At 52.6% G+C, this 141,884-nt stretch overlaps 2 protein-coding genes across 3 annotated transcripts in view; both read right to left on the bottom strand.

Annotated features, from left to right (window-relative positions):
• EDN2 (endothelin 2) overlaps positions 1–2,416 on the bottom strand; it is a 6,020-nt gene extending 3,604 nt beyond the window's left edge. Inside the window, exons 1-3 of the mRNA XM_027108914.1 lie at positions 2,275–2,416; positions 1,770–1,932; positions 62–184 (exon numbers count right to left, since the gene is read on the bottom strand). Coding sequence (XP_026964715.1) covers positions 62–184; positions 1,770–1,932; positions 2,275–2,338 — 350 coding nt within the window. The 5' untranslated portion in view covers positions 2,339–2,416. The remainder of the gene's footprint in view (positions 1–61; positions 185–1,769; positions 1,933–2,274) is intronic.
• Positions 2,417–24,275: 21,859 nt separating this feature from the next.
• HIVEP3 (HIVEP zinc finger 3) lies at positions 24,276–125,598 on the bottom strand. Of its 2 annotated transcripts, none has more exons than XM_027108912.1 (7): positions 125,370–125,598; positions 79,531–85,132; positions 75,568–75,713; positions 42,229–42,404; positions 35,780–35,866; positions 30,646–31,544; positions 24,276–29,528 (listed from the first exon to the last, which is right to left on the bottom strand). In XM_027108912.1, the coding sequence occupies exons 2-7, from the start codon at positions 84,598–84,600 to the stop codon at positions 28,716–28,718; spliced, it is 7,191 nt and encodes a 2,396-aa protein (XP_026964713.1). In that variant the 5' UTR covers positions 84,601–85,132; positions 125,370–125,598; the 3' UTR covers positions 24,276–28,715. The 2 variants fall into 2 exon arrangements, with proteins under 2 accessions (XP_026964713.1, XP_026964714.1); XM_027108913.1 differs by having other exon boundaries at positions 28,483–29,525.
• Between the last annotated feature and the right edge of the window lie 16,286 nt (positions 125,599–141,884).

Here is a 141,884-nt window from a genome sequence, read left to right as displayed (position 1 = left end):
CTCCAGGGCAGATCCAGGCCAGCAGCCACCCCTGGACCCTGCAGGCTGGGTGCCCACTTACCAGGGCCTTCGATGGCAGAAGGTGGCACAGGCGGGGTCGCTGGCGCTGTAGCATTCACAGCGCCCTGGCAGAGAGCGGCGCTGGCGTCTTGGCGGGTTTCCCAGGCCGTAAGGAGCTGTCTGTCTGTGGGCGCGCAGCCAGCAAGGTAGTGGTGTAGGGTGGAGAGAGAGAGAGAGAGAAATCGAGAGAGAGGATTAGATAAACCAGGACCGCTGGCAAGCTGAGACTGTCCACACTGCACTCTGGGACGGACACCCATGCCACCAGGGTAGCAGCAAAAGTAACCAGCTCCTCACCTCAAGAAGCCCCACCACAGGCTCCTCCTTAGGTGCCAGGTAGCCCAGGGCAAGACCCTTCCCCTCTCTGGGCCTTTGCTCCCCCTCAACTCCCACGGGTCCTGCTCAGTAGGACTCTCAACATGGGGAGGAGGGGGTGGAAGCTGTCCTTCCCGCCCCTCCCTGCCCGCCCGGACAGGAACGTGAGCTGATGCAACCAGGCTGGTCCCCCTGTCCTCAAAGAAGACCCTCAGCTTGTCCTGGAGGAGAGGAGGAAATGCCATCTCACAGAAGTAAACATGCAGGCTCAGAGCTAAGCTGCCCCCACCTGGTCACCACTTGTCTGGAAGGGTGATAAATGTTTCTTAGAGTCTGTTTTTCTGTTGTTGTTTTTTTAAAAGTTTTATTGGAGTATAGTTGCTTCACAATGTTGTGTTAGTTTCTACTATACAGCAAAGTTGTTTCTTAGAATTTTGACTTAAAAATGGTGTGTGTGTGTGTGTGTGTGTGTGTGTGTGTGTGTGTGTGTGTGTGTGATCAGCTGAGATTGAGCTCAGATTCAGTCTGGCCAAGGCGGGCCAGGGGAGGGCAGGGACCCTGTGGCCGGTTGGACCAGCAACTTAGGTGCCAATGCTAATTTTAGACGATGTGGTTGGAGCTGTAAAGACTCCAGGTAGACCCAGCACACAGGGACGGGCAGGGTTAGCTCCACACACGGATTAGCTCCACACACGCTTACGTGCCGGGCTTCTCTTGTCTTCTGTAATTTGGGGAAGGGAAAAAAAACACAAACACAGAGAAACTTCAACTTGAAGTATGCAGTGGCCCGGAGGCAGTGCGGGTGCAGACAGAACAGACAGCCCTGGGCCCGCACCCTGGCTCTGCCAGGTGACACAGAGCAGGTTTCTCATCTGTCATCTGGCGACAACAGCAGTACCTGCCTCATGGGGAGGATGGGGGTGGAGGGCGGCTCAGGAGATGGTAATGCACAAGCAGTGCTTGGCGTAGGGACTGGTGCCGTCAAGACGTGGGTGCTGTCATTGATCGTATTATTCTTGGAACGTTATGCAGAGGCAGCACGGTACAGCCGCTGTGAGCTCTGGCATCCGCAGACCTAGGATGGAGTCTCCGCCTACCACTTACTCCTTCCTGTGTGATCTTGGGAGAGGCATTAACCTCTCTGAGCCTCAGTACCCTGATCTGGAAAATGGAGCCAATACTTTCTTACCAGGCTACTGTGAGGATTCTCATGAGACAGCCCTCTATACTGTTCAGGCAGCCCCCACGTAGGAGTTGAAGCAAAAGCTGATTGATACTGATATTAGCGCAATACCCCCAGGGAGAGCTCTGTAGTGTGCCAGAGGTTCCCCGGCATGCCAGCACCCCCTACCCTTGCCCCCTGCAGCCCCACTTGGATCCCCACGGAAGCTCACCCGGGAGTGTTCACCCAGATGATGTCCAGGTGGCAAAAGTAGACGCACTCCTTGTCGAGCCAGGAGCTGCAGGAGCAACGGCGAAGCCGCAGGTGGGAGCCTCGGGCATGGGGCAAGGGCGTTGGCTGCTCTGGGGTGTGGGTGGCAGCAGCCTGGCTCTTGCCTGCATACACAGGAGGGAGAGAGAGGTGGAGAGGTGGGTCAGGGCGCCTGGCACAGCTGGGATGGGGGACCCGCCGGGCTCCTCCTCTTGCATAATTGAGGAAGTTGGCGTTCTCACTGCTCAGGAGCTCTGGGCCAACCCCGGGGAAGCCCCAGCGGCTCTGGGCGGGGGAAGTCTAATGGCTGCCCTGGGACTGCATCACCTCTAATTGCACAGCCCCATGCAGCCACAGTGCCTGCCCCTGTGTGCCCTCAGCTGGCTTTGAGGGCACAGCAGCCCCAGGGGGAGACACAGACAAACAAACCCAGAGGCTGTTGCAGCAGCCGAGGCCAGGGGGCTCACCTTCGTGCAGGGCCACGAGCAGGGCTAGAGCGATGGAGCACCAGGCGGTGGGCATGGCGACCATGGTGGTGGCAGAGTGAGCAGGCTGGACCGGAGCAGGCAGCGCGCCTGTTGCCAGCGACTTGCTGCCAAGCTGAGCCGATAGCTCATTGCCTCGGTGCCCTGGCTGCCACTTATAACACCAGGCACAGCCCCGCCCCTGCCCGTCCGCCCTGCCCCGCTGCACCGGTGGGCCGGGAGCCAGGGACAACGCCTCCTCCCAGGGCGCCTGGCCCGCCCCAGCCCCCGCGGTGTGGGGAACGGGAGGGGGAAGGAAAGAGGGGGGAGGGAAGGCCCCTGCTCCTCCCTCTGAGCCTGGAGCACCTCCCAGCGTCCTGAGGCTCCCCTGCTGCCCCCAGGGACCCCTCCCAGTCCCACTGGGCCTCCTCAGATAATCCCCCAAGTGTCCTGAGCCCCCTCCCTCACTCTCCGAGGCTGCTCCACAGGTCTTGCCCAGAGCTCAGAGTTTGGAGTGAAAGGTTCCATAAGCAGAAACCTCCCTTTCCTGCCTGCCTACTGCCAACCAGGTGGTGGGTGTCCCTTCGGTGGTGTGAGATCTGCTCAAGGCTGTGTGGCCTTGGGCGAGTCAGAGCCCTCTCTGGGCCTGCTTTCCCCAGTGAAGGACACAGCTCACCCCTGGCCTCCGACCAGCCTGGAGTTGCTTCCTCCCCCCTCCCCCCAGGAAGCACCCTTCTTCCCTTGTTCCCCAGCCCCCACCCCCACCCCCGGGGGCCTGGGAACAGGAATTCTGGTCCCCTCCAGAACCTATTCAGTTGCGCAGCCACCGCCTAGGACATCGCTCCTGGGCCTCAGTGACCTTGTTTGCGAAACAAAGCCAAAATGCTGGGTGCTTAACCTGTTCGGCTCATAGACTCCCTTGATACCAAGAAGGGGCCTTCCGATGGCTTGTGGGCACACACATCCAGTGCCCCTTAGAAGGCCTCCCATCTCGGACATGACAGGAAGCCTTGGCTCACCTCTGTGACTTTCTGCAAAAAAGGCAAAGTGGTGGAGGGGCTCGCTGGGGGCCAGTGTTCTGCTCCCGCCCCTATGGTGGCTCAGAACCCACCCTTCTCAGGGACCCTGTCTTCAGGCACAAGAGGAAAGGCCCTTTCATTTCTCGGAACTCCCAGAACCCGTGCTCTTACGCCTGACTCATGACATTGGGCTTATCTTCTCATGATCTCGAGGTCCAGAGCTCCAGAGACGGCTGGGCCTGGAGCCTGCCTGCCACACAGTAGGAGCCTCTGAGCGGGTGCTCTCCGACGGAGGAGGAGGGAATGAATGAATAAAGGCCTGGATTTGAACTGTGGAAATTCAGGAACCCAGGCTGCCCAAGTTTTAGTTCCTGTGTTCAGCTGTTCTTTTACCATTAGACATTTAAGAAGGGAGAGATAGATGACCATGAGAAAACAGGCAGTTCTGTTTCTTCCCAGGGTCTGTGCATGTGTGTACACAGGTACGTATGCGATCCTGGTAGAGCAGGGCAGAACGGAACAAAGACGGGAGATACCTCCTTCCCCTAGGCTGGCTCAGGCTGCAGTGGAAGCAGAAACAAACATTTCTGAGCACCTACTGTGTGCTCAGGGCACTACAGACCCCTCTCCTTCACAGCCCCGGACACAGCTGTTCTCATCTGGGTACCAGCTCCACTGCTGCCCGGGAGAAAATGGAGACTCTGACAAGAGCCCAGTCCGGCCAAGGTCACACGGCTGGTGGACGCAGAGCCCGGATGGGAACTTGGGTCTTGGTCTCTCCAGTAAAGCACAGTGACTCCCCACCCAGCGCTCACGCCCTACCCCGCCTGGTGCCTCTCTAAGAATTTAGAAGAGTATTTCTGGAATGAGGTGAGCAATGCTCTCAGTCATTTCTATGAGTCTCCAAGGGAATATAAATACGGAATTAAGCTAGGTTAGGCTTGGGGTCGGGGGTGGTGGGGGGAAGAGGATTCGAAGTACTGAACCGTGAAGAGAAGACAGAGGAAAAGCAGGTCAGCGGGGAGAAGGAGGGGGTCAGGGAGGGGAAGAAAATAAACAGGGAGGCTGATAAAGACAGGTAGGGAGAGAGGGAGGACAAGGAAGCAGAGTGTAGCGAGAAAGAAAGATCTCGGATTTGAGAAAGTAAAAGAGAAAAGACCATCGGAGTGAGAGCGAAGGTTCTAACGTGTCTAATCTTTGCACAGATGCAAAGTGCCTGCTCAGGACAATAGGCAACCAGAGGCTCCTAGTCTGGGAAACATAACAGAAGAATTAAATGGACCAGGAGACAGGATCCTTCTCCGGTGTGAAAGGAGGATGACGACAGGGCAGGGGTCAACATCCGGCAACCAGGGTCAGCTCAGGAAGCTGTGCCCGACTCCAGTTTCCCTCTTTCCCTGCCCTCAGCTCGAGCCGGGAAAGCAGGGCTCCTGTGAAATGGAGAGGCCGGACCTGGGAACCTGAGTGAGTCCAGGTCTTATGGGGTGAAAGAATTCCGGGAACAACGTTACCCCACTGGCAAGAGTTGGTTTCCAGGTAGAGAAAATTCAGCTGAGTTAAAAACAGCCAGACCCGGGCTTCCCTGGTGGCGCAGTGGTTGAGAGTCCGCCTGCTGATGCAGGGGACACGGGTTCGTGCCCCGGTCCAGGAAGATCCCACATGCCGCGGAGCGGCTGGGCCCGTGAGCCATGGCCACTGAGCCTGCGCGTCCGTAGACTGTGCGCCGCAACGGGAGAGGCCACAACAGTGAGAGGCCCGTGTACCGCAAAAAAAAAAAAAAAAAAAGCCAGACCCATCCCCCTATGTCTCTTGGCCTGGGCCCTGACAGTCACCTCTATGCCTCCTGGCTGGTGTGGCTGCACGGAACCTCCAATCCCATTGCCCTGGCTCCTTCCACCTGCCCCGGCCAGCTGCTCTGCAGCACTGCCTCAACTCTCACCTGGCCCCGCTACCTGACTGGGCTGGTAAAGTCTACGGAAGGTCACCCTGTCAGAAGTTGGAGGGAATTGTTTTGCACACAAAATAATTTGCTCCACGTATGCTTGGCACCAGCCTAATCCAAGAAGGAGAGGGCAGGCTGGCAGAAGAGGTGTATTTCTGGGTGAGACACCGTGCTAGGAACTGCCCTCTAGAAATCGTCTCTGCGCTTCACTCCCATTTGGCAGATGAGATAACTGAGGTCCAAGAGGAGGAGCAACTTGCTCAAGACAGTGATGGGCTGGACATGTTCTCTCGGCTGCTAATCCAGCCCCACCCTTTCCTGCACAGCAGTGAAGCTCCCAGGGGTCCAAGCCGAGCCCCAGACCCTGGGTCCCTTTGAGAAGGACTGTCAAGAAGGATCCCACTGGGATCTCGGGAAGACTGGGGCACTGGGACGGGTCTAGGCTACCTTCCCGTGGATCCCAAAGTTCCCTCGATCACCCCTGAGCTAGTAGTAAATTTGGTCCCATCGAACAGCTGTCCAGCTGAGTGGGATGGAGGATGCACAGGAGTGAGGATTAAACGTCCTTGTGGTGACGTCCAACAGGGCAGGAAAGGGCTGCAGCAGGTGCCTGGTGTTGCAGGAGTGGCCCCAGCTTTGCTCTTCATGCTGTGTGGGCAAGTCCTGTCCCTTCCCTGGCTTCCCTGGACAGCTTTCCTCCCTTCCCAGTGAGCGCGGGGTGCGTTCTCAGCTCTGACAGCCTACAACAGGCAGAATCAACCTGCCCTGAGTTTCCAGCTCCCCAAATGCAAGCCCTGCAGAGGCTGTAACTGCATCACTATCGCTCTCGCTCCCAGCTTGGAACCCTTCGCTCTCTCACCTTCTAGAAAACCGGTCACTCTCCTGTTGCCACCTGGTCCCACCAGGTTTCAGGAAGTTCTGTTTGCAGCCCCAGCAGAAGGGACACAGTGTCTCAGCTGCAGGCACATACCGTGCAGGCAGCTTAGCAGAGCAAGCAGCGGGGCAGAGGGGCTGGCCAGGGGGAGATGTCTGGAGCCTACAGGGAATGGGGGGCTGGGGAGGGTTTGGCTCTGGAGCCAACCTGAGTTGGGGATTTAGGGACTGAGGGAAGTAAGACATTCCCATCATGACCTGCCCCCAAGCTGTGTTCCCTTGGCTGTGGGTCAGGACCGCCCCCACTTAAGCCTGGGGCCACTCAGCCTCAGGGCGTCTTTCCGGTGGGTGGTCTGGGCCTCCTGCCATCGACCAGAGCTCACCCTGAGCCAGCAGGGCCTGCCACCACCCACAGCATCGTCCCCATGCTCAGTCCCTGCAAGCGCGGCCTCGGCCCTGTGGGGCCAGCTCCCCTGGTCTCTGCCTCTTCCCTCAGAGGACACCCCCTTCCTAATTCTCCTCCTCCCTCCAGCTCAGCCCATTGGAAAGATTTATAGGTCCCACATAAACTACTTTTAAAGGAATAATTCATGTGCCCTGTCTGTTATTAATCTGAGGGTAATCAGAACAGGGTCAGCGAGGCCCATGGAACTGCTGGAATTTCAGCTAAAAACAGACACTGTTCAGTAAAGGCTCCCTTGTCAAGAGGCATGTGAGTCCCGCTGGACTTTCTGAAATAAGAAAACCAACCCAGGGACTCAGCATCCAGGATGGAAATCTTTGCACTTGAAGTTTTGGAGTTACCTCCAAAATGCCAAGGGCCCAATTCCCCACTGGGGTAGGTGTGCATTTCGTGAGCTTTTAATGTATTCCAGGCTCTGCACATAGCACAGGGAGATCAGCTCGGTGCTTTGTGACCTCCTAGAGGGGTGGGATAAGGAGGGTGGGAGGGAGACGCAAGAGGGAGGAGATATGGGGATATATGTATACGGATAGTTGATTCACTTTATTGTACAGCAGAAACTAACACAACAATGTAAAGCAATTGTACTCCAATAAAGATGTAAAAAATATATATATGTTCCAGGCTCTGTGTTAGGGGATTTACATACCTTTATCTCCATTAATTGTCATAACATACCTGAGGGGTGGGTACTATAATTCGTTCCTATTTTATAACTGAGGAAACTGAGGCTCATGCCTCGCCCAACGTCACACAGCTGGGAAGTGGCAGAGCCAACACTGTGGAACTCCAAAGCCCTAACCCTCAGCCTGTGTGCTCCCCTCGCGGACCCTGTTCTGTTTACACTTAGATTAATAACAAACAGGACACATCAGTTATTCCTTTAAAAATACAGCCCACGCGGAGCCCTCTGGCAGCAACTCTTCTCCGGAGGTCACCTCTTTTCTCCTAACCCGGCAGAGCGCCCTGGGCAGCCTGGGGAAGTGGGAAACCCAGGAATAGGCCTGCATCCATGGGGGGTGAGGGGTGCATCACTCCCACAGCTAAAACACAGCACGTTGCCTATGCCTGCGAGGCCAGTGGCCGAGGCCTGGTCACAGCCGCCAGGTAGGCGTGGGCGGTCCACACCTATTTCACTGGATACCCAAAACAGAACCGGGAGGCAGACTGGGCTCATGACTCTTCACTTGACAGATGAGGTCTTTCCAGGTAAGATTCTCACTTTACAGATAAAGAAGTGACTTAGGGTCACACAGTGAACAAGAGGCAGGGCTGGACCTTTTTCCCTTATACCCGTCTGCTATGGGACCAACAGCCTATATCACACATATGCAATGATCCTCCCATCTATTCACCTACCCACCCATCCATCCATCCATCCATCCATCCACCCACCCATCCTTCCACCCATCCTTCCTTGTATTGATCCATCCGTTTATCCGTTATCTAACCTTTTAGCCATTCTTCCATCTATACATCTACACAACCAATCTCCCACGCACCCGTCTTCCTTCATGACAGATGTGGTTAGAGAAATTAGAAAGGTCAAAGAGCTTTGAATGGTGTGTTAAACTTGTCCTGGAAACGTCTGGTTATTTCCTGGGGAGAGATGTCACCCCGCTGAGCCGATGAGCTCACCGAGACATAGTCTGCTCTGGAATCCCCACCCCAGGGCCTAGCACACCGGCTTGGGCACATGGTCTGTGCCCAACGCTGGAGTGAATGTACAGGATGACTTGATCTCACCAGACAAACCCTGCTCTTGCAGAGACACCCCTTCTGATGAAGAAGATTTAGGTCTCTTTTTCTGCCTGATACCATCTTCAAAATGCTCTGTGGATGAACACTTGACATCATCTTTAAGAGAAAAAGACAGGCAGCCAGAGAGGGAACGGTCCTTGGTCTATACCTAGGCGAGGAAACTGAGGTCCAGGGCGGAGGAAGAGCCTGCCAGAGGTCACCCTACCAGACCTGGATCCTGGGAACTCAGAATGCCTGCACTCTTCTCTCTGAGGCCTAGGCCCTGCACTTGGAGGGACTGGAACCCCAGTCTTCTCCTCCATCCACCACCACCAGCCAAGACATGCAGCTAATAGTTTTTCAGAGTCACACCCACCCCGTTGCCTGGAACCCATATTTTCCAGGGCACACCCAGTGCCCGACCAGGAGGCTGTCTTCCCTCTGGGAAGGGGTGAGCCACCAGGAGGCTGGTCCACGCAGAAATACAGTATTTTGTTCTTCGTTTAAATGTTAGCTAAATATAAGTGCCTAGTGCCTCTACCATCGGGCTGGCAAGGCCCGGGGTTCCCGCTGTGATTCGAGGCCGATATTCCCGAGCAGAGATGGACCTGGGATACTTCCTCGCCTAAAGGCCTCCGCCTGCCCGCCCAGCTCTTGGGAATCCTGAGACATGAACGACCCAGTAGGGGCACAGCTGGGCTCCGGCAGGCAGGAGGGCGGCCAGGAGCTGAAGCCGCTGCCTGGGGCCGGCTCAGGGTATGGGGGTGAGTCAGGGGCCAGCCCACCCTGGAATCTCTGAGATTCTGGCTGCCAGCTTCAAAGCCCTGTGACTCAGGCTCCCATCTCCCCCCTTCCCCCCGTGGACAAGTGCCCAGCACTGTGTCAGGCCAGAAGTAGTGCAGGGCAGGGGCGGCCAGGCTGGGCTCTGGTTTTGTTACTCACTGACCCTGTGACCGAGGGCGCACCACTGCTTAATCTTCCTGAGTGTCAGAGGCCACATCCATCAGAGGCGTCTAAGAAGAAAAATCCTATCTTCCAGCTGCTGGGAGGCTTTGTGGCAGAGCCCGTGGAAGGTTGGGCCCGTCGCCTGGCGCGGGGGGTTCTCTTGGCCAGCATCTGCCCTCCCTTCCTCACCCCGGGCTGCAGGGCGTGTGAGGCCCTCTTGGTGCGGACACACTCCTGGAAAGGAGTGGTGTGTGCGTGACTGTGTCGGCGGGATGTTAGTAGAAATTGTGCCGTCTTCACGCCACGGGCCAGATGCAGCATGAGTGGCCCTGACTCTGCCGCGGGTCACACGGTGCCTCCAAGCACCTGGGCCAGCCTGGCTCGCTCCACTCACCCGTGTTTGCTTTGGACACCACGTGGTGCCACACCTGACATGAGGTGTGTTGAGATTTGGATCAACGCTGCCTTCCTATGAAAGCCAGGCTTCTGCAGCCAGGACCTGGCCTGGCATCAGGGTGAAGCATCTTGTGAAGCCCAAACGCCCACCCTGGCATCAGGCCCGCTTGGGATCTGACTTGGAGGCGTCTTGCCTTCCTTCTCCCACCAGTGCTGACCTGGGTATCCGCGGCTTTGGCCTACCAGCCCACTGGGCTTGTCACTCCCTGGATACGCTGCACACTTTCTTGCCTCCCTGCCTCTGTGCAAGGTGGGGCCTCCTCTCCTCCGTCCAGTCTTACTTGATTTATTCTGCCCATCCTCAAGACCCATCACAAATGTTGCCTCCTCCAGGAAGCCTTCCCAAATCCATCCAAGACATGAGCCCTAACCCACCTTTGAACACCCACATTATTCTCAACTATAGCCACCTCTGGCTAGGCCTTATCTTGTGTCTCCGAGGTCAGGCTAACGGCTAAGGGCTCTGATTCTGGTGTCAGGCCTGCCTCTCATCGCATGTGCCTTTCCTCCTTCTTTGAACCCCAGTTTCCTCATCTGTAAAATGGGTATAATCACGGTACCATGGCTATGTAAGGATTAAATGAGGAAGGGCTCCATCAGTGGTCATCATAATTATTACTGACCACAGCTTTTTACAGAACCTGGTCAGGCTCTTGCTCGCACTTCATCCTTACACTATAACCTTTCCAGGTGTGTCAGTGTGTCCATTTTCAGACACAACTTCAGACTCTGAGAAGTTGGAGAGCTTGACCTGTAATGGTCAGGGTTCAAATCCAGGTCTGTCTGACCGCAGGGTCAGTGCTATTTCTACTCCCCCTGCCCTTCACTTACGTGACCTCCCTAGCCTCTGTCCCCTCCTTCAGATCACATGCTCAATAGATACCCATTGAATTGGAAATGGGGAGGTTAGAGAAGTTTCTCCTGGGTCCACTCTTCTTCCACTGTCCGCAGCCCCGGCCTGCTGGCTCCCCGTGGCTCAGGCAGCTGCCTCCCAAGCATAATGGGAGAAGATAAAGACAAAGGCTTCCTGGGCTGATGGCTGCAGAACCCAGTTTCCTGCCCTGCGTTCCAAGGAAAACACTGGTAGCAGGTTGGACTCTATTACCAAATGAGTTTGGGAAACTGGGTTTCCAGCAGGGCCACTAAGAGCCTCCAGTGCGCAGATGAGCTCTGTGAATCTCCCAGAGTGCTCTCTGAGACTGGGCGGTGAGGGTGTCCCTGGTCCAGGAGGCGACTCCTGGACTGGGGAGAGGGGGACATGGAGATGCAGGCTGGGGCTCAGCTTCCAGCTGGGCGGCTGCAGATAAGCCCCTTCTCTCATCTGAGCATCGACTTCGCCCTCCATGAAATGAGGTGCTTCTTGGGTGCCCTGGACACTGTAAAGTGTGAGGCCAGCCACAGTCCAGAAAGACCTCTTCGGAGAGCCTCTGGACCCACTGAGGGCAGCTGGGTGCTCAGCCTGCAGAAGGGACTCTGGAGCTTTCCAATCCAGGAAGCCCTTCCCTGATGCTACTCCATCATCAAAGGAGGAGCCAGACCTTCTTTCCCCATCTCCCCGTCATTCATTGGACCCATCCTGGGATCACTAGTGCCCGGCACTTTAAGAATTAATGACAGCTACTGTTTATGTAGATCTGCCTGCACATTTAAACACTACCCTGGCATCGGGGTACCATATGGAATCTTCATGGGATGCAGCTGATTACCTTTGCCCTCCTTCTTCAGATGGGTAAACTGAGGTGTCTTGTTGGAGGTCACCCATCTAGCAAGGAAGGAGCTGGGATTTGAACTCAGGTCAGTCTGAGCCCTTGGCCTGAGGCCTCAATCTCAATTCTAGATTTTCCTGTCAAGGCCAGAGAGTCCCCAGAAGCAGGTCCTGGGGTTGACCTCAGGGCCTGAGTCTGAGGGCAGCAGGAAAATGCCCCCATGCCTCAGCCTAGCTCCTGGGCTGCAGGCAGCGGAACCCTGGGAGCTTGGGGGAGGAGAGTAGTCTGGTTACGCAGTGAGCATTGTGCTGGGTGGTGAGGTGAGCGGTGGCTCATGGTGGGGGCCCTGAGCGGGTGGGCAGGCAGGCAGTGGGAGCAGCCCAGGCCAGGCCAGACCATTGCTGGAGTTCCCTGGAGGAGGAGGTTTGGGGAAGGCAGGGCCGAGTCACAGCAGCGAGATCTGACAGGGAGCTGAGGTGGCCCCATGACCTCATGCTTTCATCTGAGCTGGCAAGGAGCCTCAGGCCCAGATGGGCCTGGTGGGCCCACGCTGGCAGGACAGGCACACCTCCTCTCCGTAGCCAGGGGTGTCTGGAGACCAGAGGGCTTCCCTGCAGGCTCGCTGAGGTCTGGCGTTGCTGGAACCCTGAACCCCTTCCAGACTGGGAAAGCAGCTGGTATAGGCCACAGAGCAGAGATATGGGAAACTGAGTGTCACTCCCCCGCTGTGCGGTGTGACCTGGGCCAAGCAATTGCAGTTCTCTGAGGTTTTACCTCCTCCTTCATTTTATATTCATGTGAGGATCTCATAAACTGGTGATTGTTGTCCAAACCCTGGCACAGAGCTGTTGTCCTAGGGTGTTGGGGGGCAGGGCGGGGGGAGGGGGGAGGGAGGCAGCCCTCACCAGCCAGGAGCCCACAAGAGGATGGAGGATTGCAGTAGATGGTCCCTGAAGACTCTGGCTGCAGAGCCACACACCAGTGTCCTGACTATTGGCTGTGCAGCCTTGGGTGAGGGCCTTCCCCTCTCTGGGACTCAGTTTCCTCATGTGTCAAATAAAAATAATCACCCCAGACTCTCGGGAGGATGCTGGGAGCTCCCATCACCATCTTGGGGCAGGTATCAGGGAGGGAAAGAGCAGGAGCCGTTTCTCTGGGGCCCAGAAGCAGTGGGGGCGTCCCCCCACCCCCATGCCTGCCTAGAAGACATGCCTGAGAGCCTTGGGAGGCCGCTGCCTGCCCCTGGCCCTGAACTCCCCAAGGCTGGTCCAGAGAGGGTGAGGGTTGCCAGGGTCACACAGAAGCCAGCTGAATGGATCCACCATCCAAGGGGAGGGGGCCTTTATCTCCCCAGATAAGAGGCCCTGAATGGGCCTGGGAGGCCTTGCGGCCTCAGATTTGGGTGACGCCTGGGGAGGGCCAGAGCTGGGCTGGCTCAGGCTGACCATAAAGCAACCACATCTCCCAGGGCCTCCCCAGCCTGAGTCAGCCCGGGGCTGCTGCTGCTTCTGAGTTCATTGCCTGCCTGCCCGTCTGCCACCCAGCCTTGGAACCCAGGCCCCAGGCACAAGGCAGGTCTGTAATAGTGACAGCTGTGTGGGAAGCTGTGCCCACATGCCAAGCATTCTCTCTGCCTTCATTCATCTGATCTTCCAAACAGGCCTGGGAAGCAGGCAGGGCAGGGCCAGGGAGTGAGGTTCAGAGAAGCTGCACGAGCTGCCCAAGGTCACACAGGCAGGAGCAGAAGAGAAGGGTCTTCAGGTCCCAAGGCCGTGCCCTCTGCCGTCATGCAGTAGACAGGCTGAGCCTGCTCTGTCAGACCTGGGCTGGTTCTGTGGCTTTCTGGCCCAGCTGGGATTTGGGGAAAGGAGACCTGAAGGCATTTCCCTGGAATAGGGACCTGGGAGCGTCTGTGATGATGGCCCTGGCCCTAAGCGCCAGTGTGTGCTCTGTGTCTGGCTTTGTGTTGGCCAAAAGGAAAGGACAGACAAGAAGCTACCAGACCCCAGAGGAGTGAGTGCCTGCCTCTGCCGGGAGGGTCAGGACGGCTTTCCAGCAGAAGAGACATCCGAGTGAGGCTTTGAAGGCAGAGAAGCATTCCAGGCAAGGGGAACGGCATGGGGAAAGGCTGGGAGGTCTGAAAGAGCATGACATGTCCTAGGAGCTGCTGCAAACACTGTAAGGGACCCAGGGAGGAGAGGAGCTTGGAGGCCTGCCTATAGGCTTTGCACATCCCACTGGAGCTGACCTCTTTCTGAGTTCAAAGTGGAGTCAGCTCACATCTGCGCCGTGGTGGCCCAGGCCCACTGGGACTCAAACCTGTCCTGGCTTGGGGGGGGGACTTCCTTCTAGGGCCTTACCTGGACTATCAGACAAGCCCCAGGTGGGGCATCACAGCCGGGGGAAGAGCTGCCCAGTCTATTTCTGCACCTGAGAACAAAGCCACCTGGTGGCCACCTCATTCCTGCAAAATCTGGGCAGGCCTCTGACCCCGACATCCCACAGGTCCAAAGAGCTCCACTTTCTCTGAAACCAGGTTGCAATGAGGAAAGAGGCCAGGATGGCAGAGGGATCATGGCAGGGATCCTCCCACTGCCTCATTTTCCCAAGGGGTACAGGCAACTCCGTGCTCCCCAGCCTCCTGGGCACCCTAAGGAGGCCCAGCCCAGTACAGCCTGGCCTGGCTGGTGACCCCAGGCATAGCTCGGCTCCTCTCTGTACTTTCGTGTTGGCTCAGATGACCACAGGAACCGGTGGTTGGAAGTCTTTTTTTTTTTTTAACATCTTTATTGGAGTATAATTGCTTTACAATGGTGTGTTAGTTTCTGCTTTACAACAAAATGAATCAGTTATAAATATACATATATTCCCATATCTCTTCCCTCTTGCGTCTCCCTCCCTCCCACCCTCCCTATCCCACCCCTCCAGGAGGTCACAAAGCACCGAGCTGATCTCCCTGTGCTATGCGGCTGCTTCCCACTAGCTATCTACCTTACATTTGGTAGGTTGGAAGTCTTGTGGAGCCAAATCTGTCTTTTCTTTTGCAGAACACACTTGGATCTTCACTTGTAATTTCCCTGGCAACCCCTTGAGGGCGCCCTTCCGCAGGCACCCACTTTACAGGTGAGGGAATGGAGGTTTAGTGAGGTGGAGTGAGGGACCTAGTCTCAACCACCAAGGGACAGGGGGCGGGGAGGACACCCGCTGCGCGCCAGACACTGTGATCTGCACTTTAGCGTAAAGAGGATACGTGCAGATTCCGAAACCTTACAATCCGGGTTCAAATCCTAGCTTTGCAGCTCACTGGCACCTGACCTCGTGTAAATCAGTGTCCATGCCTCAGGTTCCCTACCTGTAAAACGGTGATAATAATAGAACCTCCGCATTGGGTTGATGTAAGAATTCCGGAAGATAATTCATACCAAGTGCTTGCAACCATGCCTGGCACATCCCCATTTGGCAGATGGGGAAATTGAGGCTCAAAGATAAGCAGTGCCCTCGGGCCGGAATTCATCCCCAGCCCGCCACCTGCGCCCTATCACCCTCCTCACTCCCACGAGGTGGTCCCACTGCCTGACCCTGCCCGGCCATCGCGGGGACCAGCGGGGGCCCAGGTATCTCTCCCTCTCCTGCCTGTTTCAGGAAATCCTAGGACTGGGGGCCCCCGCAGCCAGCGCGGAGCAGGCAAGCGAGCGGAGGACCTGCAGCGGCTGTGCTCGGCCCGCCCTCGCCTCGCGACCAATTTTGGGCAAAGCAGCGGCGGCAGCGGGCGCTACGTGCAGGCGATGAGTCAGCGCTCAGGAATGCGCAGGACGCTTTGTTCCCGGCTCTGCCAACAAACGTGCCGGGCCTGGGGCGCGGCGGGGCTTGACTTCACTGCGCGGGCAGCGCTGCCACGTGCCGCCCCGGGACCCGGTCTCAGCTCCCCCGCTGGGGACCCCAGGAGACCTCGGGGAGGCCGGTCCCCTCCCCAAATCTCAGCGGCTCTGCCTCTAAAAGGTCCTGGCAGCCCAAGCGCCCTGTGTGGGTCACAGGGCAGCAGCCGCGGGGTGGGGGGTGGGGGAGGAAGCGCCAGTGGGTGGAACAGAGAGGTCGAGAGGTCGCTTAGCCACAGCAAGACCCTCAGGGTGCCCTGGAGACACTATTTGGGGTCCGGGCCCTTTCTCTACATCAAGCTGGTGTGGGAGAAGGAAGCAGGGCAGGAGGCCTCCAAGCCCTGACACCTTGCTGTGTGTCTCCCCCAAGTCACTCCCCTTCTCTGGGCCTGGGTCTGTCCAGCTGACAAGTGGGATGACACTGTCTGTCTTGCTTTTCCCCAAAGTCCTGTGCTGGGTAATGAGGTCTCTAGATGTGCTTTGGAAAGGAGTGCAGGGGCCTTGAGAAATCTTTGGAAACTACAGGGGGCTACAGTGAGGCCTTTTGTGTGCCATGCCGGGCCATGCTTTGACCGTTCTAAGTGCGATGTCATCTAATGATCAGAGCAAACTTGAGTGGTAGGCATTGCTGTTTATAAGAACTGGAGGCTCAGAGAAGCGAAGTCATCTGCCCCAGGCCACACTCTGGTACTGCAGAGCGGGTGAGAACCCGAGGCAGCACGACTCGGCCACCCTTATTCCTGAGAGTGTGGACCCTCTCCCTGGGCTGGAGGGCCAGGCGGGGCTCCCCAGGCTTCCAGGAGCTGCTGTTGTGGCCAGCCCTGGTGGGTGCAGCAGGAAGCCTTGAGGCTGTCCGTCTGGTTGTCCCCAGAAGGAGCAGTCGTGACTGGAGTCAGAATCCTTCTGCCCTGTGTGGCCTTGGGCATGTCACTTGCCTTCTGGTCCTCCCATGACTGCACTGTCATTTCCCCGTTTTAGCTCCCCTAGGAAGTAAATGGCCAAGTCTGTGAATAGAACCTGCAGGGGGCAAGCAGAGTGGCTGCTGGGGTGTAGGGAAGGTCCCCAGATGGAGTTTTTTCATGCACTGACTCCTTTCTTCCTTTCCTTATCCTGAGGTCCTGGAGATCAGGGCATAGCCCGCCCTTCCCCCATAGTCCCACCCAGCAAATAGACAGATCTGGAGTGTGGGGTTCCTAGTTGGCCTGGGGGCCTTTCGCAGGAGGCCACCAGCGTCAGCCCTGACCTCAGAGACTCAGCAGTTGGGCAGGTCCCCCGCTCAGTCTCTTCGGGAACTCTTTGGCTTCTGGTTCCTCTTAGGCCATGTTTTCTATACAAAGAAGATGGAGGATGACCTCTCTCCACCCCAGGGTTGAACTTGCAGAGGCCATGTCCCCACCTTAGTGCCTGTCCTCTCTTGGAACACTGACAAGGCCCCCACCCAGCCTCAGCTGGTCCCCAGGGACGGATGCTGGCAGAAGAGGCCAAAACCCCCAGATGGCTCTCAGCCTGCCCCCCTCCCCTGCCTGCAGCTGCGACCTGGAGAAGGCTGATGCTGCAGGGGCCTGAGAAGGCCTCGCTGCCACCTGGGCCAGAGATCCCTACATTTGGGACAGTGACTTTCATGCTGCCTGCAGTGTTTAGGCCTCACTTGCAAACCTCTCCACCAGGGTGTGAGATGTGCCCTGCAGCAGAGGTCACACAGCACAGTGATTAGAGACTGGTATCTGGAATCAGCCACTTCTGGGACCTGAGGAGGTTATGCCACGTCTGCTCCTCAGATTCCCCATCTGTAAATGGGAGCAGGGTCCCCTTGTAAGCATTCAGGGAGTTGATAGATGCAAGTGCCTTACATAACACACAGTGGCTGTTGAGTCAGCCTGAATCCTACCTGAAGCGTTCTAGTGACTTCCACATTGTCTCTGTCATCTCTGACTTGAGTCAATGACAACACTCCTCCTCTTGTCGATCTCTGTGGTCATAGATTCTTCTGAGTCCCCAGTGAGTAAGACTCCCCAGTGTGGCCCCTCACAGCCTAGACCAGGCCACTGAAGCCCAGAGACACAGTGCCCTGACATGCAGCAAGGCTGTGCAGGTAGAACCTGCTCGCTGCCTGCCTTGTGTAGAGGATGGTGGTCTGTGAGACCCTTTGGCCTCCAAGTCTCAGAGGCTGAGGACAGGGAGTGATGAGAGAGGAGACTAGAGTGAGCCAGTGTCTGCACATGCCCCGCCCCCCGACACACTTCCTGGCACCCTAAGGCCCTGCCTCGGCTTGGCACACCTGCCCGGATTCCTGACGGTGTGGTTTCCCCTGGGCCCCTCCCTCACGTCCGCTGGCAGAGCGTCCCCAGCTGTCTGCATTTCTCTGTTTTGAAGACAGCCACTTCAGGGCCGGGCCTGGCTGGGATACCCCTGACTGTGGGAGCGTGCGTGCTGGTGAGGTACGCAGGGACACACCTGTGCACACCTGCTTCTCTGAGCTCGTGCAGAGCTGTGCCCTGTGTGCCCACATATGCATGCATGTGTGTGTGTGCAGGTATGTGGGGAAGGGGTACAGACACCTGTGTGGACGTGCATAAGTGCATGAGGGGTGCAGGGGGAACTTACGGATCCCCGGAGGTCCCAGGACCCATGGGGAGGGACCTGCACTCCTGCATGATGTGGGGAGTGGCGCATGTTCCCCATACCCGAGGGCCTTGCGTGTGTGAGGGTCATGCACCTAGAGGTGGCCTCTCCCGGGCCGAGCTCATAGCCACTGAAAGAAGCCGGAGGAAACAAGAGAACGGGCTCAGGGTGAGCTCAAGTGTGGAGAGTCCATCTGCCTGGCTCAGCTGCGTGTTTCCCACAGGTTCCCCTATTTAACCCTCACACCACTCCCAGGAGGGATAAAAGTGGGATTTGAGGCTTGGAGAGGGCCAGTCACTTGCCCAAGGTCACACAGCCTGTAAGTGGTGGAGCCAGTGTTCAAATCCACGTCTGCCTGACTCTTGAAGCTTTCAGGCCAGGCACAGAGGGCAGGGAGCTGCTGCAGGGCCCACAGCACAGAAGAGACAGTGCACCGTTCAGCTCAGGGCTGGGCTGTTCCCTTGCAGGGTGGGAGACTTCGAGCTACCCACCCAGGCCTCTTGTACCTGGCCCCCAACCTACTCTGGCTGGATATAGCATAATAAACATGCATGGAGTAGTTGCTCTGTGCCAGGTCCTGGGTAAGTGCTTTGCACTAATCTCATCTCATTTAATCCTCAACAGCACTCTGGAGACCAGTGCTATTGTTAGGCTATTATTATTATACTATATGTAAATAATACTATATATAATATTTGTATCATAGTATAGAATAATAATTCTTATTATTCTCAAATTAGAGATGAGGAAACTTCAGCACCAATGTGTTAAGTAACTTCCCCAAAATCTCATAGCTGAAAATGGCAGAGCGGGGATTTGAGCCCATGCTGTCTGGCTCCAGAGTCCCAGTGCCCAAGTCCTACACGTGCCGCTCGGGCCAGTATCTCCTAGTGCTTGAGACCCCAGTCTCATCCCCTTTCTGCTGGGCGGTCTCCAACTTGATCCTCCATGCAGGCTCAAGGAAGTTGAGGGCTGGGTGTACCAGGCCCCCATCTCACAGATGGGGAAACTGAGTCTGGGCTGCTGTACTGCCTGGGCCTGAAAAGTTGACTCCTGATGGCAGGTGCAGATCTAGCTTCACCCACTCCCAACTTACTGTGGGATTTGAGGCCAAGGTCCTACTCTCTCTGGGTTTCAGTTTCTGCCCTGCCCCCAGAGAGCAGGTAGGAAGGACTGTCCCCAAGTTTGCAGACAGGGAGTCCTGGGAGCAGGCAGGGCAGGCCTGGCAGCGGGCACCAGATGGGCAGGCAGGTGAAGGTGAGACTGGGCCAGGGCTGAAGTAGAGGCTCAGAGCCGGTTTTCCCTGGCTGTGTCTGAGTAATCCTGTGTCTATATTTATCTCCTCCTTTCTTGGGTGAGCAAACGGAGCCCGATGCCAGCCTGGCCTGCCACCCCCTAGTGCTGGCACGTTTCCCTCACCTGCTGGGTGGCCCTGGGGAGTACCGCAGTCGTGGCCCTGAGCTCAGCTTGGCCCACATAGGACACACAAGGATGCTTGAACCCAGTGGCTTCCATGACAAACCTAACTGTCAGTGATGGCCTGGGAAGCTCCACAGGGGCTGCTGCACACGTGCACAGCCGTGACCATGGCCTGGGCAATGGCGGTGCACTGCGGGCCTGGGAAAAGCCCTACCCCGCTCAGGAACAAAGGACCCTCTTATCTCGGACAATGATTTTCGCTCCTCCATTCACACTTTGGTCTAAATGGCAGTCCCCTGTCCCTCCAGGATCTGAAATTCCTAGAGGAGGAAGTCTGCAAGCTACAGAGGTCTAGAGTCAGACCACTCTGGGATTGAATCCTGGCACCCTGACCTTGGGCAAATAACCTCTCTATGACTTGGTTTCCTTGCTTGTCAAATGGGGCCAATAGTTCCCACTCCCCAGGTATCTTTTTTTGTTTTTTAATTTTTAAATTTTTTTTTTGCGGTACGCGGGCCTCTCACTGTTGTGGCCTCTCCCGTTGCGGAGCACAGGCTCCGGACGCGCAGGCTCAGCGACCATGGCTCACGGGCCTAGCCACTCCACGGCACGTGGGATCTTCCCGGACCAGGGCACGAACCCGTGTCCCCTGCATCGGCAGGTGGACTCTCAACCACTGCGCCACCAGGGAAGCCCCTCCCCAGGTATCTTGTGAGCATTAAGTCAGAGGTGTTATGAGTTGACAGATGGGATGGGCTTTGGTGGGCAGGGGCTGCCTGTCTCCACCTGCTTCCACCATCCCAGGCCCAGACCCATGGCAGGGACAGTGGACCCACAATAGGCCCACAAGGGGACCTATGCATACCTGACTCTCACAATGTGCACTCAGTAATGGACACCCCAATTCCAAGAGGTGCATGCAGCCTTAGACCCAGGATGGATAAGATGAGTTGAAGCTTGGACCCTGAGAAGACCCCAGAAGGAACCAGATGCTCACTTTGCTGAGACCCTTCCCAGAGGTGAATGGGGAAGGACAAGTGGCCATTCAGGCCAAGGGGTGATGGGAACAGAAGGTCGTCTTATTGAGAGATGGCTCAGCCTGGACCGGACCTGGGCTCCACCGCCCCTGAACCCAGCTGGGATCACCATGGCTGGCTGAGTCTTTGCCTTGACTCTGGCCTCTGCCCTGGCAGTGCTACCTTCCTGACCTTGGGGAAACCCTGGGCGTGGTGCACGTGCGCCGCAGCCCTGCCTGCTCCCAGGTTGGATTAGGCAGAGTCCGAGGACGTGCCGGCTTGGCAGGCTCACGGGCGGGGCGGGTGCCAGCGCTGGGGCTGCCCTGTGCCGGCTCGGGACTGGGCTACAGCAAAGCCTTGTACGGCTCTGGCAGAGAGAGCAGGTGGCCGTGACGAGCCCCATGCGGTGTAGCCCCCTTCTGCTCCCTCCTCAGTTGTCCCCTGTCCTCGCCTGACTCTTGCTGCTTCCTGTTTCTCTCTGTTCACGCCCATCTCAGACTGGCCTGCCCTCTGAGCCCACCCTGCCGGCAACGGTCTGTCCCTGGGAGTCTCTAGCACTGAGTGTGACCTCCGGGTCCTGAGCCCAGAGAGCGTCCAGGCCTAGGGTGAGGGCCCAAGGGGGAGCAGCAAGGCCTGGCTGAGGCCTCGGCGGCAACAGGCAGCAGCCCAAGCCTTCCTGAGGCTCTGGGTCAGGTGTAACCCGGGTTGGTGCCCCTGCCACTTGTCAGGGTATGATCTTGGGCTCTCTTCTTCTGTGAAGTGGGGACATGTGGCCCAACCTGCCTCGCTGCGAAAGGGAAACTGCTTCGTGAACTCCAGAGCGGCCGTGGGAGGCCTGGTGTGAGCGACTGGTGGGCCTTGGGCCCCGCAGCTTGCTGGGGAGTCTGGTTCTTCAGAGAATTCACATCCACTTTCCACGCTCTCAAGCCCCGGATCCCCAGCCCCGGGGTCTGCCAGCGCATCCCTGTGCCTGCAGCCTCAGACCCGGGGATCCACGTGGCTACCAGATGGCACTGCTGAGCAGTCAGGCAGCTGCCGGGAAGGAGCTCTGGCCAGGGCTCGCCTGGTCCCACTGGTGCCTGGGCAGAAGGAGGTGAAGACCCAGGGCTCCCCTTGGGGCCAGAGCTCAGGCTGGAGAGCAGAGGGAGGAACTTGGGGTCCTCGGAGGCGCTGCGTTGGAGCCGGCCTAGAGGCAGTCCTCACGCTGCCTCTGGCTAGCCCTGCGCCTTTGGCTGGTGGGGGCCTTTTGGAACTTCTGTAGAAATGGGGACAGTAACTCTCGCCTCCCTGAGCTGTGGTGAGGACTGGAAATAGGGCTTGTGAATGCTGAAGGCAGGGCCTGGCGGACACTGTGCCCTTCTTCTTCTGGGCCTGCTTGGGATTCCACTTTCCCACTGGTCTCGACTGAGACCTGGGCTCTCCCCAAGGACTTGCTCCCAGGCAGCTGCTCCTTGCCTTCCACATCCCATGATGGCAGCGCCAGGTACCATCTTCGCTTCCAGGCCTCCTTCCACGCCATTAGTTTTTTCACTCCCTGTAAAAACGTAGCACCTTTGAGGCCAATGCCATCAGGCCCTGCCCCTCCCCTGTCCCATTGCTGACATCTGCTCAGCTCTTAGGCACTTCTGACACTATGTCCTAGCCTCGTGTGATTGTCATTAGTGCTGTATCCACATATCCCTCGTCTCTTCCGCTAGGCACAGCCGTGTGACTTGCTTTGGCTGATGAAATGTGAAAGGAGGAATGTTTGTTCCCAGGTAGAGCATTTAGTTGTCAATGCAATGTTTCACAGCTGTCTCCTTTTTTCTGCCTCTGAGGTCATGGGAGCACGGGATAAAGCCTCCGTCAGCCTATAGGTCTCTGAGTGATGAGGAAGAGTACAGTTCTGCAGCCGACCCACCTCAGACACATAGCAGAAGGGAAAACCTCAGCTTTCATTGTTTTCAGCTCCTGAGCTTCTGGGTTGCTTGTTTCTGCAGCGTGACAGCCCCCATGCTGATTGATGTAGCCTGGCTCACAGCTCAGGTCTCCAGCCCAGCGCTGCAATCACCAGAGAGGACTGCACAGGCCACTTGCACGACCCACTTGGCATCCTGGACACTCGCTTCCCAGCTTCTTCATCTCCAGTCGTGTCCTCTTTCCTTCCAGCTCAGCACCCACACCTGTGGTCCACACCACCTTCATCCACAATTGTCCTGCCTCTGGAAAAATGAGCTAAGACAATTCCCAGCCTTTTCTTCTCTGTTCTCATCCAAATCCCCAGTCACTTGACCACTGGACTTGCTCTGTGGAAGCCACCCCTGTTTGCTTCCTTCTGAGCCCGTGACTTCAGGGGTCCATAACGTTACCTCTTCACTGGCCAATTCTCTTACCTCCTGTACCCCACCCCTTCTGTCCCGTGGCCGGGCAACCCCCCACCCCCCGGAATGAATCTACCCGGCCACCTTCTCCACGCTCACAGCGTGGCCTCTGAACACCGCTGGACAAACCACACGTTGAGCAGGAGTGGTACCACACCGGCTTTCTCCCACTCCCCTCAAAGGCCATTCACACCTTCTCAAGTCTCCAATCTTCCCCCACCTGCAGCTGCCTCCTCCCCTCTCAGCAGGTGACCTTACTCCATTGCACAGAGAAAATGTCCTCAACTTCTGTCACGGACGTCACTTGCGCCTCTTCCCTTGGGTCAGACTGGGAGAGGTGTCTGCATCTCCTCCTAATCAAGCAGGCTGGGGTCTCACCATCTCCTTCCCACACTCAACGTCTTTCTTTCCTGGACTCCGTACACCCCTCCAGCTGCTGCCCCAGCTGTCCCCTGCCCTCCACCGCAGGCTCCTGGGAGGGTGTCTGGATCTGCTGCCCCCACTGCCCCCTTCTCCTCACTCCCCAGCCACCACCCCGGGCCTCCACCATTCATTCAACACTCGGCAGTGTCTACCAAGGGCCTCCCGTGGGCTAGGCGCTGGGCTAGGCCAACTTTTCCCTAAGTCAGCAATGATCTCCCTGCTGCTGAAACAAGCAGGCCCTCTTAGGTTCTTAGTGCTGAACTTGTGGGCGGCATTTTACCCTGAGAACCTCTCTTGATTGTGCATCTACCTCTTCCTCTGCTCCTTCTCCTGGACTCCCCCCCCCCCCCCCCCCCCCCCCCCCCCCACCATCTCCCCCCCCCCCCAACCCCCGGACCCTCAAGAGTTTTCCAGGAAAGGTCTCCAGATGTCTGACTCACTCTGGACTAGAGCTTTGCTCTCTCCCACAACAGCAATTATGGCCACTGCCATTGAGTAATTCATGATGTCATTATTTGCTTAAGGATGGCCTCTCCTGTTAGAATGTAAGCTCTTTGAGGGCAGGACTGTCTGTTTTGCTCACTGTTCTATCCGATGATTAGTCCTGCACTGGCGCTCAGCAAGTCATCGTTGAATACAAAAGGTGGGGACCTATACCTGTCTTTTTCATCTCTGTGACCCCCGCACCCTATGCAAGGTCCGCTCAGAGGATATTTGTCGAAGGCTTACTATGTTCAAGGTTCTGTTAGCCATGCTGTATACACTGTCTCAGTTAATGCTCACAACAACCCTCCACTTTACAGATTAGGAAACAGAAGCCCAGAGAGGTTGTGTAACTCGCCCAATATCACACAGGCAGTAAATAGCTGTGTCATGATCAGTTTCCAGGTCTTACCTTGTAGTGAGCTGAACGGTGACCCCTCAAAATTAGTGTGACTGATACAGCCTGGCTCACAGCTATATCTTAACCCCTGGAACCTGTGAGTGTGAACTTATTTAGATCAAGATGCGATCATACTGAATTAGGGTGGGCCCCAAATCCAATGACGAGTATCCTTAGAAGAGACACACAGAGAAGGCAGCAATACGAAGGCAGAGGCAGAGATGAGAGTGATGTGGCTACGAACCAAAGGCCAAAGATCGCCTGCTGCCACCGGAAGCGAGGAGGGAGGCATAAAACGGATTCTCCTCCAGAGCCTCCAGAAGGAACCACCACCTTGACTTCAGACTTCTGGCCTCCGGAAATGCGAGAGAATAACTTTCTCCTGTTTTAAGCCACTTAGTTTGTTAATTTGTTACGGCAGCCCTAGGAAACGAATATAGACCCCAAACCACATGGCAATGGACCTGTGCCTCCTGCCAAGCCGGGAAGGGAGGGGCCCCTTGAATCCCAGGCTGTGTGACCGTGGCCTGCTCACTTGCCTTCTCTGGGCCTGATTCTCTGTAGCAAAAGAAGCACCTGGGACTCCAGGTGTCCCTCCATTCTACAACCCTAAGAAAAACCATGAGCCGGGCAAGCAGGCCTCTGTTGGGATTTTCAAATTTATTCCAACGTGCTGTTTTTTTTAAAAAATACCCTCAGGCTGAACACTCAGCCGGAGCTGTAATAAAGGCAATTATTATACTTGTAAAAACTTCTCATTCACAGTACAGATGTAATTTACAACAAAGGTCACACACATCAATACTGAGCAGTTTTTTCCTTTTGTACATCAGACTCTGTGCTTTAGACCTGCAGGATTTTTTGTTGAGATTTTTTTTTTTTTCTTTTGCACTGATATATACCATACCAACATTGCAAGATGCAAGTGGAGAAACTGGAGTTTAAATAAAATTACAGGCAAAACTACCCTATCCCAGTGTGGTTGCTGTACATATCTACAGTACGATTTTTGGAATGTATTGCCATTTAAGAACATAGAAACTCTCTACAGACAATTTCACATACAGAATACGTACACCTTTTAGAAAAAAAAAGGCAAATTTTTATCTTACAGAGAGCGTGTATCTTACATTTGCCTATACGTTTCTTTTTTCGGTTTCTTTTTTCTTCCTTTTTCAACACTAGGTTTAGTAAAGTGATCATAAGTGCCGAAGCGGTTTTCCAATGGCAAGCGGACGGGATTCTCAATGCAGAAGCAGACTTGGTGGGACAGGTCTTTAGGAACCTTCTCCCCTTGGTCACTGCTGTGGATCTGTCTCCATGGATGGCTGCCCAGGGAGGACTTTTGCTTTAAAGATTTGCCTGGAGGAAGGACTAGAGAGCAATTCAGCTCTGTTATCTTGCTTGTTCCTGTTCAAAAGGGCCGGGTGAGGATGGAGCATGAGTTAGAGGGGTCCAGAAACTAATTCTTTCAGACTTTTTCGAGGAGGGACTGCTGGGTCTGGAAGTTGGAGTTGATGGAGGTGGGAGAGTGGGAAGTTCACTGCTGTCAGCCTCCTGGAGGGTCGTAGTGGTCAGGGCTTTGGCGGGGGGAGGGAGATTAGGCTCGTAAAAAGGTGCCTTGGAGAGGAGCAAGGTTAGTACCCAAAATGGCCCTGAGCTTGCTGAGGGTGAAGGGCATCCTGGAGGGTAGCCCTGGGGGGCAGGTGGCTTGGAATCCCCAAGACAAGGCTGGCTCTGAAACCTCGGCAAGTTGGCCCACACCCCCCAACCCTGCCGACACCCGAGGACCACAGCAGGCCTGTATCAAGGAATGGCCATCCGGCACATTTCAGCAGAGCACATGACGGGTGTCCGTGCCAACAGATCAGCACTGCTTTCTCTACCGTGTCCCTTAACAGGGACAACAGGGTCACAGGCAAGCTGTAACTGTGCAAGTGGTTGGGAGCAGGGCAGTGGGTCCCGGGGTAGGGGGTGGGGGAGAGCGTGGAGTGAGAGTCTCTCCTACATTATGAGGGTGGGCGTGTGGGCTGGGAGCTCTGTGCTTGGGGGAGCCGGAAGAGAGGCTGGCAGAGGGGCTTAGAGCCATGCTCAGTGACACACGGCCAGGGCTGGTGGCATCAATTCCATTTCTCTGGGCACCTGTGTAGGGCAGTAGCCCTTTGGCCAGATTGCTTGCACAGTGTGTCTCTGTCATTGAGAAATGGCTCTCCAGTGACTCCCGGCCCCCATCTCCTCTGCCTGTGCCTGTGAGCCCCAGTGGCGGTGAGGACTCTCCCCTGCTGGCCACACAGGCCTCCAGAAAGGAAACCTTGGCAGCTGGGCTGTCTGAATACAGGGGGGAGTGATGCCCAGGAGAGCTGGGGCGCAGGGCTTGGGGGAGGGGCCCAGCCACCCCCAAGGTCACGGGCTAGTCTAGCAGAGCCCAGTCTGCTGCTCTGTAGGTCTGGGGCTGGAAGATCTGGCCCAGGAATATTTCAAGCCTGGGCTGAAGCAATGCCCTTTATCCAGCTCCCAGGCCTCAGTGCTTGAAGTCTCCAGTCCTTGGGCAGCCCCCTGGGGTGGGGCCGGAAGGTAATGATGAGGAAAGCCCTGGCCTCTGGCCTAGGCTGTGACTGGGGCTCAGGCTCCTTCCCACCTGCTGCCAGACCTGACCAGTGCCAGTACAGCAAAGGCTGGGCTCGTTGGCCTTCTTCCAGGGGGGCCGGGAGCCCCAGACTCTGGGTCAGACAGCCAGGAAGTGCTGGCTAACCCCACCCCCTGTACCCTGGAGCCCAGCAGACCCCCAGGTAGGCCCTTCCCTATTGTCCCCTTTTTGTCTTAGCCAAAGGGAAATGAACTAGGTGGTCTGGCTGGAGGCTGACCTGTGGCTGGTTTGTCCTGGCAGCAGAGGCCAAGCAGGGAAAGGTCCTGAATGGGCAGAGGAGGGAATTATGCCGGAGGGCGGGGAGCTCACAGAAGTGCCCCAGCCCTATGCACCTATGGTGTCCCGTCTAAACAACAGCTCAGGAGCCCCTTATGGCCACACGATTCATGCAGCCTGCCTGAGGAATGGGGACTGGCCAAGGAGGTCTCTGCTCTGCAGCGTTAGCACCTAGCCTGGCTGGGCCATGACCGTGGTCCCCATGCTTTCTCCCCCTGGTAGAAACTAAAGAAAATGATTTCAGAATGTTGTGGAAAACCCCACCCATCCCAGGGCTGGGTAGACATGCTAGAGTTCAAGTTCCATATTTCAACTCGGGATTTTAATTTCTAGTCTTTTTTTTTTTTTTTTTTTTTTTAAACAAAGCAGGCTTTTGCACCAGGAAACACAGGGCAGCTTCGTAAAGGAGGAGATGGGGATGAGGAAAGAGGCACTAGCTCTTACTGATTGCTTTGGAGAAGAATTCAAATGACCTTGGACAATAGGAGGCTAGGGGAAATATCAAACACCAGGTTTATATATATATATATATTTAATTTTATTTTTTAAAAGAGATTTAAACCAACCAATAGGAGGCCTGGGCAGTTCCCACCAGTCACGGTTTTGGGTACTTCCTGGGGGCAGTGGAGACCTGACGGTGTGTGGGACGGGGACAGGAGGACCAGTCGTGCTGCAAAGTGGTCCAGAAATGAGTCCTTGCAAACTTCCAGTGCTGAGCCCAGGAAAAGCCCAGCCATGGAGGAAATAGGGCCCTTTGTACCCCAGGGACCAAATGTAAAATGAAGCCCAAGCCTGGCCTCAGGAATGGCGAGGCAACGCACCTTGGATCTTGACCCCCAGGGGTTGGGCCCTGTCACTTCAGCCTTGTGGGTAGTTTCTAGAACAAGGATGGCAGCCAGTGGCTGGGACCCTGAGAGCAAGGCCGAGGTCAGGTGCTCAGGAACCAGTGGAGATGGTCAGGAACTCCTTTCCCAGCCCAGACAGAGGGGGAGGGTGCAGTGAGGGGCAGAGGTGCTGGGCCAGGGGGCATGCGGATTTGTCTACAGGTCCAGTGCCAGGACGGGATCATGACGCAGGCCACCTGGACGTCTGGGAGTCCTGGGGAAGCAACCAGCTCCTACCTTCTACCCGTTCCAAATATTTTGTGTCGAAGTCCTAGGAAAAAGAAAGTCGGAGTTTTCTGGGCCTGCCCGTGGAGTCTCCCTGCCCGTCCCTCTGCCTCGGGCTGCTGGCCCTTCTGCTGGGAGCCAGGGGAGGCCACTAGCTGGGGTGGGATAAAGCAGCAATAAATAGGAACCATAAACAACTGTACATAGGAGAGCTTGCTTTTACATTTAATTATATATATCTTTAAAGTTTCTTTTTCTCTCTCTCTCTGCTTCAGTGCATTCCCCTTTCTCTTAGCAACTGACCGCCTCTTGCCAGCCTTGGGGGTAGCTGCTGACCACGGTGGCCCAAGGTGAAGCCCCACCTAAATGTTCACAGCCTCAAATACCTCGTGGGGTTTTCATGTTTGTGTGTGTGTGTGTGTGTGTGTGTGTGTGTGTGTGTGTGTGTGTGTTGTTTGTATCTTTTCAAGCAACAAAAGGTCACAGAAAAAGGCACAGGTAACTGCATACATGGTGGGAAGATAAGACAGACGGGGGCTGAGCAGAAGCTTCTTGGACAGAACAACAGATGGGACAGGGAGCCCGTGACAGCAAGATGATTCGAGGAAGTCGGCTGGAAACGTCTGTGGCCAAACACCGGAAGCCAGTTGCTGAAGCGGTCGGGGAGAGGCTAAGTGCTCTGGGGCCCCCGGTCCTCGGGCTGCTGTGGGGGTGCCCCGGGCCCCCCACTTCCCAAGGGCTCGGGGGAGCCCTGACTGGTCCTGGGTTCCCCGGAGAGGTTCCTCCTCCGGGCTGGGAAGCGAGCGGAGGCCTCGGCCAGGCAGCCCACGGAACTGCTGCGGTCCAGCGGCGGGGTGGCGGAGGCCGAGGGGTTGGCCGGCGCACGCGGTGACTCCAGGCGGGGGCTCCGGGACCCTGCCCGGAGGCCCTGGGGTGGCCGGGGCGAGGCCTCGGGTGGGGTGCGGGGACTGTGCGTGGGCACGGGCTCTGCGGGCACCTCGGCTGCGCGGGGCTCCCAGTCGGGAGGTCTGCCCAGGCCCCTGCTCGTCCTGCCCCTCTCCTTGGGGTAGTCCCTGGCCTCCAGCTCCGAGGAGAGTGTGAATTTGGAGACCTTAGCCACGGGGGACACGGAGGCCGATGAGCTCTCGGTGGGACTCCGGCGGGCTCTCTCCTGGGCCTCCCGGGCCCCCGTCAGGTCGCTGCCACCCCCTGAGAAGCCGCTGACCCAGGCCGTGCTGGGCCCGGGGAGCAGGGTGGGGTGGGCCCCCGGCCGGGCCTGTACCATCTGGATCCCGCCGATGGGAATCAGGGGGCACGGGGCGCGGGTCAAGTGCTGCGAGTGCAGAGGCAGGTGGCTGAAGACGTTCTCCTCTGTCCGGGCCGGGGTGTGGCCGTGGAAGTCATGGGGGGCAGAGAAGGGTCGGGAGAAGAGAGGATGAGCAGGGCCAGGTGAACAGGAGGGACTTGGCGACTCGGCCTTCTGCTGGGGTCAGAAAATAAGACAGAGTAAGGCGAGGATTATGTGCTGGGCACACGGAGACCCCAAGGCCTAGAGTCAGGGGGGGACTCGCTGAGATCACAGAGCAAGTCCTGGCTGAGCTGGCCCAGAACCGAGTCCCGACCCTGCCTACGGTGTTGCCCTGTGTGGGCGCCCTCTCTGGAACGGTGACCATGGGTACACTCAGGACATGGTCCCCCGCCTCCAACCAGCTTGTCTGTCTTCCGAGGACGGGGCTGCCTGGTTGGCCCCTATGCACCTGGCCCTCTGTCTCGGTTCTGTGGCTTCTCTTGTTCCTCAAATGATACTGACCCAACTTAACCCTAGAACATGAGTTCCCACTCCAGTCTCTTGGCCTTCTCCCACCTCCAGGAGTTTGCACACGACCGCAAAATTAAAAACCAAGTTAAGATTCCTAGCTCGTGTTCCCCCTGGAGCTTGAATCTCTGCTGGTGGTGAGCAGCGGTGTTGGGCTTATGACAATCTGGTGACAGAAAAGGTGTTGGGAGGGGAAAGGTGAGTTGACGATGATAATGATATCAGTGCTGGTGATCATGACAGCGGTGGGGATGGTGATACTGTGACAGCCGTGATCAAGCTGATGGGGTGGCTGGAGTGTAATGATGGCAGATGGCAGTGGTGATGTGACAGTGACAGTGCTGATGGTATGACAGGGAGGGTGTTGGCTGCAGTGACTCTGAGGGTGCTGGTGGCAGTCATGCTGGAGATGTGATGATTTTGGTTGAGCTCTGCCATCTGCTCAAAGAATACGTGGGGATGGCGATGGGGGTGCGGGGGGAGGAAATGGCACAAGTATTTACACTCACATCCAAGGCCACACAGCTATGAGTGGCAGAACCTGGCTTTAATCCTGGGTAGTCCAGCTCCAGAGTCCGTGCTCTGCTGCTTCGGACACTAAACTAACTGGTTTCAGGCACCCTGCACAGTGCCTGGCACAGGAGGTGCCCAGTACCCGTCTTCTTGGTAACCGCTGAGCTGGCAGGGGTGTACCTCCAGGTCTGAGGCCTCAGGGAGGTGTGAGCTTACAGCCCCCCACCTGCCGGCGAGAAGCGGCCCAGCCACCCCGGGGACGGGAACTCACCCACGTGGAGGTGCAGGTCTCCGCTGGGCTTCTGGCGAGCAGCTTGTGAGGTAGAGGCGCGGGTGGGTAGAGAGCCCTTGGGGCCAGCCCTGAGCCTGGGCCGCGCTCGCCCGCTGAGGGGCTGCCCGGCCCCGCCAAGGCCCACTTCCCTGGCAGCGCTGACCGTGGCGGTGACTCGGCCTGGCCTGGAGACCATCTCCTCGTGGGCGAGTGTCTGTGCGGGCCTGGGTCTGTGGCGCCCTCGCATTCAGGGGGCAGTTCCCTACCCAGGGGGTGGGGGGTGAGAGGAGACAGCTCGAGTCTCGGAGACCCACGGGGGAGAGGGCCCGTCTGGGGGCCAGGTGGGCTCGGGGCCGAGGCCCGTGGCTCTCGGGCAGGTGAATGTCGCCGGGGAGACGAGTCGCTTTTGGTTAGTGAGTGTTTGGGGGCGAGTGGTGGGCGGCTGCCTGCTTCTTTGCTCGGGGACCATGGCCTCCTTGGGGACACGGCCTTGGAGCTCAGGGCCGAGCCTGTGTCCTTCTCCATGGGGCCCGGTGGGGCCGGTCCCAGCCGGGGGAGGCACAGGATGCTTTGGCTGGACATGAAGCAGCTGCCGGCTGCCAAGCGCTCGGCTTCTGAGACTGAGCTGCTCCTGGTGGCCTGGCTGCCAGAGGTGGCATCTGGGGGCTGGGGGCCCTGAACAGGTGAGGAGTCTGCCGGCAGCGTGGCGGGCGGGCCGGGCGGGGGTGCCTCCGAGGACGGTCCTGATGGCTCGTCCTGGCTCTCCTCCTCGTCTTCATCCTCATCTTCGTCCAGGTCCGAGTCTGAGTCCGAGTCGTCCAGGTCTGAAAACTGGTGCTCCGCCACGGCCTCTGTGCCCTCTCGCCCTTCCGAGTCCTGGAACGGGTCATCGCTTGTTCCTGAGGGGCAGACACAGGAAACCCGAGGTCAGAGCCAGCCCCAGGCTGCTCTGCTCTAAGCCCCAGAGTCCCAGTCTGCAAACTGGGCCTGACAGCCATGGCAGTGGCACAAGATCACTGAGAGGACGGGAACGCTTTGTAAATAACCACAGCAAAAATTACCTTGTATCTACCATGTGCCAGGTTCAGTTCTAGGGCCTGCATGTGTTAATTCACTTAGTCCTCAAATAATCCCGCTGGGTCGGCACTATTCTTATCTTCGCGTTATAGACAGGGAACCAAGGTGAGAGAGTTGAAGTCACTTGTCCAGGTAAGGTAAGTAGTAGGGCTGGGATTGAACCATAGCAAACAAGATAGGTCTTTTCTTTGTTTTTTGTTTCATTAGTATTTCAGTGCTGGCTCCCCCATGAGCAAGTTAAGTGACCCTGTTGTGCCTCAGTGTGTCCCCCTCTGTCAAATGAACTTGACAGTCTCACCTCACAGGGTTTGCTAGGCGGAGGAAACACACTCCTGACACACAGCAAGGACTCAAATAATTATAGTCACTCTTAATACATCCATGAAGAAATCTATTACTCTGGGACACAGCAGCCTTGCTGGCCAGTCCAGCAGCGCTGGGCATGGTCAGTTTACATACACGTCTGCCACTGCGGCTAGGCTGCTGCTGGCTGATACAATGGTATCTGGCAGGTGGCAGGCCCTGGCCTCTCCGGGGGTTTGGCTAAGCTGGCCTCAGGCTGGCTGCAGAGCAGGGCCTCATCCCAGCCACTCATGTCCAGAGAAGGTACTGTCTGCAGAACCCCTGGTGCTCCCAGCTGGGGGGTAATGGAGCTCTGAAATACCAGCCTCCTGGTCTGGCTTTTGGTGGGGCAGCCCAACCAGCTGGGTCACCACTAACAGGACACAGGCCTAGTTTGGGGATCTATGAAATCGGCAGCAATCAGGACTCCATGGGGAGCTCCGCTAACATCTAGCCCACCTGGCAGGCTCCTGAGGGTTTGGGTCCTGCTGGCCCAACACTCAGCTCATGTCAGTACCCACTCAACTACTGACCGGGAGAGCTGGACACACAAGCTGACTCAGGCCACTGGTGCAACCAGGCTTCTGCACCCCACCATGCAGAGCTGCCCTGGGGGTAGAAAGCCCAGCACTTGTGCTTCCCAATGGCTCAACACACAGCAGTAAGATGCATGCAGTGGATGACAGTCGGCATTCAAGAGGATGTAGGTCAAAAACTATGGGGTGGAACTGGAGCTGGCAGGTGAAGGGAGGGCCATGGGGCCAAGGGCATGGCCTCCTGGCAGCCAGGAGCAGAACAGTGAGAGTGGGGAAGGGACTGGGGATTGGTAAAGGAATAGGGCTGGCGAGGGCATGCAAAACATCTCTAAGTTTTGTCCCACGCATTTACTTTCCCGCCTAAGACTTTAGCGGGGGGGCGGGGGGGGGGCGGAGCTCACGTCGCCTCACCTCTCATTTACATGCGGAGAAATCCAGGCCCAGAGTAGGCAAATGCTTCCCCAACACCACCCAGAGAGTCCAGGACTAAGGTTTACAACCCTTGCAGGAAATGGTCTGGGTTTGAACCTTAGTTCCACCCCTTCCTTGCTGTATAATGTTGAATAACTTAGTTTTTCTCTCTGTATTCAGTTTCCTTGTCTGTTAAATGTGAGTAAGACTAATAAACACCATCTCATGAAGCTGCTGGGAGGACCGTGAGGGTCGGACACCCAGTAAGTACCCAACAAACCTTAGCTATTCTCATCCCAAGTACCTCACAACCTCAGCAGACAGGCAGCAATGAGAGCATCTCATCTTGCGGTTGAAGGTCAGAGGGGTGGTGCTACTAGTCAGAGTCCTGATATTCACCAGGAAGGATCCTAATGTCCCTTTTTACAGATGAGGAAGTTGATGGGCAGAGAGGGCCGGTGGCCTGCCCCAGGCACCCAGCAGGAGTGATGGAAGCCAAGGGTCCCTTGCCCAGCACAGGGTTCGCAAAGCCCCCCACATCTGGACTCGCTCAGGGCTCTATGGGATGCCCCAGCCGGACGGCCCGTTCCCAACGCCCCTCGCTGTCAAGTCTCCACAAAGCTCCGCCTTTCTGTGGCCTGGGACCGGAGGAACGAAGCGCGCTGGGGCGCCGAGGGGGTCCTGCCACACGGTGGCGCTGGTGCTCAACCTCCTCAACCTCAGGGGCGGGGCTGCGGCGCCCGCCCGGCCACCCGTAGGCAATCTTTCCTAAGCTGTGCTCCCAACCGTCACTTCGCGACTAACAGACAAGCTCCTCCCCGAGCCTTCCTCATCGCAGGAAGTGGCAACTCCATCCTTCCAGTTTCTTAGGCCATAAACCTCAGAGTCATCCTTGGCTATTTTGTTCCCTCATGCTTCCCCGCCCCCCGCCCCACTACGTCAGCAAACCCCTTCGGCTCTACTTGCGGAATGTATCCAGAATCCGACCACGTCTCCCTACCTCCCTCGGCCCACCCAAGTCCAACACGTGCTCAGCCTGGATCCCTGCCTCCAGCCGCGCCCCCTACCGGCCATCCTCTGCATACGGAGTCAGGGAACGGCAGAGGGCGTTGCTCCACCAGGCGGCCAAGTCCATCCCTTGGCCTTCACAGCCACGGCTCTCTCAGACTTCATCTCCCCCCGACTCTGGCCCTCAGGGGCTCTGCTCCGGCTGTTCCCTTTGCAGGGAGAGCCCTTCTCCAGGCCCCACTTGGCTTCCTGACACCTCGCCTCATGTTCTCTGTTCACACCACCGAACAGAGAGGCCACTCCCCACGCTTCCCAGCCCCTCAAGGATGTATTGCTTCATACTCATCACCCTTGCCCTATTCCACATTTGTTCATTGCCCAGCTCCCCTCTAGAACGCAGGCTTCCCGACGGCAGGAACTATGTTTTATTCACTGCAGAATCTCTAGCACCCAGAACAGGTCTTAGAACGGGTCTGGTGCTCAGTATTTCTGGAATGAATGCATTGATTTCATCCTCAAATAAGGTCATCCTTTTTGGCCTCATTGGGAAAATGAAGCTGGGAGAGGGGCAGGGACAGCTCAGGGTCCCTCAGTGGACCCCCGGTGCAGTGCTAGTCGGAACGCCCACCTCCCACCCAGGTGCAGCTGGCCCATCCAGCCCGCAGGCACTGCAGCCAGCATTTCTGTCTGACCTTGGGCAACTGCCTTTACCTGTCTGAGCTTTACTAAATGTCTTCAAGTGAAAACGGGGCAACACAAGTTTCTACCACAGTTACGAGGACTCAGTGAGACATCTGTAAATGGCCTGATGTGCTTTTTTGATAAGAATGGTAACCCCACATCCTCATTTTCGGGGGTACAGCCCCAAGTTCACTGTGTTCTGTTCAATAAAGGTGATTTGTTTCACCTAAAAGGAAATGCGACCTAACTCTTTTGTAAGGTTGTAGATACATTCCCAAATCAGAAAAACAAAAACAAACGAGACATAGACGCACACACCTCTCCTTGTCACACTGTAATTCTTGATTCCGATTTTAGGGAATCTGGTCAAAGGTTTGCCCAGTGCAGGAGGAGTACCTCTGGCCGCTCGTCTACCTGCCAAAAAAGCCCCTCTGGCCTCCTCCCTGGATGCTGAGGCTGGGCAGGGCACAGCCACACACACTGTCTTGTCTTCTCAGAAACTGGCTCTAATGTGGCTCTAATCTTGCTAACGGGGGACTGAGGTCAGGGTGCGGTGCTGGGATAGGGGATGGGATTGGGAGGTGACATGGGACTGTCAGGTCTGTCTGAAAACCTCTAGCTCTAAAAGGCCCGGGCGTCAGGCTCATGCCCAGAGTGTGTAAGTGTGAGTGTGGGTGTGTACCTCACAGCGTCATAGTGAGAATTTGCCAAGATAATCATGGCACGTGTCTAGAGCATGCCTGACACAGAGTGGGTGCTCAATCAATGTTGACTGTAATTACTCATGTGCTAATGTATTCACCATACATTCACTGAGCACCCACGGGGTGCCGGGCGCTCCACCTGCCTGGCAGACCTTAATGCACCACAGCTACGGCTCCCAGCACGCGCTGTAAGTCTAGGGGGTGGGGGCGGTCATTCTGTGAATTTAACCTCTGTCGCCCTGCAGTTGGGAAAACTAGAGGAGAGGGCACAGAAGAGGGAGAGGAGGCAGAGCAGAGGAGAGGAGGACAGAAAGCAAGGGGAGGGCAAGGGGGACAGGAGGAGAAGGGGGAGGCGGGAGTTGGCAATTCATTTACCTTCTTCGGCTTCCAGCTCCTCCAGCACCCCCGTCTCTTGGCACTTTTTGCTGTGGGCCTTCGACTTCATATGCTTAGTCAGATTCCCTGGAAAGGAATGAGAACAGACTCAGGTTCGGCTGGAGGGCAGGGGCCCAGGGCGGCGCCTGGCTGGCAGGTGCTGGGACGTCGCTCCGCCCAGGTGCTCAGGTGGGATGCACAGCCACAGACCCCGTGCAGGATGGCACTGAGGAGCTGGGGGAGGGTGCGTGAGGGGTGTGAGGGGACAAAGGGTAGAATGAAGAAGTGAGATGCTGATTAAAAAGACAAACAAAAAAGAAATTAAAAGACAAGTCACGTGCAATAAGTTTTTCCTGCCTTTAACTCTGGGCCCAGGAGCTGGTGACACTCATCAAACAGGATTCCCGGCCATTTCAAATACCGGGATGACATCAGGGCTCCCATTAACCCAGCATGGGGGATGGGTACTGAGGATGCCCTTCTGGCTGAGGACACTGTTAGGGCAGCCCACAGGGAAGAATCTTAGGGTTTGGGAAGAGGAACCAGGACAAAGTTACTGTTAGAAATGGAGAGAGGGCAGAAGACCTAGAGAAATCTGCTAGATCCGGACCTGGGGGCCACAAGGCTGGGGCCCAAGTCCTGACTTCCTTAGAGAGTCATGTCCCCTTCCTGGACCTCCAAGGTCACTGCCGTGCAGACACGGCCGGGGGTGGTGGTGCGTGCAGGGAAGGCCGAACTAAGGCTCTGCCCCTCCCCAAGCCTACGAAGCCCTCGGGGTGTGGCTGACTCTGTCCGCAGTGGGTTGAAGAGCAGAGGTGGCCGCTCTGTGGAATGAGGGGAAAGATAGCGACACCAATCCTCCCCCACGTGCGCACAGCACTTCCCAGGCCACAAAGCCCTGTGGGCAGGTATGCTCTACAAAGGCGCAGCACAGGGCCTCCAGCCGGCCCCAGAAGGACGCAGGCCAGATGCCTCAGGATGCTCCTTTGGGCTCAGCTATCACCTCCAAACTGTGACGTGCTCACTGTTGCTCTGTAGGTTGCTGAATTTCCATATGGTAGTTCATACAAGAAACTGTCAATTCTTTGAGTCAGGTGCTCTGTCTCACTAATCTTATCAGTTAGCAAGTTTGAGCAGATAGATGGAAGAGGGAAGAATGGACTCCAAGAACAGACACATAGAGAGATGGAGGGATGGATGGATGGATGGATGGATGGATGGATGGATGGATGGATAAGTGGATAAGAGGAAATATGGAGTGATGAACAGGATGAGCGGGAAGGAGCTGGACAGACGGATGGGATACTGGATGAGTAGATAAGCAGATGGATAGACAGAAGGAGGATAAAAATAAATGGAAGGATAGATGGAAAATGGATCAATAAACATATGAGAGGATGGAGAATGGGAAAGGAGGAGACATGGGTGAGTGGGAGAATAGCTGGCTGGATGCAGCACACACAAATGCATGGGAGGACAAACAGACAGGAGGATGAAAGAATGGGCAGGTGAATGGAAGGATGGATTGGTGGGAGGGCGAATGGGAGAGGTGGAGGAACAGATGCGAAAATAAATGGGAAGATAAATGGATAGGAAGACAAACTATTCGGATGAGAGGATGGGAGAAATGGATAAACAGGAGGATAGATGGGTGGATAGATGGGTGAATAGGGAGAGAGGGCCCATGGATGAACCGAAGGGTGCTTCTTAATCATTCTGAGAATTTTAAGGAAACTTAGGGTTTTGCTGAGAGGGTAAAGGGAATCTTAAGCTGAATTGCCTGAGGTGTGCAGGCCTAGGGCGGCAAGGATGGAGAGAAGCTGTTTCTTTCCTCTTTCCTTCCCTTAGTCCTAGTCTGTGACTCCATCCTTCCCAAGTCAGATTTTCTTCCTTTAACTAGACAGAAACCTGGATCTTCTACTCCTGGCCAGATGGAGAGCAGAGCCATAACTTCGAGTCATGCCAGGGCCGGAGGGTCCCCAACATTCCCTGTCCCGCACTGTGGGCCTCTGCCCTCACTGCTGTGAGCAGGCTAAGCCTGAGCAGGACGTCAAGGGGGTGGTCAAGGCATCTGGGGTCTTCCACGGGCCAGAGAAACTGAATATCCTCTGAGGTTCTGAGACCAGCCTGCCATCCCCTGACTATCCCGGACCCCAGGAGACTATGCACACTGCTCATTCTGGCTATGACATTATTGTTGTACCTGTTCGGCCTGGAACGTTCGGGTCTCTACTCAACCAGGTGAGATGATGAGCACACAATGGGTGCGTAATAACCGTGAGCGGGAAATGCTCTTCTCATCCCAGAAGCAAAGTATTGGAAGGAACCTCACAGACCACGTAATCCACGCCCACCAGGCCCAGGGTCTTCCTGCTTCTGTTCTAACTCCCGGCCCTGGCGCTGAGGATGCCATTAGACGACATGATCAGGTGACGGGATGCTGTGGGAGGGCTCCCATTCACCAACACGGCGAACCAACCAGTCAAAGCCACACTGCTAGCTAGTGCAGAGCCCCACGTGGGACCAGGTCTCAGGACTCCAGAGACCCTGCTCGCTCCACGCTGGCAGAGCAGAACCAGCATGTGTAGGAGCCTGATGGCCTTGGGTTTGAGTCTGGGCTCTTCCACCTGCTAGCTGTGTGCTCCGGGGCAAGTTTCTTAACCTTCTGAGCCCCAGTTTCTGCAACTGTAAAGTAATACCTACCTCTCGGGGACGCTGGGAGGAGCTGATGAGGAAACATGGAGAGTGACAGCAGAGTGTGCCTCGCAGGCAGCAGATGCCCACCACGTGGAACCTCCTTCCTTCCCACACTGTGTGCCCCCCCCCCCCACACCAAGTAATCGCTCTTTACTGAGCACCCGGGGGACTCTGCCACAGTCACGGGGGTGAGGAGGAGAGAGACGCTGAGATGATGCTCGTGTTGTAGCTGGCTTTACCAGTCAGGCTGGGCTTAGGAACCCCCAGGAGAAGGCACCGGGCAGGCCCGGGACGCCAGCTTCTCCTCTGCCCCTGCCCTTGGAGGCTGTAGGGAGGAGGTGGGAGTCTGGGTGGCTGCTCAGATAGGCCACGGGGTTACAGGGCCGGATGCGCAGCCCCGAGTGTTATCTGGCGCCCTCTTTGGTTTCCCCTCCGTGGGCCTACCTCCCCCTCTGTGAATTGAGGGAGGTGTACCAAATGACCTCAGGTGCCTTTCTTTGGCCTGGACACCATTTCCTTGTCAAGGGTCAAAGCCTGGGCTTGCCAAGCAGAGTTCACAGCTTCTCACCGTCGTCCCAGCTCCCCACCAAAACCCCGACAATCCTGGAATGAAGGAGGAAAGGCAAGTGGATGGAAAATGATGGATGTCTGGAACAGAGGCGGACCCTCCACTGAGGGCATCAGCCAGTGACCCTGCCCCATTCAGCTTTGGGCTTTGACCAACCACCCTCCCTCGGTCCCTGAGGCCTGCCCCAAGCTGCCAGCTCTGTCCCGAGGCGATCGGTGCAACGGCCTGTACCCAGCACAGCCACTCTGCTGGCCTCTGGGAACCTTCTGAGAAGATGACATGGGACCCCAGACCCCCGCAGGGACATCCCAGTGGGCCTTTCCTGGCCGCACCCACCGAGACAACCCCTTGCTAGCGCCCAGGGGCCGGAGCTGCTGCCACGATGTCTAACACAGAGACGGAGACACAGACAGGCAGACGGAGACAGACAGGAAGGGCTCCCGGGCTGGGTGCAGCCAGGTGGTGGTGACGGAGGGCCCTGAGGACCACCTGACCCAGCCTCATCTCTCATGCAGCCTGGCTGGGCCCGAGCCCAAGGATGAGGGGAGGGAGGAGATGGAAGCAGCTGTATGGAGGCAGGAGCCCTGAGAGGAGGGGACCTTTGGTATCTGGGCTGGTGGCTGAAGGGTCCATGACTCCAGGGAGAAACAGGAGTGTCAGTATCCTGCGGCTTCCCTCGCTCCCTGCCTTGTTCAGAGAGAGCCAAGAGGGAGCTGGTTCTGCATCCACCTGCCACCACCCTTACTGGCCCCCCTCTAAGTCCCAGAGGTTGACGTTCCAGGATTTCGGATGCGCTCGCTGCTCCGGCTCTGGAAGGTGTCATCTTCCAGAATCTTCTAGGAGCATTTGCAGAGGGCTCAGCCCTCCCCCCATCACAGGGTGAGAGCAAACCCTCTTGGGCGGGGCCTTCAGGGCTCCACCCCAGGCTCCACCCCCAGGGCACTCAGAGGGCCTGCAGACCCTCCCCTCAGGTTAGGAGCTCTGGACCCTCCAGGGCTGTGTGCTGGTTCAGAGGGACCGGGGGAGGGACGGCAGATAGCTCGGCATGTGGCTTCCAATGCAGGAATCTCCTGGAAAAGGGGTGTTCCTGCCAGGGACCCAGGCCTCTCTCAGACCTGACAGAAAAAGACCAGGCCTTTCCTCTCAATAAAGCCAGAGGGAATTGAAGAGGGATTGCTCTGGGAGACTGCTCTGGCTGGGAACTCAGCCCCGGGGGGCTTTCCAGTCTCACGTGGCAGGATGACGGTTCTCCACGGTGGCGGGCAGCTCTTCACGGCCCTGGCGTGAGGCACTCTCAGGGCCAGGCTCTCCATGCTGAGAACAGAATGGTGTGGTCCCCTGGGCACGCCTGGGAATAGGGCCAGCAGCTGTGATCCGCTCTGGACGCCACCTGGTTGGCCACCTGATTTTGCCACTCCTTCCAGACAAAGGGGCAACTGCTCACAGAGAGGACGGTGGCGGGGGTGATGCCCAGGAGGCAGGGGTCCTGGCTTATAGTTACAGCTCCGGCTTTAACAGTCGTTTCTGTTTTGAGGGACCCATTTTCCGCACCGTCAAGTGGGGCTTGGACAACAAGGTTTTTGGTGTTCAGAGTCAAAGGCCGTTATTTGAACTGTTGAGGGATTATTCCCATCTCTCTCCACCATAAAGTCCCAACTGGCCGCCTAAGGCCAGAGAAAGCGGGGTTGTAGGGGGCGTGCGTGGGACAGAGCCCACGAGCAGGACCGAGGCGTGCTAGGTGAGCTGTCCTGGACACAGCAGGGCTCCAGGCCTACCAGTTCTCTCTGAATGCCCTTTGGAATGCTGCTGACGAGACACCAAGAAAGAAGAGGGTCAGGGCGAGGAAGGAGGATGCTCACCTCTATGCAAACCAAAACCTTGGTGGGAAAGTTTGAGCTCCAGTTGAGAATGATGGTGAGAGGACAATGGAGGGCAGCCTAACGGGGTCAGGAGACCAGAGATGGGCACCCGGTCAGAGAGGGGGCCACGAGCGAGGGGATGAGATAAACTGCTCCCTGACCTAGCACCAAGAGAACGGAAGGGACCAGCAAGAGGAGGGGGAAGTAAGGAAGGCTCAAAGACCCGGAGGGGCCCTCCTCAGAGCCACTGCCCACTGCTCTTTCAGGGAGCAGCTTTGCCAACAAAAGGAAGGTCGACAGGCGTCAAAGCTCTCCAGTTCCAGCTACTGAAAAACCACGTGGCTCTGGTGGGGGCTGGTGTGGAGGCCCCCAGCTTGCCCAAAGGAGAAGGCAGCACCCTCGTGCCCAACCCTGAGCCAGGAAACTGCGAAGCACGAGAGGCTGAAGCCACCAGGGGTTCGAGAGCCCCAGGCTTCCCTCTGAGGCACCTCAGTCTGCTCAGCTACCAGGAAGGAAGAAGCGGGTTGCGATGCCTTTCCTGCCTGCCCTGTGGGAGCAGCCGATGGAAGGAGCAGAGACGAGCTCGGTCCGCGTCTCGTGGACACAGCCTCACTGGTCCACACCCGGGTCCTGGGTGGCTGCAGTGGCCCTGGCCACCTCCATCACCCATCACAGCGCTCTGGTTGCGTACCCTCACCGGCCAGTCTTCCTTCCTTTCACAGAGCCTGAGCTGACCCTGCTGTGCAGTGTCGGGGGCAGGAATGACAGGGCTGCCGTTCGGGGGGTCGGGGAGAGCCCGGCCCTGTGTCAAGAGGTGCAGAGAAGCTGGACGGGGCAGGAACGTGGTCTGAGTGGTGAGGCGGGGTGGAGGCAGGGGCAAAGTGTGGCATGAGAGGTGACCATGCGAGTGTGTTAAGTGGCTCGGGGTGGAATGGATTTCCAAACTCAAGAGCGGCAGTGACCAGTGTGGATGCTGGAGCTCATCGGGTCGGTGGATAAAGGGCTAAGGAGACATGCAAAAGGAAGGGGTGATGAGATCAAATACAAAACCAGGAACTGTGTGCGAGAGTGCCACCGCCTGGCCGTGGTGGGAATCGCACGGGTGGAGGGTGGAGGGGCCGGCGTGGGATCCAAAAGCACGGGCAGGGCAGCCGAGGGGTGCCACTGCCCAGTCTGGAGGCGGCTGCTCTGTCACTGGGGAGCCCAGGAATCGGGGGTGCCCAGGCCCCAGGCAGAGAGGTCCGGACCCCGGGCTCTGTGCTGGGGCTCCCAGAGGGGAGCTCCCTGCAGCGGGCAGGGCCAGTGCCCCGCTGACCGTCTCTTACCTTTGGTTTTAAAAGCAAAGTGACAGTGCTTGCACACATAGGGCCGGACGTCAGTGTGGGTGCGGATGTGTTTCTTCAGCATGCTGGGCTTCTTGCAGCGAATTCCACACTCCTCACAAACATATTTCCCTCGGCCGCGGCCTCGCACATATACATACTCTTCGTTTGATTTGTACCTATGAGCAACAGGCGTCATGGTAAAGGAACAAAAAAGTAGGAGAAGAGGCAGGTTCCCACCTCAGAAGATGCGCGCGCTTCCTGGCTGCATCCAGCCCTTAGGGGCATCGGGAGAGGCAGACGCGGAGCAGAGAGAACCACGGGTGGGGGGATCCGCCACGGAGCCCTGCACCTGCCCTGCCCTCACACAGGGGGGCTGCCCCCTTCTCTCCCTCGGAGGCGGCAGACTCTGGTGCTCCCTGCCAGGAGGGAAGCCGCAGGGGCACAGAGGGCCTCTGGTCCAGACCCGGCCCCGGCGCCGGCTTCTGCTCCCAAAGAGCAGCCGCTCTGGGCCACCGTGTAACAGAGTAAAACAGGCAACGACCACAGCTCTGGTAGCCGCCATTGACGGAGTGCTCACTCTGTGCTGGGCACGTTGCCCGAATTCAATCACAGTCTCCACGAAGAGCCCTTAAGAGCCTGAGGCTCCCACAGCCAGAAACGGACAGAACTTGAGCTGAACCTGCCCGCCCCAAAGCCTGTGCGTACCCCACGAGGGGCGACACGCGCTGCAACAGTCTGCTAGGAGGCCACCCAGACACGCGTGTGAGGGGAGGGACGAGGGCTTCATCATTTCCCAGTCCTCAGAGTCTGGGAACCAGGGGCCCTGCACTCTCTCCCCCGTCCCATCTCCAGCCGAGCTGGAAGCTCTCAGGACCTAGATTCCAGCCACCTGGCCTCTCACATGGCCTCCAGGGATCACTTGGGGTCATAGCGGGAAGTGTCAATAGCTTTCAGGAGCCTCCTGGGGCGGCTGGCCCACCCGCTGGGCCTCAGCGCCACTGCGCTCGTGGCCCAGAATCAGAATGTTCTTATTTCCACTCGGAAGGAACCCACGAGTCTCACAGGCTCACTTGATACCCAGCTGGTCTAATGCTGTGGATGTGTGAGTGTCTCGATGGGGACATGGAAGCTGCGACGGGGTCCAGGGAGGGGATCCTGGCATATCCAGGAGAAGAGCTTTCTGACTCACGAGGCCTGGGGATCTGAAGGCGCGGGTGCCTTGGGGGAGGTGTGGTCTCTTGGCCTGCAGGAGGCCTGCCTGTGCCCACACTCTCCCCGCACATCAGGCCCTGGCCAGGAGTTGGCACCCAAACTCGGGGGTGGGGTGGTGCAGAGAGGCAGGAAGGGGCTTGGGGGGAGGTGAGGACGTGCCAGAGGCTGGGACTCAGTCCTGCTCCACTGGGGCCATCAGCTTACAGCTGAGAGGATGCCGCAAGGATGGGCTTGCAGGAGGGAACTCTGAGGGAGGGAGCTGGCAGGCAGCGGCACAGCGATCACCAACACACATGCACACACACTCACACACACACCACCTCTCCACTCTCACACACAAACACATGCACTCACACTCACACACTGACACACACACTGGCACACTCACCCCCACCCACACAGTGACACACGCTCTCTCACACACACACACGCGTGTGCCCGCACACTCACGCACGGACTGCTCTCCAAGAGTACAAGTGGATCGCCTCAGCTTTGGCCAACCGGTGCCTCTCAAGTTGTCTAAAACCACCGTTTCTTCCTATTACGGGTCCCGATGGGCCAGTTTTAGGCGCCCAGTCCTCAGGCTGGGGGCCAACTCTTGCCCTCATCCAGGACAAAGCACCGTCTTGCTTTCAAGGGGAGGCGTGGAAGGCCATGGGGGGCTGGGGGAGAGGGACTCATTTTGCTCTTAGGGAGACCACCCTGGGGGCAAGCAGGGGGTGTCTCGCCTCCCCGTGCCAGCAGTTCACCCTCACGCAGCACGCCCCCCAGACCTCAGCCAGCTACCTGGGTTTTAATTCCTAGGTCCCTTTGTCCCCCTGGGACCCAGTCTGAGCTGGGGTGCCCTTTTCCCATCTGGAGAAGAAAGAAGCGAGGATGGCTTGGTTTCCCCTTGGCACTGGACACCAACCTCCACCTGGCTCTGCTTGGCCGGTCCGTGACAGCCCCCCACTTCCAAGGATGATGGCGCTGTCGGGGTCCCCCTTCCTTCACCCCCTCCTACCCAGGCCCACAGCCGCCCTGACTTCTACCACATGTGGGATTCCCCCTGTGCTCAAGCCAATTCAGAAGAAGGCATTAGGGTCCGTCTACCTTGGCTGTTCTCAGCCCCTTCGTTCTCCTTCCACAGCGAGCTCAAACCACCTGCGGTCGCCTGATGGAGACACACACACACACAGAGAAAGGACTCTGCTTGACCCTCTGTGGGTGGTGCCCTGACTTGGGGGTGGGGTGGGGAGGCAAGTATGTAACCCCAGATACCACTCTGTCACACTCCACAACCTGCACAACCTGCTGGGTAGCACAAAGGAGGAGCCTGGGCTGGAAGGGGCCAGAGAGGATGCTGAGAGACGGAGGCGGGAAGGGAGGACCCCAGGCAGGGACCCCAGAAGCAAAGGCACGGGTGCTAAGAGGCCTGGAGTGCTTGGTGGGCAGGACAGGCTGGGTCACCATCGGCCTTGAATGCCATGCTAAGAAGCTGAGACTTTGATCAAAGTTTTATTAAAGATAAACAAAGTCTAAAGAGAAGATGCTTCCTTGGCACCATGGGGAATGGTCTGGAAGAAGAGAGGCTTAGAATCTGGGTACGAGGCACGTGTTCTAGGACAGAGATTCAAGTCCTTCTGGACGTAGAATCTACAGGCCTTGGTGGCCACCTGGATGACGCAGGGGCCACCATGAAGGAGTAACAAAGATCGAAAGTTTTCAGCTTGGCCAGCTCAGGTGGTACCATCCGTGGGCTTAGAGAGAAGCGATATGGGACCCTTGTCCTTAACGGCTGAGTGTGAGTTAAGGAAATGTCCAGTACACAGCTGGAAATCCATGGGACTCAGGATGGGACACGTAGATTGGCGCTGAGATCCAGCGGGTGGGCCAGCCGCCCCAGGAGGCTCCTGAAAACTATTGACACTTCCCGCTATGACCCCAAGTGATCTCTGGAGGCCGCGTGAGAGGCCAGGTGGCTGGAATCTAGGTCCTGAGAGCTTCCGGCTTGGCTGGAGATGGGACGGGGGAGAGAGTGCAGGGCCCCTGGTTTCCAGTCTGAGGACTGGGAAATGATGAAGCCCTCGTCCCTCCCCTCACACGCGTGTCTGGGTGGCCTCCTAGCAGACTGTTTTAGCGCATGTCACCCCTTGTGGGGGATGGACGGGCTTTGGGGCAGGTAGGTTCAGATCAAGAGAGTATGGGAACAGGAAGAGGGCAATGAGAGGGCCCAGGAGGCACCCAAATGTAAGGGCGGGGGAAAGATGGCACTAAAAGCCACCCCAAGCAGAGATCTCCCGGTAGAGAACCAGGAGAGAATGTGATTTGGGAGCCAGAGAAAAGAGGTTAGAGGAAGAGGCGGCCAGGAGGGTCCAGGTTGTAGATATCTGGAGAAGGGTGGCCACTGCGGGTCCTGAAACTTGAAGAGAGCAGTCCTGGTTGGCCAGCCTGGAGCCTGTTGACTTCTCTGCTCCTTGAAGGCCACTGGGGTTGTACAGCTTTGTGGTTCCCAAAGGGCCAAGTCCAGGGACAGGTATGGGGCAGCTGTCCACTGTGAGCTGGACCCTCTTCCCCTTCCCAGCTCACGGTCAGCCCCTCCAGCCTGTGCAAGGCCCCTCTCTATAAGGTCCCACCCTCTCCCCAGCAGCTTCAGGTCTCCGCCTTCGGACACATCTCACCAACACGGACGCAAGCTCAATTCTCTCGGTACCAACCAACCCCAAAGTCCCCCGGACCTCAGCCCGCTCCAGCGACCACTCCATCTGCTTCCCTTCTCAGCCCGAGTCTGGAAGGGGCCGTCACGCTGGCAGAGTCACGCCTCCTCACTGCCCCAGCCCAGCTTCCCTGCTGACTGTTCTTGCCAACAACACAGGGTGCTAAGTCCAAGTGGCAGAGGCGTTACTGCCCTGTTGCTCGCCCTCTGGAGACACCTGTTGGCTTGGTGACCGGGTCTCCTCTGCAAGTTCCTTCTTTGACCCCCGCCTCCCATGCTGGTGTTCCCCAGGCACCAACCTGCACTCTTCTCCCCTCACACCTTCCCCCAGGTGAGCTTCCCCGCACACGCCTGACTTTCCACCTGGATGCTGATGGCTCCCCTGTCTCTCTCTCCAGCTCTGACCCCTCTGCTCTACATCCAACTGCCCCCTCGGCGTCTCCCTGGTGGTCTTTAGGCACCTCACAGCCCACGTGCCCTGAACCATGTTTCCATGTCCCCGCACCTGTACTACCGCCTCCTGGGTCCCCGTGTCAGTAAACGGCACGCGCATCCCACGGTGGCCAGGCCAGCGTGCCTGGTGCCTCTACTTCCTTCAGTCTTCATTGGCAACCCATCAGCACAGCCCGTCAATGCCGCGTCCCACATATGCTCCAGGGAGGCCCACCTCCTTGCCACCACTAGACCAGGCCACCATCCCCTCTCCTAACCCGCAGCATCCTTTCCTCACAAAACATCCAGAGGGGGCTCTCCCCAGATACACTCCGCCCAGCCCAGGGCCCGCCATTCAATGCTCCGCCCACCGCTCTCAGGATAAAGCCCCGCCCCTCACTCAACGGGCGCAGAAGGCCCCGGGCACCAGCTGGCCCAGCTCTTCTCTTACCTGCACTTCCCCATCAACAACACTGAACATCATCCCGTGCCTCCCAGTCCCTTTCCTCTGGCCTTCTCCCTCCCCCCTGCCTGCTACTGACCACCTCCTCTTTCCTTCAGGGCTTTGCCAAAAGGCCCCTTCCTTCGGAACCCTCTCCCACACCCCTGGGCCTGGGGGTCCCGCCACTCCTCCTTCACGGTGCCTGTCAAGCTGTGTGTACTGTGTGGCCTCTCACAGTGTAGTCCCCATGAACCCCATGCGGAGGGCACATCTGCCTCATTCACTAGAGCATCCCCAGGGCCTAGCTCAGTGCCTGATACCCAGCAAGTGCTCGGTCCTCATCGCTGCACAGAGGAAAGCCAAGCCAAGGCCTTCTTTCCTCGCGTCTGCTAGAGACTCTCAGCTGAGACGCTCCCACTCCAAGAGTCCCTGAGCACAAGTTCAGCCTGACACCGTGGGCTCCCCGTGGACGCGGCACACAGCCAGGGCCCCTGTAACCACGGTGGACTGGCGGGCTGAACACTCCCCACTCTCTGGTAGGAACCACTGCGCTAGAAGTCAGAAGGCAGATGTCAGCATGAGACCTGGGTCTGAGTTCTGGCTCCTGTGTGAACTTGCTGGGTGACCTTGGGTAAGTCGTTTCCCCTCCCTTGGGAATAGTCAAACTTTGCCCTGAGATACACCAACCACCGCCACGTGCCTGACGTCATTCAGTCCTCCCATCAGCCCTTTGCCATTGTCTCCATTTTATAGAAATGTGAACCAAGGCCCCAAGAGTTCAAGTGACATGGCCAAGATCACACCATCAGCAATCTTTCCACTTATCCCCGTCCCCGCACCGACGCTGCACGAACGCTTTTAGGTGATGCTGACCAAGTTTCCTTAGCACCTTCCTTCATGGAGATTCTCAGGGTCCTGTAACACCACAGACAGATGAGAACGGCATCACTCTCCCTGCAGCCCTTCCTGAAAGGCCACCAGCTCTGGGTGGGACCGAGGGTGTTGACAGCTGCAGAAAAATGCCATGCAAAGAGCCAGGGAAGGAAGCCAGAAAAGCATGGTGGGGACCCCAGGGGCATGGTCCTGTCTCCTAGGTCTGCTGGCCGCCCCACCCTCCACCCAAGGCTGCCCTTTGGAGGCCTGTGCCACAGGTTGCCCTTCACCCGGTGAAGAAGCGCCCGCCAAGCCTCCTGCCTGTTCTGAGCCTGCAAGACAGTTCACCGCCTGGGTACAGCTGACTCATGGCTCTTTGAGCCCCACCACCTGCCTGTCTTCTGCTGATCTGACAAGCCAGGGATGTCAGCCAGTCTGGAAAATGCTTGGTTTTGTTCTTAAAAAAAAAAAAGAGCTGTTTCTGTGGATTCCAGAATGTCTTAGTTAAAGGGGCCCTGAGCTTGACTGCCTGAGGTCACGCAGCACCAGGGGTCCTGGACCCTCCCATGGAAGCAGCTTTCTGTTCCACTGCCTTGGGTCAGGAGGTAAGTGAGGCTGCCAGGAGGGGTGTGGAGCTGCCAGAATCTTCTGGATCTCTTTTCATTCTTATGCTGTAGGTCTAAGACTCACGGACTCAAAGGAAAATAAAAAAGAATCTTGCACAACCCCTTAATCAGGAGGGTCTTATTATTTTCATCTAACGGAGAAGGACACAGAAACAGAGAGGTTGTGTGTCTTGCCCAAAGTCACAAGGCAGCTAGAAAGTGGCAAGGCAGGGACTGGAACCCAGGTCTGACCCCAGCGCTCTTATGCGTGACACAGTCTGCCCTCCTGCCTTCAGCCGCGTCTCTTCCAATCCTGCAACTGGAGATGCTGAGCTGCCTGACTCTTGATCATTCAGCACATGGCCCCTTGGGTTGTGGCTCTAGACTCTTGGCAGGCATTTCTGAAACCTGAAGCTTCCACCAAGCACTTGGGAACTCAGAGCACAGCTCCCAAAGGAGGTGACACATCCTCTGCTCCAGATTCCAAAAGAGGGGATGCGGTGGAAATTAAATGGCATTTCAGGCAAGATGATGGGTGAGTTGTTGTTCTTGGACTCAGCATATGACGAAGACTCAGCGATGAAGCTGCTCTATGAGGTAGTGAGCTCCCCATCACTAGTGCTGGGAGGCCCTAGAGCAGGAGGGAATGAGTGGTTATGGCAGCTCACTGATAGAGGCAGCTTTCAGCGTATTAGCCTGTTTGCTCCTGTAACAATGCTGTAAAATGCATATATTTATCCTTCAAATATTCCATATTTATCCAAAAAATATAAATAGATATATTCATTCCTGACCAAATGGAGGCTCAGGACACTAGATGGGAGGGTGGGGTGAGCTGGCCACATGACTGTGCAAAACAGGAGGTATAAGGAGGGGGGAGGGGTCGGGATTAAAGTGAGCTGGAAGGCAGCGCACAGTCCCTCTCTAAAGGAACAGTGGATACACCTTTCCAGCCAAGTGTTGTATGAGGCTGTCAGATCTTCCAGGTTTTCAAGAAAACCACAAATCCAGATTTTTAGAAAACTAATAATATTAGCATACACTTATATAGCTCTTACTGTGTGCCAACCAGTATTTTAAATGCTTTGCATACCTTTCCTCATTTAAACCGCAAGGCAGCTCTATGATGCAGGGACTCTAATCATCCCAATGTACACATAAGAAAATGGAGTCACAGAGAGGTTAAGTAACCTGCCAAAGGTCACACAGCCGGTAAGTTAACAGAGTCAGAATTTGAAACCAGGTCACCTGTTACAAAGTTACCAGGTGCTTAATTGCTATTAAATTCTAAGACTTAAAATCTCCTCTTTTGGGACTTCCCTGGTGGTCCAGTGGTTAAGAATCCGCCTCTCAATGCAGGGGGACGTGGGTTCGATCCCTGATTGGGGAACTAAGATCCCGCATGCCGCAGGACAACTAAGCCCACGCGCTGCAACGAAGAGCCCACAAGCTGCAACAAAAATCCCGCATGCCGCAACTAAGATCTGACGCAGCCAAAAATAAATAAATAAATATATATTAAAAAAAATCTCCTCTTTTAAAAACACAGTTTAAGGCAAATAAAATAGGAGAGGCAGAAATAGCCCAGAGCTAAACTTCTGGCTCAGAGAGATTTCCCCAAGGTCATGCGGCCAGTAGATGCCTGTCTGACCTTCAAACCCATGACTTCTCTTTCCACCAAGCTTCATTTTTCTCTTAAATGAGGGGATAAACTCAATGACCTCCGAGTGACCTTCCTAATCTGAGCTCCTAGGAGGCTGTTCTGCATGTATATTATTGACGTTTTCATATATCAATATTTTATCATAAAACTGTCACCTCTTCTCCAAATTTGGATATTTTAAAGTCTTGTCAAATGTCTGTTTTTATTATGATCTTGTGGCCGAATATGCTTTCCCCCAGGGGCACATACAGCTCGGATATAATCATGCGAAGCGAGAGGAAGACGCGGCCAGCAACGTCCACACTGTTGCTCGGAGGCCCACTTTTGCGGGCAGCCTGTGTCCCATGAAGTGAGGCTCAGGGTCGGCTCCTGGCGGTCACTGGCCCCCAGGAGGTCCGGCCCCAGCGAGCCCACCAGCTTGTCTGCAGTGACGCGCTGCTCTCCGGGTGAAGCTCAAAAAGGAAGGGATGTCTGTGGGAAGAGGAGCAAGTGCCAGTTGGCACTGAGCTGTGTATTTGCTAAAAATATTCAGTTGCCAAGAGGTCGGGAACACACCCCTTGGTGACAAATGTACTGGGGAGGCTGAGCTGTGGGTCATGGGGGAAGTTCACGCCGGGTTCTGGGCACATCCCAGACTCTCGTTTTGTCAGGGTTCTGCAGAAATCATATCACATCACTACATCCGGGATGGAGGGCATTTAATGTGCTGTCCAGGGACAGGCCTGCTGTGCCCGGAATTCCACGGCACATATGTAACACAAGCACGGGCTCAGAGCCCACCAGCGGAGGGTCTATTTTAAGCAGTATTCTTTGTATTTACTCAACAATACTTACTAAGACCTGGTCTGAGCCTGGCCCAGAAACGCAAAGCTAAATAAGACTCTGACCTCAGTCTTGAGTGTGAATAACAGCTACTTAAAGGACTGTAAAACAAAGAGGTAGAATCCGTAACCCAGACAACGTACCAAGTGCCGTGGAGGATCAGAGGAGGACCAGCAGGGTGGGTCTTAGGTGGCTTTTGCAGAAGAAATGCTTTTCATCCCGGTCTTTCCGGGTGAGTCGGGTCTGACTGGTGAGACTCCTGCTTTGGGAGCCCCCGCCTGGTGCAGGGTGGAGGATGGGGTGGGCTGACAGGCCTGGAAGTTGGGGAGTGGTGCTGTAGTTGTCTAGAGCCCCAGCCGCGGCAGAGGCAAGGGCGGGCGGAAAGAGGACACAGATTTGAGAAGTTGGGGCTGTCTGACAGGGGCAGGAGGGGAGAGCCAGTCAGGAGCCTTCTTTTACAGCTTCCGGGACTCCCACCACGGAGGCCAGCCTTCGTCCATTTTGCAGGTTTGCGTGTGTGCCATCTGGGCCCTTTCCTCGCTTTTCCTGGTGTGAGCTTTCATTCTAGGGGGTCATCAGCAATCGGCATCAGCTACCCGGAAGACAGGAGCTCAGGGGTCTTGATGCCCAGCACCGGTCTAAGGAGAGGAGGTGACTTTTACTCTAAAGAAATGGATACTATAAAGCTGAGATGCTGTGCAGTGCATGACCAAGTGCAGAAGCCCAAGAACCACCGAGCAGGCAGCCAACCTGCGCTGAAGCCAGCTCAGGTCCGAAGAATGCAGCCAAGGCCCCATTTCCGACCAGACGGCGAGATTAGGGAGGGAGACAGGATGCCAGAAGCTGGGCCTGTCGTGTTCAGAGAAATGAAACTACCGAGGAGGAGTGGACTTCTTAAAGGTGCCCATTACATGGGGGTGCCCCAGCCTTCAGCAGGCCCTGACCTGCAGGGTCTAGAACAATGACTTTCACAGTGTACTCAGGATTCACGGCGGGGGAGACCAAGCAGCAGGGTCTGGGCCCTCACCTGCCCCACCACGCTGAGCTGCTTTGCAGAACAGGCATCTATGTAAACCGAACTTCGTAAAAAAGAGTTCTGTGAATTTAAAATCAATTTGAAATTACTGTTAAAGCACAACCATGCTCGGAAGGACCTTAAAACCTCTGACTTCCTGGGTGGGAGGGGCCTCGTGCATCCTCTGATGTGGTCATTCTCAGGGCAGCCCATCCACACCCCACCATGGGCGCAGCTACCTCTGGCGCCTGGGGTCCCTCGGTGTCCCAGGCAGCACCTTCCGCCTCTGGGCAGCTCTCCCCCTAATAAGCTAGAGTTGCTGACCTTCTGTAGTCTGAGCTCCGTTTAGTGCAACCCCTCTTTGCACACGACAGTGCCCAAAGGATGCTGTTCTACCCAAGATTTCTCTGCTCCAGGCCTCCGACAGGCGCACTCATGATGGATTCCAGATTCCTCCCCAGACTTTCCCAACCTCTCCAGGTTGTCCCTCTTAAGATGGGAAGGCCCAGAGCACCCAGAGACTGCTCCCCCTACCCCCTGCACCCACTGTGGCTGGAGCCAGCCCGGCCTGATGCAGGACTATGGTCAGCTAGTTTCCCAGCTTCACTTCCTTGTTCCCCAGACAGGAAACAGGCCCAGAATGGGGAAGTGACCAGATCCTGGAGATTGAATGCATGTCTTATTCTTTACTAAAAAAACACTAAAAAGAAAGTCAGCCAGGGTCAGAGGTGTTTCTTTTGTCATGGAAAAAGAAACAGCTAGTATTTGTGGAGTGTTTACTCTGTGGTAGGCGTGTGTTACAGGAATTATACTGTGGAAGCCTTGGCATGATTCTATATGGCAAGAAGCAAGAATGGAGGCTGGCTTAGAGAAACCTCAGGGGCTGGCGCAAAAGCCTGGCCTGTGTCTTGTGGGCAGAGGGGGATGGGGAAGGTGTTCAGTTACAGCCCTGCTCTGGAAGCAGCCCTCTGGGGCTGCGTGCGACAGCAGCTTGAGGGGACCCTGACTGAGGCCATCTGTGGTAGCAGCTGATGAAATACGTGTAGACACTGGGTGCCTGATCAATGCCTGTGGGCCAATGGCTATGAGCTGCTGTGTCACCACACCCTGGGAAACCTCAGTGTTTCCTCGATGCTCAGAGATTCATGTGCCTGGAGAAGCAAATAAGATGAGAAAAGGCCGTGAACTGTATTAAATTCCCATAATAAATGCAAGGTATCATTTCTGTGCTGGGGAATACTTGTGAGGTAATGACCGTGGCAAGGCTGTCCCAAACATCTGAAGGCACTGGGGTAGCTGCTGTAAGGCACATCAGACCCCTTCTCAAGAAGGGGCTGGCTGGCATCACTGGCTGCTTCAACCTGCAGAACACACAAGTGGGCTGTGTGTTCAGGTCTCAGACTTACAGACTCAAATCTTATGGGAAGAGGAAAGAGAGGCCATTCTAATTGTCCCATGATGGCAGGCACCTTCTTGGCCCTTGCTCTGAGGAGATCTGCTCCCCACCAGCTGGGAGCAGAAGAGAAACCGGGCTCATGGAAAATCTGCCCACAGATACCTTAGGTCACAGGTGCAACCACTGCCAGCCTCCTGGGAGGTAGCTCAGTCCACAAGCAGAACCGAGACAGGGAGGAAGATCTGGGCTCATTTTAAAAAAGAATTTTCCAACCCCAGAGCAACAAACTTGGAACAAAGCAAGCTTGAGCGGTAGTGAGCTCCCGACCATGGACAGTGTGCAAGCACAGACTAAATGACCTCTAAGATTTGGGGCAAAATATCAATAGATTCCTATGCTGGGAGGGAGGCTGGACTTGAAGTAAATAGGTCTAGTTAGAATCTAAATGGACACAGCACAGTCACTGAGCTGGAAATCAGTACGATAAAGGATCAGGGCCCAATAAAGAAAATGCAGGGGTCATGAAAGCCTCAGTGAAGTTAACCAAACTGTCAGATTTATATCAGGATGATAGAGGTGCAAGATGGGGAGCAGCTTTAGAAGAAATTCCAAGTTTAAGGATAAAGGGATTTGGTTATTTGCACTTGAAAAACAGGAAACAAGACTTCCCAGGGAGGGCTGGTAGACTGGACCATATGAGCTTTATGTCTACAGGCAGCCTTTCACCAACCCCTCACCTTAAGTGACTGACCAAAGCTGCAGCCAACTTAGCGTCCTCACCACTGGAATGTGGGGTTGAGGTCATGGCACAGACACAAGCAGGAATGGTCCATGGACGACGTGAGCTCCTGCCGACCGATCATATCTCATCTCCCCTTCAGTTAAAAGCTTTCTATGCTTTGGACAGTTCTTAGCATGACAGAAGGGCTGGATACTTTGCACAGAGGGAGACAGGGTGAGAGGCACGGCTGTTGAAAGCTTCCTGAGCGCGTACGTTGAGATCAGACTGTTGCCACTGCTGGCTGGGTTAGCCTTCAGAAATGCCATGTCTATGAAGCCTTGTCAGAGATTAGCAGATGTGCTGACCACTTAGCAGAGAACACTTCATCTGTTCCCAGCGCAGTGAACCAGACATGACCAGGCGCCGGACGTGAGAAAGCAAACCCAGAGTGCGAAAATGAGGTGCTGGTCACCAGGGACATGGCCCTTTTGGAATCATCTGATGTACAGGGCAAGCAGAAGCTTCTGAACCTCCTTGAAGACATTTTTCATGGACTGGGAACTACATCTCACACAGTGGGCCATCTCCTGTGTGGCCTTTGTCACGCTCTGCTCTCCTCAGTCCCCTTACAGCCTTCACCTCCGGGAGCCGGTTTCCTCGTTTCTGTTAATTCCAGTGCTCACCCTGGGGCTGCAAGTCTCAAAAGATTACAGCTTCTGACACAGTCTCAGAAGGGTCTTCTTTATGGTCTGCCTGAGTGTGAAGCAACACTCTCATTGGTCAGAGCTCCATGTCACCTTTATGATCAGGCCTCTGGTCTGACAGAGTTGCCCATGATGCCTTTGCCTCTGGCTACTGGACTTGACACTATTGCTCAGCCCTTTTCTGCACTGGACAGAGCAGCAGTGATAATAATACAAACCAAACATCTGTGATCCTTCAGCACTTACTGGACATCTTCCAAATTATAGGACTTCATTTATCCCTTACTAGAAATCGGTGAGGTGGGTAATGGCATTCCTCTTTTTCAGATGAGGACACGGAGGCTCAGAGAGGTAAAGTAACTTGCCCGAGGTCACACAGCCAGTGAGCACCAATCTCTCAAGGCTCCTTTTTGGATTACACACCCTTCTGGCTCTTCTGGCGTTAGAAGATGCTGCTGACGGGAGGAATGTTCTCCAGCACATGGAGAGATAGTGGGAGAGGGGAGAGGACGCTTCCCCCTGCCAACTCCGTCCTACACCACGGGCCCTGGGGAAGCACCACCATCATCACCATCTGTATCCATAAGCATTCACTGGGGTCCACTCAGGGCCTGGCCACGGGCACATGGAGGGGTAAGAACAGGGTTCAGCTGGGGTTTGCCCCGCAGGTGGCTGAGAGTCAGAGGATGCAGAAAGCAGGGTCCCCAGATAGTGGCAGGGGGCTGTGAAGGAAAGAACACAGGATTTGGGGCCACAGAGGTCTGGGTTTGAATCCCTGCTCTGTTTCTCACTACCTGAGCGACCATGGTCAAGTTCCTTCGTTTCTCTGAGCCTCCACCCCTCATCTGGAGAATGGGGGTGTGTGTGTGTATACATATAAGTGCTATTCAGCAGGGGATGACGAGCATTAGAAATTCTATTTGTGAAGTGCTTAGCGCTGAGTTCTGTACCTGGGGCACAGCAGGCCCTCAACAGACAACGGCTGCTGTTACTACAAAGGAGGGTAGGGTAGGTTGGTGGAAGGGTAGGGGCAGCAGGGCGAGGGGACTGCCAGGTGGGACAGGGCTCCATCTAGGAGGCCATGTGCTGCATCTCAATCAGTGGTCACCAGAGGTCAGTAAGTTGCCTGAGGTCCCCCCTCAAACGTACACAGGCGTGGACAGTAGAGCCAGGACTACGAAGGCCAGAGTCTGCTGCCCCCAACCTGGGTCCGGGCCTGATGGTTCTGGGTGTGACCTCCTCACAAAGGACCACTCCATCCCCACGCACCTCCCTGCAGCAGGCCTGGTACCAGCAGAGAACTGAGTCAGCACACCGTGTCTCCAGAAAGCCCGAGGGACGCTCTCCCGCAGCGCCGGCCCTGTCTGGCTGCAGCATCGCTTACAACCGCTACCTACAGCACGTGAAGGGCCTTTCAGAGCAACCGTCGGCAAGAAGGCAACCCCGTGGCTAGAATGAAGTTCAGATGAGATGCAGAATCAGCTCGGAGCAGCTGAATGAGAACAGAGCCTGCTGAGGCTTCCTGCAGATCTCCTCGGTGTTTGCTGAGAGTGGAGGCAGATGCCGCACGTGTCCTCCAGCCTCACAACAGCCTGGGAGGCGGAGACAGCTGCCTCTGCTCCAGAGATGGAGAAACTGAGCCCAGAGATGCACAGAGACTTGCTCTCAGCCACACAGCTAGTCAGTGGCACCACAGCAAGCCACAGATCGTGGTGATCGGCCCACCGCCGACATTTAAAAATTTACATGTGGTAAACGGTACACGCTTTGTATGAAATGGATTTCCCCTGCCCGTGGGCTCTCACGTTGGCCATCAGGGGAAACATCCATTTGTCTGAACCAAACAGAAAATAATAAATGTCAAGATGAGGTGAGATAACAGGTCCGGGGGCTTCGGAAGGGGAGGCGATGTCTGGCAGGCAGTGGCAGGGTGGGGAAAGGTCTGGGAGACTCCGTGGAATGGGGACATTTGACCTGGGCTCTAAGGACAGTCCACCGTGGGGATCTGGAGCTGGAGAGGAGGAGAGGTCCCTCCAGGTGGAGGTCACAGCAAGAGCAGAGGAGCCTGGGATGTACAGAGGGTCGGGCTGGGGCCGAGAGAGGAGCCTAGGGAGACAGTCTGGGGCGTAATCAACCACAGCGTGCTTTGGAAGGACCTGGGGAGCTAGTAAGGGCTCTTTCTGAGCCGGCTTTAAGGCCAAATGTCTGGTGGAGTTATAGGAATACCAGGCTTTGGGGATTTCAAAACAGCCCCAAATGCGTGGAGTGTTTACAATTTATAGTTATTTTCATTTGTGCATTCCCACTTTCCCTTCAAAAAACATGAGATGAATGATATAGCTTCTTTTATTTGATGGAAAAGGGACAGTGGTCCTTCCCCATCCCCCAGTGACACCTGTGACCCCATCCTAGGCCCCTTCCCAGCCTACCTATCTCTCTCGTCCTCTCAGGCCGCCCCCCCACTCACTGCCACTCCCTTCCCCCTCCAGCCTCAGCCTCACCAGCACCCTGGTCCTCCAGCCTTGGGCCAGTTCGTCCATCTGGAACAATCTTCCCACCCCCGCCTTCTGCCTTTGTTAACTGCCCCTCGTCCTCAGGCTCAGCTCACCGCTATGTCCTCAGAGGTGTTTCCTGAGCACTGCCCAGCCCTCCTGGTCAATGGACACAGGCGCAAAGCCAGCCAGGAGGTGCAGGAGCGCAGCTGTGGGACTCGCCAAGCTGCCGTTTTTGAGCGTTCAGTCCCCAGAACAGCCCCTGGCTGTGTCATCAGTACTCTCCCCACTTTGCAGACGAGAAAGGGAGGCACAGAAGGGCTGAACAACCTGCTCCAGGTCACATACCCAGCAGTGATGGTGCGAGGACTCAACCCAGGTGGCCCGGCCCCAGAGGCCACGCTCCTGACCCCACCCATCCCTGCCTCTGTCCTGCCCCGCCGGCTTCCTTCCAGGCATGCCAGGCTCCATCTCCAGACACATGCTGGTTCCAAAAGCTGGGGCGGTGCGTTCGAGGCCGTCTTCTCATTTAGTCCTCACCTCAACCCCAGGAGGTGGCACTGCTCCCATCACCCTCCAGGTCAGGAGCAGCTGCACAGTCTGCCCCACATCACACAGCCTGTTAGGGCAGAGCCAGGGCGGCTCCCAGGTCTGTCAGACTCCAGACGCAGTGGTCTTCCCTGAGACCGTAGAAGACAGCCCAGGCGGGCGTGCCCAGCCTCCTTCCCGGTTATCGCCACACCTGACCCCCAGGAAGTGAGCTTCCCGTGAACTGCATAAAGGCCTGCGGTGATGGTCCTCAGAGTCATGTTTCAAAACCCACACCAGGGACCCACATCGCGGGCCTTCCAGGAGTCTGAGCTCAGAGACAGGCTTGCCTGAGCAGAAGCCTGAGCTTCCTGCCCCAGCGAAGCTGCACCCCAAGGGCTCACAGTCACAAAATCTCAGGTGCACGCGCAGGTTACAGATTCCTAACAGACATTAAAATAAAACATGACAAATGTAATAAGGAACATTTGTCCAGGTGCCGCCTGAAATCGCCCTGACGGTTTGCATCACAGCCTGCAGGAGGCTCTCATCTGGGTAAGCAGGTGCACGATCACCTGGTATGAAGTGGGCCAGGGAGGATGGAAGCCAAAGGCCCAGGAGTCCAAGGAGGGGACAAGACACGTGAGGGATTCCTGCAAGGACGGAAGCAACCTTCCCAGCCTGATACGGGCGCGATCACCCTGCTTCCTCGCGAGCAGAGGGATAGCACCCAGGCCCGGGCAGCAGGTGGGGTGCTGAGAGGGTGCCCGGCCCCACGGTGGACGGTCAGGGTGCGTGCAGAGCTGCTGAAAACCAGACCACCTCCTCACTCCTTCCTTCGGGGACCAGGTGCTTGACCCTCATCCGGGCATCTCATGGCTGTACTAGTAGAAAAGTGAGGAGGCCGGGCTCCTGCCAGGGCTGGCCCGACATCTGGGGGAGCCCAGCTGGCTACTTTCAGTGTGCTGTCCCTGCTGGCAGGGCCCTTCCAGGCACACTGAGCAGAGGAGGCCCAAGGAAGAGGGTGAAGGGTGAGGACGCTTCGTGGGGATCTGAGCCAGCACGATGGATGCCCAGGGCTGTTAGAGCCCAGGCAAAGCCCCACTGCGTTCACAGTAGCCCCTCCCCCGCCTCAGGTAAGGGCTGGCTGACTAAAGGCACTCTGGCCCCTAGAAGGGGGAAGGAAGAGAGCCTGGACCAGCGTGCGGATAGCCGTGGTCACTGCTCTGCCCTTTCTTGCAGCAACCGGACCCCACGGGCACCGCGCTGGAGTCCGGGCGGGGGACGGCCCCCTGCCCAGTATGAATCCATGGCACCGCTGCCTCCTTCAGCTCCAGCTGGAGCCCCCGGGTCACCGCTCAGCCCGTGGCTGGCTCCCTGGGGACACTTTGTTCTCCTGGTCCAGACCCATTCAAGTCCCCACCTCCACTCTGCCCCACGGGCTCCTCCCTCCTCACTCCTGACCATGAAAGAGGGGGACACAAGTCCCCAGCTGCCTCCTCATGGGAAGGGTTTACCGCTTGACGGTGAAACCAGAGCCGCCAGAGGGCAGCCACTAGGAGGTTACAAAGCTCAGGAAAATCATGGTTTATAGAGTCTGGACCTGAGCTCCCGAGTCCCAGAAACTTCCGAGAGACGGATTTGAGGCAGCCCAGTTGCTAGATCTGCTGACGCTTTGAAAGTCTACGGGAACTGGTCTCCTCCTCTCTACTAGAGGATGGCTTCCCTTCCTCCTGAATCAGACTGCATCCAACCTGGCCCCCCTGGGCGAGCACACTTTCCTCCCTGGCCCCTAAAGGTCCAGCCCCCGGCTGAAGAGCACAGCCTGCGGACAAGCCTCCCTGCCCTCGGGCCCACCAGCTGCCTCCAGTCCTTGCCGTCTTCCCTGGGGAGGCGCCCTGCCTGCTCCTGGCTTCAGTCCCCAGAAGCCCAGCCTGGCCCCTGGCTGGTGGCCTCCTGGCCCCAGTCTGCCAGCCACACTCGCCAGCGGGTTACAAGACCCTGCTCACAGCCTGGCTTCTCCCTGGCCGCCTTAGGTTCACTTTGGCTCCCGTTTCCGCCCTGTCTGCTGCCACTATGTTCCTGGGAGCCTGCCTGCCCAGCACGCCCACCCCCTGCTGCCCGGGCTCCAGCCCAATCTGCTTTCTGCTGGCTGCTGTGCCCTGGGACACACTCTCCTGGGGACCCAAACTCTCCCGCCAGCTGGGCTGCCCTTCTTTGGTCTGCAAGCCACCCATGGTGACACATGACGCCTGTTCACAGCACAGATCCAAACTTCTGCTCGGAGTTCAGGCCCCGCTCCTTCCTTGGTCTGACGCCTTTCGCTTCCTCTCTTGGCCTTGGCTGACCCACTTGTTCAGAGATCTGCCCGGCGGCCCCTGGCAGGCTCTGCCCTTTTAAACTCTCCTCAATTCCTGGCTTCCCTGGTCTCCTTTCTTCTGAGCCAAACTGGTTCTCTCTCTTTTCTATTTTAAGTTTTTATTTTGAAACAATCACAAACATACAGAAAAGCTGAAAGTATAGTTTAAAAAAAAATTCTTTTTCCTGAACTGTTTAAGCGTAAATTGCCAACCCCATGAACCATCACCCCTGAATTCTCTAGGGTATGTTGCTTCCATCCAAGGCCATGCCAGGTCTCCCTGCCCGGTCAGGCTCTAACTCCCCGTGCAGGGTCCACCCCTGAGGGGAGGCCCTCCTTAACCTGCTTGGCTTTGGCTCCCCAACCAGGCCACCCTGTTATCTCTTGAACCCAAGGAATCCTCTGGAGTTGAACGTCTCTCTTCACGGGAGCTGAAAGTGCTTCAGAATCGCAGCCTGATTCACCACAATGCCACCTCCCTCCCATCACCACAGTCACGGTGCGATGGCACAGGTCCAGTACTCTCGTACACACTCACCACACAGCCTTCCTCCCTTCCTCCTGTTGGTGTGTTTTGAGTGAAGGCCAAGAGGCTGGCTTCTATCATTGCTGTGCTGTGTTAACGCCTCCCTGGGCCATGGTTTCCTCACTGGCAAAGTGAGGAATTTGGATCAAATGATTTCTAGGGACGCTTTCATAATAATGATAACGGTGGACTTTTATTAAGTGCTTGTTATTCATCATGTACTGTGAATTCTTTACATGCGTTAAGCCTCATATGAACTCTTTGAGATGTAATTACTATTATTGTCTCCATCCTACAGATGAGGAAACTGAGGCACAGAGCAATTACATAACTCACTTAAGATCAGCTGGTCGCCGTGACAGAGCCAGGATTCCCACGCAGGGGGTTTGGCTTCAGTGTTTACAGTCTGCCACCATGTGCTTGCAGAAGGGGGAGATATTACTTGACCCCTTACTTGAAGAGACAATCATGTAAGGAAATATTGATCATTCATGGCAGAATAAGACACTGTGCTGGGTACATTATACACCAACATCTTCGTTTCCTTTACTTCTCAACAACTTTGATCAAGAGGTTACTATTATTATTCCCATTTTTCAGATGAGAAAACTGAGCCATAGAGAGGTTAAGTGACTTTCTAATCAGTAGCACAGCCAGGATTTGAACCCAGGTCTGGCTGATACCAAAGCCGTGATTTTCTCATCATGTTCTGCTGCTGAACTGAGATACGAGCTCTGCTCAGGGGGCGGGAGTGAAGGGCGCCGCTCAGCCCCTCTGATTGGCGGGGCGGCGGGATGGGGCGCGCCAGGCCCTGGGCGGCTGATTCACGCGTCTGATTCTATTTAACGTTCACAACAGCACCGAGAGGTACCTCCACCTCCAGAGAGGCACCAAAAGCATGACTGAAGGCACCCAGGTGGGCAGGCGCAGGGGGGATGTGGCCGCTGGAGAGTATCAGTGTCTCCCGGGACGGGGCCTTCACTCCTTGGGCACCAAGGTGCAGCTGATGCTCGGGGGGACAGATCACAGCAGGGACCCCTCCTCCAAGCGACCAAGAGGCTGCCCACCAGCTCTCTCCTTATTTTTTTAAGCTCCTCATTTTTCAAGTGGGTTCTGGAGATTTGGCATGTCTTTTGCCCCCCTCATCTCCTCACCTGTGTCCAGGCAAGCAATACCCAACACCCAACTCGGGGCTCCAAGAGGAAATTCTTCCCAACAGATGTCTTATCTCAGGACAGGGCACACTGTCAAGGTCTCCTGCCCAGGAAGGGGTACCTGCAGATGAGTTTGGCTTAGATTCTCTGACCTTTAGAAAAGGCAGCTTCTCTGAGGCAGAGACAAGGGCTTGCAACCAGCCCGCACAGACCCCTCGCCCAGACCTTTCCCTGTAAGCTGCCTCTGAGCAACAGCTTCCTCAAGTATTGGGTGCAGAGCTGCTCATCGACTGACAAGAGCTGGAAAGATCCCACACAGCACATCACAAGAGCCAGAGATGGTTCACCCAAGCCACATGGCCATCATTCACGCTACAGATGAGAAACCTGGGTCCACCAGGAGCAAAGGCCTGCCCAAGGCCTCAGCTCTAGTGAAGGCAGAGCCAGGACAGTCCCCAGCCCTGGACTCCAAGGCCCAAGCCCTTTCCCACATCCTCCAATTACCAATGGAGAGACTGCAATCCAGAGAGGAAACACGATTTGCCCAAAGTCTCCAGCTCCAGGACTCACCCCACTTACCTCCCTCCACGTGAGGCCTCATTTCAAACAACACCCAAAGATGGAAAAGGTAAAGTTTCCTGTGATTTGCAGCTAATAAAATTCAGGTGGACCCTAGTGTCAGACTCTCCATCTGCCCAACCCACGTGTCATTTTTCTTTTCCAATTTCATTTTTATTGTCCATAGATCACACTCGACCTCTTGCCCACCTGATGTGCTGTCCGCACACAGCCATCAGAGACACAGCCTGGCTTACACCTTCAGCGGCTTTCTACTGACTGGGAAGAAAGACCACCTGAGCCTGGGGAAGATTACAGTCATGCTGGCGGAGGGAAGGGGGTGGGAGGAAAAGAAGATGGAAGGAAGTAACGACAGTAAAGAAAGGAAGCAAGGAAGGAAGTGGTCTCTTTGCTGAGCACTTCCTCTAAGCCAGGCCCGGGAAAACAGCCCGTAGTATCTTACCATTCAATTCTAACAAGGAGCCTGTGAAGTAGATACCACTGTCCTACTTTAGGGACTGGCCAGTAACTGCTGCAGGCGGGCCTAGAATCTGATTCTGTCTCAGGCCAATGCCCAAGGACTTTCCAGACTTCCTGCAACACTGGCCCTTTCCGTGTTCCTCTGAGTCCTAGAAGTTCAGGAAGGTGCCACAGGGGCCCCAGGAACCTGTGGGGGAGGTTGAGAGGGTGACCTTCCCTGAAGACTTCTTTGGAAGAATGAATTCTGTGCCTAAAACATATTTAAAAACAACCCTACTAGGAGTCTGTTATTGCAGATGGTGGGGAAACATCCTTTATTTACCTTTCCCTTCCCTTCCCTTCCCTTTCCTTCTTTTTCTTTTTCTCTTTCTTTCTTTCTTTCTTTTTCTTTCTTTCTTTCTCTCTCTCTGTCTCTGTCTCTCTCTCCCTCCCTCCCTCTCTCTCTCCCTCCCTCCCTCCCTCCCTCTCTCTCTCTCTCTCTCTCTCTCTCTTTTGGCATAATAAACCCACAAAGCAGAAAAGAGCAGGAGAGGAGACTGACAATAAAATTGTGGAAGCTGGAAAGAGATGGATGGGTGAAAAGGACTTTGCAGACTCAAGACAATGGAATCTAAGTTGACAGCAGGGAATGTGAGAACCAACCCAATTTACACCACAGGGCCCCTCAAGGACTCTGCAGGTGGGGATGGAGGGAACCAAGATAAGGATGACTAGTGGAAAGTCTTGTTAGAAGCAGTCAGACCCCATCCCTTCCTCAACTCCAGCAGCCAGGAGATCACCCCTGAGAAAGCCTGGAGGTTTATTCTCCGCAAAGGGGGAGATGGAAGGCATTTGAGGGGGACATCAGGCCAGGTAAGGGCAGGGCAGGTGAATCACAAAGAAGTGAAGGGATGGAGTGAATGCATCACTGGAAGCTGAGACCCCTCTCCCTTTCCCCTCCCACCTTTTTCCTTTCTGTGGCTCCCAGGCTATGGGAAATGAACCCTGCCATCTTTAGGCGTGAGACTGGAGTCTTCGCCCAAGAAGAACGAAGTAAGACTCTGCCACTGCAGCCTCCCCAGTGGAACAGCCCAGATGGGCAGTCACGGGGAAGCCTCGCTCTCACACCCAGGCGCCCAGCCGTCTCTGAGCCTCCCACTCTTAACACAGGAAGACAGCAGAGGTTATCAGACACCTGAGAGAAGAGACTAAACGAACACAAGGATGAAGGGAACCTGAGGGAAACAGAAACCAAATGGAAAAGAACACTAAAAACAAAACAAAACGAACTAAAGTTAATAGCCTCTGAGAGAGAAAATACTGAAATCAACCAAATACGAACAGGATATTATTACAAGGAACGTTCAGAGAAAAGAAAGCACTCTTGAAAAATGAAAACATGAGTGGCTGGAAGACAAAATGGAGACAAGTACCCAGAAAGTAGAGCAAAAATACAAAGAGATGGGGATTCTGACAGAGAGGTGTGAAAATTAGAGGAACAAGCCAGGAAGTCCCACCGCAATGAAGAGTAGCCTCTGCTCGCCTCAACTAGAGAAAGCCTGCGCACAGCAACGATGACCCAATGCAGCCAAAAAAAAAAAAAAAAAAAAGAGCCAGGAGGTCCAACACCAGAATAACAGGAGTTCCAAAGAGAGGAGACAGAAAAATGGAGAAGAGGAAATCATCAAGGAAACCATTCAAGAAGATTTTTTAAAGCAGAAGTCCCTGACTTGCCAGATTAAAAGTCGCCGAGTGATGCAAACAGCCCCACACCGAGATTCACGCCTGTGAAATGTCACTGCGCTAAGGAGGAAGAGAAGAGCCTTAGACAGTTGCAGAGGACGGAGCGGAAACCAGAATGGAGCTGGAACTCTTGAGAGCAACCTGGAAGCTTGAGGACAAGGGAGCAATGCTCTCAAAACTCTTTCAACCCGGAATTTGACACATCAATCAACTGAGGAATTGAATATTCCAGTATTCTCAGTCATGTGACGCATCAAAAAGCTCACCTCTCATGGGCCGTTTCTCAAGAAGACCATGCTGAAGGACGGTCTCTGTGACAATGAGGAAGTAAACCGGGGAAAAGGAAGACGTAAGTCGATGAGGAGATCCAACATAGGTAAGAGAATCTCCAGGGCGAAGAGTGAAGGCAGCCCTGGGATGGCAGCTGTGCCCCAGGCAAAGGGCCAGGGGCCAGCTGGACCCCTCAGGGAGGGACTGTGTCAGCAAGATGAGTTTATAGAGGACCCGCTGCATCTGAACATCTGCAGGGGAGAGTTGGTGAGGTGAGAATTGGGGGGTTGAATTAGCAATACATATATAGAAAACTAATGAAGTTAACGCATACACAATTTTTATTCCTAGAGAAAATAAAAGCCGTACAGGAAAGCCAGAGTAACTACAGTTCATTACGTGACATAGCTGTGAAGGATAGGGGCATATGTGGACCAGGAAAGGCTCTTGAGTCACTAGCTAATACCTAAGCTGAAACGCCTGGTAGTAGCAACCCAGGCACATTATTTAGAGATATGGAGGTCAGCTAAAAGAGATGAAAGTTATTGCTTCTGGGGGTGGGGGGCCGGGCAGAAAATGTGGGGGAAAGAAGGGTGCTACTGTTTTCCATAACGAAATTTGTAGAAGAATTTGGCGTTTTCAACTCTGTGCAATTTTGATAAAAATAAAAACTGAAACAGAGAGAGAGAGAGAGAGAGAGAGATGCATGCCACTGTTAGCTAAGAGGCTGCTTCGCCTACAGAAGAGAAGGGGAGAAGCCAGCTTCCTCCTGGGCGCCCAGGCTGACTCCCCAGGACAGGAAGGAGGCTGGGACTCAGGCAGATGCTGTCCAGGCCCAGGGGATGCCTGGTCCTCGCTGTAGCTGCCAGGGGCCACCACCTGCTGGCATGGGGACTCCACTTCCCACACCCCCAAACCCTCAGGCTGAGCCCCTTGCTGCCTTCGACCCCCTACAGCAACCAGAGGCAGTGTCTTCTTGAGAAATGGATTCTCCTTTAAATTTTAATAGCATGCATTTAGGTCTTCCCTGACCATCATCAGGGCTCTGGGGACTCTGGCCCCAGCATACTCAGACACTCAGTCTGCCCCGTGATCAATATGTCTTTTTTTTTTTTCCCACTGTCGGTGACTTGGGTTTCATAGTGACATAATCAGCTTTCTCTAATGCCTGGAGCCAGTGTTCCCTGGGAAGTATTTTGAGTGCTCAGGAGAAAGATGCTAGGCCAGTACAGACAGTCAACCTAACTAGACAATTTAACATCTGAGATGTTTATTTGGAGGATAATCTTTACAAAGGAATAACTTTTCCAAGAATCTAAGTGGCTTCCTAGGAACAGACATTTCCTGCTTTTGTTTTCAAAACAGCCATTCACAAATCTATTGCTGGGAATGTAGCTGTCCAGGAACAGTGAGAAGAGGTCTGGATGGGGGCTGAGAGAACCCTCCCCACTCCCCCGCCCAAACCATCAGTCTGCCTGCAGCACACCCACATCTGTCTTTCCTCCTGTTACTCTAGGAGAAGCACCCCCTTCACATCAGCTCAGCCCCACCCCTTGCACCTCTTCTAGAACTCCGCCCTGCGCTCGGCCCCTTCTCTCCCGGCACTGTCATCTGCGCCTACCACCTCCACACCCCCAGCAGCACAAGCACACTGAGGATCTCTCTGTGTAAACACCCACTTGCTCAGCCTCATACACACTCACCCAGGTCCCACCCCTCACCCCCTCGTTGTTTCCTCCTTCCCTCCATAGCCAGCCTCTTGGGACAGGTTTACTTACATGTGCTGCCTTCAGGACTCCATCTCCCAAAACAGCTCCCATCAAGGCCCCATCAGTGACCCACATGTGGCCACATCCCGTGGACACTTGCCTGGCTTCCCTGTCCTGGGCCTGTAAGCGGCCCTCAGCACAGATGACCTTGAACTCCCTCTGCCCTTGGCTTCCATGACTTCTCACTCTGCCAGGTCTCCACCACTCCTCTGGCTTCTCCTTCTCAGACTCTTGCAGCTTCCTCTCTGCCTGCCCTCTGACCGCTGGCATGTTCTGGCTCAGTCCTGGATGCCCGATTCTTTTTTTCTCCTCCCCTCTCCCTAAGTGACCCCATCCAATTCCATCCTCCTAAACAGCATCTATGCATTGACAAACGCATGTCCCAAAGGTGTATTTCCTGTCCCCTGAAGCCCAGGCTCACATATACAATTGCCACACACCTCCCTGAACACTTGGATGTCTGACTGGTATCTCAAAGTGAACATGTCCACCAAGCTCTGATCTCCCCTTCCCCGAGCCCCTTCTTACTGTCTTCCCCATCCCTGCCCATCTCGGTGTATGGCAGCACCACCCATCCAGCTGTTACTCGAGCCAGGAACATGGCAGTCACTCTACATTCCAAGCTCCTCGTCCTCACCCTTCATATTCAATTCACCAGAAGTCCTCTAGCTCCACCCCCATCTCTAATGTGGTCTCCCTGGTCTGAGCCACTGGATGTCGCACCTGGACTCTGCAATATCCCACCCTCCCCTACTCCCACCCCCTTCTCAAAGCTCAGGTCACATTCCCTAGGAGAGATGAAACAACGGGATTTGGGGGAAACAGAAAGAGAACAAAACCAGTGTGGGCGCATGTGATGGAGGTTGGACAATTCACTCCCGGCCCACTGGGGCCACACTCAGAGCTGCCTGTCTACACTTCCAGGGAGAAGTCTGAGAATTAAAGAGAAACCAAGGCACTGGATCAGGAAGAAGACAGGGACCTGGCAGCCTGGACTCACCCAGGAAGGACAGCAACCTCTATCCAGAGTTGGGTGCTGAAGACAACTTCTCCCCGGCCCCCAAGACACAAGGGATCTGCTCAGAGCAGGCACTGGCCTAGGAGCTGGCAGCCCATGAGCTGGTCCTTTTTGGAATCATGTTTCATTTTTACCTGTAACACTTGAAGGCAGGTCAGCAAGCAAACGACCTTGGCTCCCAGCCCCAGGTGCTTGCCCCATAGCCGAGGCCACCTGACTTCACCTACCCAGACCAAGCCTGACTCCAGGTTGGTGGGTTGGTCCTGTCTGGCCTGGTTTGGCCCTGATTCTGTGTCCTTGCTCCTTCCTGAGACCCAGAGCGTCCACCCTGTCACGGATTCTGAGAGCTGCTGAGGTCAGGGATCCGGTCCCTCACCTGAGGTCTCAGTTAAAGGGAGATTCCTTCACTGAATAAACATTCTCTAGCACTGCTAGGCACCATTTTCAGCACTGGGGATACAGCAATGAATAAAGCATAATTCCTGTCCTCTCACGGGGTGTACATTCTGGTGGAGGAAACAGAAACAAACTAGTGACTTTCTGGGGAAAAATAAAGCAGGGAAGGGAAGGGGGATAAGAAATGCTAGAGGAGGGTACATGTGGGAGGGTGGTCTGGGAAGGCTTCACCAAAGTGTGAGTGAAGGAAGTGAAGGAGCTGCAGGACCCTGGAAAAAGTGTTCAAGGTAGAGGCTTCCCTGGTGGCGCAGTGGTTAAGAATCCGCCTGCCAATGCAGGGGACACCGGTTCGAGCCCTGGTCCGGGAAGATCCCACATGCCACGGAGCAACTAAGCCCATATGCCACAGCTACTGAGCCTGCACTCTAGAGCCCACGAGCCACAACTACTGAGCCCACGTGCCACAACTACTGAAGCCCACGTGCCTAGAGCCCGTGCTCCACAACAAGAGAAGCCACCACAATGAGAAGCCCGCACACTGAGGCGAAGAGTAGCCCCCGCTCGCCCCAACTAGAGAAAGCCCGCGCGCAGCAACGAAGACCCAACACAGCCAAAAATAAATAAATAAAATAAATTAATTTATTTAAAAAAAAAGTGTTCAAGGCAGCGGGCACAGCAAGTGCAAAGGCCCCGAGGCAGAAGCATGTCTGACAAAGAGATCCTCGGCTGGAGCACAGGAAGCAAGGGGTAGAGGGGTAGGCAGAGGTCAGGGAGGACCTGGGGCCAGCACACACAGGCCACTTGTGGGCTGTGGAGGGTGCAGAGTGGGAGTGCCAGGGTCTGCTGGTGTTAAACAGGATCATTCTGGTTGCCGGGTTGAGAATACACTGTAGTGGGTAAGGGTGGAAGCAGGAGATTACAGCGGGACACTGTGACAAACCAGATGAATCTTGGCAGTGGTTTGACCCAGGAGGTGGGAGAAATGGGCAGATTCAGGGTGAGTTGACAGGATTTGTTAATGGAGGTGAGACAGAGCCGTCTGGGGCCTGACGACAGGAAAAATGAAGTTGCCTGTGCAGAGTTTGAACAAGTGGTTTTGCTTCCTTCTTTCAAAGTATATCTTTTTTTCTTTGGCCACTCAAAAAAACTTTCAAAAAGACATTCAGCGAATGAGCAAATGCACACAGTTTCTCTGCCCATGTTTACAAATCACCACCTTTACGTTACGAATGCTTTGGTAGCAGGCTTTTTTTGTTCCAGTTTGGATTTTTAGAGCGGTTTACCTGCGGAGTTTATTCTTTACCCCTATCCCAAAACCTCCAACTTATTATTATGTATGTAATTCATAGTTTAATCAATTTGTTCCCCAATAAATAGAGAGGTAACAAATCTTCCCAAAGGCATACTTCAACAACGTCCTTAATCTGGAGTTCACAGTAAGATGGGGCTATACAGAGTAGAAATTTAGGATGGAAAATATGCTGCACTTTTAGGTTTCAAAGTCCAAGAAGGAATGGGTTTGTGAAAAATTATTAGCAAACCAACTTTAAGTTTTTTAAAATTAAAACTATTCTCTCCAAGCTACTATTTCATAAATACGCACACACGTATGAGTGCGCATGCGTGCTTGCTTTAAAAATACAGGTACACGATAAACAACACGTGGATATACCGCATAAACTCTCAGACCTCAATAAAAATAAATTCAGCTATTAGAAATGAAAATACATGAGATAGAAAAGCACACCTGTTAAAAATATAACTCCTTCAAGTGGAACTGTACCAAATTAAGCAAACTTTCAAAATAATTTCTTTAACAAATATACCAAGAGCCCCAGGAGTCACAGTGGTTCTTCAGCATCTGCTGTGCTGTGTTCTAAGGATGAGTTCATTGAACGCCCAGGTGACCATCACACAGATGGCTGAGACCTGACACGGAGCTCCGGGGAGAAGTCTGGCGGGAAAGGCGAGTCTGGGAGTCATCAGCCTATAGATGGTACACAGAGCCACCTTGGGAGTGAGTTTACACAGAGAAAAGGGGAAGCCCAGGGGCTGAGCCCTGGGGGTCCTAATGTTTAGAGATCAGGAGATGGTGGGAAATCACCAAAGATGACGAGAAAGTGCTGCTGGCAAAGAAGAGGAGGGTCAAGAAAGATGGCCGCCTGGAAGCCAGGGGACAAAGTGTTTCGAGGAGGGTGGAGGGGTCACCTGTGTCAAATGCTGCCAGTAGCTCAGGAAAGAAGAGAAATGAGAACTGACCACGGAATTCCTCAGCGTTGGAGGTCACTGTGGACCTTGATAAGTGCAGCTTTTGAGGTGTGATGAGTCCAGCGCCCCACCGGCATGAGTCTGAGAGAGGATGGGAGGAAAGATGAGACGTGCGCAAGTATAGTCATCGCTTTCCGGAGTTTTCCTTTTTAGGAAAACAGAAAAATCTGGCGAGTAAGCCCTTTAGTCAAAGGAATGTTGTTAAGGTGGGAAACTTTAAGTTTGGATGTACTGAACTGAATGGGCTAGGAGAGAGGCAGTGGCTGGAGGGATGTGTTGGGCGGTACTGGGGAGCTGAGAAGAGATGGGAGTCAGTACCCTTGGACAGGAGCACAGATGGCCCTCCCTCAATGGCTGAGTCCTGCCACTGGCAGTGGCAGGGTCTGGCGTGGATGCCTTCTGCTGAAGGCCTGAAGGGCTTGGGGGGCAGCCCCGGACAGCCCCATGCCTGTGAGTCACCATACCTACACTCACTGGCCCAGCCCACAGCTGGGCTTCTGTCTCCTGCCCTGTATTCCAGTTCCAAGCTAAGGCTGGGCTGCCCCTCTAAACCCAGCCCACCCCTTGCCCCTTGACAACGGCCACCTTTCTGAGGACTCCCCACCCCTGCTGGGCCTGACCTCTATGGTTTCACCCTCCGATCCCATCATTCCCTTCAGGCCTAAGCACCGACCCCTCCCCCGCTCACCCCCCCAGCTGGGCCTGGATGAGCACTTTTGGCATCCAGGTAGTTCCTATCAATTCTAGCCTCTTCTTCCACACCAGCCCTTTGGGCTGAGCTCTCAGCTTTCCTTGCAACAAGTGAACTTGAGTTAGGACAACACAGGCATTACCCTCAATGAACCATATAACCTTGTAGGTGTAAAGTCAACATTCTCGTAACAAAGGAGCCCTTCTAAAACAACCGAGGCAAATGCAGGGATGCTGGGTGAGAAAGTCAACATGCTCTTGATGGGCACTCCCGGAGGCTGCCTGGAAGATGCAGACTGTGTTCGGGTGTGGAAGGGATGGGGAATGCAGGGCACGGGCTGTGTGCCGGAAATCAATGCGGTAAATAGGAACGGATGCATAGCGTGGACAAAGCATGGCCCTAGGACCCAAGGCAAGAGGGGACTTGCAGGGGAGACAGGAATGGATTTCAGTACCACTGTTATTCCAGAAGTAACGCTGAGAACTAGGGAGTATGGAGGGATCTGAGAGGTTAATCGGAGGAGAGCGCTGAGTACTGCCCTTTGGAGGTGGCTAGGATTTGGCAATGGGCAGAGCCAGCAGGCACAGAAGGTGAAGCACAACAGGGGTGAGTGAGGCTGTGGGGCCGGGAAGACCAGCCTGAGTTTCAACTGGATCCGGCAGGTAAGGCAGCCACAGAAGGCCCTGGAGCAGAGGTGTGACACAGGCAGAACCATGATCAAGGACACCCAATAGCACCAACATGGGGGCCTGGAGAGAGGGGGTAAGAGCCGTGGTACAGGGAGTGCAGAGAGACCACCTCTGAGTCATGGACCACTTGGTGTGGACACCAGACTTTGGGGACTAATTGGAAGGGGGAGGGTTGGGGGAGAAGAAGGTGTCCAAGATGACACTAAGGTTTTGAGTGTGAAGGGCTGGGCACATCATCTGGGCTCTGGATGTGGAAGGAGATGTCGTTGGTGGCAACTGGAGGGCTTGGTCCAACTCATGCTGAGTTCGAGGTGCCCTGGTCTCCCGGGCAGAGGTGCCTGCGAGGCATCAGAAGCAACGGTCTCTAGTTCAGGAGCGAGGTCCCAGCTGGACACTCAGATTTAGTGTCCTTGACACAGTGAGGTTTGAAGCCACGGAGGTGGATGACGGCGACCAGGGAGACCACTCATGGCCAGAAGAAACCAGTCCGACTGACCAGGTACGTGAGTCACCATCATACCCAGACTGACGACCGACCCACCTTTCCTCTCTGCCTGTCCCAGTCTCATGAACCCTCCAGGCCTAGCCCTCCCCCTCCAGGAAGCCAGCTCTGGCTACTCCAGCCTCGGGAGTCCTTGCCCGCTGTGAGTATCTCAATACTGGGGGTCCACACCTCAGCACCGGGCCTTGTGCTGCACCTGAACCAGGCTCCTCGAGAGGAGAACCCCAGTTTACCCCCTCGGCTCTGGGCATCTTCTGGCACAGAGCACCCATAAGGCACTGAATAAATAGCTCCTCCTGGATGGACTGAGTGATTGACCAACTGCTGGGCTGAAGATCAAGAAGAACAGTAAGGAGACTAGTGATGAGAAGACTCCTGCCTGCTGGACTCATCCAGCATCTACTCTTGCCGTCTGGTCTCTTGACTCATGGCCATGAATTAGATCTCTATGGATCAACCTGACTACATCTCAGAACATCACTGAGTAGAAACAACAAGTTGCAGATGTATGGTAAATCCTCTGGTGTAGTCAGTGCTATCTACCAAAGAGCCCTGGTCCTCCCCTGTGCATGGCAGGGCTGTGCTTCCCTACTCTCAGGGAGCTGGGTGAGGCCTGCAGTTTGCCCTGGAAGATGAGATGGGAGCAGAAGCTTCTGGGTGGAAGCCTGAAGAGTCAGTGCACAAGGCACCACTGTCCCATCTTACTCTCTCGGCCTTGGCTGGCCTGAGTGACTCCCAGGAACAGAACCCCATTGCAGACCCTCGTCAAATAGGTACTGGAGTGAAGTACAAATACTTGCTGTGTTAAAAAAATACACAAAAGAAAGAACGAAAAAAAGGGAGGGAGGAAGGGAGAGAGGAAGGAATGGGCCTAAGGCAAAGCCCTGGTGACCTCAGGTGGGTGTGCCTGAAGGTTCTAGTCAGTGTTTCTGGGTGGGGGCACCCTTGGCATTTTGGGTGGGACAAGTGGTTCTGTGGTTGGTGCTAGGATGGTCACATACCCAGCCCTGTCCATGAAATGCCAGAGGTGCCCCCAGTTCTGTGGCAACCCACACTCTCATGCCCAGATTTGCCAATCCTCCTGGGGGTGACACCAGCCCCAAGAGAGCTGTAAATGTTGAGGGGTCACCAGAAGGGAGGGTGGGAGGTACAGCAGGGGCCCAGATGGGACAGCGGGGCTGCAGGAGAAGATGACCTGACCGATGGCATTACATAACCCCCCCACCAAAGTGCTCAAATCAGATGTGACAGGTAGAGGCAGTGAGGGTGACTTTCTTCGCAGCTGACAGATAGGGTGAGGTCATCCTGGAGGGGATAAAAGCGACGCACACAATAGTGAAAAAATGCTCCGATACCCTTTGTCAGCACCGTGAACTGCAGCCTTTACCCGGGGCGGGAACAGGATCCCCCGACCACCCACAAAGTATGTCATGATCCCCTTTTACAGATGGGAAGCAGAGCTGGAGAGGGGAGGGGATGGTCTGAGTGGAACAGCTAAGTGGGAGAGCTGCTCGGGGGCAGGGATGCTGGACCTGGGAAGAGAGGGAGATTCTGAACAGAGCGGGTAGGATTAAGTGATGACCTGGGTGGGATGGTGGGGGTAGGTTACAGGGAGGACCACTGCCTAGGCTGTAGGAAGAGGAGAAGGGGACTCAGGTGTGGCCTTCACCTTTCAGCTGAAGGGAGACCGTGTGGCAGAGACTCTGGTGGCTGAAGCTGTGAACTAACTGCGGTGGGGAGAGGCTCCTGACAACTGCCCTTCGGGGCTCAGGCTTCCGGGGGGGGGGTAATGAGGGCAGCAGGGAGCCGCCTGGCACCAGATCTCCAGTCTGGGGACAGTTGCCTGTCAGGGCAGAAGCAAACCCCCTCCTTCATGGCCGCTAACACTCAGCCACCCCCTGGGGCCCCACAGATGGTCCTTGAAACTGCTGGGAGAAGGCTGTGACCGACGCACCCATCCCAGGACGAAGTCTTATGTGGCCTTTGGAGGACCCCAATGATGTGAGAACACAGAGACACACGGGGGCGCTCTAACCAAGTAGCAGAAGAGGATACCCGTCAGTCCCCAGATGGAGAGAGGGCAAATATTTCGAAAAATCTCTGGTCTAGTGTTTCAGTGGAGCAGTTACTGGAACTCTGAAAAGGATATTTCTCTCCCCGGGGGTCGGGTCCCTGCCACTGCAGGATGTCTGCCCTCCCTGACCCCCTCCCTGTCACTATGACAACCCAAACCCCCAAGTTCAGTTTCCAAACACTCCCTCTGCTGAGAGGCCCTGCTGGTCAGTGCCACCGGAGGATGCCCACTGGTGGCCTTGGGGAGCTGGGTAGTGTCTGCTCTCCCAGCGCTACAGAGGAATCCAGCACCTCCCACTTTGACCTTGTGAGTTAGGCACCCGCAGGTGCTGGAGGACTGTAGGTACCATAACGTTCCGTGTTGGCTGGGGCTCATGGGGACCATCCTCCTTTGGAGGTAGGTTCTCCTCCGTGCTGTTATCCCTCAGGACTGGGTAGGACGAGGGCTGCATTGATCACACTGGGGACACAGACACAGGACCCTGAGACAGACACCACGGGACCTGCGTACAGACACCCACGTCCCGAGAAGCACACACGTGGTCACAAAGAACACAGCTTGCACAACACTTCTACAAAGCAGGTCTGAAACCAGGCAGCCTGCCGGAGCCCGGGGAGCCCCACAGTTGAGAGTTCTGAGATGTTTCTATCATGAGGTTTACAAAGACAAAGAACCAACGGTGAAAAACCAGGGGTATTATTCTAAATGTTGACCAACCAATGAATCCTGGACTCCAGCCAGTCAGAACAGAGACCGGTGTACACAGCTGGTAGGTGCAGTGCGCTATCAGCCCTGTAAACAGCCTTGTCAGCAGAGCCCGAGTCCCCCTGTGGGACACCAGGCCTGCCACGGTGGCTGCTTAGAGGACAGAGGTGACTTCTGGGGAACATACACCAAGGTTAACAGCAGTCCGGACAGGACCTGGGAGAATCACTATCAATCCCAATGCGGGGTCTAGGAACCCAGCCAGCATGTGAGGAAAGAGGGGCTGGGGGAAGACCCAGGCGGCTCCAGTCCCCAGCACATACCTGGCATACCCCACCCCCAACCAAGGACCCCGCATTCCTTAACAGAGGTGGTCAGCGAGTCGCACAAAGATGTCACCTCCTGGAAGGCCGGAAGCCCAGGGCTCCTGTGGGCACAGCCCTGCCCGTTGAGATGCTCACCACCTCTGAACGCAGATGACACCACCCCCAGCCCTTGGGCGGGCGCGAGCTCTTACTGCATGGGAAGCAGACATTGCAAACCAAAGGTGATTCTTACCCTCCTTCGAAGATTTTGATCCTCGCCGGCTCCCCTCTCTTGGAGGCAGGAGCGTCCTCCTCCGGCTTCCCTCGCTTCTCCTCTTCCTTCTCCACTCTAGCTATCTCTTTCTGGCCTTCCGGGGGAACCAGCGAAGGGAGGCGAACCTGGCCCACCGCAGGAACGACAAAATCATGGCTGGTTAACGGGTGGTCATGGAATGATGCCTTCGATGGCATCGCACACCTACACTTCATCCTCCCTCTACCCAGTGAAGAGGTGCTCTTAGCCCCACTTTACAGAAGGAGGGAAACGGATCCTCAGAGAGGTGAAGTCAGAACTGGGACTCTGACCAGGTCTTTTTCCAGGGAAGACCAGGCCTTCCCATGAGAGCTGCGTTTGCTCGCTTTTTCACACTAGTCTAGGGGCTTCTGGGGACAGGTCCTCATCTTGGCCTCCTCGGTCACACCAGCCTCAGAGAAGGCATTTGAGGAATGCTGAATGCATAAATGAAGGCCCCACCTTTGGAGATTAACCAGCCCAATTCTCTTTTATAGATGAGAAAGTCAAGGTCACACAGCAAGTTAAGGGCATTGCTGGGAGCAGAACGCAGGTCTCCTGAAGGCCCTGACCAATAGCACCCCCCCAGCCCCCCACCCCCGAGCCGGACACAGAGAAGCTGTGTGCCACCCACTGATGGGCCTGGCGGGTGTGCATCTCAGGGAAGCTGTTCTCTTCAAGAGATAAGGGCCTCGGTGGTGAGAGCTGTCTGGATAACATGTCCCCCAGATCCTCTGATGGTGGCAGGGGTGGGTGCACCCTTTAATAGGGAGCAGCGATGCTGGGCTGGGGGCTGGGGCCAGCAGTGAGATTCTTATCCTACTTCATGCCACTGTCATTAAGGTCACGAGGAACTGCACTGTTGACAGCCCACAGGAGGAGCGACCCTGTCTCCTGGTGCTGGGACAATCTAAGGACAGAAGTCCCTGTGCCAGTCACCACACCTGCCCCTACAAGGATGGGCTGGGGCTGAGCAGAAAGGTAGCTGGTTGGGAATCAGGGAATCTGAGTTCTAGCCCCACATAGGCCACTGCATTACTTCACCTCTCTGGGCCTCAGAGTCTGAGGGGATTAGACCATCTTGGAGATTCATTCCAGGGTCAACTTCTATGACTCAGTGACCCCCCCCCCAAAAAAAATCTCTTCAGAATTGGAGATGGGGAGTGGAAACCAAGTGAGGCTACGGACTGCTGCTTTGGCAGAAGGCAGGTGATTTTATGCAATACCCAGGGATTTCCAGAGCATTGCTGTTTTCACTTCCATCTCAGTCTGCCATCTGGGCCATCCTTGGAAGGACAAAGAGGCCTCCCCCAGGCTGATGAATGACTTCTGTCTCACAACCAGCTGTGATGTCAGGGCCAAGCTAGAGGAGGCTGGTTTTGGTGGCAGGAGCCACTCTACCAGGAAACACTGTTGGAATTGAGCAGGGATCCACTTTAGCTTTTAATGATAATAATGTGAATAACTGCAGATAATGATGATCAAGTGCCAATGTGCCAACCACTGTTCTAAACACACTTGCATATTTTAACTCATTTAATTACCTCTACAGTCTTATGAGCCAAGAATGATTATTGTCTCTATTTTATAGATGAGGAAACCAAGGTGCAGAGAGGTTAAGTAATTGGCCCAAGGTCAATCAGTAAGTGAGATAGTGGGATTCAAATTCGGGCAACTTGGCACTGAAGCCCTTGCTCTTAATTTCTTCGCAATAGTGCATGTGGTTGTCAAAATGATCCCCAAAGAGAAAAAGGAAGGAGAAACCTGGGGGATGAAATGTGGCTGCAGAGTGAACTCTTGTATAAGCTTGGGTTTCTCCAGGGCTTAAAATTGAAAAAAAATGTATGTGACCAAACTCAAACCTGATTGGGTGGCCTAGACCTGCACAAAGATGGTTAGGAAGAGCTTTGAAATGCTGATATAGCCCAAAGGGTCTTTTCAGAGCTACTGACAGGGAATGGAAGCTATGGGATGACAAATGTCAGCTCAGTATAATAGGGACCTTTCTTAAAGCACTGTCCCAAGATTGGCTGGGTTGTACTAAGAGGTTCTGAGCACCCAGTCACTGGAGATATGCAAGCAGAGACCAGAAAGAGGTGTAATTATAGAAAGGCATCAATCAGTGGGCCATGCAGTTACATTAACGGACCAGACTGGTGAGCTTCTGGTAGGAAACATGCCAGTGAATCAAATGGAATGTTCCAGGAAAAAGTGTGCACAGTTCAGCTCATTTTAGGAAAGCAGCATTTTGAACAAATGATTGCCAAACCCAGTTAAGACAAATTAACTCTTTGTTTTTCGTAAACCACCTTTCAGTGTTCAATCATTAAAACAGAGGGGCAGTCCTGAGCATCCAGAAGAACTTTGGAGTGAGATCTAGTTTTGAATCCAGGATATTTACTGTGTGTGGGGCCTTGTGCAAGTCACCTGACTTCTTTATGCTTTTGTCTCTTTATCAATCACATAGTGATATAGAACCCTGTCAAGGTTGGTTGTGAGGATAAAAGTAACACTGAGCACAGTACCTGGTACATAGTAAGTGCACTATAAGTTCTAAGTGTGAATATAATTACAACAGCTTCTTGGGAGTAGCCATAGCCCGTAAGAGACACTGGAGAGAAAATCAGTCATGATGTTTATGGCGAAAGTGGACACCTCATTTAAGGATGTCTATAGACTGACAAGGATATTTAGAGAATAAATTTGGGAAACAGTTTGGTGAAGAATATCCAGTAGAGCTAAGGACAAATTCAATGCACAAAAGTCACTCAATAAAAGAGCAGGATACAAATATAGGAGAAGTTATCGAACATAGTTTTGTTCATTTATCTACAATAGGAATTTAGGGGACTTATTTGGTCAAAGAATCTGAAGACACACTAATGAACATCTCTAAACTTGCAGTCACTTTTAAGGTTTTCTTTCCTCAAATAACTGAAAGAAGAAAAATAGACTCTCTGGAGTCAGACAGGTTTGGGTTCAAATTCTGGGTTTGCCAAATATTTGCCCTGTGACCTGGGCCTCTCTCACCCTCTGGCCCTCAGTTCCCTCATCTACAGAATGAAGATGATACTGCTACCTCACAGGTAGAGACGAGTATCAACTGGATTCAAGGGCACAGAGCAATGCCTGGCACAGTGAGGCTACTCAACCAATAAGACCAATTGTTATTCCACAAATATCAAGTCAGCATAGCACATCATGGCCTAAATCCTTATGCTGGCCTTGTCAGGATATGGAGGTGTCACTGGTCTGAAGCAAACTTGGAATTATCAAATGTCAATCTTCCTGAACTTGCAGGGATCAGTTCATTTTATGCCTCCTGATGCAGCCTCAAGTCAGAGGCAATGGAGTAAACATGAGCCCTTGGTCGGGGCTGTGCGCTACCACCAGCATAGACGAGTCAAGCTGTGACATTGCCACCTACTGGTAAAGAGGGATACTGCAGCCAAGCTCTATTTGCTCTCCTACTCACAGAAAAGAAAGAAGGAATATTTCAGGAGTCATTTGCGTCCAATTCTAGACTCTCTGACAATGGGAAGATTTCAAGTGGCATCAGAGAACAGAAATAGTAGATGTGAAGAATAGGAAAAGACTAACCAGATAAGGGAGAAATGTATGTTGGAGTGGCAGTTTTCCATCTGTCTTTTGGCTGAGATTGTGTCTTTGATTTTTCAATAGAAGCTAATGGGAAAGTGGATCACTTTAAAGCTCACTTTATTGAAATGTATCTAGTCCAATGATATGAGGGACACTGACAAAGAAACCCAATAAATAAGGTGATCAGTCACAGCTGATAGAGAGGAAATCTGCCCACTCAGTTGGCTCTCATTTTGCAAATGGAACTTGAGGAGAATGTGGCTTTAAAAGCTCACCAAAGACTTTTAAAATCAGTGGGGAGAAGAAAAACAAGGCTGAACTCACCTCTGTCATGCGGGGCTTGCGGGAGCTGGATGGCACAAGCCTTCCCGTCTCAGGATGCAGAGCTGTGGCCATGGTGTATGTCTCTTTGCTCACCTTCTGCTTAGACCTCAGGAGGGACAAAGCAGCTTTAGTGGAAACCCCCGGAAGGTTGGGGTTGTACAAACTTATGCACCAACCAGCGTAAACAGAGGACCTCCTATCTGCATGCTGGATGTGATTTGGCTTAATGTAGTTTAAATAGCACCAACTGACATTAGTGGTCGTGTGGAGGCTGGGGAACTGCAGTACCTTCTTTGAGTCCGTACCTTCTTGCAACTTGGCTGGCCTGGGGGACGTTTCTGACAGAGGCTGTGAGCTGAGAGGTGCCAGTGGAGGGAGGTCAGGTTGTTCCTTGGAATCTTCTTTCTTCACACTCAGTGGGAGCAACCCTCTTCGGTGAGGTTTACCAGACGGCTGGGCATATTCCTTCATAGCCTCTGAGCCCGGGGTTGTCACACGGGGCAATGAGGGCTGAGGAAGGGGAGGAATTTCCTTTGGGTCGGATGGATCTGAGGACAGGCTGGACAGTGTCTCTACTTCCCTCCTGCCCTGGCCCTGGCTGCCCAAGTGGGACTTCTCTAGTCTCCTGCTATCCTCGGTGCTGCTAAGCACCACACTGCACGGTTTCACCAGCTCGAGTTTTTCATCTGCCTTGGAAGCCTCCTCTTCCTTTACTCTTTTTTGCTGCTGGGTTTCCATGGTAAGTTCAAGGCTGCCAGCTGGTGAAAGGACACGTTTGCTTCCCCCCACTGTTGATGAACTCCCCTCCAGGCTCAAGACACTCTCTGATGACAGGGAAGTGCCTTTTCTTTCAGGTAATGTCACAGGCACTCTCAGGTATGGAGTCGGGAAACCTCTGCTTTGCTCTTCACTTACCCCAGCCGGTCTGGGCCCAACCTCGTACACATCTGCCCCACACACAGTCGTCCCCTTGCATGAGGGCTCCTCAAACTTGGGAAGAGCCACAGTTGCTGAGCTGCCCTGGGACTGGGTGACCAGGATCTGGGAAAGAGTGGTGTACATGGCGCTCCCATAGGATGGCATGTTGGTCTGGATGCGGACAGGCACAACCAGAGACACCATGGTGTCTGGACAGGCAGGCAGAGCCAGCGGAGGGGCTGACGTGGGTGCTGAGCAGCTGGATGGCAGAGCCACGGGGGGCAGCTGGATGTCACCGCTGTACTCTGTGCTGGGGGAGAGGCCAGGGGTTCCTGTTGCCAGTGTGGCCAGGCTGGTTTTGACCTGGGGTACATGGCTTTCCACATCACCAGGGAGCTGAAGGGCGAACTGGGATTGCAGAGGCAGGAAAAACCCAGAAGAAAGTGCTGAGGAGGCAGGGTAAGGCATGGGGAGAAACGAAGGGGGCTGCCGGAAGGGGATGTTGGCTGGGTGAGGCATGAGCTGGGGGAGGTGGAGTTGGCCTGGGTGCAGAACAGTCGGTTGGAGAGGAAGTGGGGGGGCTTGAAATAAGGAGGGAGGAAGCGGGGGCATGGAGTACGGTGTGGAGAGCAGGCTGGACATGGCCTGGGTGGAGAAGAACTCTGAAGACTGCCCTGGCTCATGCTGTAGGAGGTGCTGGAAGGAGAAAAGGGAGACAGGCGGGGGCAGGTACGGCTTCTCCTGCAAGGGGAGCTGAGCAATGGGGTGGGGGAACACCTGCAGTGCTTCTGTGTAGGGTGGCGTGGCCCCCAGCGGGGGTCTGTCCTGCGCCTGGCTCTTGCCTCCCGGGTGCCCGCTGTGTGAGGTGGCTGCAGAGGAAATCGGGGGCAATGGGCTTTTGGCCGAAGATTTACTGGATGAGGGCTTTGGTTCCTCACTCTCCTGTCTTCCCTTGTGGGTGGCCTCTGGCTCGGTTTCGGGAGGCCTGCTCAGAGAGGCCTGTCTCACCAAAAAGCATTTCCTTCTCTCTGCTGGGGCTGCTGAGGCTGCTGGGGCCGCTGGAGCTGCTGGGGCTGGTGCAGAAGGGCCTGTCAAGGACAAGCTGCCGTAGTCGAAGGATTTGCTGCGTGTCTCGGTCATATGGGTGGAGTGGGAAACATTGGGGCTCTGCTCTGAGGCTGACCTCCGCATCTCGCGGGTGTGCGGGTGGTGGCTGGGGACAGTTAGCATGTGGGTGCCCAAGGGTTTGGAGCGTGTGTCGGACGAGGGCCCGGCAGCCTCGGCTTTTCCGTGGTCATCCCTCTCGAAGGAGGCGGAGCGGCTGGACCCGCTCAGAGAGACACCGCTCTCCTGGCTCGGGCTGCGAGACAGAGGCATGGAGGACTCGAAGCTGGACTCCCCGGATGACTGGGCCATCTCCGCCAGGCGCAGTCTCTTCTTCTTGGGTGGCAGCTTCTCTGCTGGGAGCTGGGCAAGTGTCTGGCTGCGCTGGGGCCACTGGAACTCCTCCGTCTTCTCGGGCTCCTTAGGGGGCGGCTCCGGCTCTGTGTCTGGACGGTTGGGCTCCTCGGTCACCAGGATCTCGGGAACCTGAATGTTGGGCTGACGGACCAACCTGGGCTGCAGGGAGTGAGCCGAGCGTCCATGCGGGGCGGGTGGAGGCGATGAGAACGGGGCCGCAGACCTGTCTTCCCCTTCCAAGCCGCTGGGCTGCTCCAGAGAGTCGGATTTCTCAAAGGAGCTGGTGTGCTGGATGACAGAAATTTCTTTGGACGTGGTTCTCCTCTCCTTCCCTGATTCTGAACTGGACCCTGGCTTGGGAGTCCTTGGCTGGAAGCTGGCGGATCCCTCCAGGGAGGGCACTGACTTACTCGGCTCTGCTGGTGACTTGGCGGATTCCAAGGGAAGGTTCCGAGCAGCCTCCGATGGCCCAGGGCTGCTGAACTGACTCTCTGTGGACTCAAAGGCGGGTGGCTCCTCCTCGTCCCCGAGGCTCTTCTCTTTCCTCCTCTTCCTCAGTGGAGTGAGCTCCAAGGTGGTCCCCAGTTTGTAATGCATCATCTGGGACCAGGGCTCGTGCTCCGCCTGGCTCTTTTCGGCTTCCGGAGACACGTGCGCACCTGCGGTGACGGGCTTTGCCATCTGAAGCTCCGAGCAGTAGTACTTTTTATGCGCTTCGTAGTTGTCCCTTTTCTTGTACCGAGCACCACATATGTTACATTCATAGATCACCCCTTTCGTTTTCAAACCCTTCTTGGTCTTTTTGGTGAGGTCGCTTTCCCTGGGTTCCGGTTCATCTGCGGGTTTGGAGGCTGCCTCTTTGCTGCTCGGCCCCGCCTCCTCGGAACTGTACTCCCCGCCCAAAGGTAGTTCGATGGCCGGCTGACGCTTGAGCATCCGGGGGTGGGAGGTAAACAGTTGACTGCTGCGGCTCAGGGCTTCCGAGTCGGCGACGTGGTCGTCGAAGGAGTAGCTGCCTCGGAAGGTGTGTGGGGGGGTACTGAGGGTGCAGGTGGCAGAAGGCATTGAGTGGCTTCTCAGCAGAGGCACAGGGGGGGTGGTGCTGGGCGGGTGCTGGAGGCTCAGCAGTGATTGTTCGGGCTTCGTTTTCTCGCTGTGGGAGGACAGGGGCTCCCGGTAGAGGCTGGACTTGGGCGACTCCATGCTGCTCCGCCGTGACAGGGAGCTCCTCCTGGGCTTCACGCTGTCTATCTCGCTGGTGTCCACCACGGCCTCGTTGATGGTGATGAGCTTGGTGATGTGCTCGATCACCTGCGTCCGGGGCACAGACAGAGGCACCAGGCTGGGCTTGTCTTCGGTGGGCAGGGGCAGGAGGGGCTGGGTGGAGGTGGCCGTCAGCATGGCGGTCCGCTGCCCGATCCGCCCACACTTGCCGAAGATGATCTCGGCGTAGGACCTGGCATTGGTGTTTGGGGGGCTGACCTGCTGCTCGGCGCTCTCGGAGCGCGAGAAATACCCAGATTCAGTGCTCCCTTTGCTGCCCGGGCTCAGGAACGCCTGCTCGTCGATCACCTTCTTCCTCTCGCTCAAGCGGAGGGCCAGCTTCTGCTTTATCGTGTGGGTGTCTTCGGGTTTATGGCTCAGGGGGTGTTCGGATGAGGCCTCTGCGAAGGGAGCAGGGTCCTCGAGCGACGGGGCTGAGCTGGACTGGGACAAGGAACAGCGTTCGTGGCTGGAACCCTGGCTCCCAGAGCTGTACAAACCGCTGGACAGCAGGGGGTGCTTGGGCCTCGGCGACAGCTCTGCGGGGTGAGCGGACGTGCCGCCGGTTTCCTCTTCCGAATCTGTGCTTTCCCCCTCAGTGGGTTCCTCAAACTCTTCCCCAGGGATCCTCTCCATCTCCAGCCCTGGGGGGTACATCTCTCCGCCCATTCCCGAGGCCAGGCCGGCTTTGATGCGGTGGGCATGGGACTTCCTGTGCTTGTAGAGGTTACTCTTGGTCTTGAAGGAGAAGCCGCAGGGGCCACAGGGGTAGGGCCTCTCACCCGTGTGCGAGCGGATGTGTTTCTGGAGCACGCTGGGCTTGGCACAGGGGCGGCTGCAGTATTGGCATATGTACTTGCCCGGTTTCTGCGGTTTCCTCTCCTTCTTGTGTGCCTCTTCTGTGGGCTTCAAGGAGACCTGCGAGGGACGGGGCACAAAGACTTTGGGGATGCCAGGCAGGTCCTCGGGAGGAATGATGGAAGCATGGGAAGGGAGGAGCTGGCTCTGAGGATGGAGCCCAGGGCTCACGAAAGAGCCTGAGGGTCCGGGTCTCATGGGGTCAACCAGCTGCCACGTGGACCCCTCCAGGAGATGCTCGGGTTTGCCAGGCGACATGAATGCTGGTGTCAGAGGGTGCTGTGGAATCTGCGAGATGTGGACCGAGGCTTCGATGGAGGACCTCTTGGGGGGATTCTGTGGCTGGCCTGCTTTCTCCTGAGAGCCTTCCCTAAGAACCGATGAGGGGCCTGGGAAGGGCTGTGGGGCTAGGAGCTCTTGGAAGGGGCCCTCTTGGGTGGCAGCGGTGCTGCTGCCTGGGTACGGGGCGCTGGATGAGACACTGGTCTGAATGGCCTCTCCTTTGGTCAGCCGCTTCCGGGGACTTCCCTCAGCCTTCTTGGTGCCCTTGACACTTTGTTCAGGATCCATGACCTCCACGGGACTTCAGATGCTATTCAGGGAAGGTCGGGGCAGGCCGCATTCACGAATAATCCAAGAGTCCCAAGGAGACGTCTGGCTTGGGCCACATTGGTCAAGAGCTGTGGAAGCCAAACCCAAGATGGTTTTGGGAGTTTTTTTTGCAAGTGTCACTGGGTGCTAGTGGACTCAGAGCAGGTCATCAGGGCCCAGTCTATTCACGTCAGTGAGGCATGGCCCTCTACTTTGCAGACAGAAAACGCGCCAGCACTTTCTGCCTGAATGTCTGTCGTGGAAACGTCATGAAGGATGTCAGTGTTGCCATTGTATTGTTTCAGTTGGCAGTGGCAAGTGGCCCCCCACAAGTCCCCTGTGTGCTATGTGAACCGTTGACGGCTGGAGACGGCTGTGTGCATGGCCCAGGCATCCCTGGTCCCCGCACGAGAGAAGCCACGCTGGACGCCGCGGGCAGCTCCGTCCCGCCTCTTCTCCCCTTTTGTCCCGTGTTAGAGATGAACGGCCGCGGAGGGGAATTCACGCTCTTCTACTTGACAAGAGCACACACACAGAAATAGAAGAGAAGAGAAGAGAAGAGAGAGTTACTGCGACTCATCCACAGCTCGGGCAGCTCCGACCTGGTGAGATCCCTACAGGTTAACCAGGGAGACCCGACCTGAACCCAGAGCTCCAGGCTCTGTGCATCGAAGCACTGCTGGTGCCTCCCTTGTCTGCATTCCCAGGGATGCCCACTGTGGTTCTGAGGACGGTGGCTGTGTGGAGCGCTGGGAGCAGGAGGCAGGGTGGGCTCTGGGAACCTCAGGGCACTTAGCTATGGGAGGCTTGGACTCCGGTCTCTGCTCAGAGAGTGACTCCAAGTGGGTTTCAGCTCCCTAAGCCTCAGTTGCCTCATCTATGAAATGGGATAACAGCAATTCCTGCCTCAACTGCATCTCGGGCTGCGGTGGGGTCCAACATGGAAATGGATGTGGATGCTGTAGGAGGAACCCCGGCCGGTCCCATGGCTGGTGCAAGAGTTGGGGCCAGTGGGTTCTTTGGAGATGAGCTTTCTAAGAGGGGGACTGTTCTCGGGTTAGTATTTCTCTCTGGCCCCGGGTTCTGAGGGTGTCCAGGAAGGGCATGATTCATGGCTTTGCTAACCCTTGCTAACCCACCTTCCAAACCAGTGTTTCATAGAAAAGCTAAAACCACTGCCCCAGCCTGTGGGAGCTCACAGTCTAACACAGCGTGACCACCAGATCTGCCAAGCAATAGCTGGAGGGTCGTTCTGGAAGTTTCCTCCAGGTATTCAACCTTTCCTTGTCCAGTCAGTGCCCCAAGGATACCCTGGAAGTAGTTCAGAATGGGGGTCCTTGCCAAACTGAGGGGCAAAGCTGATCAGAGCAGAGCCCCAAGTGTGTGTGCCCTGCCAGGGCCAGCCAAAAGTCGGGCAGCCTAGGCTTCCTGGGCTCCAAGGGCATTGCAGAGCCATTCTCCCCAGGAGCACGGTGAGAATTTCAAAGCTGGAAGTCACTGTGAACTTTGTCTTGCCAGCCACCTTACTTTCCAGTGGACAGAACTAAGGACTGCAGAGGGAGGGTGGCCTGCTAAGGTTCTATGTTCCTAAGAGGCAGGGCCAGCCCTTGAACTCAGGCTCCCCACGGCCAGATTTTATTCCCCAATCACCTTGCAGGTGTCTGTCCCCTGGGTGAGGGTCTGGCGGGGGTGACCGTGTCTCTGCAGCCTTCTTCCCTCTCCTGCAGGCTTGCTCTGCCCCTGGCATCCTGATCTCAGGCTCCCTTCATGACCTCACCTTTATTTTCATTGGGTGTTTGCTGATGCAGTGTTGAAAAGTTTCCTTCTACTTTCACAGAGTGCTCAGAAAGTTAACAAGTCTGAAAGACTCAAATAATTTTCGCTCAGATGGCAGGACCTCAGACATGGTAACATGCCACAGAAGGGCAGGTAGTTCAATAACTAACTAAAAATTATATTCTATAAATTTATTCCTTTTTTGTTTCTTTCCATCTTGGTTCTATAGAGACTTCAATGTAACTATAACAAAATTTTATAAATATTTTTAAAAGAATGAGAAGCTATAAATAAATATAAGAAAGTTGTAAATAAGAATAACAGGGCTTCCCTGGTGGCGCAGTGGTTTAGAGTCCGCCTGCTGATGCAGGGGACACAGGTTCTTGCCCCGGTCCGGGAAAATCCCGCATGCCGCGGAGCGGCTGGGCCCGTGAGCCGTGGCTGCTGAGCCTGTGCGTCCAGAGCCTGTGCTCCGCAACGGGAGAGGCTACAACCGTGAGAGGCCCACGTACCGCAAAAAAAAAAAAAAAAAGAATAACAAATCAGAGCAAAGGAAAATGTAAATAAGGCAGGAGGTCAGGATTGGTGGGATGGAAAGAATATTGGTATAACAATCATAACGGCTTACAGTGCTTCTATAGTTCAGCTATACACTTATATCTGAGCTTCCTGGCAGCCAAGGAGAAAAGAGAGATATGGTCCATTACAGAGTCTTTATATCCAGAGAGGAAGAAATATATAAGTTCCTTGCAGGAAGCAGAGAATTGATTGAAAAGAACTTTTTCATGTGGTACTTCAGACAGGGACAGTGAATGATGCATGAGATCACCGATGTCTTCAAATGACATCCCTCCAAGGCTATTCTTTGAGCAGTCAAAGCCCTCCTTTGACTCAGGCAGAGAGCATCCTCCCAAAGCAGGGAAATCTCATTTCATCATATTACTGTCAGTAGGGTGGCCATGTAAGATATCATTCAAACTAGGACACTTTTGAGAGTGAAAGAGGTACAACTAACAATTATGGGGGAGCAACAGCAATAAACCAGGGCTGTCCCAGGCAAATCAGAACAAATGGTTACCCTTACAGTCAATATTTACCTTGTGACCCAAACCAGGCACAAGTACCATCTCTGGGGGTCTGGTACAAACGTTTGGTCTTTGCTGTGAGGACTGAAATGACACCATGGTCTCCTGTGGATTCCTAGAGACTGGTTGCCTAGTCTCATCCCCTCACTTGACAGATGAGGAAACTGAGGCCTGGAAGGATGATGTGATTTTCCCTAAAAATGGCACAGTGATGGTAGCTGAGGCAGACCACCCTCTGCCTCCCACCCTCTGGCCAGGGCTCATCTCCACCTCGGTGAATAAATGCCCCCTGGGTCCACTGTGGCACAATGGGCACTGCAGTCTGTGGCCAGGGCTCACCTCCACCTCGGTGATTAAATGCCCCCTGGGTCCACTGTTGCACAACTGCAGTCTGTGGCCAGGGCTCACCTCCACCTCGGTGAATAAATGCCCCCTGGGTCCACTGTGGCACAATTGCAGTCTGTGGCCAGGGCTCACCTCCACCGCGGTGAATAAATGCCCCCTGGGTCCACTGTGGCACAATGGGCACTGCAGTCTGTGGCTCCCTGTTCTATGGAGGTACCAGCTTGGCCCCACAGGACGTGGCTGTATCCCTGGCAATGAGCATCAGTGGGCGTCCAGAGGCTTAACAATCAAAGGGGCCTTTCAACGTACGTCCTAACCTCACTGTGGCTGCTGGACAGGAGAAATGGGGAGCAGACTGAGGTTGGGGAGTCCATCCTGGTGGCATTACCCCTAGGCCTCCTTTATCCAAGCTAATGTGGGCCGAAGTGCTGAGTCATAGAAAAGTCAGATGAGGCAGCCAGCATCTGCAGCGTAGATGGAGAACTGTGCTCCGGACTGGTCTGTAACTCCCGGGCTTGGCTGTACCTCTAGTGACCCTTTCATGCAAGGATCTCAAAGCACCCCCAGAATACTAGCTAGTGGTAAGCTTTGCTTCCTCCAGTGGATGGAAGGGACCCTCCACATGACTGGGTGGTGAACGATCAGTCTGGGTGAGGGTCAGTTGGCCAAGGAGGACTCTACATCGTCAAGTCCTGTGGTTCTCCCTTCACCGAGCCACAGGCTCTCCAGGGGCAGGTGGGGAAGTGCCCAGAGGCTGGGGTTGGGAGATTCCCAGGCCAGGTAGGAGGGGTGGGGTGGATGAGGGAGACAGGTGACTATTGTGTCATCAGGTGACTCACTGGGCCAGCACCACCTGCCTGGGGTCAGCATCCAGGCTGCACCTGTGAGCCGGGCTCAGGGCTCTTCCCAAGAGGGCCCTCCTGCCAGCACCCTCTGGGGCAGGAGCAGCCAGGACACGTCAGCACCATCGGCGACCCAGAAGGAGTGGGTCAGTGAGGCCCGAGGGCCGAAAGGCCCACCCCTTCATTCTGCATAGAGGGCACCTGAGCTGCAGGGGGCCATGACTATTTCAGGCCACACAGGTCCTCGGGCTCCTGGGCCAGTGCTCTCTGCTGCCACACCTATGCCAGGCCAGAGGTCCTTAATACGAGAGGCAATGGAAGGTGGCAGCAGGACTGGGGCAACCCTATGAGGGGGAAGAAGGCTTCGGCCTTGGAATGGATTACCGTTCACACTGGCAACATCACTTGTTTACTTAACTCTTTAGTCCCTTTAGAAGGACTGCTTCCAATCACTGTGACCAAGTGACACTAAGAAGATAGCTCTTTTCTATCTTCTGTGCTTCTGAAGGTGTGTGTAAAGTTTTAATATAAACTTGAAGTAACAGAATAAAAAGCTGCCTCTGCAGAGAACTGGTGAGCACACCTGTAAAAGTCACCAGTGACATGAGGTCAGAGGTAGAGGGTTTTCTTGACAGGGCCCAGAAGCTGGGCCAACAGGGGCCTGAGCCTCAGGCCAGAGGGAGGATGGATGTCCTCTGCTGATGGTGGCAGAATGGCTATGGGGTCCACATTGCCTGCCACTGAGGCCACAGCCTTCAGAGCTCTGGCTTAGAAGCCAGCTTAGAACCATGAAGAGAACCTGAGTTTCAAGATCCAGTTGGCTAGCATATCAGACAACTTGGCTCCCACTTCTGGAAGCTTCCACAGGTCTAGCTATTAGGACAGCCCGACAAGGGAGACAGCAGGGTGCTGGGGCTGGAGTCACAAAGGCCTCAGGGGAGTGGGAAGTGAGGGAGGAGCCAACAGGGCCGAGACAAGGGGGCCTGAAGCTCTGAAACCAAACTGGAAACCACTTTCGTATCCAAGGTGCACGGACAACGTGGCCATGGCCCAGGGTGGACTCCCAGAGGGCTCTACCAAAGGGAAGGTGGGAGGTGGGCTCTGTCAGGTGGTCAATTCCACCAGTCCTGGCAGGGGGCCAACTTGAATCTGCACGGGCTCTAGACTAGGGAGCTTGGGTCACCAGCCAAGTTAGAGAAGACTGAGACAAGACAGGGACAGGAGCCTGATGTCCAGAGGCTATTAGGTCAATCTGCCCCAGACTTGGAGCATAAAGTTCTTATAATTTAGTTACACATATACATGCATGCATGTACCCCAATATGCCAAAATCTGGTCAAAATTTTACTGACCATAAATAATAAAACATACCAATGTTAAAAACACCGGGAAAGCAAGCCTTCCCCTTATTTTCAAAAGCTGAAACCCAGCACAGAAGGCCACAGGCTGGACAGGAGGCAAACAGTAAGTGTTTTTATTTAAGGACCCAACACCAAAACCAGTGCCCCTTCTGAGAATCTCTGTGTGTGACACTGTGTGTGTGTGTGTGTGTGTGTGTGTGTGTGTGTGTGTGTGTGTGTATAAGACGGGGCAGAATTCTTTTGCTGCAAAGAAAAGTAAAAGTGGCTGGGGCCCCAGCTGGTGGCAAGAGAGGGTGAGTGTGAAGATGTGGGTCTCGAGACTAACGGAAGGGGCTGTCAGAGACTCACCGAAGGAAGTCTGGACAGAGAGTGGCCAAGGCCAATGGTGGAGCTCTGGCTGGGAATGGGGAACGTGGCAGAGACTGAAAATGTCTCCCACTAGCCGCTCCCCTTTCTTTTTGTAATTGAAGCCCCGGAGTATCAGCCGGATCTGTGGTCACCCAGTTGGACTGTATCTACCAGCTTCCCTTGCAACTAGTTCTGGCCAACAGATGTAGCTCATAGGTCATGGCCAGAAAGAAAGGTGTCTGCTCTCCACGTCCTCATTTTCTCAGGAAGGAACACGGAAGCAGTGGTGGTGGTGAGCCAACTCTGACCACATGGAAGGGAACCTGACCTCAAGGGATGGCGTGAAGCAAAGTCGCCTGCCCCCATGAGAGAACGACACTGTCTAGCTTGTCTTAAGCCACGTCTACTCGGTCCCTTTTAGAGCAGTCAAACAAACACACTAACTCACACAGGTGGTTGCAGTGCAATATTAGTCCTGGGGAGTCTAATAAGAGCTTGACAGAGCCCAGGCCTGGGAACATTGGGATACAGGGAAATGCAGCAACACAGACCAGTGTCCAGGCTTAAAGGACATGATGGGCTCTTGCGAAGGGGCAGGTGTCCAGTCACCAAGCCCACACACACGGCAACACAGCATGAGACCCCAAAGGCAGCTTTGCAACTCAGCTTGTGTTTGAATCCTGGCTTCTCCACCTCCTAACTGGAAATTTTGGGAACCTCTCTAAGCCTCAGTCTCCCTACCTATAAAATGGGGACAATGAAAGTACCACATGTGGTTTAAATTGAGTTATTTCATATGCAACGCTTAGTACAGTACCTCCTGGAATGTAGTAAACAGTCAAGAAATAATGGCCACCACTGTTATCAGGGGAAGTCTTTCTGTTTGAGGGGCTGCCCTGGCCTTGTGGAAAGAGAACTAGCCTGGATGCCAATCCTGGCTCTGCTGCTTTTAGGCCGCAGACTGTCGTGAGCACTCAATGTGATTATCACGTATAGAAAGTACAGGCGTAACTCACTGAACTGTGCTTCGCTTTACTGCACTTTGCAGACAATGCATTTTTTACAAATTGAAGGTTTGTGGCAACCCTGCATCGAGCAAGTCTATCAGCGCCATTTTTCCAACACCATTTGCTCACTTCCTGTCTATGTGTCACATTTTGGTAGTTCTCATAATATTTCAAACTTTTTAATTATTATTACATTTGTTATGATGACCTGTGATCAGTGATCTCTGATGTTACTATTGTTTTGTGGCTGCATGAACCATGCCCGTATAAGATGGCAGACTTAATGGATAAAAGTTCTGTGTGTTCTTTCTGACTGTCCCAACAGGCCATTCACCGTCTCTCTCCCTCTTTTTGGGCCTCCTTATTCCCTGAGACAAATACAATGTTGAAATTAGGCCAATTCATAGCCCTACAGTGGCCTCTGAAGTGTTCAACTGACAGGAACAGTCACCCGTCTCTCACTTTAAATCAAAAGGTAGAAATGATTAAGCTTAGTGAGGAAGGCATGTTGAAAGCTGAGATAGGTCAAAAGCTAGGCTTCTTGTGCCAAAGAATTAGCCAAGCTGTGACTGCAAAGGAAAAGTTCTTGAAGGAAATTAAAAGAGCTACTCCAGTGAAAACACGAATAAGAAAGCGAAACAGCCTATTGCTGATAAGGAGAAAGTTTGAGTCGTCTGGATAGAAGACCACACCAGCCATAATGTTCCCTTAAACTGAAGCCTAGTCCAAGGCAAGGCCTTAACTCTCTTCAATTCTATGAAGGCTGAGAGAGGTGCGGAAGCTACACAAGAAAATTTTGAAGTTGAGCAGAGGTCTAAGGAAAGAAGCCGTCTCCATGACATCAAAGTGCAAGGTGAAGCAGCGAGTGCTGACGTAGAAGCTGCAGCAAGTTATCCAGAAGATCTAGCTGAGGTAATTCATTATGGTGGCTACACTAAACAACAGATTTTCAATGTAGATGAAACAGCCTCATTTGGAAGAAGAAAACAGCCTTATGTGGAAGTCCATCTAGGACTTCCATAGCTAAAGAGGAGAAGTCACTGCCTGGCTGCAAAGCTTCAAAGGACAGGCTGACTCTCTTGTTAGGGGGTCAATGCACCTGGTGACTTCAAGTTGAAGCCAATGCTCACTTAACCATTCTGAAAAATCCCAGGGTTCTTAAGGATTATGCTGAATCCTACTCTGCCTGGGCTCTATAAATGGAACAACAAAGCCTAGACGACAGCACATCTGTTTACAACATGGTTTACTGAATATTTTAAGCCCAGTGTTGAGATGTACTGCTCAGAAAAAAAGATTCCTTCCAAACTATTACTGCTCATTGACAATGCACCTGGTCACCCAAGAGCTCTGATGGAGATGTTCAAGATTAATGTTTTCACACCGGTAACACAGCATCCATTCTCCAGTCCATAGGTCAAGGAGTAATTTCAACTTTCAAGTCTTATTATTTAAGAAATATATCTCATAAGGCTATAGCTGCCATAGACAGGGATTCCTCTGATGGATCTGGGCAAAGTAAATTGAAAACCTCCTGGAAAGGATTCACCATTAAAATACCATTAAGAACATGTGTGATTTCATGGGAAGAGGTCGAAGTATCAACGTTAATAGGAGTTTGGAAGAAGTTGATTCCAGCCCTCATGGATGGCTTTGAGAGGTTTAAGACTTTAGTGGAGGAAGTAACTGCAGATGTGGTAGAAATAGCCAGAGAATTAAAAGTGAAGCCTGAAGATGTGACTGAACTGCTGCAATCTCATGATAAAACTTTAACAGATGAGGAGTTGCTTCCTAGGGATCAGTAAAGAAAGTGGTTTCTTGAGATGGAATCTACTCTTAGTGAAGATTCTTGAAGACGAAATCAAACAGATTTTGTGAAACAATGACAAAAGATTTAGAATATTACATAAACTTAGTCGATAAAGCAGCAGCAGGGTCTGAGAGGATTGACTCCAATTTTGAAATAAGTTCTACTGAGGGTAAGTTGCTACCAAACAGCATTGCATGCTACAGAGAAACTGTTCGTGAAAGGAAGCAGTCAATGAATGCGGCAAACTGCACTGTTGTCTTATTTTAATCAACTGCCCCAGCTGCCCCAGCCTTCAGCAATCACCTCCCTGATCAGTCAGCAGCCATCAGCAGAGGCAAGACCCTCCGCCAGCAAAAAGATTATGACTCACTGAAGGCTCAGAAGAGGGTTAGCATTTTTTAGCAATCAAGTACTTTTTAATTAAGGTACGTACATTGCTTTTTTTAGACATAATGCTATTGCGTACTTAGTAGACTACAGTATAGTGTAAACATAACTTCTATATGCACTAGGAAACCGGTACATTTGTGTGACTCGCTTTACTGTGGTGGTCTGGAACCAAACCCACAACATCTTCAAGGTATGCCTGTGTCTGGTACACAGCTGGTGCTCGAAAAATGAGAGCAGATGTTGAATCTGTAGGTCAAAGCAGGGCCTCCAAAGAAGCCAACACAATGCTGAACCACTCAGCTAGTGGTACAGCCTTTCTAAGTCCCCCAGACAAGAGAGGTATTGGTTCCCAAGCTGGGCAGGGCCAAGTGGTAACAGCAGTGGGGACAAAAGCATAGGCAGGTGATCAGGTGGTGACAGGTCTTATGGACCTGATTTTCTGGGACACTTTTCAGATTGAATGTTTCATACCAACCCAGGGCTCAAGCTAGAACTGAAGATACTCGTGGATGAAGTCATTGCAATCTTGGCACACAGATGGACCAGATGGGCTGGTCCCTCCCGCTGCCTCCAGGAAAGCTGTACTAGATGGTTCTCCTACTGAGGCTGGAGATTTTGGGGCCTCCAGTGTACCTCTTGGTCACTGGCTTCCTGTGAAATGGTGCCTGGTCAGTGAGGCCCAGGGCAGGACAGCTCTCAGGGGGGCCTGAATCCTGGCCTCCGTTACAGACAAATGGATGAATTGCATGAGAATACCCTGTCCTCAGACTCACAGCACTTTGTACCCATCATCTTAATTTGCTTCTGGGAGGATACTGAGGCCCAGAGGAGAGGCATGACCTGCCCATGGAGAGCCAGCTAGGAGGTGTTCAGGCCAAATGGAAGAAAATTCCCGAGTCCTCCAATTCTCTGTTTGGGGCCATTTCCCCTGAATGGCAGGGACTGCCTGACTCTGATTCAGCTTCCCTGGGAGCTCCTCAGGAGAAGACAGATCTGGGCTGCAGGTAGGATGGCAGGTAGGGCACCTGAAGAGAGCCAGGGGGCAGAGCACCTGGACTCCTCACCATAGGCGGCTACCCTGTTTCTCAGGCTCTGTGTGTCCCCTCCAGCAAGGGCAGTGGGAGAGGCCTGGAGTCACTCTGCCTGCATGGGACCCAGTCACCTGTAGCAGGAAGCCCCTGCCACAGCTCTGTTGTGTGATCGTCAACATTTTCTTGCTTTGTCCACCTGCTAGAGGTCGCCTGCACTCCTTGGATCCTGGCCCCTGCCACCTTCAAAGCCAGCAGTGGCTGGCCGCATCTTTCTCACATCGACTCACTCCAACACTAACTGCTCTGCCACTCTTTCACCTATGAGGGCTCTTGTGATTATGTTGGTCCCCACCTGGATAATCTAGAATAATCTCCCCGCCTCCACATCCCTGATTTAATCTCATCTGCAAAGTTCCTTCTGTCATGAAAGGCAACACATTCACAGGTTCCAGGGATTAGGATGTGGACATCTTTGGTAATCATTAGTCTGCTTACCACAGAGATACCTTATTTATTTATTTTTATTTTTATTATTATTTTTTATTTATTTATTTTTTGCGGTACATGGGCCTCTCACTGTTGTGGCCTTTCCTGTTGCGGAGCACAGGCTCCGGATGCGCAGGCTCAGCGGCCATGGCTCACGGGCCCAGTCACTCCGCAGCATGTGGGATCCTCCCAGACCGGGGCACGAACCCACGTCCCCTGCATCGGCAGGCAGACTCTCAACCACTGCGCCACCAGGGAAGCCCGCTTATTATTTTTTAAATCTGTATTTCTTGTTCTCTAGAACAAGGCTTAGAACTGTGCATAAGCTTATCAAACAATTATTTCATTCAGGGAATTATTTTTCATATCCTTTGCGTACGTTTCTAATGAATTATATATTTATTTGTTTATACAAACTCTTTTGATACTGGGGATATTAATCCTTTCTATATGAACTGCAAATATTTCTCTATTTATTATTAGTCTTTAACTTTGCTGAACAGAAAAATTTTGTTTCTATGTCGTCAAATGCATCATCAATCTTTCCTTTTATGACTTATAGGTTTCGTGTCCAAGATTATTCTTTAGAATGTCGCCCACTTTTCTTCTACTCCCTTTATGATTTTTTTATTTCTTCCCTCTCTCTGTCCCTCCACCCCTCTGTTCCTCCTTCCATCCTTCCCTCCCTCCCTTCCTTTCCATTTCTATCTTGGCTCCATCTGGCATTTATTTTTGTGTAAGGAGTGAGGTAGAGATAAAGCTTAGTGTCTTTTCAATATAGCTAGTCAGTTGTCCTAACACCATTATTGAACAGTCCACCCTCACTCCACTGAAATGTCCTGGGGCATCTTCTAAAAGCACAGGTTCTAGCCCCATCCAGATCCACTGAAACAGAATCTCTGGGAAAACAGCCTCAGAATCTATATTTTTACAAAACTCCCTTTGTAAAAATCTGACATAAACTTTTCTACAGCCCCATATTTGGGGAAACTGATGAAACTCCTCTAATTGCCTCCTGTAACTAATCACCTTACCTCTAGGCCCCCAGTGTTCCTCCACCCCACCCCACCATTTACTGTGTAAAGTGAAATCTCTTCAATTGCCAACTTCACCAGGCCCCTCCCTCTGTCAAGAACTCTCAATAGCTCCCAACTGCAGGGAGATGCAGCCAATGGTGTTTCAGCTTCCTCACAATCAGGCCCCGCCCAGCCTGTCCAGCCTCCTCTCTCCACCCAGCGCGTTCACTTTGCATTAACTCTAACCTACAGGCTCTTGACCTCTCTGCTTGAACACAGTCCTGTTCCCCAGGGAACAGACAGAGAAAGGAGTCTGGAGGTTGATTTCACAGAGGAGTCAGGGAATGCTTCCTGAAAGCACATGTGCTTGAACTAGGCCTTGGAATATGGGGAAAATCTTGATGGTTAGATTTGAAAGAAAAGGATTGTAGTCTAGCGGGGAGGTTCAACACATGCAGTGCTCGAGGCCGGAATGTGGTCACAGGGAACGGTGAGTTTGCTGCCTCTCTCCCCTCCAGGGCTTTGGGGCTTCCGAGCCCCGTGTGCAGGCCGTTCAGGGTGTGGGCAGAAGATTTCAAAAGTTCCCTCCCAGGTCCTAGAATGACAAGAAAAAGCCCCAAACTGTGAAGGCTCAGTTCTGCCAAACAGATCTTCCAACTGAGCTGGGGTCAGTACTGACCCTTAGAAAGCAGGTAGAAGGCACAGGCTGGTCCTATGGGGTGGCCCAGGGTGTGCTGCTGGGCCGGATCAGGTTTCCAGGGTGACCAGCCCCTCACACCCTCTGGCCTGGAAACAGGCAGCACCTAGGGTCTGATGGATTGCCTATGCTGGGAAGAAGAAGTTTTCTACTAGTCCAACAGGTCCAATAGTGCTGCTTCCCTGAGAAGCCTGAGATGTCTGCCTTGGGTCAGACCTGTGGCTTAACCAGTTCATCAGTATCTTCCTGGGAAACTTGTCTCTTCCTGAACTGGGCAGTGGCTGGGCCTTATTCACCTTTGTATTTCAGTGCCAGGCACTGGACCCAGCACTGAGTAAAATATTACAAATATTTTAAAATTAGTTAAATGAGCATCTACTGTGTGCCCAAACTATACTAAACATTAACATATTGATCCTCACACAGATGCCCTTTTGAGAGCACTGAGGCTCAAAGAGGTGAAGCTAATTGCTTCAGATGATACAAGAAAGGGCAGAGGTAGGATGTGAACCCTGAGTTCAGGCCACTGCCTAGAAAACCCCCAAGAGCACTGACCTTGGTCAGAAGGGCCCTGGGTGGATTCTGCCTGTTTTCCCAGCACCCAGCTCCTCCAGGAAGTCTTTCCAGTTAACCACAGCCATCTCCGCTTACACCACTCTCCTCCCTGTGTGCAATCACTCTGCATGACCCTGTTAACCTCAGGGCTGAGTTTCTTGATAAATGCTTTCTATCAACAATGAGTGATAGATTATTCACTGTCTGGGCAGCTCCCAAATCATTTCCCTTAGATGACTGTCTCTGTGTTCCTACTTTCCCTTCTCCTCCTCCCTTCCAACCCCAAGACCCAGACAAGGCTTGGAATTTGTACACACTGGTCGAGAAGCAAATTCTATTCATAGCAAAGAGAAATCTAGGTAATCCCGGGTGAGTTATAACTGGCTGGTGTTTGTCTTCCTGTTAGAAAGCCCAGGGATCGAGGTGGAATTAACATCACAGGGGAGGGGCCTTCTCCAGAGACATCTCCGGGAGAGCAGGAACAGGTTTTACAGTCAAGACCAAACAACAACGCAGCCAGAACTCCACTCCGCCAGACCTTCGGAAGCCCAGACTTAGCCTGATTATTTGTGGTTGTGATAAGTAAGGCAAAGATGGTCCTCACCAATGCCTCGTGTCTGGACCAAACAACTGAACTCTTAGTATGTGTCAGGGCCATTCTTAGTGTTTTACACAATAATTCTATCAGGCAGGGACCATTATCATCTGCATTTTACAGATGAGGAAACTGAGACACAAAATCACAAAGCTGGTAATGGCAGAGCTGGAACCTAAACTTGGGTCATCGGGTGACTTCTGCCGTGGAGACCCTCAAGGCAGCTGGAGCCATGCCAGCCTTGCAGACAGGACTCAGATATGAATCACAGTCCTAACACTTCAGGTAACCAAATACTGTTCCTAGCAGCATTCCTTCCCATCCTGTGGACTGGCCTTGTGAAGAGTTCTTTTTTCCCTCTTTCACCAAAAAAGGTAGCTACTGTAAGTCTTATTCCCACTGAGACTGAAAATGAAGTAAGATCAGGAACTGTAGCCTGAACTCAACAAGGGCCCAGTGAAACCCAGATGCTTGTAGTTAATCAATTTATGAAGTTACCTACTGTTATAAATCTAGTTATCTATCCACCCACCTATTTCGTTATTTATTTATAACCGCCTTGTTCCGGTAAGGATTAAAAGAGGCTTCTGGACACCTGTAAGAACTTGGTGAGCATCTGAACTTAACTCGACCTGCTTATCTTAAATGGGCCAGGAAGTACTTGTGGGTAAAAGAGCCTAAGGAAGAACAAGGCCTGAAATGAAAGCTGGGCACAGTCAGGCAGACTTGTCTTCTAGCCATTCGCATTCTGCCAGTCCTAAGAAACACCTGTACTCCACGTTTGTCCCAATGGCCTGCTCCCTCATGGGTGTCCAGCAGGTCTAGCTGTTCCTTTGATGTCATTTTGTTTCTATACAAATGCCCATGGTACAAAAGTCACACCTGCCTACAAGCTTCCCAGGTAGTTAAGGTCCTTTGGTCCACTCTAAAGGGTCATATATAGAACACACTATGACACATATATGCACACATCATAAACTCTATAAGGACAAATGACCAGAGAGACTGGGTGACATACAAAGTATATTCCAAAATGGACAATGACAAAAGTAGGGAATACCTATGGTCTCCACCATTCTTGCCCATGTGGCAAGATGGCTATAAACTATACTAGTAATGATACAGCAGTTACAATGATTGCTTTGCAACTCATTTCTTCATTTATTCACTCAGTCTGCAAATATTACATGGGCCTTCTCAATGCCAGGCCAGTAATATGAAAACAGACATAAATTATAGATCTTACTATAAAAAGCTACAGTAATCGAGATAGTGTGGTATCAACACAAGGGAGAGAACAACAACAACAAAAATCAGTGGAAACAACAGAGTAAGAAAACAGACCCCCACACATACAGTCACCCGATTTATAACTAAGGTGTGATTGCATTTGGTGGGGGAAATGTTAGCCTTTTCAACAGACGGTACTGATGCAACTGGACATCCATATGGAAAAGAATGAACCTTGTCTACAGCATACACAAAAATTAATGTGAAAAGGATGACTGGCCTGAATACAAAAGATTAAACAGTAAAGTTTGTAGGAAAAAACAAAAGAACATAGCCTCATAAACTTGGGGCCAGCAAAGACTTCTTACGCCGTTCACAAAAAGCAAAATCACATAATCATAAAGGAAAGGGTTGATAAATTGGGCTTCATTAAAATGAAAAACTTCTGCCCATCAGACGATACCAATAATAGAGTAAAAAGACAAAGCACAGACTGGGAGGAGATATTTTCAATACATAGTCAACAAAGGACTCATCCAGAATATAAAAAATTCCTAAAAATAAATTTTAAGAAGGCACACCACCCAATTAAAAATGGCCAAAGTTAAAATGAATCAAAGATCTAAACATAAGAGCTAAACTATACAACTCTTAGAGGAAAACATAGGGGAAAAGCTTCATGACACTGGACTTAGCAATGATTTCTTGGATATGAGACTAAAGCACAGGAAACCAATGTAAAAATAGATAAACTGGACTCGATCAAAATTTAACACTTCTGTGTACCAAAGGACACAATCCACAGAGTGAAAAGGCAGTCTACAGAATGGGAGAAAATATTTTCAAATCATATATGTGATAAGGGGTCATATGAAGAATATATAAAGAACTCCTACAACTCAAGAACAAAAACCAAACAACCAGATTAAAAAATGAGCAAAAGACTTGAATTTCTCTGAAGAAGATATACAAATGGCCAAAAAACACATGAAAAGATGCTTAACGTCACTGATCATTAGGGAAATACAAATCAAAACTACGAGAAACCAACTCATGCACATTAGAAGGGCTACTAAAAAAGACAAAAAGAAAAAAACCCCAGAAAATGACATAAATTGGCAAGGATGGAGAGAAACCTTATGCACTGTTGGTGGGAATCCAAAATGGTTCAGCCTCTTTGGAAAACAGTATGGTGGTTCCTCAAAAAAAATTAAAATAGAATTACCATATGATCCAGCAATTCCACTTCTGGGTGTGTACTCCAAAGAATTGAAAGCAGAGTCTCAAAGAGATATTTGTACAGCCACGTTCAAAGCAGCATTATTCACAATAGCCCAAAGGTAGAAATAATCCAAGTGTCCACTGATGGATGAATGAATAAACAAAATGTGGTATATACATGCATAGAATATTATCCAGTCTTAAAAAGGAAGGAAATTTTGACACATGCTACAATATGGTTGAACCCCAAGGACATTATGCTAAAAGTGAAATAAACCAGTCACAAAAAGACAAATACTATATGATTCCACTTATACAAAGGACCTAGAAGAGTTGCCTTCATAGAGACAGAAAGGAATGGTGGGTACCAGGGGCTGGCAGGGAAAGGGGAATGGAGATTTGCTGTTTAATGAGTATAGAGTTTCAGTTTTGAGAGATGAAAAGAGTTCTGGAGAGTCACTGATATTGCACAGCCCTGTGAAAATAATACTATTGAACTTAAAAAGGGTTAAAATGGTAAATTTTATGTTTTGTGTATTTTACCATGATTTTGTTAAAATGGCAAAAGATTTGAACAGGTACTTTAAAAAAAGAGGTTATCTAGGGCTTCCCTGGTGGCACATTGGTTGAGAGTCCGCCTGCCGATGCAGGGGACATGGGTTCATGCCCCGGTCCGGGAAAATCCCACATGCCGCGGAGCAGCTGGGCCCGTGAGCCGTGGCCGCTGGGCCTGCGCGTCCGGAGCCTGTGCTCCGCAACGGGAGAGGCCACAACAGTGAGAGGCCCGCGTACCGAAAAAAAAAAAAGAAAGAAAAAAGAGGTTATCTAAATGGTCAACAAGCATATGAGAAGGTGTTCGACACCATTACTCATTAGGAAAATACAAATTAAATCCACCACACTTTCACCAGAATGGCTAAGGTGAAACAAACAAAATGATACCAAACGCAAGAATGTGGAGCAACTGGAACTCTTCTTATACATTGCTGGTGGGAAAGTAAATAGACACAACCATCTGGACAATTGATGGGCAAAATCTTCAAAGCCAAACCCACACCTATCCCATGACCTAAAAATTCCACTGTTAAGAATGTTTCCTACAGAAATGCATGTAAATGTGCCCCAAAATGCAAACAAGAACGTTCATAGTAGATTTATGTTATGAAACAGCAAAGAACTGGAAACAACCCAAATGCCAACAACGAACAGAATAGATAAATAAGTTGAGGTATATTCATACAAGGATTATCACACAGTACTTAAAACGAACAAAGTACTGCTACAGACAAAAATACAGATGGATCTCACAGGTAAAATAATAAGCAAAGGAGTTCATACACAGTAGGCTAAATACCGTATGAGTCCATTTAATTAAAGTTTAGCAAAACTAATTATTGTATTAGAAATCAGCATGGTGGTTAGCTCTGGTGGGGCACGTAGGTCTTGGCTAGGCAGGGGCGTGTAGGAGTTTCTGGGGTGCTAGAAATGTGCTACATCTTGGTTTGGGTACATATGTATTACACGAGTGTATATATGTAAAAACTATTTGAGTTGTAACCTTATGACGTGTGTTCAGAATTATATGTATGTTATGTCGCAATTTTAAAAAAGACATGAAAAATACAAAGCCTATGAGAAGAGAGACACAAACAAAAATAGATTATAAGGTGTGGTAGATGCCATGATAGAAGGAGGCTGCTCTGAGTGCAGGCTGGGGGTGGGGAGGAAGGGGAGGCTTTAGAGAAGGTACACTGGGCTCTGAAGGACTCTCGGGATTTCACCAACCAGAAAAGGGGACCAGTGTGAGCAAAGGCAGGATGAGGCTGGGGGAAACCCTGAGTGTGTGAGAAGGTAGGTCAGTGTGGTTAGAGGGTCAGGGGTGTAGAGCTTAGTGATGGGACATAAAGCTGAAGATATGAATCAAGTCAGTCTTCAGATCTGTTTATTTAAATGAGCTCCCTATAAACACTGGCTGAGTGAATGAATGAGCCTTCCCACAGTCACGACACATCTGATGTCTGGAGTCACAGGCACGGCATGTTTGCATGGCAACACGTACTGATGAGATACAGCCCCGGTGTGGCTGTGCAGCCCGTTTCTTCTAAAATTGTTAATTTCACTTCGAATTTTGGTTCAGTGTCTTCCAGGCCCCAGAATTAGAAACCATCCTCACTCAGTTACAGTACTGGCTCTCTATGAAGGCTGAGGGTTTTGGGGTGTTTTTTTTTTTGTATTTACCCTCTCTCCCAACTTCCTTCCACACCATCTCACCATTATATATTTTTGGTTCTTCTGGCAGTTGCCTTTAACATCTTCCAATAATATACTTAAATTGCTATTTCCTGGTCTGTCAACTTTAGACAGGATCCATTCATTTCTATGAACAACGAAGAAATTTGTGCACTCTCCCACCTTTCCACCTCCTTTCTTCTGTCCACCTTTCAATTCCTGTTAGTTATACATTTATTACAGTATTCTTATATTGTCAAGTTTCATAACGTTTACATTTTCTTCCATATTATAATTAAGTCTAGTCTATAGGTTAATTCTAAAAATTGAAGCTAATAAACAATATGATTGTAAAGAGATCATTTCCTGGGGAAACACTTCATATGAATAGACCCAAGAGAAAGAAATGTAATTCCACATGACTAAGACTTTGTCGCAAGAAGAAAAGTATTCCACAAGTTAAGAACCAAGCAATGCTCCTACACAGTATTTATGGCTTCCTTCACTTCTTGAATTCTCTGTCATCATCTTTTTAGATTCCTTTTTGTATTGATAGAAACAACTCCAGGGTTTTTTTCTTTTTCTTCCAGAAATATGAATGACTGACTGAATGATAAACTTTCTTTTTTCTGTCCACACAACTTGCGGGATCTTAGTTCCCCAACCAGGAACTGAACCCAGGCCCCAGCAGTGAAAGCACCAAGTCCTAACCACAGGACCACCAGGGAATTTCTGAACTTTCTAAATTCTTACACATAAAAAGTCTTTATTTTGCTTTCAACGTTTGAGGAGATAGAATTCTTAGTTCAAAATCATTGTCCTCCAGAATTTTGAAAGCACTGGTCCACTGTCCTTGGGCATCTCGTGTTACTGATGAGAGATTCCGATGTTAAGTTTTGATTCTCTCTGGAAGCTTTTCATTTTTTATCCTTGATGTTCTGAAGTTTCAGTAAGATTGAATGTCTAAATGTTCCTTTTCACTGACTCCTGTCCTGAATTCAGTGTGGTTTTTCAATTTAAAGATCTGTGCATGTTTCTTCAACCCAGGGAAATTTTCTTTTGGTACATCTTTGACTATTTCCATGCCTCCCTCTCGCTCTGCCACTGTCTGTCATCACTGCTTCCAGATCTCCTATTTGATGGATACTGAACCTCCTGGATCTATCCACCAACTTTTTCTCCTTGATGTTTTGCTCTACATTCTGGGATATTTTCTTAGTTTGAACATCTAGATTACCAATTTGGTATTCCTCTATATTCACTGTGTTATTCAGTTCACCCACTGCATTTTTTTAGGAGTCATATTTTAAATTTTCAATAATTATTTCCTTTTCTTGGATTGCTCCATCTTCATAGATACTGATTCCTTTCTATTAAATGAGATAATCTCTCAATTATTGCCAAGGATACTAATGGTAATTTATTTTAGGGTTCACTTATGTTTGAACTCCCTTCCTTTGGAGTGAGCTCTTCTTTTTTTCCATTTTGGGCCTTTTTTTTCTGCTATTGGTTTTCTTCTAATGTTTGGTGTCCATACATATTTATAAATGAAGAACTATGTTGTGAAGATAGTATACATGTTAGGATACAGGTTCTAGCCCCTGTAACAAGGATCCAACTATAAGAGTGGCTTAGACAAGAGAGAAGTTTACTTGTGTCTTGTGTAACAGTCTGAGTGTAAGTGGCTGTGGGCTAATATGGTGGCTTCACAGTGCGGCTTTCTTTGATCTATCTCTTCTGTGACCCATAGCATTTGCTTTCCATCTCCTTTGTCCACGCCCTATTCAGAGGGAAAGAGACAGGAGAGGGCAAGCCTGGGAGTTGTACTTGTGATTTGGGTTCACAGCCGCCACAGAGCCACACCTAGCTGCAAGGAAGCCTAGGAAATGTAGTCTTTAGCTGGGTGGCCATGTACCCTGATAAAATTTTCATTACTGCAGAAGAAGCGAAAAAGGATACTGGTGAAACAATGAACTGGCTAGAGCTTCCTATGAGGTTTTGGTCTATTGTTCTGACAGGTTTGCCCTTGAATGTGATGATGGAATCATGAACCCATCCTATTTAGGGTTCTTTATAAAAGAGTAATAAAGCATTATGATGGCAAGTCTCCTTGTAAGGACTGTGGAGGGGAAGCTGGCCAGTGGACTCCTGCAATTGCCAAAAGAAGGGCTTTACTCCACACTGGGCACAGTGACATCCTCCACTCCAAGGCAGAGCTGCCATATTTCCCTGCTTGTCCCTGACCACACCACTGAGCTGGCTAGAGAGTTCTGGAACTCCCTCAGCTGGGCCTGTCTCTTAGATCCTGGCCCCACTACTTTCCTTAGAGAGCATTTCTTGGGATTCGGCCTGTCGTTGGCTGCCTGCCTCTGCATGTAGAAAGTGAGAGGGGTTGCACTGGAATTCCTCTCCTGAAAAGCTCTTCAAGGGACTCTGCAACCCTGGCAGCCCATTCCTGTTCTTTGTTTTGTTGGCTCTCGGCTTGACCTATACTTGGCTTCTCTGGGATAAAAATCACTCAGGCTTCTAGAGTCTTGGCTGTAGTGTCTTCTGCTCTGATTTCTCCATCTACCCCATCTCATGGGCTTCCTATCTTCCTAAGACTTAGCAACATTTTTGGTTCATGGAAGGCATTCTATCTTGTTTTCCAATATTACGATGTCATCCTTTCAAATGGGGCTTTCTCTGCCATCTAATAATTCTCAGGGTACATGTGGAGGTGGACACTTGTGCTCCAGCTGTTAGGAAATCTTTGGGCTGTGACTCATCGGCAGAGAGGCCAATGGCCCTTCTAGGAGTCTGACACACAGGGGGAAGATGGGCCCTTCCAGCTGAGGGTCCCACAGTGTCCAGTTTTGCAGAGAGCACATTCAATGCTCCCAACTCCAGCCTTCCCACTGAGGTTCCATGAAGGGCAGGAACAGCTGGTCCTGTTCACCTGGGCAGCCTGGTGGCCCACCAGGTAGTGTCAATGACCTGACTGTCTCAGAGGTCTGCAAGCCATTGCATGGGCACCTGGCATGCTCTTTTGTTTTCTCTCAGATTCTGGGGAGAGCCTTTGGAGGTAGCTAATTAGCCAACCCTTGTACCCTGCCACCCACTGTCACCCAGGAGCTGAGAGCCATGGAGCTGTCTACACTGAGTGTGCTGGAAGAAGGGGCTCCAGAGGCTGTTTCTAGTCCATAGTTACTCCCCTTCCCAAGACCCTCTAGGCTCCCCACATAGTTTCGGCTCCAGGGTGTGGCTTTAAAGGTCTTTTCAGTGGGCTCCTGCCTGCGTCTCCAGCCTCTTCTCTCCCTTCTCCCTCCAATATGTGTGTTCTAGCCACAGGGAGCTGAAGAGTTCTCAGAACACATGCCATTCCCATTGCCCCAAATGCCCTGTCCTTCCCTCACATGTGGCAAATGTCTCAATGTCCTCCAAACCCACCTGTGATGGCACCTTGGCTGGGCCATGGTACCCAGATGTATGGTCAAACATTGTTCTAGATGCAGTTATTTTTCAGATGAGATTAACATTTAAAGCTGTAGACTCTGAATCAAGCAGATTACCCTCCATAATGTGGGTGGGCCTCATGCAATCAGTTGAAGGCCTAACAGAACATAGACAGAAGGAACTCTGCCAGCAGACAGCCGTAGAACTCCAACTGCAACTCCCCTGAGTCTGCAGTCTCCCAGCCACCCTGCAGGTTTGGGACTTACCAAGCCTCCACAATTGTGTGAGCTGATTTCTTAAAATAAATCTCTTTCTATATATATTTAAGTCCCGTTGGTTCTGTTTCTCTGGACAGGCCCGACTAATACATCACCCCAAACATCAAATCCCCCAGCAAGCTTTCTGCAACCCTCTTGCATTCAGTCAAACACTTCTGTACATCTCACACCATGTTGTAATTTATTTCTTTATGGGCTTTTCTCCCCCTATGAGACAGACTTCTTCTAGGCCAAGGTCCTCACTCATTCACCATTATATCCCTAGCACAGTAGCAGGCATACAAATAAATGGTGCTTAATAATTAATGTTTGCCAAAGGGTGGGTGAATTAGTGAGAACAAGAGAGGGTCAAAGCAAGTGGGCTAGGGGAGTCTTACTGTATAAAGGGATCAGGTCAGGCTCTTGAAAGAGACCCTGTAAGATAGGCCAGAGAGGGACACGATAACTAGTTCCTGAAAACCAGGCTCACAGCCCCACTCCTAAATACAGGTCACTGAGTGTGGGGTGGGGGGGGCGCCTCTGTGAGTCTAACCTAGGGGAGGTTAACCCGTATGCCAGCGTACAACCAGCCCAGCTTCTCGGGCCCCAGGGAGCTGGGTTTAATTTAATACTCACTGAATTCTAACCTCAATTTCTTGTTAGGAAGTCTCACTTTGGGTCCTGATCTGGGTCTTCCTTTTTTGATGACAACGGAACTCTGCAAGCACTTGGTTGTGTCCTTGAGGGGAGCGACTCTCAGCCTTCTCTAACCCCCACCCCCTAAATCTCTCGTGCTCTGTCCTCACTAAGCAAGGAGACATAGTGAGGCATAATTTTCTAAGACTGCATTACAGGGGGAAAAAAAAAAAAAAAGGCTTTTGCAATCCACACATCCTTTTCTCCATCCAAACCAGATGATTTTGAAAATTCCACCTGGCAGAAGGTCATGGGCTGGGGGTGTAGGGCAGGAGGTGAACCCTTTGGGAATCAGGGCTCTGTGTTTCCCAAAGCTCTAAGCACAGGTCACTGGCTGCCCAGGGAATCAGGCACGAACGAATGAGTGAACGAATAGAACAGACAGGTGCTAAATTGAATGGATTATAACATGCCCCAAGTTCCTCCCTATAAGACCAGCTCAGGCCAAGAGCATTTAACTCAGGAAAAAGAAAAAGAGCCAGAAGCAAAGATAAGCTGGAGACTGATAAAGGGACTGGTGGTTTAAGAAGGATGAATCGGATTTTGTGACAGAGACAAACCGGCCATCAACTGGGATAACTTCAAGGGCTGCTGATGTTACTGAGCGCTGACTACGTGCCGGGCACTCTGCTAAGCATTCGAAACACACAGCCCCATGAGGTAGGTAATGTCTTTAAGTCCATTTGTCAGATGAGGCAAGTAAGGCACACGAGGTCACATGACTTGCCCAGGGGCACACATTCAATAAAGGCTGGACTGGGAGTCCAGGCAAGCAGGTGGCTCCCGGGCGTGCTCTGCTTGCAGCCACCTCCCCACATAACCTCCTCGCATGGCACCGGCACATTTAATCGAGGAAATAGGAAAACATGGAGTTTTGCTTAAGGCGTGAATTTTGCTCAGGCCTGGAGATCTAGAGACTTGGCTTTGCCCCGCCTCACTGGGCTCCCTGAGCAAGTCGTCCCCCATCTGTGCTGCCTGTTCCCGTATTTGAAAAAGAGGGTATTGACCATCGCTGGGCTCTAAGGACTTTACCGCCCCGGACGCTTCTGCTCCCTGGCCTGGGTCTTCCCAGCTGCCCTGAGGCCCACTCCCCTAGAAGGCCTGAGTCTGGCCCTCAAACAATCCTTCTGATGAGGCCTGAGTGGATACAGACCACCCCACGCCCAGGACATTCCAGGCTTCTTGTACAGTACCTGACCCTCCTGCTGGCTGTGATGCTCCACCCTGGGCCCCACGCCCTCCACCTCTCCAGCTTCCCAAACCCCTACTCCCACACCCTCTCACCTGTGCCCCACTCCTCCCACCCTTTTTGCCTCCTGGCCAGGGTTCAAACTCCTCCCTCGGCCCTGCTGCCTGGTCCCCCTCCTTCCCTTTTGTTTTGTCTGGCCAAACCCTACTTGTCAATGCTGCCAGTCCCTCCCTGGGGTCTCCTCCAGTGTCCCAGACAGAACCAATTTCCCCCTTCCTCTGGGTTGTACTTACACCTCTATTTCAAATAATAACAATGATATGAATAATGCTACCTTGTATGGGTGCCACGATTACAGCTCAGTAAAGGCTTTCATAGTCATCCTCTCATCTAATTTTACCTGGTTCTTCCCTGCAGGGACAACCTACTGTTTGTGCTCCCTCTGCCCCCTTAGATTGGAATCACAAGGTCTGAACATCACTTCACAATTGAAAAGTTCCTCAAGACCGCCCTCTGGTTAGGGCCTTATCATCTCATTTTGCAGATGAGGAGACAGAGGTTCAGTGAGGCTGAGGGACTCCCCAGACACAGGGCTGGAATGTAACCAGGCGGGATCCACAGCCCAGGCCCCTCATTCTCAGACCAATGCTCTTCGAGGGTACCTTGCTCCCTGAATCTGCACGCAGGATCTCACTCTGTGTTCCTGGCCCATCCTTAGCCCTGACAAACATGGTATCCTGAACTCAGGAACCAGGAGCGGTATGTTGATGTGAAAAATTAATTCAGCAGGGCCTAGAATCATCTTCCTAAGTGCCCCCCTCCAGAGCCCTATGAGGCCAGGCCCACCACCACCTTTCACCTTTTATAAAAAAAAATTTTATTGGAGTATAGCTGCTTTACATATACATATATCCCCTCTTTTTTGGATTTCCCTCCTGTTTAGGTCACCACAGAGCACTGAGTAGAGTTCCCTGTGCTATACAGTAGGTTCTCATTAGTTACCTATTTTATACATAGTATCAGTAGTGTATACATGTCCATCCCAATCACCCAATTCATCCCACCCACCCCTTTCCCCCTTGGTATCCATATGTTTGTTCTCTATGTCTGTGTCCCTAGTTTTGCTTTGTAAACAAGATCGTCCATACCAATTTTTTTCAGATTCTTCATATATGCATTAATATACGATATTTGTTTTTCTATTTCTGACTTACTTCACTCTGTATGACAGTCTCTAGGTCCACGTCTCTACAAATGACCAATTTTGTTCCTTTTTATGGCTGAGTAATATTCCATCGTATATATGTACCAATCTTCTTTATCCATTCCTCTGCTGCTGGACATTTAGGTTGTTTTCATGTCCTGGTTATTGTAAATAGTGCTGCAATGAACACTGGGGTACATGTGTCTTTTTGAATTATGGTTTTGTCTGGGAAAAGACGCTCAACATCACTAATTATTAGAGAAATGCAAACCAAAACTAAAATGAGGTACCACCTCATACAGGTCAGAACGGCCTTCATCAAAAAATCTACAAACAATAAATGCATGAGAGGGTGTGGAGAAAAGGGAACCCTCTTACACTATTGGTGGGTATGTAAATTGATATAACCACTATGGAGAACAGTATGGAGGTTCCTTAAAAAACTAAAAATAGAACTACCATGTGACCCAGCAATCCCACTACTGGGCATATACCCAGAGAAAACCATAATTCAAAAAGACACATGGGCAGGGGTTGGAAGATGGGCAGGGCAGGGGTTGGAAGATGGGCAGGGGTGGGACCTTGAGAGCCTGAAATCCTCGTCTCTTTTTCCTTCACCCAGAAACTCAGGAGACCCAATGGTGTTTCTTGTTTGTCATGCAGAAAGCGGGTGGCCTCTGTTAGTTGTTGTCCCCACGAGTCTGGCAGGATTAATACGGTGCCCCCTTCCAGGGCACGGACCGGGAGGCTCTGGGGCACCTAGAAGGGGGAACTACAGGGATGCCCCGGGGAGGGAGTGGTGGAGGGCAGCCAGGACCACTGGCTGCTGAGTCACCTCCCTGGGTGGCAGGCAAGGCAGAGCCCTGCTCACTGGCCTGCAGGGACTCCCCACTCCCTTCCCAAGAATTCCAAGTCCTTCTAACATGCCACAAACCTCTCCAAATGGGTTTCCTAATGGGTTTTGGCCCAAGTGAGCGATTTCTCTTTCCCAAACAGGATCACACCCATCTCCCTGTCCAGGTCACTCATAGCTCCCCTCTCCTGTGGCAAAGACCGCTGCCAATTTTTGAATGCTTACTATTACATGCTGGGCTCAAGACAGTTTCTATCGTACCCCTCACCGTACTGATGGTTTCACATATCGTATCTCCAGCTACAGATTTTATAGAGCAGAGCTGTTTGTTTGGGTTCTTTTTACAATTTTTTTTTTTGATGTGGACCATTTTTAAAGTCTTTATTGAACTTGTTACAATATTGCTTCTGTTTTGTGTTTTGGCCTTCTGGCCACAAGGCATGCGGGACCCCAGCTCCCCAACCAGGGATCGAACCCGTACGCCCTGCACTGGAAGGCAAAGTCTTAACCACTGGACCACCAGGGAAGTCCCCAGAACTGTGTTTTTAACTCCCTTGACGTTCTTTGTGCCTGCCCCATGGTAGGCACTCGTGGGTATCTGTGAGTGAAAGAACGAATGAATGAATGAAGTTTTAATTGTGGAAAACCTTAGCTAACGGACAGTTTACAGAAGTCACCTTGATTCCTTTCTGGAAAAGGGGGTGTATTCATTTTGAAGACTAGTGACTATATTAATCTATTAATAAATAGAATTTTCTAAACTTTGAGTGTCTGTCTCATGAACATAACGTTTTGGAACCTGCTCTATTAGACGCTATCTAGTATAATTCACATATCATAAATTTCACTCTTTTAGATGTATGATTAAGTGGTTTTTAGTATAGTCACAAGATTGTGCAACCATCATTATGTAATTCCAGAACATTTTCATCATTCCCAAAAGAAACCCCACACCCCTTAGCAGTCAATCCACATTCCCGTCCCCTGGCAACTGTTAATTTATCTACTTTCTGTCTCTATGAATTGCCTATTCTGGACCTTTCATATAAACGGAACCGTACAATACACAGTCTTTCGTGTCTGGCTTCTCTCACTTAGCATCATGTTTTTACTCATTTGCTTTAAAAGTATTAGTATTTCATGGTGCTTCTGAGAGCACCCTGGCCCCCAGAGGTTCCGAGGCCATAATGCCAGGGAGATCATACAGTTTGGAGTGGATGCTATGAGCCCTCAGGACAGCACAGGGTCTGGCAGCAGATGTACGGGACTGGGCAGTATGGGAGTCAGACAGAAGATGTTGTCACAGTCTGGGCAGTCTGGGGCCAGCAGCAGAACCAGCTGGTAGGAACCAATCACACAGGGGGACTGAGAGCAGGAATGCCCAAGGGAACAGCTGCCTGCAAACCCGATTCTCTGGTAGGGAGAGAGCCGTGCCCAGCCCTGAGTCTGGAGAGAGAGTCCCATTTCTGAGGTGGCCTCAAAGTTCAACTCCTGGAGGAGTGGGTCCCCAGCGCTTGGCTGGTTCAGATCTAGGGGTGCAGAAGTGACAGTGGCCACCGTCTCTGTCTAACCCAGACATTAGCCGGGAAGCAGCACCTCCTGTCAGGAAATCCCAACAGGCTAAGTAGAGGCAAGAATGCTTTGGTCTTAGGCAGTTTGTACAGGAATTGATTAATTAATTAATTTCCCTTTTTTTTTTTTTTCAATTTTAACTTGCTTTATTCCACAGAGGACCTGAGATGGTTTACACAAACAAAATCGGAGCTTGAGTTAAAAATGATGCATCAGCCCAGGGGAAATGGAAGATATAAGGTCTACAGCAGAAGGGGTAAAAGACCATGGAGAAGTAGCTTAGGAGCCCCACGTGGTGGCTGTTTGGGCCCTAGGCTCAGGGTAGGGCTTCCTGGCAGTAAAAGAAGGAAGGACAACACAGTTAGTCGTACCTTCTCAGTGTCCTGATGATAAGCACAGCAGTTTCTCAGAGAAAGCGCAGCTCTCCTTGGCACTAAGATCTGAAGGGAATTTCTCTCCTGCTGTTTCAAAGAGGGAGCCATTCATGAAGTCATTCCTCCAATACTTCCTGGGCTATGACGTGCCAGTTCCAGGCTGGCTCTGCCGGCCTCTAAACATGCCAGGTGGGCCCCACCCTTTACATCATGAGCTCTCGTTTGGGAAATGCTGTGCCATTTGGTGACCACCATGCCACGTTTCGCCAGAAACACATACCATCTGTACGGTTATTTATATAAAACTTTAATTTACATTGACTTGAATTTGACTTGTTAAAATATAGCCTCATCTTAGCAGTAGGGATCATGGGTGTAACTGCCAACTCTAGGTTTTTATTTAACTGTTTTAATAGTAAGAAATTACTCTTAAAAACATGGATTTCACCCATGTTCCCCTAAAACCACCTCATGTTCTACTAGTGGTTTGTGTCCTGCACAAAAGCCTCCCCCCACCATTTCACTTTGGATGCACGAGGGTGTGCCCCCCCCTTTCATGAACAGCCAAGTTCCCCCTCACCCCCTCCGCCTGCCAGAGTGATGGAGCGGGTCCCTGGGCAGATGTGGTTTAGCCTCCCCCACGCCCCCCATAATCATGGAGCTTGAAGGCCCTTGAATGTCATCTAGTTCAAAGCTCATGTGTGACAGACCGACACTCAGGAGACTTGCCCCCAATCACAAGGCTGGTGACAGGGCAGGTGTCAGGATTTCTTCCAGGCTCGCCTTTGTCATTGCCCCAGATGGACAGGTGACCATTTACGTAACCAAAGACTGGCGCTCACCGAAGGCCTCTAATAGAGGGACCGGGGTCTCACCCAACTCCACAAGTCCCATGAAGGTGGGAACCGTGTCTGTTTTGTTCCCCAGGGTGAATCAGCACCCAGCACTCTGCCTGGCACATAGTAGGTGTTCAGAGAACAACCCTGAGATGTTCACAGCAAGTTCTGGAGGATGGTCACCTCTGGGGGGCGCGGGGAGGGACCTGCGATGATGGAAGGCTACACAGCGGCTTCTGCTGTGTTTGCTGAAGTCTTTTTTAAGCGGGTTAGTGGGTTTACCACTGTTTGTTCTATTATTGTGTATTTTGCTGTCGTTGTTTGGTTGAAATATTTTTAAAAGTCTAAATGTATTTGTTAAATACATGAATAAATTTAGTACTAGCCCTTTAAACAAGTGTGCTTTCTCTCTGCTAATATAACGCTCTGTGCCCATCTCAAGGGGCTCTAACTGGAGCGGAGGAAATGGTTCTGATTTCCATGTCAGGTACACCCCAGCTGGGGGTCTTCTCAGCCTGCCACCCCTCCCTCTACTCCCGAAGCCTGGGGCACTTGGGGGGTGAATCTGAGCGTGTCTGAGGCCGACCGAGGCAGAGTCCATCTCAAGCCTAGGCCATGGCATCCTTGGCGCGGCTCACACAAGCCAAGTGGGGTCTGGGCCCCACCTGCAGAGTCCCAGCTGATGGGCCCCACGGATGAGCTCCACACTGGGGCAATGAGCATCGTTATAAAACCAAGCCACCAACAAGTCCTTGCTCCCCGTCTGTGAAAATGACAAGTCTTTCCTGGCATATATACTGCGAACACTGGGGTCAAACGCCAGGCAAGGATGCACACTGAGATTGCCAAGATGGGCCCACAGAGTCTCAGAGTCTCAGGGTTGGAAGGGACCTTCAAGAGCACTGGCGCACGCTCCTCCCCACGACGTGAGCCTCCCCTTAGGGACTGCTCTCGGGAGGCCCTCAAGACCTGGAGCAGCAGCAATGGCTCTTCTTTTTTTTCAAGGGGGGGTGGGGGGAGCATTTTTTTGTTTTTGTAAAAACGGAATCACCCTGTGTACACTTCTCCATACCTTGCTTTTCTCACGGACCATCTTTCTAGGTCAAAGGCCAACATTTTTTGAGCAGTTCCTATACACCAGGCACCTGCATCAAGCCTATAGGGCAGGAGCTGTTATAATTCCTGCTTCACCAAAGAGAAGACTGATGGTCAGAGAGTCATGTAACACAGTTCGCGGGATCCGGATCTGAACCCTGGCAGTCTGCCTCCAGCCTCTGTGTTCCTAACCACTGCACTCCACTGCCTTTCTAAACAGAGACAGGGTGGTCTCTCTCTCTTTTTTTTTTTTTTTCGGCCACGCCGCACACCTTGGCTTACGGGATCTTAGTTCCCCAACCAGGGATTGAACCCAGGCCCTCAGCAGTGAAACAGTGAAAGCGCAGAGTCCTAACTACTTGACTGCCAGGGAATCCCCTCATTCTTTTTAAATAGCTGAATGATGGGCCACGGGTTGAATATAATACCTTCGAGCCCTCCCTACTGTTGAGTTTCATACTTTTTTCTAATTTTTTTGCCACTGGAATTTTGCAATAAACATCCTTTGTACACATATCTTTACGGACTGGTGCTATTGTTCCATAGGCCGGATTCCCAGAAGTGGGACCATGGGTCAAAGGGTATGTGTGTTTTGGGCTGGAGTATTATGGGGCCTATTGTTCCAGGCGTCTTCCTAAGGATGAGCCATGCGATTTTCACTCACTGGTTTTGATTCTGTCCCGAGGACCCCACAGAACACCTCTGACCCCTCTTCTCCAGGATGACCCCTAGGATGGTTGATGACAGTCCTCTCTACTCCAGTTTCCCCAAATGTTCCTCTGTCCACATGGTTTGGTGTCCCCTATGGCTGGTCCAGATACCTCTTAAAGTGCAGCATCCTCTGGGGTGACCTCCTCCCCGTTGAAGGACACACGCACAGAGGCGCAGCATCTTTGCTGGTGCCAACGGCGCAGTAGGAGAGATCCAAGTCGGTAGCGTTCAGAGTTCTTATCTTCAGCTCCCCCCAATCACACACATGCCTTCCTGAGAAAAAGGCCCTTTGTGAAATATTAAAGGACAGACTAATTCTACCCCCACCCAATGAGAAAATGGACTCATTCTTCACTTAGAGAAAATGCCAATAATTTTGGAACCGGACAGACCTTCATGCATCTTCCAGCTCAATGCCTTATTTTACAAAAGAGTCCTGGAGGGCAATGACCAACCCAGGTTCACACGTGGGGTGTGCAAAAGCATTTCTCTGAGCCGGGAGTAGGGTCGCCGGGGGGCACTTTTCTCTAGCTTCTCCGCCTGCTGGTTCGTAGGAACCGTCTTACTAGAAAGGCTTAGTGTAAACATTTTGCTAGGCAGCCGAGAGAGGAAACTTACCCAGGCTGAGCTGCCCTGCGCTGGGTGCTGGCCACGGACACAATGCTCAATGAGGGCCATTATCTAGGAAGGGAGGGCTGTTTGTTCTGCTGCGGGACGGTGCCAGAGCCCAGAGCCACCAGGCTTGCCACTCTGGCTGCCACACAGAAGAGTCTCCTTGCACTCAGCAGGCTTTGCGGTTATGCAATGCCGGGCCAGGAGGTTAACTCTCCCCGGACAGCAGCCAAGCCTTGTTCCTTCCTGCCTGAGCGTATCCATCTGAAAAGGCTCAAAATTGAGGGCCTCAGTATTTGCAAAAAATGCTCGGGCCCTGAACCTGCTGGTTTATTCCAAAGGGCGTAGTGGGCCCATCCCTGTAGCCCCCGGCATCCTCCTCCCGAGGTCCTCGGCCCCAGCCACGGAGTCTGCTCACTGCTCCTCAGCATCACCCTTGGGCCTCTTGACCCTGCACCCTAGTCTGTGCTCCTGCCGTTCCCTCTGCCTGCAATGCTCCTCTCCCTTTTCTTTCTCTGTCAGTTGTGTCTAGTCTAAGCCCCCTTTTTAAAGCACGAGTTCCACCCCACATCCTTAAAGCCAGCCACCAGTGACCTAAGCTGAAGGGGTGAGTTTTCAAGCCAGAAGAGATCTGGGAAGTTATCGATCCAACTGCCCCATTTTCCAGATGAGGAAACTGAGGCTTAGAGAGGTTGACTAGCCTGAGAGCAGAGTGAGCAAACGTGAGGACCAGCAGGGCTCTCGTCCCTAATCTCTTTCTCTTACACTACACATCCCATCTGCTGGTGGATCATGTCGGCTCTGCCTTCAGACTATACCCAGAATCCAACCACTTTCCACGGCTGCCACCCTGGTCTGCGACATTATCGCTTCCTGATGCTGACACCAGCCTCCCATGCTGCCCTGGCTTCCTGCAGTGTGGTCTCCACACACAGCTGGCTGGGCTTTCCAGAACATTCGGCAGATCAGGCCACTCCAGGGCTTGGACCTCCAGCAGCTTCTCAATTATCTGCACACACTCACCCTCTGCCACCATATTCTTCCTCCGCCCCCACCCCTGCCCCTCCAGCCACACTGGTCTCCTTGCTGTTCCCGCCTGGCAGGATCCCGCCTCTGCCCGAACACTCTTCCCCAGGTGCCCCAGGGCTCACTCTCTCAACCCTCAGGGCTTTGCTCAAATGCCACTTCTCTGGTGGGCCCGCCCTAACCGCCTGATTCCTTTCCTTTCCTGATGTCATCTTGTCATCTACTACATACTTTATATAAGTAAAAGATAATACCTTTATATTTATTTTATAGATATGTTCATATCTTTAATATCTCACAAAACAATATGTGATAAGGTGACAATATATTCAGAGGCAGGAATGTGTGTGTTTTGTCACTTAAAACGGTGCGCGGTACTACCATCTGTTCAGGCAGGGCTGATTTTAAAGGTGATCTACCCCTTTGAGGATGGATGATGGTGACGGAGGTCCTGGTGTCACTGTGACATAGTGTGCGCACGCGCGCGCGCGCGCGCGCGTGTGTGTGTGTGTGTGTGTGTGTGTGTGTGTGTGTGTGTTAGGGGTGGAGGGAGGGGACAAGTTTGGTGGCACAAGCAGGATCAATGAAAGGAGAGACTCTGAAAGCTCCAGGGAGGCCAGATAGAGCTGGCCCAGATGCTATATTTTTAGGGCCTTATGGGGGAAACACCCTGACACCTGGACCTCAGTGCCTCCCCGACCCAGCCCAGGCAGAGTTGATCCAGAATGGCTCATTCACAGAGGCAGCCACACGGAAGCGGCCCAGATGGGGCTGTGAGGACCCAGGCATCTCTGGCTCCTTCTTACTTTTAGGCAACTTGAATTTGCAAGTTCAGAAATCTATGTTTTTTTAAAAATCTCTCCAGTGGGTGACTTACAGGCCCCACGGTGTTTAGGGGCCTCAGCTGAGTTCCTCTGCGCAGAGCTTTATTACCAATAATAAATATCTGTTGGATGAATAAAGAGAGAGGTGGAAGGGAAGGGGGAAAGTGAGGCGCAGGAGAGGAAGACGAAGGCCCCAAGCAACAGAGTGATCCCCAGGAAGCATGCCAACCAGAACCGGGCAGAGACAACACAGCAGGGCTTGTCCCGACAGGTGGGACAGGCGGGTCCAGGAGTCGCCCACTCTCCCACACCTGCAGTTCTGCCGGCAGGGAGCACAAATCCCAAGCAAACAGAAACTCGTGATTTTGGTTTTATTTGGATTGACATTTTTGTTTACCTATGGCACAATTTCTATGAGGTTGGCTGGTTTTATTCTAAAGAGGGGCCCAAGCTGAGTTACCCAGGTGACTGGCTGTTGAAATCTCTCTTTTCTCCATCTGCCCCGGCCCGTCCCGACTCCTCTTCTGGCCCTCCGAGCACTTCTCTGACTCTTTCACCCGAACCTTTTTTTTCCTGGATGCCTGTGCTCGTTCCTCAGGTTTTGGTCCTTAATCCCCTACTTGTCTCTCTCTACGTCTCTCACCTTGTCTTACTCGCAGCTTCCACAGCTGCACACATCACCTGCCTTGTTCCCGGAACTCCCCAACCCTGCCCTTCCAGATGCCAACCTCTGGCTGGGCCATCCTGCTGGCCTCTCAAATTCAATATGCTTAGCACCAAACTCATCTTTTCTTCTCCTATGCTTCTGGTATCACTGTTCTTCTAAACCTTCAGGCTTGCAACATCAGAACTATCTCAAAACTGCCTCCACTCTCCTCTGCCCCCATGCTATCCATCCATCCACCCACCCCACCCATTCCCGCATTTGTTCAGCACCTGCTAACCAAGTACCAGTGTGCACCAGGCTGCTCTGGGTGCTGGGACAGTCACCATGCCTGTCCCTCCTCCCTCTGTGGATCCTCCAGGACCGCCCCAGGCCCTGTTCCAGAACTAGTCAGGCCCATAACTGCCAGTAATTTGCAGTGTGACCTTGGGCCAGTCACTTGCCATGTCTGAGCTTGGGTGTCCTCATCTGCTTTGGGAGAAGATCCAGCATCCCTACCTCAACTCTCCCCAGCCTGGCTGTGATGCCCGCAGGCGACATCCATCTGAAGAATATTCATGATCATCACCCCTAACAGTGTTGTAGCTTCTTACAGACCGTGGCCTTAACCCCCTGCAGCTCCTAGCCTCCAGTCTGAGACAGAGCCCCAGAAACTGCATTTTAAAGAAACACCCCAGGCAATTCTGTTGGAGCGGAGGGAGCTGTGGATCACACTTAGAGAAACTCTGGCTCGCAGGATAAAGTCCAAACTCCCTCACCACCCACCCAACCCCTGATCGGACCCTCACCCTACTGGTCTGTCCATTCATCACCCTGAACCCAGAACTGAGTCTGCTCTTCTCTTGCCATTTCCCCAGCACAGAAAGCCTTCCTGACCTCCCTCTCTCTGATAGTCTTTTTTCCATCCTGTAAGGTCCAACTCAAATGCCTTCTCCTTCTTCCAACCTGTCATCGGTATCCCAACAAATCCACGCACTCTCGTTTTCTGCCTAGGTTGCTGGCTGGCTTTTCACCAGCTCACATCCTAGCTTCCTAACCAGCCCGTAAGCTCCCTGAGGGCAACCGTCTTCTCGCAGATCTTTGTGTTTGATCACAAACACAAAGACCAAAACATGCACTGCAGTGTCATAGGAGGATACAAAGACCAAAACATGCACTGCAGTGTTATAGGAGGATGGCAGAATTCCTGCCTGGGGGTGCTCTCTAACAGTAAAGACAGAGTAGAAGTAAAGATAGGGGACCACAGAATCCCAGAGCAAAGTCTCCTAATGCCATGGGGGAGGGGCACACAGGAGGCGGAGGAGGAAAGTCCAGAAAGAATGCGCAAAGGATTGAAGTGTGAGGAGTTCCCTGGGAGCCTGGGAGGAGGAGAAGAGGGATGGAGATGATGGGAACGGCTGGACTAAGAATGCTGAGCTAAGGAGTTGGACTCGACTCTAGGTCAGAGTTTGGCAAGTCCAGCCCGCTGCCTGTTTTTGTCCATGAAGTTTTACTGGAAGACAGGCACGCCAGTTCTTCTACACACTGTCCATGGCCGCTTTCCCGTAGCAACAATGGAGGTGAGTAGCTGCAAGAGACTGCATGGCTGGCAAAGCTTAGAAGATTTACACCTGGCCGTTTCGAAAGAAAGTTTCGTGGATCCTGGCCACAGGCTTTGACAGCTCTGGGTGGATTTTAAGGAAGAGACAGTACGGTCAGATTGGTGCTTTTTCTATTATTTTGGGCCAACATAGGGATGGGTTGGAGCAGACAAGCCGGCAGGAAGGGAAGGTGGCTGGGAGGCTGCTATAACTGACTGTCCAGGTGGGGGATGGACATCACAATTGCTGCTGTGGATTAAGAGATTTATTAAGAGTTGCTGTGTGACCACCTCGGGCTAAGCCCTTCACACATACTCCCTGATTTAATCTGCACAGCCACCGCAGGTAGTGTTGTTATCCCCATTTTACAGATGAGGCACAGAGAGGTGAAGCGGCTTGCCCAAGGTCACACAGCTGGTAAGCAGCAGAGGCGGGACGCAAAGTGCCAAGCTCAAGGTGTCCGGGGTCGAGCCTGTTTGCTTGTTGACGGATCCCTTCAAGCTTCTCTGAGAATTCACAGAACACAAGTCCTCTGCAGGAGAAAATCTACCCTGAGTCGAGCCAGGCAGGAAGTGGGAGGCAGGCATGTGGCTATTTTGGAAAAGCGACACGAAAAACCACGAAACTTCCTACCTGTCCTGTTTTGCTCCCATCTGTCCTCGGAAACAAGGCTGCCCCTCTCTTAGATGAAAAGGTGTTTCTCCCCACACGGTGGCTCTGCCGCTGGTGGTGGGGGAAGCACTAAGCTTAGCACACGTCTGCTATTTCTAAAGGGCTATAGAAACAAACAGGGCTATGTAAATAAGAAAAAAATGAGGTCACCCTTTTAAAATCTAACACTGTTCTTTTTCTGTGGGGTGAGCAGCAAAACCTCAGAAAGAACTTGTGCTTTTTTATCCCCAAGAGGCCTTCTCCAGCCCACAGCCTCCCGAAGCCACCAGCCTGCCCCTCCCTTCCTTGCACCCTCCGAGGGGAAGGCAGGGGGCCTGGGAGCCGGGACTCCTGGGTTTTACTCCTGGCTGTGTGGGCTTTGCCTCGAATGCCCAAAGCCACTGCCCAACACCAGTCACCACCTCCTTGGGGCCTTGACATCTGTCCCCATCCAGGTCACTCACAAGCACTGCACACACTCACGTGTACTCCTCCTGCATAAACCAGCTTGGCACGCTGACCCAGAGGACCCCTCGGCCATCCCTCTTCCTCTCCCCTGCCCAGATCTGCTGAGTGGCCTCAGAGGTCCTTGGCATGACGATTAGAAGCGATTTGTAAGAGCCTTCCACACTCTCCCCCCACCATGTCTATGAGCATATTTTAACCTTCTGGACCTCTTCTTCCAAGCCCATGGCTGGAAGTTATTAGAGCAGCTCCGGAGAGCTGTGTTTAAGTCACCAACAGCTGTTAGGAGACACCTCCAGCTTTGGCAGGAGCTCCTGGGGCTTCTCTGTGTTTCCCAAGTACTTTTCCCACTACTGACCACCCCCCTGCTCCCTGCCCCGTGACCCTCTCCACCATGGACAGCATCCCCTCACTTCTCTCCTCCACCATCTTTCACTACCTACTCCTCTGCCTCCCAACCCCAACTCTCAGCATCCTTAACTCCTCCGTTATCCTTCAGCACAGAAACAAGAACCACTAATATTTGCCGAAGAGGCGGTTTGCAAACTGTGCTCTGCAGAGGTGTTTCAGAGGTTCTTCAAATGTCGTGTGAGAATTTTATTCTAAAAATATAGTTTGACGCCTATTAAAACTGTTACGGAAAACGGACCTGAACTTCCCAACATGTTCTACGGCACGCTGTAACACGGAGTCGAGCCAACGGGGGCGGCCGGCTGCACGTGGTTTGTACAGACCTTGGACTAAGGCCTGGGTGGATCCTGAACTTCAGTATTGAGATGTGTCTTCAACTAGAAAGACTGGAGCTTCTAACTGGGTATCTTTAGGTTGTTGTTTTAAAAATTCAGGACTATACACGCTTCTGTAAACCACACGAACAAGTACATGCTAAAGCTTTCAGTGATACAAGAACGGATTATCATGAAGATGTCATAAATGATTGTGTGCTTCCTGAGTGCTGTAATAAGAAGGAATCCAAGAAAATGTTTGACACCGTTAGTGATGCAAACCAGAATTCCCTTCTCCTCCTCCCTAGATGTCTACATAACATTGAACTGAAGATCATCCTGGGCCGCAAGTTCACCTATGAGAAATCTGTTACCAATTCACATGGTCTCATTTAGAATTTTCTTAATATCATGGAACCGAGCCAAACAAAACAAAAATGACGAAGCAATCCTGGATGTTACAGCTGATATTCCGATACAATGATCGTCTAGAACAGAGATCGGCAAACTGCTTCTACACAGGGCCAAATAGTAAATCTTTTTGGCTTTGTGGGACAGACAGTCTCTGTCACAACTACTCAACTCTGCCATTAGAGTGGGAAAGCGGCCATAAATAACGTTGAAACGAATGGCATAGCGGCGTTCCAATAAAATTTCATTTACAAAAATCAGGCGGCAGCCTGGGTTAGGCCCACGGGCTGCAGTTTGCTGACGCTTGATCTAGACCCTGAGCTTTCAATGTTTTTATGCATCGAAGCTGAGTCATTGCTCTGTTAATGGATTCTCATAATAAATAGGTGTTAACATTTTCAACTTAGAAAATAAATGTGTGTTAATAAACTACCACTTTAACTTCGCATTCCATGCAGGATTTGACTTTTTAAAATGGTTTCTAAAACTATAAATGTTTGAAAACTACTAGCAGAAAGCTTTGCTACTAAAAAAATGCTTTCACAGGCATCTTCAAATTAGATTCATCTTCCAATCGCTTATTCAAAAATTACCTTAACTCTGGAGAGAGCCCCAGTCCAGGCCTGTACTAAAGGCGAGGGGCCATGACTCCACAACTCCTTGCTCTGAAATAATTCCAACATACCCGTTCCCAAGCCTCAAATGGTATTAATGGGCCCCCCCGGCACAGGGGATTCTGCAAGGCCGTGGAAGACCGGCACGCGGCCAGCTCCTACCTGGCACCCCTGCCTGCCTGGGCCCGAGCCCTCCACCTCATTCAGATGCCATATATTCCAGCCTCCCCACTGGTGGCTGGGGCAGCTGTGCCAGCAGTGGGCCCTGAGTGCCTGGACACTCCAGAAGCACTGAGTCAGCACCCCATTAATCACGTATGCTTGGATTCCCCAGAGGGAGCACGGGAAGGGGTGGGGACCAGAGTTCTCGCTGGAACTGACAGCTCATTTCCCTCTGGGCCGGTCCCATCCCCTACAGATGCTTCCATGCAGCTGCCAGGGCCCCCGTGGACAAAAAGGAGAGTTTGAGAGGGAAGTAGGGAAAGACAAGCGCCAGGTCTGGGGAGGATTCCCCCATCTGTATTCCCCATGACAGTGTCCTCATTTCTCTGCTTGCAACCCTCAGAAGTTTCTACTTCCAGCATAGTTCAAGTATCAACTGCACACCTAGCTGAATCAATTCAGACCCTGCCCTGAGACCGCTAGGGGAGGAGACCACGTACAGCTAACTGTGATACGAGCACAAGGAGACAAATGCTAAATCGAGGTACAACGAGGTATCCCAGGATGCCGAGGAAGGGGGACCCATTCGTTTGTATTATGGTGCTACTGATTTCTGTTAAAAGGTAGGTCCTCTTGGGGGAGAAGTCCTCCTGGAAGCTGTTACTGCCTTTCTTTCGGAAGCCTCTTGGTGGAGAAGAAAGTACTGGGTCTTTTGTAGCCAGAGGTTCTGCTCTTTACTAGCTGTGTGACTGTCTTTAAATTACTGGACCTCTCTGTTCTCAGTTTCCTGTACAAAAGAGGCAACAGAACCAGCCTCACTGTGGTTTCTGCAGGACTCAGTCTTGTCTGCAAAGCGCCAGGCCCCATGTGCAGCATCAGCCCTTAACTTCACCCTGACTCTCTCTTAGGAACTCATGTACCGGAACCAGATGGCACAGTATGGCAGATGTGTCACAGGGCTGCAGTGAGGAGGGTGGAGTGGTGGTCGACCTGCCTGCATGAGTCAGAGGGCTGCTTATGTTGGGGAGCCCTTGCTAGGTGTCTGGCAACATCCCAGGGCCTCACCTGTATCTCGCCAGCAGCCCTGTAAGGCAAGAGCCATGACTCTCCCATTTTTCAAGGAAGAAAGACGAGGCAGAGAGTCTAAGCAATCTGCCTCCCAAAGCAGTAAAGGCTGGAACTGGAATTTGAACTTGGGAAGATCCACAGCCTCCACTACTAGGTACCCCATCAAACATGCCCTCAAACCGAGGCTCAGATGCCCAGTCATCCTTCATCAGAGTCCAGGGGGTGATTCCTCCACCTCCTCCGGAGAACCCTGATCACGGCCTGGGTCTAGGGGGGTCCACGTGGTATGGCAGAGCTGTGGGCAGAGGCCCAGCCCCAGCCACCAGACCGTTCAGACAGCTACAGAGATGCTGTCTCTGAGGGCTGCCTGAGTCTCCGTCCTCCCCGCTGTAAGTGAGAACACTTCTGTTTGGAGGAAGGGAATGAGCGCTGCTCACAGCACACCGGGCTGGGAAGCACCCGCTGGGACTCGCGGCTGAGCCCACAGACCCAAACACAGGACAAGCATCTCCAGGGGCCCCAGAAGGAGGCCCCAGAGCACCCAAACCTTGGCTGCATCAGAATAAAAACACAGATGCCTGTGTCCCCACCTCCAGACAACATGCCTGGGTGGGCCAAGAAGTCCATTTTGTTTTAACAGAGGCGCTCTCCCCCTCCCTCTCCTTCTCCCTGGGTGATTCTGATGCACTCCACGGCTACACGAAACATCCAAAGACATATTCCTGACCCAAAGAGCTTCTAACACCACACACCTAACCTGAATCACAGCCTGAACTTCTAACCTGAAACCACAACTCATACCTGAAGAGCTAAAAACAAATTAAATGGGCATATATATAGCCATGCTGGGGCCCTCTCCCAGCGCCATTCAGGCAGTCTCTCTGGAGATGGGACCCTGCTAGTGGAATTTTTTAAAACTCCAGGTGATTCTAATATGCAGCTCGGGCTGAGAACCCAACATCCTTTCATTTCTTCATAGCCGGGAGGGCCCTGAAAGATGTTGCTCTGTCTTCAATACCCACTGTGATGTTCTAACTAGGGAGGGGGTGGCAGGGCCTCTTTAGGCAAGAGCCATCCTGGGAGGCAGAGGTGGGGCACAGAGAAGTGGGTGGAGTTGGCCAGCAGGACGGCATGGTGGGGGTGGCACGTAGGGAGGCCGTGGTTCCCTAAGCGGTGGTGTTGCCAAGGACAGAATGGAAACTGAGGGACTGGGGAGACAGGACTGCATTTTGGGGGAGACAGTGTGGGGCAGTGAAAGAGTGTTGGCCCTCAAGGTTTCTACCCCTGACCAAGGAAGTCCCGAGGACGTCCAACCTTCACAGAGGCTCGAGCAAGGCAATCATCGTCACCATCATCATCCATTTGAAAGAGGAAGGACTCTAGCAAGCTCGGGCAAGAAAGACCACATGGGGCTTCCCTGGTGGCGCAGTGGTTGAGAGTCCGCCTGCCGATGCAGGGGACGCGGGTTCGTGCCCCGGTCCGGGAAGATCCCACATGCCGCGGAGCGGCTGGGCCCGTGAGCCATGGCTGCCGAGCCTGCGCGTCCGGAGCCTGTGCTCCGCAACGGGAGGGGCCGCAACGGTGAGAGGCCCGCGTACCGCAAAAAACAAAAACAAAAACAAAAACAAAAAACAACAACGGAAACAGAAAGACCCCATGGAGTGCCCAGCAAGCATGTTCACTGGCCGCCCGTTTCCTACCTGTGCTGAAGCCACCACTTCCGATGACCGAAACTAAAACGCTGCTCTCTTTGAAAACCAGCGTTCATGTCCACTCCTGCAGCAGCTGCCTCCTCTCACGCTCTGCTCTTCCCTCTGGAAGGGAGAGCTCTCCTGGCCAGTGTCGCTTGAGGCTCCTCCATGAACTAGTTTGAGGCTGCCGGGTTCGTACCCCGAATCCTGCAGGGGACGGTCGAAAAACATGGTCAAAGAGTTTGGTCAACTTCTTCAGACATAGAACAGTGTCTGCCTGGTCCCAGGAGCCCAGGCCCCAACTCCTCCCAGGCTGCTTGTCTTGGTTCCAGGCCAGAGCCCCGTGATCCCTGGGGAGACGGTGTGGCGTGGTGGCCCTGGCGCCTACCATATTCTACCTTGTACCTGGCACCTAACTTCTATAAGCCGCTATGTTTTCACCAGTAAGTAGGCAGAATTCTAAGACGGCCCTTAGGTTTCCTGTCCCCCCTGGTGTATGCATCACACATGATCCTTAGGCCTGTGAATATCATGGATTTTACTCTCACAATTAGGTTCTGTTATAGGGCGCACTTGACCTTAAAACAGGGAGATCATTCCCTGGCTTGACCTAATTGAGAAAGTCCTTTAAAAGCAGATTTCTCTCTGGTTGGTCACAGAAGAGGAAGTCATAGGGCTTAGAATCAAGGGGAGGATTTGACATATGCACTTGCTGACTTGCAGGTGGAGGGGGCCGTGTGGAAAGGACCTGAGGGCAGCCTCTTGGGAGCTGAGGGCAACCCCCTGCTGACTCCCTGCAACCACCTAGGCCCTGGATTCCAGCAATCGAATGAGCCTGGAAAAGCGGCATTTCCCCCGAGCCTCCAGATGAGAACTCAGCCTACGGATACCTTGATTTCAGCCCTGAGCAGAGGACCCAGCCACTCCGTGCCCGACTTCAGCCCTGTAGGACTGTGAGCTAACAAAGGAGGGTTGTTTGAAGCCGCGGTGTTGGGAGTAATTTGTTCCACGGCAAGAGAAAAACCAAGACAACCTGCAAAACTGACCCCTATGGGGGCCTGGGTGAGAATTAAACGCAATAATAGACAGAAGTGCGCATTGCATTCCCCAAACCGTGAAACAAAACAGAGCATTCAGGGCCAAGGGAGGCAACAACGTTGACCGCACCAGTTTTTAATAATCAACTTATCAGGCTGTGGTAAGACTCAAACAAGAAAATACAGAGGAACATGTTTCATGAGCTAGAAAGCCTGAGCTGTTCTAGTCGAATCTAGCATGGCATGTCACATCCACGCTGCTGCCTTGAGCTGTACTCTGGTGTGTCTGCTGGAGGTGGTGTGGAGTGGTGGCTGAGAACAGGGCACCTAAGGCCGGGATACCTGGGTTCCAGCCCGGGCCTTCTCCTCATTACCTCTGCTTTGGAAAGTTGCTGAGCCTTGCTGTGCCTGATGAGGGGGGCTAACAATGGCAAGTACCTCCCAGGGTTTTAACGATTCAGTACATGTAAAGGGCCCAGACCCATGCCTGGCACGTGGTTCAGCCCATGTCATACTATGGATACCATTCCAGTGCATCTAGTGATCTAGGTCTGGGGTAACCTGCACGCAGGCCTGGGGCACTGTCACCTTCCTTCTCTTGGGCACCATGCTTTATATTGACACAGTCTTGGAAAAGTTAACGTTTTGGCAACTACATCCTACTGCTGATTCCTACAAATGCACAGCTAACCAAAGCCCCTCTGCTGTCCCCTCCCTGCTATACCTGCTGCTCTCAAATCCAGCCAGCCCTGTCCCTCACCCCAGGGCAGCATCGCACCACCACACAGCGGAATGGTTGAACTTGCTCTGTGGCTCCTGTCTATGATTTCCCAATTCTGTTGTCCAAGGCACCCAAACTTTTCACCACTCCATGTTTTTCCATCATCTCCAGATCTGACCTCCAACAGATCTCAAATTATTAATAAAAACAGCTGGCTCTATCCCTCCGAGTATAGAAACACCAATGTCTCAGAACATGTTATTCTATAGACACAGTCCACAATTTCCCACCTCTGAGCCTTTGCTCACATGCTACTCCCCTCCCCCCCATAACCATGTCTACCTGGCCACATCCTACCCATCCTTCCTCAGGAGGCTCAGCCAGCTCCCGCCAAACTGGACTTAAGTCCTGCTTCCCCAGAATGCCCAGAGCACATCTGCTGGCCTCTCAGGGTAAGTAACAGCAGCCCCTGTGCACAGAGACTCCAGGAGTCTTAAAGCCTCGGTAGACAGCCTACACCTGGGGCAGGTTGGTCTGACTCATCCCCCCACCCCTACAGCCAGGCATGGTGTGTCACACACAGCACAGAACAATTCTCTTTAGAACCTAATTCGGCCATTCATTCATTTAACAGATGTGCGTTCAGTGCCTGCTTGGGGCCAGGCTGGGCAGTAGGTCCTGGAGATAGAAGACAGCAAAAATTTATTCCCTTCCTTCAAGGGGATCACAGTTGGGATAGGGATGGGTGAGGGGCAAGAAATCAAAGGAATGTATTACAGCATCGCTGGATTTAAGCTGCTACATGGTGAAGGCATAAAGAAAAGAGCAGTCACTTCTGATGGTGTCTGAATGTGTGAGAAAGAGAGAGGGCATCTCAAACAAAGGAAGCAGCGTAAATAGACAGGAGATCCCAAACTGACCGAAGGTTGAGAAATTGCACACGGTCCATATGGCTGGAGGTAACGGGCAGTGATAGCTCATGAGGGAAGAGCTGGGCAGGGCAAGAACTTGGTATAGGGCTTCCCTGGTGGCACAGTGGTGAAGAGTCCACCTGCCAACGCAGGGGACACGGGTTCGAGCCCTGGTCCGGTAAGATCCCACATGCCGCACAGCAACTAAGCTCACGCGCCACGACTACTGAGCCTGAGCTCTAGAGCCTGCGAGCCACAACTACTGAGCCTGCATGCCACAACTACTGAAGCCCGCGTGCCTAGAGCCCGTGCTCTGCAACAAGAGAAGCCACCGCAATGAGAAGCCTGCGCACCGCAATGAAGAGTAGCCCCCGCTCGCCACAACTAGAGAAAGCCCGTGCGCAGCAATGAAGACCCAACACAGCCAAAAATAAATAAATGAAAATAAATAAATCTATTTTAAAAAGTATAAAAAAAAAGAATTTGGTATATGAGATAGTCTGGACTTGATCTTGTAGGGGAGTGAGGTCACCAAACCGTTTTAATCAGTGAGGTAATGTGGTCAGGCCCAGGGGTGTGGCCAGAGGAGAAGATGGGATGAGGTGGGAGGAGTGAGCCACGGCTCTCCTCTCTTTCATTCAGCGTAACCTAAATGCCACTCCAGCCTCTGGTGGCAGGTGGGAGAGCCCGGCGGACACACCTGCATTGGGGTCACCAGGAATGTGACACACACTTGAGGTTCTGTATGGCAAATTGCGCCCATCTGTCTACCTCTTCTCCCCCAGACACCACTGAAATGAAAAGAGAGATGCACAAGTAAGAACAGATCCGTAGTAGCACCAGCTGGCCAGCAAGTCGGAGGAAAAGCAGACAAGTGGGAGGGACAGAGAGTCTAATCAGAGCTCAGTCAGCCTCACCCAACATGGGCAAGGGAGAGGCCCACCTGCCAAACACTCAGGAAACTCACACAGAGGCAGCAGAGTTGGGGCAGAGCAGAAGGGATGGATTCCTGATATCCGAGGATAATGAGGGAATCCTTCAGGTGCCAGAGAGACCAAAGTGGGGGTGGGGGGTGGGGGACAGAAACCACCTGCCCACACACCTTACAGTCTTCATGAGGATTACTTAGTGCTTCCAGGAGACTCTAGCCCTGGCAGCTGGCTTGACTGTTCATTACTGAAACATGCTGAGGGCTCCATAAGCTCTTTGAATCCCCTGCCTTGCCTCAAAATTCCTCCTCACTGTTTCTACCCGTCTGCGACTGCTGTATTGTATTTCTTACACAATCCTAGTCAACCCCCACGCTGACATACCCATTTTAAAGACTTCCAATCCTCAACAAATCCTGACCTTGCCTCGCTCCTCCAGATACACCAAGACTCCACGGAGGTGAAGTTCCCCCTTACCCAGTGAGCAATAAACTCAGCTTCCTCTCTGACAGTCTCTATACAAATTCTGAGAATCAGATTGACTTTGCACTTGACATCTGCATCATTAACTGCTAGAGGGCAACAAAACCAAGACTACAGAGCTCTGAGGAAAAACGGTTAAAGCCCTAAGATCCCTTACTCAGCCGAGTCTCAAAGCCAAACAGAGAAGCACTAAAAATAGGACGCCACCCACTTATCTTTTCTTAAAAAAAATTACTCCAGGAATTACTCCAACAAAATAAAAACTGTATCAGAATAAGTAATTCAAGAAAGGTCAAGACAGGATACGCAGGAAACAATGATGAACACTAAGAGTACAAAAACGCACAGTCAAATCTAAACAAATGTTGATAATAATGGTCTCATCTTGTTGGAAATTAGATACCATTTAATTCTTGACATCGACAGAGAAGTATGGGTTTTATTTTTTATTTAAGGGTAACCATTTCTGAAGAAAAATAAGATACAGACCTTTTAATACACTGTGGGGGGGAGCAAAGAAATTCAGTTATTCAGCAAGAGTTAGGAAAGGGAAAAGAAAACAAGAAAGGAAAAAGTATAACAAACAAAAGACATAAACTAAGACGATGAAAGTAAGACCAAACATATCATAAATGCAAGAATGTGAGTAAATGAAATTACTCTAGGACAGATTAGATTGGGGAAAAAAAGTCCAGCCATAGGCTGTTTGGAAGTAACACACAAATTGATAAAGGTTGAAATCAAAGAAATGGCAAAGAGACATCAATAGGCAAAATGGTAACAAATAGAACGCAGGAAAGTCAATATTAATATCAGTCAAAATGCAAAACTGTTAGAATAAATGGGGCATTTTATATTGCCAATGCGTCTGTTTCTCCAAGGAGAGACAAAAATCGTGAACCTTTACCGTCACCCTGGACAACAGAACCATAAAGTATATGAAATAACACATTCTTAGGACAAGAAGAAGGCAAAACAAACCAAAAACCCAGGAAACATCTTGAGATCTTGAGCTCATTACTCAAAATTTGATGGTACATGTAACCTTATATAAGAAAAATACAGAGGATTTGAAGATAGTAAGCTTAACTTCATTTATATTCAAGAAACAAAACACCTTTATCTCAAATGTCTTTGTAGTAGACAACAAGAAAATCTCAAATTCCAACATGGATATCACAGGCTCAGTTCTCAATACAATAGAATTGGAAACTAACAAGGAGCAAAGAAATAAACAACCCCCCCCCAAAAAAAAAGAAACTGTGCACAGGACAATTTAAAAATGCTTTTCTAAATAAACTTGAGTCAAAGAGGACAGCAAAACTGAAACTGTAGAATATTTATAAATGTACAACATTGAGAATCCTACTTTAAAAACCTGTGGAATATAACCAAAGCTGCATTTAGAGGAAAATACAAACCTTAAATGCTTTTATGATAAAAGAAGAAAGATTGAAACTAAATGAATTAAGCATCTAACCTAAGAAGCTGAAAAAGAATAAAATAAACCAGAAAAATCTAGAAGGAGGAAATGAATAAAATTGAAAACAAAAATGAATGAATGAGAAAAGTACAGCAACCACAGCAAAAGAAATTAGTTCTCTGAGACAAACAACACGGACAAACCACTGGCTAATCTGACTAGCAGTGAATAGCAAAATCACAAATAAGCATTAAGAAAGGCATTGTAATCACGTATATTAACACTGTTTTAAATTTAAGAGAATGTGATACATAACTTGATGTCAGTGAATTTGAAAATTGATGATTTTCTAGAAAATCATAAATTGTAAAACTAAAGAAGAGGGGGAAATCTGAATAGATCAATAACAAAAGAAGAAACAGAAAAGGCTACCAAACATAGAATTCCAAATTAGTGAGAAAGAATGGATTACTTAAAGAGAGCTGTGACAACTGGCTGGTTGTATATTCATTTGACAAATATTTACTAAGTGCCTACTATATGTTAGGCACTATTCTGGGCACTGGATATGCAGCAATGAACAAAACAGAAAGGGTCTCTGCCTTTGTAGAGCTGAGGGTCGAGCCAGGGGAGATGAGCAGGAAACAAACATGCAGGTATAATAAATGGCATGACAATAAAATGGGATACAGAGTGAGGGAGGGTGTAGAATTCTATTTTAAATAGAGTACATGTACCACACTTACAACAAAATTTATTCCAATTAAAGATATAAACAAAACATATAAGCAAATCCATGAAAACACCAAAACTATTAGAATATTTACATAATTTAGTGTTGGAAAGTAATGTTCAAAGCCTGAAGTAGATCTCAGTGCTCTTAAAGGAGAAGATTAATAAAACTGACTACATAAAAAAATTAAGCACTACATACAACAAAGACCCCATTAGCAGTTACAAAGCAAATGACATACTAGATATGAATATCTGCAACATATATAAAACAGGGTCAATATCTATAATACGTAAAAAGCACCCACAAAACAATAAGAAAAGGTGCACAGCTAATGAAATGGAGAGGGGAAATAAACAGATCATTACTCAAGAAATTAAAATGTGTAATAAAGATGCAAAGATGCTTGACCTCATTAATAATTAAAGGTTATATGCTAAAAGTCAATGTCACCTTTTCCCCCGATTTGACTGGCAAAGAAGAAAATGACTGCTAACCATCCAGTGTTGAAGAGAAGGATTTACCAAAATGTATGTTGACCCAGCAGCTTCACAAATGCACACACACAAATACACACACATCTTACACAACATATGCACAGATGCGCACACACACACAATGGCTGCAGCATTATTTTTATCCGTGAATATGGCAACACCCTTAATACCCATCAGCAGGGAATTGGCCTAATAAGTAAATGATGATAAATCCACTCAATGGTATAATAATGGGACAATAACTTTTCTTAATTAAAAATATATACTCCTACCAATAATAGAGATTTGTTGTGACTTTATCTGTGTGTTGAATATTGGGTTCAACACTTCTCACGGTGACCTCCCTTACTTTTCACAGCCTGCTCGATGGGAGGCACTATTGCTGGTCCCATTTTCCACATGAGACTTAGTGAGGCGAAGAGACCTGACACGTGGTGAACCTTGGTTCCTGTCTGACTCCGGAGCCTACACACTTACACACTTAGCTGCTATACACACTTCCCCTCAATGGGACGGTGTGTAAAAAGGGGAAAAGCAACATCACAGACACACACATATGTGTGTAGCTTTTAATGCCACAAAGGACCTGCAGGATTAAGTAGTCACATCCTAGGGGTGGGACTGTGCAGTGAGTGGGGTTCAGAGCAGGCCTTCTCTTCTTTATACATTTCTATACTGTTCTTCTTCTTCTTCTTTTTTTTTTTTTTCTTACAATAAGCATGTATCACTTTTAGAATTTAAAAATTTCAATTTTAAAATGATATAAAACTGTCTTCGTTTTAGAAAGCAGCTGAATATGGAAGGCCTACTAGAGCAAGAGGGGCCCATCTGCAAGGTGACATCCACCCAGGGCAGGAAGGACCAGGGCCAGCTCCTCTGCAGGCCCCACCCAAAACCACAAGGAGGGAGGCCTGTCCTCTCCCCTCCCCACCCTCCTTGTGGAACCAAAGCATCACAGCACGGCCTCCACTGGCAGGTGGAGGGTGCCTCACATCCGGCCTGGGCACTGGGGGTTGGTATCACTGCAGGGGAAGTTCAGCTGATGAAGGGTTAAAGAAAACCCCCGATGCCTGCAGGGGCCAGCCTCACTGGGTAACAACACAGTGGCTTTCTAAGGGCTGGCAGGGGAGCTTGGGGGCTTGGGTTTCCAGCAAGGGGCCTCACACCCTGATCCCAGAGAAAGTAGACAAGGCCCGCTCTGAGGCCACGGCTGCGCTCCTGACACACAGACTGTCCCTCCACTGTGAATGGGACATCTGCAGATGGGGTTGGCACACGGATAAGCTGAGTCTGATCTGCTTGGGGCAGGGAATTGTGGGACGGATCTTTCTAATTTTTATTTTTATTTCTGTTACGGTGGCCTGTAAACCAATAAGAAAACACAAAAATCCAAGACACCGGGACTCACATGGCAGAATCACATGGAATAATCTCGGGGGATCATGTGGGGCTACTTAGCAATTGGGAGGGGAAATGGGGAGAATTACTGCCTCATTTACCTAACACCAGGGAAGCAGCACAGGAAAGCACAGAAAGACAGCCCTGATATCACAGGAACTTGGTTTCAGACCCTGGTTTCACCCATTAATAGCTGTGTGGCCTCAGCTAAATTACTTAACCTCTCTGAGCCTCTTTCCTCATGAGTAAAAAGTGAAGAACATCACCCCTCCCTGGGTTTGTTGTGAGGACTGGATGAGACAACGTGTGTGAGAGATGTAGCGTGGACCCAGCATACAAAAGGCACTCAATTAATGCCTGTGCTCTTCTTCAGTTACAGTGGGAGACCATCCAAGTCGTCCTCCCTCCGTCCACTTCTCCTCTTTCTGGATCCTGTTCTGGGGTTGGCTCTGCAAGGTTTCCTGCCTCCTTCCCTGTGGTAGGCTTCGCGCTCTCCCTTTCCTGGGATGCGCTCCTTTGCTTCTCGTTTCTGCATTTCAGTCTGAGAACACTGCCACAAGCACTGGACAGCTCACGGGCTGCTTCTGGATCCTTCCTGGTTCCTCGCCCCATTCTCCAGACAAGAAGCTGCTCTCTCCCGTGGAGTAGTGAGTGAGGTGTCCCAAACAAGAAAGATGAGCAGAAAGAGAGGCAGTGGAGCTCAGAGCCTTTGATATGGACAGGACATATTTTGAGAAGACCTGGGAAATGTTTTCCAGTAAAAGCAGAGTTTTTAAAAATAGGGGATGGTGATATATTTCCATTTGTATTGAGGACAGAAAAAGAGGAACTTCAAGAGCAGAGTAATGGATTCCGTTTAGTGATAGGCAAGAATATCCGGTCCCACAAACTCTATATGGGGATTAGCAGGAGAAACATCCACGGTTTTAAGACACTGCAGGGAAGCGGGGAGGAAGGCCCTGAATGCACATAGAGGGCACCTAGCCCAGGAGTCTAAGAGAATAAAGGGTGGCAGGAAGAGAAAGTGCAGATGAAGCCCCAGGGCCTGCACGTGAGGTTGAGATGCTGACAGCTGCCAGGGGTAGAAGGGTAGAGGAGTTGTTTCCTGCCATACCAGGCCACACCTAGTGATGGCCCTCTCTCACCGGAAATCTCCTGCAGCCGGGTGCAATAAACAGCCCACTGGACTGGTCCATCTTTGAGGTCCGGCTGCATCCAGCCACCTTGGACAAGACACTCCCTGTCACTGGGCTAGTCCCCAGGGTGCAAAGGTGAAGAAGGGCTGGCCCCTGCCACAGGGTGTTCTCGATCAAGTAGGGAAGACGGGCCAGAAAATCAGTGGTTACCTCCCTTCCTCCCAAGGATCTCCAAACTTGGGCTATTTCCCCACAAGAAGGCTCAGCACATCTCCCCAGTTTGTAGAGGCAGAAGGGAGGGGTAGGGAAGGAAACCCACATTTGTTGAGTGCCTACCATGTGCCAGTGTTGTCCTTCTATTATCTCACTGTCACACTGATGCTACCATCTGACAGCTGAGGAAACAGAGAGATGTGGACAGCCTTGCACAGCAGAAGGACAGCCCCAGGCTTCAGTGTTAGATAAAACCAGGCACCGCTGGTCTCTGTTGCTGTGTGGCTTCAGGCAAGTCACTTAACACTTCAAGTCTCAGTCTTCTCATCTCTAAAATGGGAGCAACAGTGCAGAGCTTGGGTCGGTGTAAGAATTAAATAATACAGAGTCAACTTTCCAAAAAATGGCCTTCTCCTCTTCCTCTTTTGGTTATTTTTGATCTTAGCTTTACTTATATTTACAATGATTTTGTGTGCTGAAATAAGAAGATTTCAGATCCCATAACAAGACTGATGCAACTTATTGACAGGGAGGGCACGGGGGGAAAAAAAGCAGGTTGAAGCCCTGGGAGACACTGGGGACTGCAAAACCTCAACCACTGGTCCGCAGAGGGGAGGGGCCCCAATCAAGGCCTCCAGAGGAGACTGAGAACCAGGGTGTGTGTTTGGAGGAAGAATTGCTTTCTGCACCCCCATGGCTACCTCCTTAGCTAAGAGGGGAAGCCTGATGACCCCGGGCCCTCCAGGTATCCAGCCAAGCTTCTGGTCTAGATCGCCACCTGTCCAGTGCTGTTGGCTTCCTCCCCCACCTCAGAGCCTCAGGCAGATAGAAAAGGCTGTGCCAAAGGAAACTGTTTGCTACAGAGCCCTCTGGGTCTGCTCTGCTGTTCTTCCTTTTTTTGGACTTTGTAGCTGTTTGAGTGGGTACCTTTTTCCATAGAAAGTTTCCATTGCATCAGTTATTTACATTGTCACCTCCTATATGTAGGCTGTTTTGAATCGGTGAACCAGTCAGGCCCAGAGGGGCCCCCACAGCTTATTGGGGTGAAGAGCACCAGGGTCAGCCCTCAGAGCCAGACAGCCCCACCATTCCGGGGGGGTCTGACAGGTGGGAGAAACCATTCCAACCCTGGCAGGGACACCTTTCATCTGCTCCGTCCCCTTGGGAAGCCATTTCTAGGGTGGAAGTTAAGAGGACAGGCCCCTGGGTTCGAATCTCTGCCTCTTCCACTTCCTAGCTGTGTGACCTGCCTAGGCAGGTTATATACCTAACATCTCTGGTTGTGGTAAACTAATTTGTAAAATGGGAATAACAGTAGCACCCGCATGGCTGGACTTGGGGAGACTCAGTTCATCCAGGTAAAGTGTTTAGAACAGTGCCTGGCCTAAAGCCTCAATAAACGTCAATAAATATGGATAGAGCCCTCTTTTTCCGTCACCCTTGCTAAGACCTCAGTAGTCATCCCCTTCTCTGGACCAGTACATAGCAGCGTCTGAAAGGTCACCCTCTCCACTAGGCCAGGTAAACTGACACTCAGCTCTCACCACGCCCCTCCCTGTACCAAATTCTTCAGTGGTTCTTCCTGGAGAGTAAAGTCTACACTTGAGATCTCCTCTACTAATAGCCAGGCTGCCCCTGACATCAATGCTCCCCTACAGAACACCTGCTCCTGCCAAACTACCATGCTCACAGTTGGCCTGCTTCTGTGCAGTTTTGCCTGTCTGGAATGCTCTTCTCCATTTCACTGTGGCCAAATCCAACCGCATCCACCCATGTGAGCCCAGCTCATATGCCACCTCCTCCATGAAGCCCACCATGCCCTCCCCTCTCTGGCCAGAAATGAGCTCTCATTTATAGCACGTGGTCTCTTTATTGTGGCCTTTCCCTTTACTCCCCTGTGTATGTGGAACATAATACTTATGCAAATGTTTGTCAGCATCACAGACAAGCCACATGACCTTTGAGGACAGGACTAGGATGTGTGTGACACATCTCTGTATCACTCACAGAGCTTTGAGCGTAATTCATGACAATGAACGAGGGGATAAACTCTGAGTTCTTTCAGTTCACCACCCCTGAGTGTAGGTGTGTGGGTGAAGATGAGTCAACAGCCCCAGAGCATCCACATGTTCTCAGCTCTCCTTGAGGGAACCAGCAGATGGGGTGTCAGTCAGGACCTCAGGGGGCTCACAGCCCCAGACCAGCCCTGGCTCTACTGCTGTCCCAGGTGAGCAGCCCACCACCCAGGATGGAACCCTGAACCTCAGCACAGGGGCCTTGCAAAGCATCCGAGGTGTGGCTGAGAAGTCCAGGAGCTGCGGCTGACTGCTCCCTTTCCTGCACCCCCTACATTCCATATGTCCCCAGGTTCTCAGGGAATTGGCTCCGTAAGAGTCTCTGAAGCCCCTGGACTCCTGTCCACCCACTGCCACGGGGCCCACTCTCCCCACCGCGCAGAGCGATACTTCTGCATCCCAGAGGAAGCAAGTACCACGGTGCGCCACAACCACTTCCGGTGCTTGCTGACCGCCCTTAGAAATCCAGGTTCCTTAAGTGGGTATCAGAGCCTTTTCCCCATACGGCCACCGTGACCTTCCAGATTCACCCATCACCTGACACTCTTCCTTACTCCTTGCTCTTCAGCTACCTAATACCTGGACACGCCACCTTCTTCCCAGGTTCCAAACCCTTCTTCAGGAAGATCCTCCCTCCCCTCTCTGCCAGGCGAACTCCCACCCATCCTTTGAAAGCTCGGCCCTGGTAGTTCCTCCTTCTCCCCCAGCCCCTCCACTGTCCAGGGACCGGGCTGGAACCCCCTTCTCTCTTGCTCCTGACCCTCCAGCCAGAGCTCTGCTGCAACACCGACCCCACCACACTGTGATAGTTATCTTCCTGTGTGTCCATCTTCCCCACAGACGGCGAGCGCCTTTGGGGCAAGAACAACGTGTACCGTCTGTGTACCTCCGGTGCTTGTTAGTACAGCGCTTGGCATGCGGAGTGAATGAGTGATGAGTAACAGCCAGTAAACACACCCCCACTGGCCTGCCTTCCAGGGTGTTGCCCCTGACATCACCACATTCAGGAACTCACTTTCCAGGACAAGCAACATGTCACTCTGCCAAACCAGCAGGTCCATGGTCCCCAACATTGCCCTTTGTGCAGCAACCTAGGACCCCAAACAGCCTGAGGCTTACCTTTGTGGCGGCTGCACATCCTGGGAACCCGGAGATGGGCTGAGGCTTCGGGCAGTTCCAGGAGGAGGGGAATCTGAAGGGCGTTCCACCTCTGGCCACTCGGAACCAAGACCTTCCATGCTGTTGCCTCCCTCCTGCCCACCCTGCTCACCCCCTGTCCAGACTGTGCCCGCCTTCCTATCCTTTTACTCTCACCGGGGTCACCCTCCTGTTTCCCTGACAGGTCGTCTCTACCTACTGTTCCTTAAATAGCTAAATTCCCAGAATATGGGGCAGGGTGTGGGGTGGCACAGGAAGTGGGCAGGACCCCAGCTCTGCCATTAACCAGCCATGTGACCGAAGACAAATCATGTTCTCCTCTAGCTCTCAGTTTCCCCTTCTGTCAAACCAGAGACTAGAACAAGCCCATCTCTAAGGATCCCTTCTCTTTAAACTCCCTTCCAAGGAGTTGATTTATTTACCAGTCAGAATAATTCTTCCTTATTTAAAAAAAAACAAACAGAGTACCACGTGTCTTTCTCTGTTCCTCCTGAAAGCCAGGATGGATCTCTCACTCAGGAAATATGTTAGATGGCCTTTTTTCTTTTTTTTTCAAGAATTTAAATCTTTATAATTAAGTTTTCAACTTATTGCAACTCTACAATGCATTCTTTTTTTTTTAAACATCTTTATTGGAGTATAATTGCTTTACAATGTTGTGTTACTTTCTGCTGTATAACCAAGTGAATCAGCTATACATATACATATATCCCCATATCTCCTCCCTCCCACCCTCCCTATCCCTCCCCTCTAGGTGGTCACAAAGCACCGGGCTGATCTCCCTGTGCTATGCAGCTGCTTCCCACTAGCTCTCTATTTTACATTTGGTAGTGTATATATGTCCATGCCACTCTCTCACTTCGTCCCAGCTTCCCCTTCCCCTTCCCGTGTCCTCAAGTCCATTCTCTACATCTGCGTCTTTATTCCTGTCCCGCCCCTAGGTTCTTCAGAACCTTTTTTTTTTTAGATTCCATATATATGTGTTAGCATACGGTATTTGTTTTTCTCTTTCTGACTTACTTCACTCTGCATGACAGACTCCAGGTCCATCCAGCTCACTACAAATAGCTCAATTTCGTTTCTTTTTATGGCTGAGTAATATTCCATTGTATACATGTGCCACATCTTCTTTATCTATTCAGTTAGATGGCCTTTTGATTCTGGAAGGAATGCCCTCACTTGGTGACAATTTCTGTGTCCTCATAAACCAGAGACTTAAAACGCCCCTGCACACACTGGACCTTCTTTTCAAATTTAACAGTTGGGTGAGATAGGTCTTTCTCACTCTTGTCTTACAGATAAAGTGAGGTTCAGGGAGGTGAGGGGCTTGCTAAAGTCCCCCAACTAGTGTGTGGGAGGGGTGCTGCTGGCCCCCAGGACATCACACCATGGCTGCCCAGGAGCTGGCCTTGTCTGACAGACAGGCAAGGTACTTTAGTAAAGCAACACCCACCTCCCCATGCTTTTCCATGAGCTTTCTCCATGCCTGTGGAAACATCCGGAGATGCGTGGGGTGCAAAGCCATGCAGTGCGCTGGTGGCAGGGAGACACCTAATTCCTAGAAGCCAGACTCCTTCCAGGCCCACCATTCTAGAAAACAGGTGATGCCGAGAGCTGGACTTTGTCCAGGCAGAGAAGCTTTTATTTCTGAAGATTCCAGCTTATTCTGCCATCACAGGACTCCTTGCCTTTGAACCCTGTCCAGGACAACAGGCGCTCTGCCCCCCAAGAGAGGGCAATGCCTCATTCCTGCTGGTCTCCCAGGCCCTTCTGGCTGCAGGGCTCCTCCTCTGAGACTCCCAGTGAGGGCTGACTGCATGTGATCTGACTATCAAACAGGGAGGGAAAGAAGGTGAGGGCCCAGAGCCCTGGAGAAGAAGGAACGAGGGCTGCAATTCTGGGCCCTCCTTCCAGCCTGTTGTTTTAAACACAATGATGGTGGTTAAAACCAGTACTCATGATTTTGTACTGGTACTTTAAGGATATACTAGTCCTGTCTTCCAAATTGTACTGTAACCTCCTTAATGGAGGCCCCATGATAGGACTGCTACATGCACTTGTGCAGTGCACAACCTAAACAACCATTCACAGCCCATGACTTCCACCCCCTGGATAGCATTCATCATTGTTGTAATTAAAGAACGAACTGCCTCATCACTTGTTCTTTCCTCATAGAATATAAATTCTCAGGCGAGGACCAGACCCTGCTTGCCTTGTTCCCAAACTGAAGCCCAGTCCCTAGCACACTATTAACACAGAATAAGCACTCCATAAATATATGCTGGAGTAATAAAGTCATTCAGCCACTCACTCATGCATTTAATTGGAAGAAGAGTGGGCCTGTCCTGGAGCTGAAGGGGAGAGACCTGGGTTCTGGTCCCAGCTCTACCGCCAGCCCCCGCATGTGCCCTGGAGCAAGGCATTCCACTCTCTAGGCCTCAGTTTCCTCGTCTATTAAGGGAGTGTGGGGTTAGACTCCCCTACCACGTTTGCGTGACGCTGAGGGGGAGGACCTCCTGAAATTTTGCACCCTGGGCACCTCACTCGCCTCACCCACATCCCAGCCCTGGATCTCCACATTTTCTCTAGGCTTCCCCAGGTCTAGGCATGCGGGAATTGTCTAAAACAAGGGGAGAAGGGCTCCAGGCGGGGTGGTGACATATGCCACCGTGGGAAGAGGAGCTATTACTTCTGGACTCAGCTCTGGGAGAGAAAAGTAACACTGACAGCCATGCTCACCGGGACAGCAGTGCTGTCAAAGGCTTTCACACCAATCCTGTTTCCCTCCAGCCTCTCCAAGAGGAAGGAGGGATGTGATCAGCTGAGGGCTGGAGTTACCAGGACCGAACCCCAGGCACCCTGTGTTCAAGTCCAGGCCCTTTCAGCACACAGCACAGAGCGTGGCTCCGACCAGCTGGGAGCACAACCGACTTCAACAGGCGGAAGTCACTAATTCTTCCCCTAGGTGCTGGCAATGCCCAGCGAGTGGCTGGTGGGGGGGAGGGGTGTGGGAGCAGGGGCAGCAGCGCTCTGGCGGCTAAAGCGGACAACGCAAGGTCCCCAAGTGACAAGCCCCAGGAGTGGCACCAAGTGTCAGAGGAATGAGAAGTCCCTTAGAGGGGACAGGGCAGGGAGCCTGGAGGAAAAAGAGGGGACAGTCACCTGGCCACTCAGAGAGCAAGCCGGCCAGAGGGGACCCGTGTCCAGAGTGAGGCAACAGGCAATGGTCAGACCTCAGGAAAACAAAAGATCGTGGCTGCAGCGTTCCTCTCTGCGGACCTCTCCCCATGATAGTCTCAGCCTCCCCGGTCACTGCCTGCTGCTGCTGCTGTAACACACAACCATCAAACGCAGTGGCTTAAAACAATGCAAACGCCTTCTCTTACAGTTCTGGAGGTCACAAGTCCGAAACGGGTCACTGGGCAATAATCAAGGTGCTGGCAGGGTTCTGTTTCTTCTGGAGGTTCTAGGGAGAGTCCATTTCCTCACCATTTCCAGCTTCTTGGGGCTGCCTGCTTTCCTGGGCTCATGGCCCCCTCCTCCATCCTCAAAGCCAGGCATGGCAGTGGAGCCTCCCTCACATCACATCCCTGACACTGAGTCTCCTTCCCCTTCCACATCTAAAGCTCTTTGTGATTGCACGGGGTTCAAGTGGACAATCCAGGATAATCTCCCTATTTAAAAGTCAGCCAGGGACTTCCCTGCTGGCACAGTGGTTAAGAATCTACCTGCCAATGCAGGAGACATGGGTTCGAGCCCTGGTCCGGGAAGATCCCACATGCCGCGGAGCAACTAAGCCCATGTGCCACA

The sequence above is a fragment of the Aethalodelphis obliquidens genome, unplaced genomic scaffold, assembly GCF_003676395.1.
Source record: "Aethalodelphis obliquidens isolate GAN/ISIS:26980383/991018 unplaced genomic scaffold, ASM367639v1 scaffold9, whole genome shotgun sequence".
Classification (NCBI taxonomy): Eukaryota; Metazoa; Chordata; class Mammalia; order Artiodactyla; family Delphinidae; genus Aethalodelphis; species Aethalodelphis obliquidens.
Note: the sequence above shows the minus strand (reverse complement) of the source record. Positions and strands in the feature narration are given on the sequence as shown.

Coding starts and splice junctions, on each gene's coding strand:
- HIVEP3 (XM_027108912.1), bottom strand. CDS start 84,600: ATGGATCCTGAACAAAGTGTCAAGGGCACCAAGAAGGCTGAGGGAAGT. Junction 75,714..79,530: donor GCAAGCCCCGCATGACAGAG/GTGAGTTCAGCC, acceptor GCGGTGGGCCAG/GTTCGCCTCCCTTCGCTGGT. Junction 42,405..75,567: donor ATCAAAATCTTCGAAGGAGG/GTAAGAATCACC, acceptor TGTTGCTCATAG/GTACAAATCAAACGAAGAGT.